This window comes from Notamacropus eugenii, chromosome 2, assembly GCF_028372415.1.
Source record: "Notamacropus eugenii isolate mMacEug1 chromosome 2, mMacEug1.pri_v2, whole genome shotgun sequence".
In the NCBI taxonomy this organism is placed as follows: Eukaryota; Metazoa; Chordata; class Mammalia; order Diprotodontia; family Macropodidae; genus Notamacropus; species Notamacropus eugenii.
Window position 1 is genome coordinate 262046870 of NC_092873.1, and position 129867 is coordinate 262176736.

At 36.7% G+C, this 129867-nt stretch overlaps 1 protein-coding gene and 1 pseudogene across 10 annotated transcripts; both read left to right on the forward strand.

Moving 5' to 3' along the window:
* The first annotated feature begins 452 nt into the window (after window positions 1-452).
* Window positions 453-64239, forward strand: CEP43 (centrosomal protein 43). 10 transcript variants are annotated; one of them, XM_072643864.1, is made up of 16 exons: window positions 453-539; window positions 1183-2164; window positions 3233-3286; window positions 4766-4820; window positions 5356-5444; window positions 12938-13075; window positions 25979-26062; window positions 28801-28860; window positions 41871-42091; window positions 42938-43021; window positions 43246-43358; window positions 45193-45261; window positions 51794-51833; window positions 53216-53315; window positions 60585-60674; window positions 64112-64239. In XM_072643864.1, exons 2-15 carry the CDS (start codon window positions 2045-2047, stop codon window positions 60657-60659), a joined length of 1302 nt encoding a protein of 433 aa, XP_072499965.1. In that variant the 5' UTR covers window positions 453-539; window positions 1183-2044; the 3' UTR covers window positions 60660-60674; window positions 64112-64239. The 10 variants fall into 10 exon arrangements, with proteins under 10 accessions (XP_072499965.1, XP_072499971.1, XP_072499969.1 ...); XM_072643870.1 differs by lacking the exons at window positions 453-539; window positions 53216-53315 and having other exon boundaries at window positions 1696-2164; XM_072643868.1 differs by lacking the exons at window positions 453-539; window positions 42938-43021 and having other exon boundaries at window positions 1696-2164.
* A 22603-nt stretch (window positions 64240-86842) lies between these two features.
* Window positions 86843-87816, forward strand: LOC140523875 (GTP-binding nuclear protein Ran-like; annotated as a pseudogene).
* Window positions 87817-129867: the final 42051 nt, after the last annotated feature.

Genomic DNA, 129867 nt, shown 5'->3' on the forward strand with positions numbered 1-129867 from the left:
GGAGGAGGAGGGGCACCAAAGAAAGCTTAGGGGCTCTCATGGGTAGAGGTTGAAAGGGAAGCCATTCCAGGACTGGGGGACGGCTGGGACAAAGAAGTGGAGACTGGAGATGGCACTCCATGTGTGACAAACGGCAAGCCCTGCCCTGTGGGCGGACCGGACAGGGATGTCATCGTGTGTTCAAAACAAAGTGAAACCTGGAAAGGATCCCCAGACCCTTTCAGGAGATCCATCATGTCAACATTATTTTAATAACGATCTAAGACATTTCTTATTTCTACTACGATACTCTTAGAGATCTTGTTGTTCAGTCGAGTCTGACTCTTGGTGGCCCCATTTGGTTTTTTTCTTGGCAGAGATAATAAAGTGGCTGGCCATCTCCTTCTTTAGCTCATTTTTACAGATAAGGGAACTGAGGCAAACTGAAGTGACTTGACCAGGGTCAGACAACTGTCTGGGGCTGGATTTGAACTCACAAAGGGGAGTCTTCCACTTCCACTTCCACACCTGACTGCCCCCACCAATGAGAGAGAATCCAGGTAAACAAAATCTCTTCATAATTTACATAATTATAATTTATATAATCACATATTACATATATAATCTTATTGTATATGTAGTATATAGTGTATATTTACACATTATAAGTTTACATATATACATACCCATAATTTTACACACAATTTATATATAATATAAATATATAAAAATATGATTGTGTATTAAAATGTATTATATATAACCATATAGAAATCTTGCATAATTTATATATAATTTTGTTATATATGATTCATGATCTGAAATAATTTTGTATCTATAAATCATGCATTTTATATAATTACATAATTTATCGTCTATTGTACACAGCTAACTTACACAAATTATATCTAATATAGTAAATATCTAATATGGTATATATTGTATCTAATATAGTATGTTATAATTTGTACACATACTTAGGTATATTTTATATATTATACGTATCTTTGTTGTACTTAATTTATACCTAATTAAAATTATGTATCATAATGATTACAATTTAATAGTTTTTAATAGTACCAAGGGGTCCTGAGACCAAAAAATCTGAAACTATCTCGAAGATTCTTTATAGCTCTAAATCCTAAGATTGCTAAAATGAGAAGGTTGGACTAGATGGTTTATAAGTCCCCTCTAACTCTACAGACCTACAGTCCTATTATTCTAACGTTTGGGAGTTAACCGGCACTCGAGACCTCTGCAACTTGTGTTTTCGTGGGAGATTCCTAGCAAGCTATGTTTTATTCTTCCAAACCTTGCCTGAAAAATGAAGCTCACGAGACTTTAAGAAAACATTTTAAAGAAAAAAAAACCAGTGAAATAACAAATATTCCCTTACAAATACATGAACTAGAAAACAAAATTTTGATATAACTTCTCCAGAATTCATTTATCAAATGACCTAAAGTAGGTGACGTGGCATTTAAGGCACCTTGTTAATTACTAAATTAAAGTAAAAAACAAAACCAGGCGAAAAATGAAAGTGAACTTAGAATCTTCTAGGGGAGACGGGAAGAGATGGCATGAAACCGAACACCAGCGAAGTCGAACTGACGCATGCGCACCACAAGGAGCGGGGGAGCATGGGCAGGGAGCAGGCCCGGGGAGACTTCGAGGCTGCCCGCAGGTGTTCTTTCCCTCGTGCTAGCAGGTCCCGGGACCATTCAGCGCCTCCTGCCTTGCGCCTGCGCGATGCGCTGCGAGCGCTTCGCCGCCTCCTCCGGCCCCTCCCGCCACCTTCTTTAAACCTCCCGCCTCCCCTTACGGGGGGTGACGGGGTCGGTCTAATTCCGGTCCGCACATTCCGCACCGACCCCCAGCCTGGAGGTCCGCCCCGCCCCGCCCGGGTCACCGGGCGACGTGAGCGACAGCGAGAGAGGCGCGTCGCGGCATCTCGGGGGCGGGGCCGAGGGCCGTCCAGCGTCTTCCCCTCCCGCCTCCCCGTGTCGAATCTGCGGCGGCCGTTGGGCCGTTAGCGCAGTTTGGGCGGTTGTCTTGGAGAAACAAAATGGCTGCTGCGACGGCGGCCGCAGCGGCGGTGGTGGCGGCGGCGGCGGAGGAGGATACGGAGCTGAGAGACCTGCTGGTGCAGACGCTGGAGAACAGCGGGGTCCTCAATAGGATTAAGGTGAGGCGGCCGGGCCGGGGCTGGGCGAGGGCTGCCTCGCCGGGGCCTTGGCGCCCCAGTTCGCGCGGCCCCCGAGCTGGAGCTCCGCTCCTGGGATCCCTCGGAGCCTGGGGCCCTGTGGAGGAGACAGCCGCGGGCCGGGACCGCCGGCGGGGAGCCGTGTGTGGGGAGCGGGGCCGGGGGTCACCGGGCGCTGGGGGTCACCGGGGGCGGGGTCCTGAGCTCATAATGGAGGAGCTTCCACCGCCCCCTTGGTCCTTAGCCCTCGCTCCCTGCTGCAGACCCTCCCCCCGCCGCCCCCTTCCTCTTTCCGGAGAAGCTGGGGCCGGGGTCACCCTTGGGTAGAAGGCCGCCGTCGGCCCGGCTCCCTGCTCGCCCCACGGGGTTCTGCAGGTGACTCCGCTCTCGGGGAGGAGCGGGGTTGTGGGGGGCAGATCCGGTGAGCTATTAAGGGACCACGCCTCCGCTTAAAGAACTTTGCCCACAACTGGGAGGTAGTGGGGGAAAGGGACCCTCACCCTCCGAGGGAGGTGGGCAGGAGTCGTTGTGAAGTGATGGTGGCGTCCTGGGACTTGGAGTTGGAAGGAACCTCTTGGATGTCCCTTTGGAGGTCCCGCACGAATGCCCCCTGCCGTAGCCAGGGTACAAGTTTGTGGGGGCTCTAGTGGGCACAGCGTGGGCTGCCGTTTGTGTCCCCTTACAGTTGTCCAACGCAACTGGTGACGGGGCCACCCGAATAGGAAAGCAGCTTTTACGTGGACCCTGGACGAGCTTGTGTAGCTGCTGTACTGGCGGAGCTGGGACGAGATCTTAGGTGGTTTTACTCATTTTTGCCGTGGTGTTGTAAAGACACGTTTCTAACTTGTTCTTTGCACTTTTCTCTGGAACATTCATACTTAACTATTTTGGGAGGACAGTGATCGGTAAAACGGGACCCTATAGCACGGGTCTTTAAACCTAGTCATCTACCTGGTATTTTTTTTAACAATTCTGATTGAGAAGTATGTCAATATCTTAAATTGTTAGAAAAAAAATTAAATACCCCCCTCCTTTTTAAAAATATTCTAGGCTGAACTACGGGCAGCTGTATTTTTAGCACTTGAAGAACAAGAAAAAATAGAGGTATGCAAATAGAATTATTTCATCTTTTTTTTTTAATATTCAACTCTATTTGGGAAAAACTCATGTATTTTTTTTCTCTTGTTTATACTGGGATGTAGCCGAAGTAGTTTTTGAAGAATTGATAAATACATATAATAGAGGAAAAGACTAACATTGCTTTTGAGGGATATTTCAGTACTTTGTGTTAAACAAGGTAAGATGCATTTGGGCTGCATAATACTGGTCCTAGAATAGGAAAGATCTGAATTCAAAAATGGGGATAACAGTACCTACCTCTAAGTATAAACACTTAGCTGCAGTGCCAGCATGCGATAGATGGAAAATTAAGAAGTAAAGATGTTCATTTAGTCTCATATTTCATTTGAATATAAGTTGATCGCAGTATAGAAGATCTGAAAGTGATAGCCTAACAAAAGAACATGATGTCTGAGCCCTGAGATCCGTCCTTGTGCCTTTGCACAAGCTATTTCCTCTTCCTGGTTACTTCTACCTAACATAGTCTTGCCACATAGTAGGCAATTTAATAAATGGCCTGTTGGTAGTATTAGGTGAAGCCACATGGTCACAGTAATATTTCTTGAACTGTTCTGTTAAATATAAATAATGATGTCATTGCCTAGGATCAGTTTTTTTTTTTAATGGTTACAAATATGTTCCTAAAGCCAAAGTTACTTCTACAGAAAATATATAATGTATGTTTTCCCCCCTTCTGCTACCTTTATGGCAATCATTAAGTATTGATTGTATTCTTTAGGACCACTGACTATTTAAAAAATATGCTTTAAATAATGGGGTTTTAACCTTTTTTTTTTTTTTTTGTCCTGAAGTCCTTTGGTAGTCTGGTGAAGCCTGTGAACCTCTTTGGATGCTTTCTTAGAATAATTTTTTGATGCCAAATAAAATAGATAGCATTACAAAGGAAACCAGTTTTATTGAGATATAACTATCAAATCTTTTTTTAAAGTTAAGAGTCCTGCTTTAAATGATATAGTTGTTAAAGCAAAAACAAATTTTTTCGGTTAAGTCTTCTAAGGTTGGATGACTAGCACAAAAGTTTCAAGTTTCTGGAAGAGTATTTGAAAAACAGGACTGTAAAAGCCTATGTTTATTTGTAACAAAGTAAATTTGCTAATTTAGTTTCAAACAAATCATGAAACATTGCAAAACTCTTAAGTACTTTCAAACATCTAATCTTTGTAAATGAATTTATAATTTATTTTTACTTTAGAAAATGGAACATAACTTTATGAAAGTCTGTAAATTAATGATTCAAAGAAGTTTTTGATGGATAGGATGCAGTTTTTAGGGCTAATAATAGACTTCTTCTTTTTGATAAAGTTTAAAGTATAATGTTTAAAATGTCATGTACTACTTTGTGACCATAGCATAGAAGCAAAGTTTTACAGGTTTTAAAATAGAAAAGTTTTTAGGACTAATATATTAATTTTAAACTTTTGTAATGATTTTCTTTTTTAATAGAACAAAACACCTTTAGTGAATGAAAGCCTGAAAAAGTTTTTAAATACTAAAGATGGTAAGCATCTTTTTACATATTTTTGGTTTTTGTTTCCTTAAACTAAATCTTCAGATTGAAACTTGGGAGAAATCATGAATTCCATTTGATATTGTAGCATAAAATTATTTTCTTTCTCTCTTTTCTTTAAAGATAATGTAAAAACTTCATTATAGAATGAAACCTCTGCTAATTTTATCAGGTAATGGAGTATTGTACACAGTATCATCTAGATTGGCTCTAACCATACTTCGAAGGACAAGGAAACTTGCCAGAGATATAGTTACTCTGACTTCAGGATGGAAGATCCTGTGTGGGCAATTTTAATGTAATTCAGAGTTAATTGTAGTTTCTTAGTGACTTGTTCTTGAAGAGAATCACATTTTGGTTTTAAGCATATTACAGGGAAATCTTTTCAGAATTTTTCCTACAAACTTTGTTTTAAAAAATTCAGAAACTTTATTCTGGTACCATTTCACAAAATATATGAAAAAGTTTTAAAAATACTAAATGTTCAAGTTAACAAGTATGTGTCTTTTTCCACTTACTTTTGCAGGTCGTTTAGTGGCGAGTCTTGTTGCTGAATTCCTTCAGTTTTTCAATCTCGATTTCACCTTGGCCGTCTTTCAGCCTGAAACTAGCACAGTAAGAATGTGAATTTGACTATCTCATCTTGTGTCTTTTTGTGACTTAGAATATGAAATTAAGTAAATATAATCTCTCATATCCTCATCTTGAATTATTTATGCAACTCGAGGTAATCTGAATGACCTTGTTTCCAAGATGGCTGTGTTCCTGCTTCTCAGAAGTCAGCAACTGGCCAGAAAGATTGTTTTCTGTAGGGTCAAATCATCTAGGAGCCAAGAAAGTGGACTGCCAAGAAAAAATGGCCCTATTCCTTCTTATTGTGCCTACAAGAAATAAACTGATGCCCTAAACCAGATGCCTTCAACTTTTTTTGTGGAGAGAAGCTATTTTGTTTTATTGTGATTGTTGTGTGAGGGTCTTCTTTTGTAGATGAGTGCTTCATTTGTACATATTTAAAGACTTGGGGACTTTGCATCTACTCTTTGATTTTTGGCTATATTTTAATCTAACCAGATTATAGACACAAACATTAATCTTTCTCTATATTGGCTTTGTATATTTATTGAGTACCCCATAATTAAAATACAGGTTTTTTTAAGGGAGTTTTTAGCACCTAGAAAATTCAACTTGTCTTAGAAGTTAGGGTAGTTAAACAATTTAATTGCCTTGCATAGGGAATAATAAATCTTAAACCTAATTCCCATAGTGCAGTCTCAAAGAAGAGGCACATAAAGTTGTATTCTGCCCTGCTCCTCAAATCCCCTCCCCACCATGTAAGTTTTATGAGAGCACAGATAATTTCTTCATTACTTTGCACTTATTGGGCAATTAATAAATGGCACGTAAGGCAAAGATAGCTTGGAGCTAAATTGCAGAGGTCATGAAGTCCTTCATGAAAGATTTTAGTTGACTAGTTGGCAAAGAATGAAGGAAAAATCACTCATTAAGCATTTACTATGTGTTGGCATTTTGCTATGAGACAGTCCTTACCCTTACATTCTAGTAGGGAGAGACAGTTCCTATGGGGGAGTAGCCAAGGAGGAGAGATTTTATTGGAGAGTTACAGAAATAGTCAGTGAAGTAGTTGTAGTATTGAGTTGAGATATTGAGATGAGGAAATTAATAATTGATAAAGCAAGAAGTGGAAAGTGGTGGTGGAAATGGTGGCACATGCCAGTATGATTTCTGAAGATCTTCAGGAAGAACCAAGGCAGTAATATAGCAAGGGACAAGATGCCTGCGTAGATAGTCACGGGATATGGAACATGATCTCAGCTAGGACCAGCTTGGTGTGGTGGGGAAGGTGAGTTTGCACTTATCAGTCACAAGAACTCATCCTAGGTAGTATGGACAGAAATCAGTGTGAGGTCTTGAGGAGCAAGTGAATGGAGAGGAAATAGAAGTACTGAACAGAAAGCATCTTTTTAGAAGCTACACAGTGAGCTAGGGGTGGGGAAGGATGATAGAATGAGGGGGGAAAGGGGCTTGGAAAGGAGTCTGAGAAGAATAGAAGGTAATGGCCAGATGTTTCAGAGCAGCTAGACCTTGTGTAGGGGTCAAAATGGAGGCATTGGAGGTAAAGACTTTATTTTCATGCAAGACAAACTGTTAACTTCTTTCCAGAGCATCTTTCAGTGTTAGTTGATAAAATAGTTGATCTCCAGAACAAATCATAATTTTTAAAAAATGGGCTTAAACTTTCACAAGTAAGAAAAGCAAAGGTAGGATAAAATTAAAAGGGAAAGGGACAAGCATTTATTAAGTGCTCACTGTGCCCCAGGTACTGTGCTAATATATTGTTTAATTTGAACCTCACAACAACTGTGAGTTGGGTGCTATTAGAATCCCCATTTTACAGTTGAGGAAACTGAGGCAGGCAGGGTAAGTGACTTGCCCAGGATCACACAGCTCGGGAAGTATCTGTGGCTGGATTTGAATTCCTATCTTTCAGACTCCAGGTCCAGTACTCTATTTGCTCTGTCATCTAGTTGCCTCTGTATAGTAATAAAGTATCTTTCCAGAGTTCTCATGGAATGCCCAGAAAGGGAAAAATAATTTGGGGTACCTTGAAATTCTTGGTCAGGTAAACAGAAGAGGGGGTAGCTTGTGTCAGGGAAGAGAGAGTCTTAAGAAACCCTGAGAAGGACTTGCATAGAGGAGAATGGAAACCCCTTGGGTCAGGCATCAAAGGAAGAGTTGGCAGAAGATCAGGGTGACCAAGCCAGCTGGATTTGGATCCTGTACCTTTTACAGAGTGCTTCAACAGCATGTAAGGTGATGCTGAAATTTATGTTATTTTTGGTTTGTGCATATGTTTATTTTATTTTGGTTAGAGGTTAGGAGGGTTTGTTGATTTCATGTGTCATACGTGAATTTCCTTTAATTCCATTTTTATTGGCTGTCACCCATCATGACATCATTAATAGAAAACTGTTTTATCGGCATGTCACGTTACCAAATATATGAAAATTTGTAGCTATTGGCTTTTATGTAATAACCAAGAACAAAAAGGAAGTTGAAATTTTCTTGCTTTGTTTTTGAATTTTCTCTCGATTTTGTTTTTGTTGGGGCTAGTTCCATTGACACAAATACACTGAGCCTAGAGCAGGGTAGGTATCCCTAGGTCTATTTCCAACTTGATTTCAGCAAATGCTGAGAGGTGAGACTTTTTGTTCAGTTACAAAAACAGCATATTAAACAACAGGTTTTAGTATGTTTAAATTAGGACCTGGTGAAACTAAAGTAGTTACAGAGGTCAGTTAATGGTAGCAGATGACCTAAAATGCTGAAAGAAGTTTACTCCATGGTGACTTTCTGATTTTAAACTACATTGGAGCAAGTGAGGGTTTTTTGGTTTGTTTTTAAGGGAGAATAATAAAAATAGGAAAAATATATTTCACTATTTTCCTGATTGTCACTTGCTTGATTTTTTTGTTTCTTGTGGTCCTCAGTATTCTTAACTGCAAAGATCTTTTATTTCATTGGTGTGGGTTGTTTGTCTGCTGAAGGGAGATTGCAACTTCTCTATGCTTAGTGGACTTAGGTCTTTATGATTCTGGTAGAAAAGAAGTTGTCTTCTGGCAATTAAGTTTTTGGTAATTAGTATCTTTAAACTTCTCTAGACTCATCTTATTAATATAGACTTGTTACTGGATCTTTATTTGAAACCTTTTCAACTTGATGGCATATATCAGAGCTTGTGTTCTGTTGCCAGTCTTCAAAATCCAGGTTCACCTACCTGCCATTGATGGGACATCAGTCAGAGGAGGATTTTAGGAGAGGTAATCATTCATATTATAGGATTTTTGGTTATTTGGTAATAGATTAAATTGTTAATGATAAAACAAGTGACCTGAAAGACTTTGAAGTAACCATCTTCAAACAGATTCACTATCAGCTCTTTAACTGGTTCCTTTAGTTTTTATTTAATTTTATTTTATGTTTTGATCTTAGGTTCTAACCTTTGTTTTCATTTCCTTGAACCCTTTCCAAATTAGCCCTCTCCATAAATTAAAAATCAATGCTAGTTAACATTTATTAGATTTGCTATGAGAGTGGTATTGAGCTCTGCCACTGCATGTGACTTTGAGTTAGTTATCTTACCTTATTAGGCTTTTAATTCTTCATTTGTAAAACGAAAGGATTCATCTTCATCTAGATCGAGAGTTTTTAACTTTTTGGGAATCATGGATCCCTTTGGCAGTGTGGAAAGTCTATGGATCCTTTCTTAGAACACTGTTTGCTATCTACATTCATAATTGAAGGAAATTCTAAGTTTCAGTTAGAGGTTAGTGAAAATAAAGTTATGCTTTTTTTTCCCCCATCTAGTTTCACAGATTCTTTGAAATTAGGGATCTGTAGGCTCCAAGTTAAAAATACCAGATGCTCTTAAAATTCACTTCCAACTCATAACTTTCTTTTTGCAGGATGGCTTCATGGTTCCCGTATTGTATACTCTGTACTAAATTATGTTGCAACACGTTATTATAAAATATTATTTAATAGAAGGTAGTTCATGAGCCAACTTGCTCATACCTAGGAATTTATTTACTAGGATAGCAAAAAAAAAAAATCCTTCTTGTGAGATACTATCATAAGATAGGCGTCATCAGTGAATAGCCTATAAGAAACTGTTTTTATTTGGCCTTTCTGCACATATATACATCTTTTCTTTCATTTCCTCAGAGGCACTGAGGCATGGTGGATCTTAAGGCTAGCCTGAGACTTGGGAAGAACTAGGTTCACATCTGGTCTCTGTCTTGTACCGACTGATTGAGAAGAGGGCTCACTTAACCTTTCAGTGCCTAAGTGAGATTAAGTTTATAGACATTGCTGATTTTTATTGATGAAAGATATTTCTGTACCAGGAATTGCCCATACCATTAGCAAAACAGATTTGGAATAAAAAACAACAGTGCATGTTATGAATAAACTGAAATAATTGAAAAGTTGTTATTATAAAAACAAAATCATCTGCAAACTTTAAAAATTCTCTTACATTTTTTAAAATTTTATTTGTTTTTGGTGTTCTACAATCACTTCCGTATAACTTAGATTTTTTTCCCCTTCCCTCCCCCCTCCCTCCTTGAGATGGCATACAATTTTATATAGGTTCTATACATACATTCCTATTAAATATGTTTTCATCTTAGTCATGTTGCATAGAAGAATTAAAACGAATGGGAGAAATCATAAAACAAAACAAAATGTAATACAAAAGAAAATTATCTGCTACAGTCTGCTATCGAATTCCATAGTTCTTTCCCTGGATGTGGAAGGCATTTTGCCTTAAGAGACCACTGGGAATTACTTAAGTCCTTGCATTGCAATGAAGTACCAAGTCTACCAGAAAAATTCCTCGCACACTGTGTTTGTTGCTTTGTACAGAGTTCTCCTGGTTCTGCTCCTTTCACTCAGCATCAGATCGCATAAGTCTTTCCAGGCCTCTCTGAAGTCTTCCTGTTCATCATTTCTTATAGTACAGTAGAATTCCATTACATGCATATAACACAATTTATTTAGCCATTCCCCAATTGATGAGCATCCCCTTGATTTCCAGTTTTTGGCCACCGCAAAGAGAGCTGCTATAAATATTTTTGTACATGTGGGTTAGTAATATGATTCATCCTCATTCTTCTGGTCTTATGGTTAACCATTATGTTCATCAAAGTTCTAAGTTATTTTTCTCTACAGTGTTATTATATAAATCATTCTCCTACTTCTGCTCGCTTTTCTCTGTATCAATTCATAGAGGTCTTCCCTGTTTTCTACGGAATTCCATTTTGTCATTTCTTGTGGTACAATAATAATCCATTATGTTCATTATCAATATTATTCTTTTCATTAATTATATTCACATATAATTTGTTTAGCCATTCCAAAAAAAAAAGAGCAGTGCCCTAGTTCTAATTTTTGATTATTATTGATTATTATTATTGCTATAAATATTTTTGTACATATAGGTCCTTTTTAAAAAAATCATTTTGGTTTGGAGGCTAGATGGTACAGCTGGGTCAAAGGGTAACGCTTTGGTAACTTTTGGGACAGAGTTCCAAATTGCTTTCTGGAATGGCTAGACCAATTCACAGCTCATGAACAGTGTTTCAAAAGAATATGGGTGAGTAGTTCTTGTAGTTTCACCATTCTTTTATACCTTTCCTATTTATTTTCTGTGTGTGTGTGTGTGTGTGTGTGTGTGTGTGTGTGTGTGTGTGTGTGTGTGTGTGTGTGTGTGTGTGTGTGTGTGTGTGTGTGTGTGTGTGTGTGTGTGTGTGTGTGTAGGCAACCTGGGTTAAGTGGCTTGACACCAGGGTCACACAGGTAGTATCTGAGGCCATATTTGAACTCTGATCCTCTTGACTCCAGGGCCAGTGCTCTATTCTCTGGATCCATTAGCCCCCTTTCCCCATTTCTTACTGAAATCATCTGTGATTACATCAAATTTTCTTTTGTTTTAGAGCTTACTAATTCAGCTTATGAGTTCAATTTTGGGAGAATTTAATTCCCTCTCATTTTTTGTCTTTCTGTCCATGGTACCTGACATGGTAGGTGCTCTGTATTTTATGGAATTCATATTTATTTATGGAATATATTTGTAGAATTGATCCGTCTTTTAGAGTAATAGAATCCTGCCTTTCTTTCTCATCTTTCCTAATATTTGTGGTAATTGTCATTATATGTGGCATTTCTTTGCTTTATCTTTCTAATTTTTAATATCATATGGGTCAATATTTTCTAGTTTCTCTTCATTTTATCTTCTCTAGAGAAATGTACATGGCCCTGGATGTCCTTCATACCTGGAGTTCTCTTAACCTCTGCTTCCTCACTGCTTTGTTAGGCTTTGGCTTCCTTCAAGTTATAAATCCCAGCTTCTATAGAAAGTTTTTATTGATTCCTCTTTAATTCTGGTACCTTCCCTCTGTGGATTATATCCAGTTTACCTTGTATATTGCTTCTTTGTAGGTGGTTGTCTCCCTGTCTCCTCCATTTAATTGTGAGTTCCTTGAGAGAGCAGGGTCTGTCTTTGTCATTGTATCTCCTGTGCTTAGCACAGGGCCTGACACATAGTGGGTGCTTAACAAATACTTATTTACCAATTGTAGTATAGAATTACAGAATGTTTAGCATGTAAAGGGACTTTTAAAGTTTGTCTATTTTTTTCTCTTTTTACAGATACAAAACAGAAGCCCCACATTTGAAGTGATTTGTCCACAGTTAATAGCAAGTGGCAGAATGACAATTTGAACCTATAATTTTTAAATTTTAGAGTTCTCTCTATATCACACTACCCACCTCATATCAATGTTTAGTCTTTATGCAATTTTGAGATATTTTTTAGCCTATTAAAACTTAAAACCGCACGATGACTTTTGGGACACCTTGTATTTAGCATGTACATGTGCAAACCATATATGTATATCTTTGTCACATGTGAGTCACAATAAAAACTCATACTGCAAGGTTTACAAAAAGGCTTTTGTGCCAAGTATTGTTCTTAACAGTTCTGAGAAGTAGGTAATGTATTATCTTTTATTTTTTTTTAAGATAAGAAAATTGAGGCTTGGAAATTTTAAGAAGTTTTGGAATTCTCACTTCTTCAGATATATGCCATACATTAATGGGGCAAATCCTTAGTGGTTAACTAGACCTTCTGTCTAGTTATCAGTGTTCTAATTTAGAGAAAAAGCCACTTTGAGAAAAGCAACTTTTGAAAACTGCCAAGAAAAATTGAGTTAAAAGTCCCAATCTGTATAAATTGTTGTGAATTATCTTTCTTTCCAGTTTAGGTTGTCTGGTGGATAATTATCAGTTGAATAGGTGACAGTCAAATGAGTTCTATCCACTGTTAAGTTTTTGTCTTTCTAGATGATTTAAACTTTGTATGGTTTTTTTAAACAAAATACACATAACATTTTAACTACAGATAACGTACCAGAAAGAAAATTTGATTTTATTATTAAGCCAAATTGTTCTTTTTTGTTCCTTTTTACTTTATGATGCAAGTATTGTTTTTACTACATTATAGTGCACTTTAATCTTTTTTTCCCCAGGTTCATGGGCTTGAAGCTCGAGAGAATTTAGCTCGAGACTTGGGAATTATTGAAGCAGAAGGCACTGTAGGTGGACCATTACTATTAGAAGTAATCAGACGATGTCAGCAGAAAGAAAAAGGTTCACTTACTGGGGAGGTAAGTATGATTTTTAATTTTGACATTTTTTATTGGTGGCAGAAATGTACTATTGAATTTCTCAGCTTCTACCTTAATTATAAGTTAGGTCAAGCATGTAAGTTAACATAGGCTTCTAGGTCCAGAGTTTGAGAGAATTAGATCATGTGTAATTAAGAGTTTTGATGACTTGGAAAATATGTTGGCAATGCCTATGGTTCTGAGAAGGTAAAGGAGTAAGATATTCCTAGGGATCTATCTCCTCATTCCCCCTTAACAAAATTAATAAAGATATAAAAAAGAAGCAAACACTGATAGAAATTCTCAAAAGAAATTTTAAAAGAAAAATCATGAAGAAACAAAAAATAGATTCAACACAGTGAAAAGATCTTCTGTCCTAAAAGAAGCTAAGGTGCAAAAATATCTCTCAAAATGGATGGAAAATGGTACCAATGGTAACATTAGAAAAAAGCTATAATTTTTTCAAGTCAGACTGCAGGAAACACAGTTCAGTGAATAAAAGGAAGTCATGATATTGACATTAGTTGAGGGAAATAGATTTGCTTTTATAAAAGAAGACTCATAGAGCTTATGATAGTTGTGTTCAAGTATTTGAAAGGCTGTAATATGGAAGAGGGATTGTTCTTTTTGGCCATAGAAGATAGGACCAAGAATGATACACAGAATTGCCAAGAGTCCAGTTTAGACTTTATGTCTAGGAAAAATTGTACAATAATTAGAATTGTTCAGAAGTGGAAAGTTTTGCCCCCACAGATGGAAGATTCCTTCTCCTTAGAGGTAGTTACACAGATATATTGGATATGTTGTAATGGGAATTCCTTCTTGTATGGGTTAGACTAGATGGTCACTGAGGTCACCTATCAAATCTGTGACAGAAATATTATATGATAAACTAAAGTGGGGAGTGGAGCCAAGATGGTGGAGTTAGAAGCAGGGACTTACTAGAGCTCTCCCCCCTCAAATCCCTCAAAAAACCTGTAAAAAATGACTAAACAAATTCTAGAGCAGCAAAAGCCACTAAATGATAAACTGAAGCAAATTTCCAGTCAAAGACTATCTGGAAGATCTACAGGAAGGGTCTATCGCACTGGGATGAGAGCAGAGCGCAGTTTGGTGTGGGCCACAACAGCCCAGAGAGAGCTGGAGCAGGCCTTAGGGGACTGAATCGCTGGTGACTGCTGTGGTTTCCAGACTTTTCAACCCACAAATGCTAAAGACAGCTTTGAAGGTCATTGGGAAGGCTCTCTCACCTAGCTGAGAGGGGGGAGTATGGTCCAGCTCCAGGGTGGTGGCAGCCACTACTGAAGCAGAGGCTGCTTCTGGAGTCTTCCACATAACAAAGAACTCAAAAGCCAAGTAATTGGCTGGGAAAATGAGCAAACAGGAAAAAGAAACAGATTATAGATTCTTACTTCTTCATTGAAGAGATATTTTCTTAAGTCACTAGTAACGAGGAAGATCAAAACATATAAGCAGAAGAAGACAACAAAACCAAAGCTCCTGTATCCAGAAGCCTCCAAAAAAAAAAGTGAATTCTTGTTCTCAGGCCATGGAAGAGCTCAAAAAGGATTTTGAAAATTAAGAGAAGTAGAGGAAACAATAGGAAGAGAAATGAGAGTGATGCAAGAATATCATGAAAAATAAGTCAACAGCTTGCTAAAGGAAACCCCCCAAAATGCTGAAGAATAAATACCTTTAAAATTAGAATAACCCAAATGGCAAAAGTGGTCCAAAAAATCAGTGAGGACAAGAATACTTTAGAAAGCAGAATTAGCCAAATGGAAAAGGAGGTTCAAAAGCTCGCTGAAGAAGCTAGTTCTTTAAAAATTAGAATGGAGCAGATGGAAGATAATGACTTTATGAGAAATCAAGAAATTATAAAACAAAACCAAAAGAATGAAAAAATAGAAGATAATGTGAAATAGCTCACTGGAAAAACAACTGACCTGGAAAATAAATTGAGACAATTAATAAAAATTATAGGACTACCTGAAAGCCATGATCAAAAAAAGAGCCTAGATGTATATTTCAAGAAATTATTAAGGAAAACTGCCCTGATATTTTAGAACTAGAGGGTAAAATAGAAATATTCTACCAATCTCCTCCTGAAAGAGATAAATTCCAGAGTTCCCAGGTCAAAGAGAGAATATTACAAGCAGCCAGGAAGAAACAATTCAAGTATTGTGGAAATGCAGTCAGGATAACACAGGACTTTGCTTCTGCACTAATGGATCAGAGGACTTGGAATACAATATTCCAGAAGTTAGGGGAGATAGGATTAGAATCAAGAATCACCTGCCCAGCAAAACTGAGTATAATATGTGAGAGGAAAAAATTGAACTTCAATGAAATAGAGGACTTCCAAGCATTCTTGTTGAAAAGACCAGAGTTGAATAGAAAATTTGACTTTCAAATACAAGAGTCAAGAGAATCATGAAAAGGTAAACAAGAAAGAGAAACCATAAGGGACTTATTAAAGTTGGACTGTTTACATTCCTACATGGAAAGATATTTTGTAACTCATGAGACCTTTCTCAGTATAGTTGGAGGGAACATATACACATATATGTGTGTGTGTGTGTGTGTGTGTGTGTGTATGAATGGGTAGATAGAGGTAGGGTAGAGGGCACAAGATGAGCTGAATATGAAGGGATGATATCTAAGAAAGAAAATTAAGTTTTGAGAGGAATGTAGTAGGAGAAAGAAAAGGAGAGGTAGAATGTAGTAAATCATCTTACATGAAAGAGGCAAGAGCGAGCTTTTACAAAGGAGGGGAAGTTGAGAGGGAATAAGTGAACCTTCCTTTCATCATATTTGGCTTCAGGAGGGAATAACATACACACTCAGTTGGGTATGGAAGTTTATCTTACTCTAAAGGAAATCAGGGGGGAAGGTGATAAGAGAGGAGAGATAATAGAAGGTACGGCAGATTGGGGGAAGAAGTAATTGGAAGCAAACACTTTTGTATAGGGACAGGTTAAAGGAGAAAATAGAATAAATGTGTGGGGGGTACAGGGTAGAAGGATATATAGTCTCACAACATGACTGTTATGGAAGTGTTGTACATGACTACACATGTATCATCTATTGAATTGCTTGCCTTTTCAATGAGAGTGGATGTGGAAAGGGGAAGGTAGAGAATGTGGAACTCAAAGCTTTAAAGATGAATGTTAAACATTGTTTTTATATATTACTAGAAAATAAGAGATATAGGTAATGGGGTATAGAAATCTATCTTACCCTGAAGAAAAATAGAAGCAAAGGGGATGAGGGGCATGGTTATAGAAGGGAGTGTGGATTGGAGGAAAAGATAATCAGAATACACACTGTCCTGTGGTCGGTGGAGGGGGGAGATGGGGAGAAAATTTGAAATTCAAAATTTTGTGAAAGTGAATGTTGAAAACTGAAAGTAAATTTAAAAAAAACTAAAGAAGGAACTGATTGTGACTTAAAGAATGGTAGGACAAGATGATAGTGAAATGTAACCTTTCAGAAGTCGCTGGAAAGTATAGACAGAATATATTTGATGGAGACAACTATTTAAACACAGAATATAGCAAACAACATAAAACTCCACTCATTCTACCTCCCACCCCGTAGCCAAAAAAACTAATTGCTCTGTACAAAAGTGATAATTTGGGCAGTTTAAGCAAGGAAAGCAAAAATTTTCAAAATTATTAGTCTCCTTTAAAACTCAAAACCATTACATTTCAGTAAAAAAATTTCCTGAGAAAACTTGAAAATAAGAAATATGGTATCTTCTCACAAAGTTGTTGTGATTCCTTCAGATCATGAAGGACTTTAAATTATGTAAAAATGTTTGTAAAGAGCTTTATAAACTTAAAAATACTATGTAAATATGAAAAATCTTGGACATCATCATGATTAATTGGTAGAATTTTGGGGAAATAATGGGTAGACTCTGACAATTCCTCAGATATCTTTTGCCAGGCTTTATAAGTACAGTGGCAAGGAGATGATTTTGCAAGTAGTCAAGAAAATAATTAGATTAAAAATATTCATTTGAATTGTACAAGATTTCTACAAAAAATGAGAAATGACAGTTTCCAGAATATGTTATAAAAATTAGGAAATAAAAGACAATCTCCAAATCATCACCTTTACATCATTTAAGCATTCTTTTATGAGAGATAAAAAATCATTTTTAAAAAACCTGCATGTAGTTGAGAAATTTATTCACGGAAAGCCAACAAGCTTTTGATATACAAAAAGCAACAAGAACACAGAGTCTTCAGATCAGAAAGAATGCTAAGATATTTACAACTATGTCTACAACTGGTAATTATTTCAGAGCAGTTGACATTGTGGCATTAACAGTAACAGGAATATTATTTTGGTAAAATGCTAAATGAGAGACTTGAAGGACTGTGAAAGAATAAATTTATTTGAGGCATCACTAATAAAGAAAATGAGGAAAAAAACCATGATGATATTTCCCCAAGGTTGTGTCCTGGAACCTCTTTACTTCAATACTTTTTTGTTTGGTGATCTCATCTGAGATGGAGTTCTAGCCTTGAGTCACCAACTTCTTCCTGGACATCCCAAATTGGAAAACCCACAAACATCTTAAACTTAATAAACTCATTATCTTTTTCCTAATATCCTCCCCTCTTTAAAACAGAATCCCTATCACTGTGGAAGACATCACCATCCTCCTAATGAGCAGGGCTCATAATGTCAGTGTCATTCTCAGTTTCTCACTCTGATACATTCCATGTAGCTAATTGTTGACCTGTCTTGTCATTTCTCCTTTATCTTTCATATCTTCCCATTTTTCTGCTCACATAGCCACCATCTTGGTGAAGGCTTTCATCACATTATGCTTGGAATATCATAATAGACTTTTAATTGGTCTCCTTGCATCAAGTCTCTCCTTAGTCCCATCTCTCTTCCTTTTAGCTGCCAAAGTGATTTTCTGTCTCTTGTCTCTGCTTTTTCAATGGCAGTCCCCTGTATCTGGGATACCCTTTATCTTTACCTCCACTTCCTGGCTTCCTTCAAGATACAACTCAGACCCCACCTCTTGCAAGAAGTCTTGGCCGGCTGCTAGTACCTTCTCTTCTTTGAATGATCTTCCATTTAGTGTGTGTGTGTACGCCCATGTATACATCCTCATGCAAATACATACATATGGTAGATCCACATATATACCTTTATAATAGTGCTTCACAGGGTGGTTGTGAGGAACAAATAAGATGATGTAAGTGTTATAGTGCCTGGTGCAAATTAGATGCTTAAAAAATGCTTCTTCCCTTTTCTATCTATATACATTATTTGTACACTTTTTTTCCATAGTCTCCCTTATTAGAAGGTAACTTCTTTGAAGGCAGGGAGTGCATTTATTTGCTATATAAATGCTTGTTTTATTGACGGAGAAATGATGATAGCCAAAGGGAACAACTGCTGAGTAAAATTCACCAAAAAATGAGGGAAGTTCAAGGTCTTTTGTTTTTGGTTTAAAAAAATTCAAAATTTACCATGTAAAGGATAAAAACTTTGTTTAGAGCAGGGGTTCTTAACTTGGAGGTGTGGTCTGTGTTTCAGTGACAGTGAGAGAATATTAGTATTAAACATCTTTAACTTGATGTCAGAGTGAAAATTCTGTCTTATAAATCATCTATTTGGGATACATTTTATTAAATTTCATGTGATTTTAAGGAGAGTTATTAGATTGGTGTGGTGTCTTTATACATTTCTAAAAACTGAATAACAGATTTGATCAAGTAGCATTTATACATTTCAAGTACTTTTAATAGGTATTTCTGATTTTATACCTACATGGAAAATGTTACATATTAGAGTAGAATCATGTATCTCAGTGAAGCCAAATCAAAGATGATCTTCATAGGTTATGAAGACAGGACATAGGATGTAAATTCAAGTACCCTGCACTCATATGGGAGTTTATGCACAGACTTTAATGGAATTTGGCTTCAATTTTAGGTCCTAATATCTTAGCTTCTGCAATGACATAACAATTAAATTTATAAAGTAAAGGTTAAGAGTTGCAAAAATAATTAGAAGAATCTATAATAATTAAATTTTAATACCCCAATAATAGAATGGTATAACTCAGGCAAAAATATAAATAAGTTGTGTACTTGAATAGCATAAAGCAGGGATTTTATTTCCCTGCCTCCCTTTCCCCCCAACATAGTGTTTTACAAATACTATTTAATTTTATCTTTACAATAGTCCTGGAAGATAGGTGCTATTATGATCCTGGTTTTATAGATGAGGAAATTGAAGCAGACAAGTTAAGTGACTTGCTTAAGGTCACAGAAGTAGTAAGTATCTGAGGTTGAGTTTTGAACTCAGATCTTCCTCACTCCATCAGCCGCTTAACTGTCCATATACATAATTATTGTTTTATTGATCATAATTGTATTCACACACGTAAATAAACATATGTACATGAATTAGATGTGTGGACCATTCACCAAAGTTCATTATATTTTGGAACAAAACAAAACAGATAAATTTAGAGATGGAAATTTCAATACATTTAGGCGTCAGTGCAATAAAAATATGATAAAAAGAGAAGTGAATGATTGTGTAAACGTATAAAATAACTGGCAAAGAGAATTTAGCAATGTTTTCTCCAAATTATTCCTTACAATCAGTAGGATTTATATAAGAAATGTTAAGTTAGTTCAACCTTGGGAAACAGCATAATATATGTTTTAGATAAGAAAAATTGGATAGGTCTCCATCACATGACATTCCACAATAAATTCCAAGTGGATGAATAGTGTATATATTTAAGATAATTTTTTAAGTGGAAGAAAATGGAATAATTATAACACTAATTGTGTGACTTTGGGCAAGTTGCTTAACCTCTATTTATCTTAGTTTCCTCCTCTGTAAAAAAGGGATAATAATAGTACTTGCTTTGCAGAGTTACCGTGAAGCTCAAATGAAATAATTATAAAGCACTTAGCACTTTATAATTACTATAAAACTGTTATTATTTTTGAAAGCTGTTTTAAAGTTTAAAAACAGCTTTGTATGTATATTTGTATGTATGTATGTATGTATGTTTGTGTGTATATTTAACTTGTTTTGGTATCATGTGTTTTATATTCTTGATGATGGTTACCAAATTTAAAACATAGAACTCTGAAAAATACCACAACATATAATCACAAATAATCTTATTCAGGTTACTGTTGTCCACTTCCATAACATGTAACAATATTTCATTTTTTTGTTACTGTAAAAGGAAAGGCAACATTGTGTGGAGGTGGGGTATCAAAAAGCCAGTTTTGTTAATAGTTTTGTCTCTAACACATCCTGGGTATGGGGCCGTGAGAAAGTCATTTAGTCCCTCTGTATCTCAGACATTCCCTAGACAATAAGTTATTGATGTGTTGCCATTTTCTGTTGCAAGGAGTTTTGTACAGTAGGAATTCTACAGTAACATGCTTATTCTAACTCTTAATGCCTCCTTTAAAAAAGGAATATAGGTGATACTATTAGCAAATTAGGGGAGCATGGAATAATTTGCCTGTCAGATCTATTGATAAGGGAAGAATTTATGACTAAATGAGATAAGATTGCAAGATATAAGATGGATAGTTTTGATTACCTTTACTTAAAAAAGTTTTGCATAAACAAAGCCAGTGCAGCTAAGATTAGAAGGAAAGCAGAAAACCGGAGGAAAAAAATCTCTGTAGGAAATTTTTCTTACAAAGGTCTCATTTCTCAAATACATGGAGAAAAGAGTCAAATTGTAAGAATAAGTCATTCACCAGTTGCTAAATGGTCAAAGTATATGAGCAGGTAGTTTTCAGAAGAAGAAATCAAAGCTGTCTATAGTCATGAAAAAATGCTCTGAATCACTATTGATTAGAGAAATGCAAATTAAAACAACTCTGAGCTACCACCTCACACCTATCAGAGTGGCTAATATGACAGAAAAGGAAAATTATAAATGTTGGAGAGGATATTGGAAAATTGGAACACTAATGCACTGTTGAAGTTGTGAACTGATCGAACCATTCTGAAGAGCGATTTGGAATTTAATTGTCCAAAGGATTATGCTTTTGTTGTGTTCGTCCTTCATTGCCAAAGAAGACCATACCATCAGAGAAATAATGACATGACTTGCCTTTGACTTTGTTATGAGTAAGGGAGGGCTGTGCAGGTCACCAGCCTCCCTTCACCTCCAGAGCCATCTGAATCCAGTGGCCAGATATTCATCAGGATGACTGGAGATGACCCAGGATGAGGCAGCTGGGGTTAAGTGACAAGCCCAAGGTCACACAGCTAGTGAGTATCAGGTGTCTGAGATGAGATTTGAACTCAGGTTCTCTTGACTCTTGCACTGGTGCATTATCCCCTGTACCACCTAGCCACCACCAATAGTACTACTAGCTCTGTATCCCAAAAAGAGATTTAAAAGAAAATGAAAAGGACCTAAATGTACAAAAATACTTATACAGCTCTTTTCATGGTTGCAAAGAATTAGAAACTGAGGGAGTGCTCATCAGTTGGGGGGTAACTGAGCAAGTTGTGGTATGTGATTGTAATGGAATACTATTGTGTATGAGAAATGATGAGCAGGATGATTTCAGAAAAGCCTGGAAAGACTTATAAATGAATAAAAAATGAAGTGCACAGAACCAGAGAACTTTGTACACAGTAACGGTAACATTGTATGGTGATTTACTGGGAATGACTTAAGCTTTTCTCAGCAATACCAATTTCATAAAACAATCCTAAAGGACTCAACGAAAAATGTTATTTACCTCTAGAGAAAGAACTGATGGAGTCTTAATGAAGATCGAAGCATACTCTTTTTCACCATCTGTGTGTGTCTGTGTGTGTGTTTTTTTTGGTCTGTTTTTTTACACAACATATAACTGGAAATATGTTTTGCATAATTGCACATGTATAACCTATATCAAATTTCCAGCCATCTCAGGAGGGAACAAGTAAAGAAAGGAGAGAATTTGGAATTCAAAATATGAGGGGAAAAAAAATCCAACATTTTTTTTAAAAAATGTAATATAAAAGAACCAATACATTTTAGAGGTCGGAAAGTATACTTGTGAACTTAAGTGGTGTTTTTAAATTTCTTCAGGATTTTAAATTGCCAGGGTTATTGGTTCTGCTGATCTCACTTGCCCTGTGTTTTCAGGGCAAATATTTACTAAAGCAGTGCACCGAAATAATTCTTTCTTGTATAATGTCTTAGTTCATTCTGCTGGAAATGTTACTATTGAGGCCAGAGTTGTGTATTGGATTACTACATAGTTTAATGTAGTTTTAATGTGAAGAAAATCTATCTCATTACCCTTAACCCTGACCAGATGACTTGCAAATGTGTGGTTAATCACAACTGTATTACAGAAGATTGTGTATCTCACAAAATCATTCATTAGCAGTTTTGGAAAATCTTAGTGTGCATTTCCTGCTGGTGGTATGTTGGTAACCTTGTTACTATCAGATTGTTAAATATTGGTTACTTATTACTACAGTACACAGCGTTGTGGGGGTATGAAGATAAATAACACAAGAAGACTCCTCCCAAAAAGCTTAGTAATTTTTTAAATTTTGGGGGGGGTTTCATTTATTTATTTTTTCATTAAATTATTTTATTTGTTTTCAGTGTTCTACAGTCACTTCCATATATCTTAGATTTTTTTTTTCCACTCCCTCTCTGAGACGGTGTACAATCCTATATAGGTTCTACACATATATTCCTATTAAATACATTTTCACCTAAATCATGTTGCATAGAAAAATTAAAATGAATGGGACAAACCATAAAACAAAACAAAATACAAAAGAAAATGGTCTGCTTCATTCTGTGATCCAATTTCATAGTTGTTTTTCTGGATGTGAATGATATTTTGCCTCAAGAGTCCATTGAGAATTTTTTAAGTCCTTGCATTTCAGTGAAGTACTAAGTCTACCAGAAAAATTCCTTGCACACTGTGGTTGTTTCTGTGTACAAAGTTCTCCTGGTTCTGCTCCTTTCACTCAACATCTGTTCACATAAGTCCTTCCAAGCTTCTCTAAAGTCTTCCTGTTCATCATTTCTTATAGCACAATAGTATTCCATTATGTTCATGTACCACAATTTGTTCAGCCATTCCCCATTTAAGGGGCATCCCCTTGATTTCCAGTTTTTGGCCACCACAAAGAGAGCTACTGTAAAAATTTTTGTACGTGTGGGACCCTTTCCCATTTCTATAATCTCTTTGGGATACAGTCCCAGAAGCAATATAGCTGGGTTAAAGGGTATGCACATTTTAGTAGCCCTTTGGGCATAGTTCCAAATTGCTTTCCAGAATGGTTGGATCAGCTCACAGCTCCACCAGCAATGAATTAGTGTTCCAACTCTCCCACATCTTCTCCAATATTTATCTTCTTGTTTTGTCATGTTACCCAATCTGATAGGTGTGATGTGGTACCTCAGAGTTGTTTTGATTTGCATCTTTCTAATCAGTAGTGATTTAGAAAATTTTTTTCATGTGACTATGGATAACTTTGATTTCTTCCTCTGAAAATTGCCTGTTCATGTACTTTGACCATTTATCAGTTGGGGAAAGAGCTTAGTAATTTAGCCAGAAGTAAGTGACAACAGTGGATAGAATATTGACTTTGGTGTCAGGATGTCCAAATTTAAATCCTGCTCTTTTACCATAGGCTGGTCACTTAACCTCTTAGCCTCAGTTTTCTCATCTGTAAAATGTAAATACTAATGACAGCCACCTCATAGCAGAGAATCAAATGAGATAATGTATGTTAAACACTTTGAAAACATTACATATAAATGCTAGTTGATATTTTTAATAAAAGTTCAAGAGAATGGAAAACTAACAATGAACTTGAATTGTTTTTGAATGTTGACTAGTATTTTGATGGTTCGAGATGACATGTAGGATGAACCATGAAAGCAAAATCTAGAAAATGAGGTCTATCCTGGGGACTTGCCCATATACCTATTTATTGGCTTTTCATATTTAACTGTTTCTCTTGGTTTCTGGAAAACTCAAGTTAAGCTAGTTGATTGGAATGAAGAGTTTAGGAACATGAGTACGTTGCGATTAAGTTGAAAAGATATGGTGGGATCAGATGATGGAGAATGCCTTGAATTATCACTCTAAAGAGTTTACCTGGAGTGGCCAGTGCCAGTCACATCTCAGGTTTGTGTTTCAGGATTTGGCTGTGAGAGTCTCTGACCAGTAATTTCACCCATGGCATATAGACGGTGTACAGTGGATTTGGAGCCAGGAATACCCACGTTCTAATGTTGCCTCAATCTTGGGCAAGGCATTTAAACTCTCTGTCTCAGTTTCCTTATTTGTAAGATGGAGATGATAATAAAACCATGAGTGAGGGAAGAGAGGAATAGAAACACAGCTAATGTCAGTCCTGTCCCCATAGGATACCATGGAAAACATTAGCTCTAGAGTCTTAGGTATTTCAATTCAGTTTCTGATGCTTCCTACCTCTTTGACCTTGGGTAAATCACATAACCTCCCAAGGTTTTGGTTTTCTCCTCTATAGAATTAAGGGGGTTAAACTTGGATGGCATCTGGTGTTCCATTCTTCAAATTAGTTGTCCTGTGATCCAGAAAAGTAGTATAGATACAATAGTGGTGATTAGAGAGCTGGCTTTAAAGTCGGGAAGACCTAGGTTTTGGTTGGCCTTTGATGTGTATATGGTGCCTGAATCATTTAATTTTAACCTTTTCAGTGCTTCAGGCAACTCTGTAAGTTGCCACTCTGCAAGTTGCCACTCTGCTTTGATAGAGAATGTTTCTCATCCAGTACAGTTATATATCTGGTCACCAAAAAAAAAAAAAGATGATCCTGTTTTGTCAGGAACCCTCCTGGCCCCCAAATTGTCCAGCTTAAAGAAGCTAAGAATTCATGGCATTGAGTGTGTGTGTGATGCTTCAAATGGTAGGAGTGAGGCGGGAAGATAGAGACAGGGTACTAGGAATACGAAAGAAAAGGCTGAAAAAACAACCCGAGAGAGAGAGAGTCTGTGACTATGAACCAACCTTTCTTTCCAATCTGATAAATCAAACTTTGAGGCTCAAAGACAGAAGAAAAAAAATGAATAAAACATTTTAAAAAGACAATGACACGTTGAACAAGTGTTTATTATGAAAGAAAAATGAACCAAAAATCCAGCAAGAAACTCCAGGATGTTTCTGAAGAGTAAAACTTTAAAAAATTCAGACAATGTGCTGAAAATGACATTACCACTAATAAAAATAGAGAAATTAATGGAAGTGTCATAGATGGATGACTTATTTTCATTTTGTTTTCCTGAATGAAAAGTCACTGAAGCATTTTCCTGACAAGTAATTGTTTAATTTATACTCTGGTAACAATTCAGCTTTCTAAATTCTGCCAATGTGATATTCCTAAAAGACAGAAGTGACTTTTTTGTTGCTATGCTCCTCAAAAACGTCCATTGTTTTCCTATTGTCTTTTAAAAAATTACTCTTTATGGCATTTATAGCCCTTTTTAATTATTTTCAGCCTACCATTCTGGGCTACTCATATATTACTCCCTTTTGAACACACTGTTCTAGCCGGATTGGCTTGCTTGTTTTAACAGTAATATGTTTCTTGAGAGCAAGGACTGTTTCATTTTTGTCTTTGTATATTTAGTGCCTTCCACAAAATAGAAATTTAATAAATGCTTGTTCATTCATTTATGAGATGATTTAACAATATCAAAGTTAAAACCTTTTTGTTACTATTAGGAAATGAATAAGAATATTTGCATCAAAATTAAATATCAAGATTGTCTCTTTAATTTTAAATATACTAGAACTATTCAAAGTATGACTTTTAAGTATGCTTTTATTTTCATAAAATATAAAATGTTTTAAATGGCTTGTTTACATTTAGGGAGTACTGGATCTATCCGATATACATTCTCCACCGAAATCCCCAGAAGGAAAGATGACAAACTCTCATACAGTACCAAGTAAGGTAAGTCATTTACATTGCCAAAATGAAAAACATTTCTGGGATTAAGAAATTGCACAAAAACTGCTTTTGATTTTTTTATTTTTATTGAAATGATACTGTCAGATACAGCTGTGCTCTGTAATTGGCTGAAAAAGTCTGTATTTCCTTTATCAGTTAAGAAGGTATTTGTGTCTGTTTCTGTAATTTGTCAAGAGTATTTTAAATCCTGTTTAATGGATGTGAATTTGTTGTGATAGTCACAGCTAGATTTGTTAAGTATTTGTATGTTTATACTTGGTGTAGTTTGTAGTACTGTTTTTTTTCCTTCAAGCTGAAAGGAAATTTACATGGTTTTTATCTTAAAGATTCTGCTTGGGAATAATAGTCTGACTTTAGAATGCAGTGTTGTTATACTAAATACTGTTAGCCTGTGTTTCTTTTAGCTTTCTTAAGAGAGATGGTCAGATTCAGAGCTAAGAACAAAATTTGCTTTGTTGTCTTGTTGAAGTTTGCTTTGCATTGCTTCTAAAATCATTGGTTGTCTGTGTTTTCTGGTTACATTCTCCTGTATTTTTTATGTTGTACTTAAAAAAATAAATTCAAGGAGGTTAAGTGATTTGCTCAAGGTCTTATGGTCAGTGTCAGAAGCTGAACTTTAACCCAGAACCTAGAGCAAGTGTTCTTTCCTCTGCACCCTGTGGAGAGAGGACAGGTTAAAATGTGTTTTGCTAATAGAAAGAAAAATTCAGATGAACACTGTAGTTTAAATTCAGGGCAGCATCTGTTACGGTTGTGGATGATTGCGTGCCTTGATTCTTTGTAGTACTTAGGTTTCAGCTACAGTAAAGGGAAGTAGTATCACAACCTATCCATGATTATTTGTATCTACTTTCTGCTTTGTATATATTTCACTATTCTCTTTTCAGTTGTTTTTTTGTAAAGAGTTACTAAATATATAGCTTATCAATCAGATGAAAGTAGTCTTTGTTTAACCATTCCATGAATAGAAATTTGGAGGAAAAAATACATCACTTTGGAGTGAATTATTAGTTTAATAGGTTTTGTAAAATTTTGAGGTGGGGAGAATGGAAATCTTGAACTAATTTTATTTCTAAATAGGCAAAAACACCACTTTACTTTATTTGTAGTTCTCTATAGCAGTGAGGCAGGCAATAGCAGGATGAGAGATTCTCTTTGTTAGATTTCTTACCTATTAGACCTTTCTTTAAACTTAATTTTTCATATTAATTAAAATATTTGTAGGACATTATAGTGGAAGTAAAGTGAAATATATAGATTTAGTTTAATAAATCTTGAAGTGAACCTATTTTAAAAATTATCTTAAAATCAAGTGTCTTCTATATAAAAGGTCACATAATAGTTTAGAGATGATAGAGTGTCCGCAGAGCTATTGAAGTATCTCTGCTCTTAAATATATATAGGTACTTGTAGTATAACTTTTTAATAGCTATTTAATAGCTATTTTATTTTAGAGAACCAGAATCCCAAGTATAAATCTCTTTTACTTCAAGAGTCTGTGATATCATCTGCAAGGACTGTCCTTCCTCAAATGCAGATCACAACCCTTCTGCTACTTGGTAGATGATCTTTAAGAGTTGCTGTGGCCACAGAAGACAGCATCTTGCAGCCAACCTAGGAAGCCTCTCCACACTTAGCTTGGCTGGTCCTTGAATGGTAGATGTATAGTCTATCACTGGGTTAACTTTTTTGCAAACCTGTTCACCTTCGTTAAGACTTGTCAAAACTCATGCTTCATAGACATAGCCTTTGAGACTCAGTCTTCCCCCTACTATAAACGAGGCATCTGAGGACTAAATAGAATATAGTCTTTCAGCCTTCCAAATTTATTATATAATTAAAGTGAAATATATTTTTCTTTGTTTTTGTTTCTTGAATCTTACAGAATTAAGAAACTTATAATTTGAATTTTATTTGTCATTTTGGAAATATGTCTGAAAAATATTTTCGTAGAAATAATGTTGTCTCGCCTCAATTGTAGATAAACCTATAAGCTGTACTCTGAGGAGCATTATGCTTTCCCTTCCCCTATTTTGTTTTCCAAAAGGAGGTTATACTTCTGATTTACCCTTTAGCTTTGGAATATAAGGGCTTCTAAATACACATTGCAAATCTAGTAGTCCAATGGTAAGCCAAGAAATCTCCTAATGTCTAAGGGATATACTCTAAGCTCAAGCCCACCCTCATTCCAGTTAGCCTAGTCTTTGAGGATGTTGTTTTATGACCTTCTCTTTTTTACACTTTTTGTCTGTTGCCCCAACCTTAAGGCTATTCAGATAACCAGGTAGCTCTGAAACTATTTGGGTAGAGTGGTCTCCCCGTAAACAGAAGTGAGTCCCAAATCAGACTCCTTGAACCAAATGATTTACCTTCTTAAATGCAACTCTTGAAATTAAAAGAATGATGACTGTCCAGCTTATCTTTTGGATTGCCCAGGAGAAGTATAGCTATTTCTGGGTCATCATAAATTAAAGTTATATATTATCCACATCTGGCTAAGCAGCTGTTGGAAAACAGTTGCTAAGAATATGATTTATTTTTACCACAATGTGAACAGAAAAGGAGACAAGAAATTACTTTTAAGTAGAGATTTTCCATTTATTTAGAAATTTCCATTAATTTCATAAGAATGGTTTATGAGCAATCCATTATTTTTTGATATTGTACATAGAAGGATAAATATTTTATGGTAAAAGATGTCGTTTTATTCTCATGCTCAGATACCAAGGTATAAAGGACAAGGTAAAAAGAAGAGAAGCGGGGAGAAGTCTGGTGAAAAGGTAAAATGCATGAGAACAAAAAGGCCGGCAAGTGCTTTTAGATAGGGAAAAGCAACCTATGCTAAAAAGTCCCTAGTACTAGGTTTGCATTGGCATCATGATATGCTTGTGATTATGAGTTTAAACACAAACTTATTGGGTTGTTTTTGTGTTTTTTGTTGTTTTTTTTTTTGAAACATCAGTGTCATTCATTTGTAATTAGAGAACCTAAGAACTTAAATGATGGTTTGTATAAAACAAATGAGTTTTAGTTGGCATAACTATTTTAAAATTCAGTCTGAAAAAATATCACAAGGCACAGGTTAAAGATAAACTATAAATGTCCCTGTTTTTTAGGTTTTTATTAGTAGTTAATATATTTAGAATTTTTCTCCTTCTTTAAATGAATATAAAACCATGTGAATGTAAACCATTTAGCTTCTGTCATACAGATATTTAGGATATTAACTTTTAAAAATTAAAATTTTCTTAATTTTTTATCATCTTATATCTAACTGTACTCTTTCTTTTTGCTCAAGAGCTATTCCATATGATGAAATATAATATGTGTGCATATATTTACATACACATAAATATACATATATGTATATGTAAACATTTAATTTTTTCTCTTTAGGAACTTACTACTTACTTGCAGTAATTTAAAACAATTTTATATAGTTTCTTTATCACATACCACTTTACACCTCATGTTTTTTAGTTATAAAACCCTTGATTAGTAAACTAGGGAGTAGCATGTGATTAGAATTGAGATGATAAATAACTTAATTGCTATATTCTAATCCTCTTAAATCAGACACTTTAGCTATGTGTTGTTTTTTTAATTTAAAAGTTGGAAGTATAAAAGAAGCATTATAGATTTTTAAAATTATTTAAGATGTATACATTTATTTAATTTTGCAAAACTCATCTCTGTACTATGCTCTTATTGACTCTGAATATTTTTGTACTGATTTACAAACTTTTTCAAGATAAGCCAATACTTTCTAGGATTAAATGTCTCTTAGTCGAATTGGTTTTATAAATATAGAGAAAAGGAAATAACTTCTTAAATCAGTTGACAAATATAATCTAGTACAGAGGTGAATTTCATGTCCCTACATTAAAATAACAACCCTCCCCCCTGAACTTTTTTTGGGGCGGTATATTTTATGAGCATGTCCTTAAGTATATTAGTTATCACTGTGCTTCTGGATAAGATGGATAAGTCACCTAAACAGACACTCAGAAGTTGATTTTTGTCAAATTAACCAGCATAGTGCTGAGCATAGTAACTAATATGTGGTACTTTGGGGCTCTGGTCTGTCATTTGATTTCTAGCATTTTTGAACATGACCACTAGCTTTTGAATTCCATTTTCGTACGTTACCTCTGTCATAACCAGTTAGTACTCAGCATTGTCTGTCTTTAGAATCGTAGGTGATGTCATTATTTAGACCTCTGTACCTATTGCCACTTACCTACTCCTCTTTCCTGAATGTTGTTTTTTATATATATATATATATATATATATATATATATATATATATATATATATATATATATATATATATATATATCCCTGAGCTTTCTGTAAGATATAAGAAATGCAGTAGGAAAAGTTGAGAGTTGGACCCATTTCAGAATTATATAGTCTACTTTGTTAAACGTTTAAAACTTTTCAAAACCTTGTTCCAACTTACCTTTCTAGGCTTTATATTGTCCGTTATGAATTCATCACCTAACTGAAACTACTTTCTCTGAAGTTACTAATCATTTCTTTATAAAAAAATAAATTTTTATTGACATCTTTTATGTTCCCTACATTATCCATCCCCCCATCTCCTCCTAGAAAGTCATGCCTTATAGAATTTTTTTAGAAGGATGGAAAAAAAAAGTTTTATCAGAGTTATCTAATGTATTGAAAAAGTAATCATTTTCAGTTTTCCACATCCACAACTCTCCAGAAATGTAGGGGGAGATATCCTCTCATCTCATCTCTTGGGTCCATACTTGCTCATTATAACTTTTAAAGCCTTTTGCTTTTCTGTCAACTTTCTTCACTTAAGTATTTTGTATTACAAATCTGTCAATTACTCTTTCCTTTCTTTGTTGAAATTTTCCACCATTGAGTTATTTTTTTCTAATCCTTTAATTTAATTTTTTATTACTGCATTGACAGCTATAACTTATGATATATTTTCATTCTTAATTTCTTTTATTAATTTATTTCTTTGAATGACTGAAATTTATTATTCAAATATACTCTTGAATTTTGCATAGAGTTGTATCTCGTTGCTTCATTTTCCTTTATCTTGTAATATTTAAGAGATCTTTGTAATCCTTTTGCATATTTTGTACTTTTTTCTAACCTTAAGATCTCTTAATTTAGTTGCTTATACTCTGGATTTTTATTGTTTTCTTCTTTTTGAGATCTTTGGTGTTTCAACCTTTCCTGTCATTCAATTTTTGTAATTCCTTCTCACTTTGTTGGTGAGTAACCTCACCAGTACTAGGCTGCAAAGTGATTTCAGCTTTGGGGATTGGTCATTTGCTGGCTAAGTTGTTGCCTTAAGTAATATCTGGGGGGAATAAGACTGGCTCCAGGTAGATTTCAGTCTCCTTTCCTTCAGGCTTGGTGCAATAATACATATTCTTCCCCTACCCTTGGTTTTCCTACTTGGTTTGAATCATCACCTAGCATATTTCATAGATTTGAGAGAAAGCAGGAAGTGTGTTTTGAATAGTTTCTTCAGTCTGTGGGTTGGGGCTATCCTCTAATGTAGGGGTTACTGCAGACAGTGAATATTAACTTCTCACACAGTCAATCTGCTTTTTGCAGGCTGAAGGGAGAGGAGGAGATTAGGTGTGCTAACCGAGTCTTTGTAGCAAGAGTGTTCAAATACTCAAGGGAGTGTACGTAAGGAGGATTTTGTTATTTTTTTTAGTTTAGTTTCTCAGGATCCATAGCCATGGCAATGTCTAGTTTTGATACGTTAAATAATAATTCCCAGAATAGTTCCATGGATCCTAGATAGTAGCTCCCAGAATTATAGTGACAGTCCTACTGAGGCTGTGCTGTGAGATAAGGAGTGACATAATGTAATATTTACTACGCTTGCACAGAATGATGAGAGTGCTTAAGTTAACCTGTAAGCTTAATTGTTGGCAATATGGCTTTTTTGTCAGTTGCCCTATAAAAGCAAGTAAGCATTGGTCATTGAGGGGGGTGATCCATGGGGAAACCACAGGGAATCCATAAGGAGCCCACTTGTTTCAGCTGGCCCTCATTGAGGCTTGAGGGGATTTAGGTGCAAGTGTACCTGTCTCGATTGACCCCATCAAGATGTAGGGGTGTTTGCCCCCTCTTCTCTCTGGCCCCTGTGAGAAAGGTGATTAGGGAATGCTGTAGGAGTTGGTTCTCCCAGCAACCATTTGAGAAGACTAGACTTGAATAAAACTGATTATTAACCCCTCTGAAGCTGTCTGCCTGTCTGACCATATCAAAAGTGAACCTGTTAGAGGCTGGAGACCAAAACTTCCAGCGCCTCCTGTGTGTTTTCTGTGAAACAAGGGGATTTTATTATGGGCTGTAAGCCTTAGGTCCTACTGAGTGGCAGGGATACTGAGTGATTTTTTTTTTTTTTAAAAAAAAGGATTAGTGTTCTCTGGTGTTAATTCCTAAAGATTTTACTTGTCAGTGTTCTCTCTTTTTTTTTCTATATATATGGATTCTGCAGTAACTACTCTTATTTCTGGTGCTTAATTCTTCATTTTGGAATGGGTTTGGTTTTTTTTTTTTTTTTGAGAGTTAGTGGGAATTGGGCTTTGACCCCACAGTCAGTGATTGCTTAATTGTCAAATCTAATGGACTTTTATTAATACTTATCTTTTTTGGCCTCAGCAGCTTTCCAGTATTTCTTTCCCTTTGGTTTTTATAATGCAGCTCTCTCCTTGTTTTCTTCCTACCTGTCTGACCTCATCTTCTCATTCTCCTTTTTTGAATCATCATCATGTATCCTGCTTTCTAACTGTGGGTTTACTTCAAGGCTCTGTCTTGGGGCCTTTTTGTTCTTTCCATTTGCTCTCTTGGTGACCTCCTCATTTGTTTCTTTCTACCTGCTTGCAATATTTTCTCCTTGACTTGGGAACTCTGAAATTTGCCCACAATATTCCTAGGAGTTTCTCTTTTCAGGTCTCTTTCAGGTGGTGATCAGTGGATTTTTTCAAAATTTATTTGCCCTCTGGCTCTAGAATATCAGGGCAGTTTTTCTTGATAATGTTATGAAAGATAATGTCTAGGCCCTTTTTTGATCATGGCTTTCAGGTAGTCCCATAATTTTTAAATTCTCTCTCCTGGATCTGTCTTCCAGGTCAGTTGTTTTTCCAATGAGATGTTTCACATTATCTTCTATTTTTTCATTCCTTTGATTTTGTTTTGCAACTTCTTGGTTTATCATATAGTCATTGGCTTCCCTGAACTCCACTCTCATTTTTAAAGAACTATTTTCTTCAGTGAACTTTTGAACCTCCTTTTCCATTAGGCTAATTCTGCTTTCTAAAGCCGCCTTCTCCTCATTGGCTTTTTGGACCTCTTTTTCCAGTTAAGTTAGCCTCTTTTTAAAGGTGTTATTCCCCTCATCATTTTTTGGGTCTCCTTTAGCAAGCTGCTGACTCGCTTTTCAAGCTCTTCCATGGGCTGGGCCCATTGTATATTCATTTTGGATGCAGAAGCCTTGACTTCTTCAGACAGTATACTTTGTTCTTTTTCATCCTAAAGGATGGAAGGAAATACCTGTTCACCAAGAAAGTAACCTTCTATGGTCTTATTTTTTTTTCCCCCTTTTTTGGGCATTTTCCCAGCCAGTTACTTGACTTCTGAATCCTTTGTCAAGAGGAGAGTCCTAATGCTCCTGCTCACCCCAGGACCATGCTCAGGGTTGAGATTCAGATGAGTTCCCCCACAGGCTCAGTGCTCCAATAATGGAACAATGGATGCTGGCTGCCTGCCACGGCCTCCAGAAGCCGCTGCCTTAGGCTGGTGCCAGGGGTGGACTCTGCTCCCTTCTTGCTCAGGCTGATAAAATCCTTTCGCTGATCCTGGGTGCCTGTGGGTTGAGGGAATCTGCTAACTGCTGCTGCTTCCGGGGATTTCGTCCTGAAGCCTGCCCTGGTCTTGCTCCTTCCAGAGTCGTGTGGTGGAGGCTGGACTGAGCTTCGCTCTGTGTCTGGTGTGACAGACCTTTCCCATTGGCCTTCCAGGTCACCCTGGGCTAAAAATCTCCTGTACTCTATCTTCTGCTGCTCTAGAATTTGTTGAGAGTCTTTCTTTACAGGTATTTTATGGGCTGTGGGGGAAGAGCTAAAGTATGTACGTCTTTCTACTCCACCATCTTGGCTCTACCCCCCTATTTTTTATTTTTTAAATCACCCTGGATAGGGAGTAAGTTCCTCAAGGGCAGAGACATTCATGTAGTGCCATGAACATAGTAGGCACTTAATACATATTTATTGATTGTAAGAATTGTAAGGAATGGGTTGTAAGGACAAATTGTAGAGAGTAATTAGTGTGAATGAAGGAAAGGGAAAAGCTGGAGAGCTGGCACAGATATTTGGGGAAATTGTTTTGTTCATTTTGGGAGCAGTTCATTTCAAATTAGAATTGTACATGTATTGATTGTGTATATTGATGAGTAATGATAACAGATGATACTTTGCAGAGCTCTTTACTGTAGATTCTTTGATGTAACAAACAAGGACACATCATCTTGTTTTTGCTAGAGAAAACTTTTGGAACTTGATTGTTCTAACCTAAAATAGACAATCTATTTTTGGAGAGTTGCAGTCATTAGAAAGAAAATCATTCAGTGAGAAAGTTGACAGTTTATTGACATTTTGAACTTATTGAATAACTTTAACATTTGATTAAGTTAAACACTTTGAAAGGCACATTACCTCTTAAAGACCATAGAGATTTCTTTTGGAGTAAATTGTTCTATGGCACTCTAACATTCTAAAAAAGTTAATGCACGGAGCTGAACTGTTGATTTGCATCAGATTTCCCCCCTTTCACTTTAAGAAAAAATTTAAGAGGGCTTCTTTAATTGGTGTTGTTGCTTATTTTTGTATTTAAAACAAGATGTTTCCTGAAAGTATTGTTGTTTTTTCCCTTTTGGTGGTGGATTTTCATGTTAAAAAAAGTTGTTTTTCATGTGTTCTGCTCTTCTTAGGAACTGACTTTCAGAGAATTAAATCTTAAACCATGAAATAATTTACCTTATGAAGATTAAGAATATCTTTGCATATGATGGACAAGAAGTTGATTTTTTTTTGCTTCGTTTGAGAAAATCTAAAAAGAAGTCATAAATACCACGTGATTTTCAATAATAATAGTATTGTTTCTTTAATTTGCAACTCTTGTTTTAGTGCACATTAAGAAATTAAGTTAGAAAACAAAACTTGGTTTACCTGATTTTAAGATAATTCTAATTCCAGCTACAGTAATTCCCTCCCAGAAAATGGTTAAGATAGTGTCAGTCAGAATTCGCTAATATAACTATTGGTTAAATCAGTGATTATATTATTTGTTTGTGTAAATAATACACAAATTGGAATACTGATGAAGAAGTACTATTTACTATGGGTTGATAATCAGAATAAGCTTATTTTGGGTCTCATTGATGAGGGCTGGAGTTATAGGTACAAGAAGTTCAGACTAGAATTTCCTGCCTAGGTCATCTGTAAAAGAATTCACTGACTCAAGCATTGTTGAGGTCAAGGTGGTAAAGATTTATTACACTTTAAAGTAGGCAAGAATTCTTAAGAAACTTGCCATTTGAATGGAGTACAAGTAAAGTTTATGTAAGATATTCTATAGTAAAACCTGTTACATATGCCAACTAGATCATTAAGGGCAGGATTAGGGAGTGGTTAAGGAGTGGTTAGTTCTTAAAGCAACATGCACTTTTAGTATTTACTGCGGAGATATTTTATCCAGAGTTCGTTGGGAAATAGCCCAAGTTGGGGCTACCTGGAGGTGTGCTTTTAGGCCTAAGTCAACTAGTGTCAGCTCTGACTAATGAATACCAGGCTACTCTCGTCAATGTCTTGTAGATAAGATAAATGCAAGAGAGTATACGTATGTCTCAGTCAAGAGATATATAATTGGTCAGTGAGTAGTAAATGTTGTTATGACCTGGTGCACAGTCAGTTAAGAGACAGTACACAGCTTTTTCAGACTAATAATTTCTATAGGTGCAGCTGGCTACTGTAGTAGGAAGGGAGATAATGGTCGTTGTTGGGGCAGACCATCCTTGAGCTGAGGCGAAACTGCCAGGGATAGTGTTTTGAGGCTAGGGAAAATTGTGATTTTTAGAGAGAAATGTGATTTTAGAATTAGGGTCCAAGTACATGCACCCAAGCACTCCATCATCATCTGAGGGAGTTTATTTACTGAAGTACCTAATGATTTTATTTTTCCTAGGGTTTAATGTTAGGGCATAAGTTCTGAACCATTATAGTAAAACCTGATATACATAATAGACAATTATTGGTTAAAATGCATCAGTGTAATGAAATAATGTACCCTGAAATGTCACTGTGAGTCTTATTCCCAAACAATTGGGAATTTCTTTCTTTCCTGTCCCCCAAAAGGGAAATTTTTCCTTTCTCACTGCTTTTATGAGAATAAGTAACAAATAAGCAAACCTCTATTATTTTAAAAAGCAGTTTTAGGGAATGTCATAAAGGCATTATTGATCTGGCCTAATTGCTTTATACTTTATGTCAACGTTATTATTTTCTTCCAGTATTGCAAGAATGTGTTTTTGTTTTTGTTCCAGTGTAGGTATTCTCTCTCCTGACTAGTCCTTCCACTACAAAATGGATAATGGTCATAAATCTGTATTTTGACAGGCTTGTAGTTGAAGCCTTTAATTTTGTTTCTGTCAGAGACTGTGCTCTGTTACCATGAACTTCAAGAACCCAGGGTCATTGCTTTTGTATTACAACATTACATTGCTTTTAGAATTGTAAGGGAGAGATTGGATAAAATGGATAAAATCAGAATGATAACTGTGATGCACTACAGAATCCTAAAATATGTCAAGTGTCAGCATCATTAAAGAAATATTAAAGTATATTTAGAATATTTTTGTTTTTGTGTATTGTATTTGGATTATTTAAAAAATTGGCAATCTTTGGTATATGAGGAATTGCGATGAAAGTAGATTCATAAATTGTTAAAGATGAAAGAGATTTTGGGGAATCATTCAAGTACTGGAATTGATTTTTAAAAATGATACTGTAAGTTACTGATTCAAAGTAGTCATCTTGGTAAGCATACTTTCATTCCAGGGGGATAACATTCTTCTAAATATTTTTACAGTTCTACTCATGGAATTGCCTTTTGAGCCCCATGGCATAATCTTTTGATTATGTTATCATTAGGAATAAATAAATATTAATTCTTTGGAGATTTTTAGCAGCTTAAACTTCATTGAAATAACAGTCTTTATTGACATGATACAGTATTGTATGCTGAGTCTTACAGTACTACAGTCTCTTAAGGATTAAAGTTCAGGAGCACCCAAAGGACAGTGATGGGAGTGCTGCAGCTTATTGGCCATGAAAACTTACAGGAGAGAAACTGTAAAGAATAAGCTGACCTCTTAGGAAGAGTAAGAGCTAACCCATAAACAACCTTTGTTCTCTTTTAGTGTCTATGTAAAGTCTAGAGGTTTCAGAGAAAGCTTCCCAGCACATTAAGTACAGCACAGTTTTTGGATAATTTAGCAGTACTTCTTAAATTGTGATTTGAGACCCTACATGGGGAAAAATTTAAGAAGTACTGATTTAGAGGAGAGTATGGACACTCCAGAATCACCCGGATTGAGCAGGCATGGTTGGGTTGCAGTTATCATCATTGGAAGAGAGTATCTACCTCCTATAACCTGCATCTTCACCTCAGCAAACACCATAGGGTTGTATCATTGTTTTCATCATCAACCACACATGTTCCATCTCTGCCACCCAAAATTTTGAAGTTAATCTTTGGCCATAATCTCCTTTCCTTGCATTGTTATTATTCTGGCTTAACATTCTTCCCTTTAAAAACATGCTATAGTTAATTAAGATGTAGGTCTTCTTGCCAGTGCCAATCCTCTTATGTCTTTGCTCTCATCTCCTCCCATCACCTTTGTTCATCACTGCTATCTTTCTGATCTTGATACGTACTTTTTATTCACTGACAATTTCCCTTTTACTTACAAACATGCCCAGTTCTCCAACTCTAAAAAAAATTATACTTGACTACTCTCCCCTCAAACTATGACTTTATACATCTTATCCATTTCACAAAAAAGTTTAACTGATAACCAACTTAGAAATAAATGGAACAGAAATGCATTTTAAGGAAACTTTAATGGAAATGCATTGTGTAGGAGTCCTCCATGTTAATTGTATGGCTAAATGAATTTATGAACTTGGTCGAATCTAGCAAATATATATCACCAAAAGCTAACAATCAATGGAGGTTACTTTTAATTCCTAGAAAAAGTTGTTGATATACCTTGATAACCCACTCACTTAACCGTTTACAGTGTGACTGCTGATCTTACCTAGTGAACCCAAACTGGTTTCTCTTGAAGTTACTGGAAATCTTTTAATCACTAAATCCTGTGTCCCCTTCTTAGTCCTCTCATCTATCCCTTTTTACCTCTCCTAGTGAGTGATGCTCTTCTCCTCCTGGATGCTCTCTCCTCCCTGGATTTTCTTAACATTACCTTCAATCAACAAACATTATGTTAAATAAGCACCGATTATGTGTTGGGTACTGTGCTGGGAACTGGTGATAGGAATATAAAGGATAACAACAATTCCTATTAGCAAGGAACTTGTATTCTAATGGGAAAGACAGTACATACATCTATAAATTCATATAGCATATATACAAAATGAATAAATTCAAGTATATACAAAATAGTTTAAATGAAGGGTAGTTTGGAGGGGGAGGGCAATATCATATTTGGGGGAATCTGGAAAGGTGTCTTCATGCAGAAGATAATGCTTCTTAAATGGGGGGATAGACTGAAGAGAGAAATTAAAGGACATTTCAGGAATGTGGGACTTTTTTTCACTTTTGGTGTTCTCAGTTCTTGATTTTATCAGTTTCCATTAGTTCATTTGTCAACTCTTTTCAGGTGAGTCCCCAAGTCCCCAGATATATATCTATATCTATATCTACATAGATAAAGATATATATATATATATATCTCCAGCCCTCTTTTTCCTCCTAAGCTCCAGTCCTCAGCAGTTGCATGCTGGACTTCTTTGTTTGGTGCTCTCATAATGACCTTAAACTGAATATGTTCATAAAGGAACTCATTATCTTCTCATCAGAACTCACCTCTCTTTTTAACTTTAACATATGTCAATGATGGTCACCACCATCTTTCCATTCATTCTGGTTTGCTACCCTGAAGTGATACTATACCACTTATTTTTAATCTTTTTTGTATCATAGACCCTTTTGGCAGTCTGATGAAATGTATGAACCATTTCTCAGAGATTTTTAAATGCACAAAATAAATCAGGAATAAGCATTTACATAGCATCTACTGTATGCTAGTCACTGTGTTTGAGCACTTTTACCACTATCCCATTTGATCCTTATGACAACCCTCCTATTAAGATCCTCATTTTACAGTTGAGGAAACTGAGGCAAACAAAAATTGAGTAACTTACCAAGGGTCACACAGCTAGTAAGTGTCTGAGGCTATATTTGAACTCGGGTCTTCCTGACTTCAGTCCTAGTGCTGTACCTACTGGACCACCAGCTACTTAGGGACCCCTTGAAATCTATATATAGACCCCAGGTTAAGAATTTCCTGCTCTGTATTATTTATTCTTCTTAGCCTCCATATCTAATCAATTTCCAAGTTCTAAAATTCTACCTCTATAATATGTTCATTACAATTACTAACCTAGTTCAGGATTTCCCCACCGTTGTTGGACTCTTTCTTCAAAACAAGATTTCCCTTACTTCTCTGTTCTTTAGTCTATCCTCTTTACATACAACTAACAAATTGATATTCATAGTAAAGCACAGTTCTGACAATGTCACTCCCTTATTTGCCATTAGGGTCTCATAAAAATTCTCTTTGTTCCTTAGAACCCTTCATAATCCATCTCTAGCCTACCTTTTAAGACATTTAACATCGTAACATTATTCCTATTCACATACTCTGTTTTAGCTAGTGTCCTATTTTCTCTTTCTCACAGGCAACATTTTATTGTCTATTTCTGCTTTTGCACAGGCTGTCCTCCATGATTAGAATGCATTTCATTTTCTCCTTCACCTTTTAGAATCCTTGTCTTCAAAGCTCATTTCCTAGACCACCTTATACATGAAGTCTTTTCCTGGTCTCCTAGCCATTAGTGTCTTTCCCACCCTCATAATTCTTTGTTTTTGCCTTTTACTTACTTTATGTAAATTTTATATACACTTCTCAGTGTATATGCTTCAGTGTTCTTTCCACTCTACTAATATACTTGTTGAATTGAATGAGTCATTTGCATGTGATATACCTCAGAGTATTGCAATATCAGTCAACATGGCTCCTTTGAAATGTACTATACACATTTTGGTGTATTAAGTTCTGTATGCATGTTGTTAACTACTCATTTTTGTAGTTGAATTTGGTGTATCTTTATCTGGAATATTCACATAACTACAATAAACAAGTATTTATTATATTAATGGTAAATAACAGCAGTTTTGGAGGAATTACTTTTTTTCCACCCAAGAGAATGCTATTTAGTAAAATATTATTCTAGTACAGTATATTATATGCTTATAATATGAGTTTATATATCAAAGAATGGGAAATAATTGTTTTGTTCTCATGTGGATGAGATTGATTTAATGATAGAATGCCACTAAAAACATTTCATGTGTATTTTAATTAAAAATAAGTTGCTTTTGCAGTATTATTAGATTTTATTTTTTTATCCCATTACTAAAATACTGCCAGTGCTAGCCCTTTACCACATCCTCTTCCCTCTGAAACAAAGCACTTCTAGCTATTTGCTTAAGTTTTAACTTGACATCATTTATTTTCTCTTTGGCATAGATTTTAACAAAAGAAATTTGAGGAGGGGGGCTTGCATTTTAGTTACCTAAATGATTTATTACTGCTTTTACTGTTTCTTTGCATCAAAAACTTTGCTCTTTTCCTTTTAATTTTTTTTATCCTATTGTTGTGGAATCTGGTATTTCCAATAGTCTATCACCTCATTAGCTGTATAGTAGCATTGTTTTGTAAAACTAATGTTCTTTGCAGTTTAAATTTTACAAAGATTCCAGGTTTCATTTTGAAAGATTCACTTGAAATTTCATTAAAAAGTCTTACATATCCAGCTTTTATAGAGGTTGTTGAGGAATCATGTACTCTTCTTTTATTAAGAATAGCAACTTGACATGAATTGTTCTTCAGAAGTATGTTAATGCTTCTTTTTTATTGCCATTTGTGTGTTGTAAAGAAAGATGTTCTGAAAGGAGCTTTAAGCTTTTTGTATTGTGGTATTTAGATATTGAATAAAAATCATTGTTTATGTTTTTGTCATCATTTAAAGTTGGAGGAGCCTGCTTTTTCTGTGTTTATTATTGATTACATTTAATCTTTTATAAGCAAAACAAAATCTGTTTAGAAAGTTTTAAGATAAAGTCACAAAAGGATGAACTTATTTTCTGGCAAATCTTGCAAGTATTTGAGAAAAGTCTGTTTGTCCTATATTATTATAAGCAGTCCTATCCAGAAGCAAGGAGAGATAGAGTAAATACTTTTAAATCCTATTCAGTGCTTTGCTTGCTGTTGGTTCAAATTAATATCTATTAAGCACATGTTATATATACTGGCTAAATAGAAAGTTAGATATTTGTATTCTTAACTGAATTTAAAATATCAAAAAATGGCTTGATTTCACTCAGGAGGAAGATGTATGTGAATGGCATTTTTTTCCCCTCTTTTTAGAAGACCACTGAAACAAATCAGAGTGATACAAGTATCTCCTCATCGGAAATAAAAAACAAAAGTCTTCATCTCTTAGCCAGTGAAACAAAACTTGATTCTTCCTTAAACAATAGAGCTTTGGATGGCAAAGACAAAGCTGATCTATGTTCCCATGAAGATGATATGGATGGAGATTCCTTCTTCGATGATCCCATTCCTAAGCCAGAAAAAAATTGTGGTTGGTGAGTAAATCTTACCTTGCATATAAAATACCACATTTCTTGATGATTTCTAAGTATGCCTTCTAAATACTTAGTTTTATAGTTTAAGGAAATTCCTTAACTATTTTCAAGTTTGCAGACTAATTTAAAACATAAATCTTAGACATTTAGAAAAGAACTTTAATGGGGGGAAAATGTCTACATATAGAAATTAAATTTTTACTTTAAAATCAGACCAAGAATATACTTTGCTCATTAGCATAATTTTTCATTTTTCATATGTTCCATAACTCTTCTTTACCCTTTCACTCTTACTAGTTATAGACCAACAGACTTCATTAGAAATTGGTAAAATTGAAGTTGAAAAAAAACTGAACTCATTCTTTTCATTTCTTTATAGATATTACAATGTCTAAAGAATAATAGATAAAACTATGTATGTTGAATTATTTTCCTTGTCTAGACTCTGGGGGATGATGACAACCTCTTGAACTTTTTATTAGGGTAAAGAAATGTTTTTCTTTTTTTACTTAATGTTTGGCTTTTAGGTAGGTATAAAGATTATAATGCAGCCAGAGGACAAGAAACTTGTTTTTCACTGACCTTTTTATTTAGTACAATACCACAGGAAAAAGATATATAGACACTGAGAAGCAAAACAGTTCTAAGAAAACAAAATTCTAATGAATTGGAGAAAAATATATTTTACCACTTTCCCCATGTTTAATTCATTCTTCGTTATCTCTTGTTTGTTAGTTTTTCAGACAGGCTACTCATTTTATTCTGTTAGCTGTTTGCCAGTAGGAATACTTATTCTTGTGTAAATTTTTTCTCCTGCCTGCCATTTCTTAATGTGGGGTGAAAAAGGGCTTCTGATAAAAACAGTGACACTGAAGATGACGTAGAAGATTTGTTTGATATAACAGATGTTAAACAAAACTCTAAAAAGAGGTGAGGAGGTAATTTTTTATTAAATATCTTGGTGCATGAATTTGTGATTGTTGTTGCCTTTCTATTTTTCTAGTAGGCATATCAAAAGCTTCTTAGTCTGTGATTTGTGTAGTAAAGTTTCTGTATTTTCTTTGTATAAACGTTACTTGAGTAGCTTAGGTTACTAATGGTGAAAGAAATAATGTATTATAAGCTATAAGTTATATATTTGTTTTCCTAATTAGGAAAAGTGAATCAAACAAGCAAGTAGGAAGCCTTGCATCACTTTCTGATGCACCACCATTAAAAAGTGGACTTAGCTCCCTGACTGGAACACGTTTGCTAAAAGAATCTGAAAGTAAGTGCCCTAAAAGTTACCAAACCCCACAAGTTCCTATAATGTGACTTTGGTTTGGTCTGACATTGGAAAAAGTGCTAGATTTAGAGTCAAAAGGTCTGGGTTTGCATCCTCCCTCTGACTTTGTCCATGAGCAGGTGAACTAAATTCTGAATGTCAGTTTCCTCATTTGTAATACAAGGATGAAAACATTCTCATTGCTAGCCTCACTGGCATGTTGTGAAGATCAAATAAAGTAATGTTTGTAAAGCTGTTTGAAGACTTTAAAAATGCTGTAAATTATTGTTCTTATTCTTTGGAGCTGCTCTTATTTTTCCTATTGTGATTGAGTCCTTGTTAGGTTTAAATTTCAGTGTGTGTGACGTCTGTATCATTTTAGCTATTAATCATTATAGGAAAATTATTAATAGCTAGCATTCATATAGTGCTTTAAGGTTTGCAAAGCATTTTACAAATATGAACTCATTTGACCTTTACAACCACCCTGAGAGGATGCTATTATTCTCCATTTTACAGATGAGGACACTGAGACAGACAAAAATTAATTGTATTGTCTGTGGTTACATAGTTACTTATGTGGGTCCTCCAGGAGCTTAGTCAGATTTGAGGACAGAAGATTCTACTGAGAGTGCATTAATATTCTTCATGTAAAGAAAAGACTTGCGTATATTGAGAATGCATGATATACTTTACAAATGTACTTAGTATCTAAGAAAGAATAGGGTTAGAGGACGAACCTGTCATTTCATTGATGTAGGAACTCAATGATGTAGAAACATCCCTCTGTCAGGGCCATGGTACCTTTTCTGCAATTTTGAGTCTTAATAGAGTTGTCTGGAAATGTCAAACTCAGGTCTGGCAGGCAAAACTTCTTAGTTCACAGATTCAGATTAAAATGTAATTGGAAAATATTTATCTGAATAAATAAATGTTCATTTGTGTTTTACTAAGTCAATACGTATCCCTCAGGGATTTATTTCTGTTTTGAGTTTGACACTGCTGGCCTAGAATACTGAAAAGTTGTGACTTACCCAAGTTACATAGCTATTTGGTGTCAGAGGTGGGACTGGTCTGCTTAGCTTACAGGGTTAACTTTCCTCAAGAGTGAGGGAGAATAATGTGTTATTCATTTTGAGGTATATATTACAAGTAATCTGGTACAGTGTTTCTTCACTTCCAGTTTACTTAATGAACCTAGTATGCACACTATTATGGTTCTTTGGCATGCTTAATACACAGATCAGGCCATCTGCAGATGTTCCAACATGCATTCATCCCCAGTCATACCCTACATACATATGCCAACCTCCTATCCCTTTCCCATCCTCATTTTCGTCATAGCTTACTGATTTGGAAGTAGTGATCTCTAGTACACTAAGGGTAGATTGGGGTGGGAGGCACTGGATCACTGAAGACAGATTCTTAAGAAATAAAGAATGTGCATTCTTGTGAGCAAGTATGGAATAAGAGAGCCCAATTATAGAAAAAAATGAGAACAGAGGGAAGAAAATAGAGAAAAGTGAACTTTTGGAATGTTAGCTTGTGAATTTTCTGTCCAGAAAAGAATTGTTGCAGTGTTTTGTAGAAGAAAGTAATGTGGTTAGAATAGTGAAGATAAACATTTCATTGATAGAATTTTAGTTGTTGATAAGGAATTTCATATAATCAGACTGTTGACCGGACCCTATTGATCTTCAGCTGGTCTTTTTTGTATCATTTTGTTTGTATCATGTAAGCAAGCCCCATGCAGTTTTTAAAAGAGAAATTTTAAAAATGACATCTTAGTAATTAATAGTGTTACAAACAAGTAATTGTTAATTTTTTTCCTTCTCAGATACGAGGGGAAGCTCAGTATTGAGAGATCTGAAAATGGTTAGTGATAAAATTGGATCACTTGGACTAGGTAACTAAATTCTCCATTTTGATACAGTGTTAAATTAGTAGGTTTGGCATGGTATCTTTTAAAATAGAATTGAAATTTATAATAATCAGTTTGCCACTAGTTAAATTACACTGGTAATTTGCCTTTAGGGATAAATTAATGTAGGGATAAGGATCGGTAACCTTTAAAAGTCTATATGCCAAATTTGAATTTATTTTCTCTGCTATCTGAGTGAAGAGAATAGTCAGGATCTATTAAGTTACTACTTTGTGCAGAGCACTTATACTATGTAGCAGGGAAATACTTTGATACTTCAAGGATGTGTTATTTTGTTTACCTTTTTCGTTGTTTTTATAAATCCTTTATTCATTTTAAAACTTAAATACAAAATAAGAAAACATTTTTTATGTACACAGCAGAACATAGGAGAGGATTCATTTTAAAACAATAAATTTCCATTGCAAGAAAACCTATATGATAATTGCTAAACATTGTTTTCAGAGCTGCCCAACTTTTTCTTTGATTCTTTCTAGGTTTTCTTTTCTCTGCTGTGCACTTTTTACTTTTTCCCCCCCACCCCTCTTCCTCTCCATGCCCTAAAGAAGGCTGCATATTTTTAAAATGTGGGCATGTATACATATACATAGATATCTACAAACATACCCATAAATATACTCATATACATAAATGTAAAAACATATTATGCATATTTCCACTTGTTATCCCTTTCTCTGAAGAGGGATAGCATCTTCTTCATTGGTCCGAATCTTTCCATGTTTTTCTAAATCAACTAGCTCCTACACCATATTTATTTCCTATATCATAGCAGTGTTCAAACACAGCCATATCCTGTCAGAGAGATTGTCTGTGAAAGTTTCTTTCCAGTTTTCTGCATTTTTTCTGTTCTTGACTACATTGGTTTTATTTATGCAAGAATTTTTTAATTTAATATAATTGATATCTGTTTTATACTTAAGTGCTGTCACCATATAATGTAGTTTAAGGTCTGATACTGCTGAATCTCCTTTGCATCTTTTTTCCCCTAGTTTCTTTGAAATTCCTGGCTTTTTCTTCTTCCAGATGAACTTGACTATTATTTTTCTAACTTGAGATAAAGGTTCCCCTTTTTCACTCTGTTCACCCAACCTAACCACAATTCCTCTGTGAATTAGCAAATGGTCTTTGAGAATTGCTCCCCACTCAACACCCCCTCCCCCCCGGCCCCCCAAAATCATCACCTTGCAGTCAAGTCAGGAGGTGAGCCTTTCTGAAATTAGCCAGGCATGGTCTTCACACAGGCATGTATGTGATCCATCACTGGGCCCATTCTTGATGCCTTTTCAGTTTAATAGGAACTGTTAGAGTTTGTGTGCTATACTGAGATAGCCTCCAGAAACCCAGGATAATCTCTGTATCATGAGGAGGCCTTTAGGTGAGGTTGAGGGAAATAAAGATGCCAAATAAGAAAAGTCACTGTTTTCATAGTGCTCCTAATTAAGAGGAGAATCAAACATATACACAAATAACTAACATAGTGTAAAGTATGATAAACAATTTATAGAACTGAAAATAAAATGCAATATAAAAGAGGAATCAAGGGAGTCTCCTGGGCAGTAGGCCAAGAACTATGAGTTCCTTGAAAGCAAAGCTTTTATTTTTGCACCTTGTACAGTCTGGCATATAGTAAACACTTAATAGATGCTTACTGACTAGTGACTGACTGAAGAAAGAGATATACTTTTTATTTCCCAAAACCTCAACTGATATGAAAATTCAAATAAAGGTACTGAATCAAAGATAGGGCATTGCTTGTTCTTTAATGGAAATCCTAGAAAACTGAGAGAGAAGCATGTCAGTGAATAAGTAGTTTTTCAGTCTAGCAATAGATGTTAATTTACTAGTTGAGAACCCAGATTCAAGGTAAATAGAGCTAATAACCCAGTAAACTCTGATAGATGTCTGCTGCCTCAATAAATAAATAAAAAGTCATTTTTTCTTATTTTACTTTATTATTACTATATTATTATTATTTGTCATTGCAAATACATATTATTTGTGGACTTGGAGCCTTAATATTATTTATAATATTGTTCCTGTGAGAAAATGGTTTTGGAGATCCAAAAGCTTGACATCGCTTCCTTGCTTTTCTTTAAACAAGATACCACATTTCCTGACTCTCCCTGTATTTTCCTGCCTATCTACTATGCCTGGAATGTTCTCACTCCTCACTTCTGCCTTTTGGCTTCCTTGAAGTCCTTGACCTTCTACAGGTCCTAATTCTGCCTTAATGCTAGTACCTTCATTCTTTCGCTTTCCAATTTATTCTGCATATAGCTTGTTTGTTCACAATTGTTTTCATGTTGTCTTTCTCATTAGATTGTGAGGTCCTTGAGGATAAGGACTCAGTGCTTAACACAGTGCTTCACCATAGTAGGTGCTTAGTAAATGTTTGTTGAGGGGGGTGGAGCCAAGATGGCGGAGTAGAAAGACGCACATACGCAACCTCCGAACCCACTGCCTATAAAATACCTGTAGAGAAAAGAACCACAGGCAAATTCTGGAGCAGCAGAAGCCACAGAATGGAGCGGATGAGATTTCTGCTCCAGAGAGCCTGAAAACCTCTTGCAAAAGGTCCCTTGCGCCCCGGACCCGGAGCAGAGCCCAGCCCTGCCTCGGCGGTGCAGCGCTGAAAGGAGCAGATCTGAGCAGGCTTCAGGGACGGAATCTCCAGCAGCCGCACGGGTCCCTCCACCCACAGGTGACAAGGGTCGGTGTGAGGGTCTCTTTGGCGGGTTGAGAGGGGAGTGGGGTGCCACCATAGCTCAGGCCCCCTCGGGAAGCGGCAGCGGAGGCGGGAGCAGACCGGGGCTCCCCAAGCAGGCAGGACCCTGGATCCATTGTTGAAGGTCTCTGCATAAACCTCCTGAGGGAACGGAGCCTGTGAGCTGGCCCTGCCCTGACTTGAGCACCTGAACTTAATCTCACACTGAACAGCAGCCCTGCCCCCACCCAAAGCCCTGAGGCTGGGAAGCAGCACTTGAATCTCAGACCCCAAGTGCTGGCTGGGAGGATCTGGAGGCGAGGTGGGGGTGGAGAGGACACTCAGAAGTCAAGTCACTGGCTGGGAAAATGCCCAGAAAAGGGAAAAAAAATAAGACTATAGAAGGTTACTTTCTGGGTGAACAGGCATTTCCTCCCTTCCTTTCTGATGAGGAAGAACAATGCTTACCATCAGGAAAAAATGCAGAAGTCAAGGTTTCTGTATCCCAGCCCACCCAATGGGCTCAGGCCATGGAAGAGCTCAAAAAGGATTTTGAAAATCAAGTTGGAGAGAAAGGAAGGAAAAACTGGGAAGAGAATTGAGTGACATGCAAGCAAAGCATGAAAAACAAGTAAACACCCTGCTAAAGGAGACCCAAAAAAAGGCTGAAGAAAATAACACCTTGAAAAATAGGCTAACTCAATTGGCAAAAGAGGTTCAAAAAGCCAATGAGGAGAAGAATGCTTTCAAAAGCAGAATTAGCCAAATGGAAAAGGAGATTCAAAAGCTCACTGAAGAAAATAGTTCTTTCAAAATTAGAATGAAACAGATGGAGGCTAATAACTTTATGAGAAACCAAGAAATCACAAAACAAAACCAAAAGAATGAAAATATGGAAGATAATGTGAAATATCTCATTGGAAAAACAACTGACCTGGAGAATAGATCCAGGAGAGACAATTTAAAAATTATGGGCCTACCTGAAAGCCATGATCAAAAAAAGAGCCTAGACATCATCTTTCATGAAATTATCAAGGAAAACTGCCCTGAGATTCTAGAACCAGAGGGCAAAATAAGTATTCAAAGAATCCACAAATCACCGCCTGAAAGAGATCCAAAAAGAGAAACTCCTAGGAACATTGTGGCCAAATTCCAGAGTTCCCAGGTCAAGGAGAAAATATTGCAAGCAGCTAGAAAGAAACAATTCAAGTATTGTGGAAATACAATCAGGATAACACAAGATCTAGCAGCTTCCACATTAAGGGATCGAAGGGTGTGGAATAGGATATTCCAGAAGTCAAAGGAACTAGGACTGAAGCCAAGAATCACCTACCCAGCAAAACTGAGTATAATACTTCAGGGGAAAAATTGGTCTTTCAATGAAATAGAGGACTTTCAAGCATTCTTGATGAAAAGACCAGAGCTGAAAAGAAAATTTGACTTTCAAACACAAGAATGAAGAGAAGCATGAAAAAGTAAATAGCAAAGAGAAGTCATAAGGGACTTTGCTAAAGTTGAACTGTTTACATTCCTACATGGAAAGACAATATTTGTAACTCTTGAAACTATTCAGTATCTGGGTACTGGGTAGGATTACACACACACACACATGCACACACACATAAAGACAGAGTACACAGAGTGAATTGAAGAGGATGGGATCATATCTTAAAAAAATGAAATCAAGCAGTGAGAGAGAAATATATTGGGAGGAGAAAGGCAGAAATGGAATGGGGCAAAATATCTCTCATAAAAGAGGCAAGCAAAAGACTTATTAATGGAGGGATAAAGAGGGGAGGTGAGAGAAAAACATGAAGTTTACTCTCATCACATTCGACTAAAGGAAGGAATAAAATGCACACTCATTTTGGTATGAAAACCTATCTTCCAATACAGGAAAGTGGGGGATAAGGGGATAAGCAGTGGGGGGGGGGCAGGAGGGGAGATGATGGAAGGGAGAGCATGGGGAGGAGGGAGCAATTTGAGGTCAACACTCATGGGGAGGGAAAGGATCAAAAGAGAGAACAGAAGTAATGGGGGACAGGATAGGATGGAGGGAAATATAATTAGTTCTTACACAACACTACTATTATGGAAGTCATTTGCAAAACTACACAGATTTGGCCTATATTGAATTGCTTGCCTTCCAAAGGGAAGGGGTGGGGAGGGAGGGAGGGCAGATTGGCAGACAGGGGCAATTAGAACGCTCGGTGTTTTGGGGTGGGGGGAGGGGACAAAAGGGGAGAAAATTTGGAATCCAGAATTTTGTGAAAATGAATGTTAAAAGCTAAATAAATAAATAAATTAAAAAAAAAGAAAAGAAAAAAAAGTAAATGTTTGTTGATTGACCTTTGGAATGCCTTTGTGATTTATGAATTGATTTGTCTGTATCAGAAAAAAATCTTTGTTAATAAACCCCAGTTCTAGTGGTTAGTTACAACCAGTTATTTCACTAATTTAAATGGCTGTGCTACCACATTGGCTCAAATATACACTCAACCATTCACCTCTGTTACCTACCCTTCCCCCCAACTTTAACCAGAAAAATAAATACATAAATATACACTGAAAAGTCACATTGATTAGTTCATGTTTAGGCAGACTTCAAGTCAGAATTTGGCAGTAGAGGAAGAGGGAGAAGGATAGCTCATATTGTAGCCAATGCAGTACATATAATGTAAATACTTTTTCCACTAATTTGATTACTTTGACTTCTTAATTCACAGTAAATCTACACCCTGCAAACAAGAAGTTCTTGTCAGTTACATTGTTTAATATATGTTTAATGATTCATACTGAATAAGGTTACAGTTTCTGATAGCAAAAGTATGTACCTCTGTGCTGCAAATAACCCCATGTCTTAGCCAAAAGTTTCCAAAACTTAGTGCTAAGAAGGATAGCAAAGTGGGATAGGGAGGGGGTGGTGGTGACTGTGAGGCCTTTCTAATCTAAGTGTACTTTCAATAGTTGTCAAGATGGTTATCATTTGTTAAAAGGGCATAATATGGCTAGCTACCTCTCACTGTTTCTTGTCATCTGCATCGCCATACAGTTAAAGACTGCTAATCCTCCCTCAATTATCATGTTATGGCTGTGGCAGCTATCACTTCCTTCCTATGTCTGCATAATACCCTACTAAATATCTGTCTGAAGTCCTGGTGGCAAGGTTAATAAGTCTTCTATTTGTGGAGAAGGCAAGGCTTGTATTTGACTGTAATGATAGTAATTACTGCAAAATGGAATGTGGCTCTGTCCTGTAGCAAGAGCTAGAGTTCTATTGAACAACCTTTGAATATAGTCCCTGAGAGTCTTGATTGTAGGCTCTTGAGGCAGCAAGAATAACATGAAGTCAAATACAGAACTTGCTTTCTCCATTCCACTACTTGAAGTTTTTAGTTGAAACTTTGTAAAGAATTCATATTCTTCCCAGTTAACTTCATTATAATTTTCTTTATTGACAGATTGTGTTTGTAGCATAATTGTTCTTCTCTGACATGAGAATGTGTTTAAGGTTGACAAGGAAATTACTTATTTCGGATGTGTTTCTGAGCTTAATAGATTAAAGTTTTTCCTGGTGTGAAGTATTAGCTAACAGCTTTTGCTTTTCATGGATAAACGTTTCTATTATTGGAATGGCTTATTTACTTTTATTAAATGCTTCTGCAAAATCCAATAATATTTTAAAGGGAATATTTACTTTAGAATAATGTAGCTCTAAATAAAAAATTATATGTATGTGAATATGTGTTTATATATATATGTGTATATTAAGAATATGTTTTTTTAAATCAGGAACTGGAGATGAAGAGGAGTACATGGATGATTTTAATAGGTAAGATATTTTCCAAGCAGACAAATATATTCAAGTAAAACATATGTGTAAATAATTTCTGAAGGCATTTTCAAAAATGAAAAATAAATCCTGTTTAGAATTTATAATTATAGTCAACTTCAATTTATTTTCCCACCAATGGAGATGCCAATAGAGCAATAGCTAATCCAAAACTTATTTATATTTGACTTCATAGAATGTTCTTAAATTTACCTCAATCTAGATTTATAGGAGTAGTATAGAAATTCACTAAAATAAAATAGCTAAAGCGGGACTGTGGTTACTGTGAAGATCTCACACATAAATTGACTCAGAGGTATTAAGCTACTCCTTGATTTCTATTTTATTTCTCCTTCCAATTCAGTAGTCGTCTATCTTAACACCAACCCAGTCATAGACATCTGCTCTACCATAACACCCTGTGGAACCATGCTATCTGCCCTGCAGCTGAACTCTTTTATCTGGGTTTTCTTTCCCAACTAGAATTTGAGTTCTTTGACAGCAAAGACTGCTTTTTACTTCTTGTACTCCCAGGATTTAGCACAGTGCTTTGACACATAGTAAGTGCTTTTGAAATGCTTTTTTCATATAATAGCAGATCTCTCTTAAACTTTCCTTAAAAGAAGGTATAGTCAGTTTTGGGGTTTTCAAAAGACTTGTTACATGCAAAGTAAATGAATAAGCATGTAAATAGGTGTTTGTGTTGAGTTGCCAAACTTGAAAAAAAATTGTTACAAATTTAAATATAATCTTTTAAAAAATCTTACATACTTATCAGATAAACTTATAATTCCAAAATTTAATTAAAACAAATCTAGATGAGCTATTATAGACACTTAATTAGATGAAAAATACATTTTTGTTATGAGAAAGTACATTTTTAAGAAAATAAACCAAGCACTTGGGCTATTGATTCATCCTCAGCATGTACACACACACACACACATACACACACACACACACACACACACACACACACACACACACACACGCACACGGATTGGGGTTTGATTTCTTCAGTGTAGGGAGCTGCATGGTAAGGAAACTCCAGCTACTAATGTAGACCAGCAACTCCTGCAATTTATAGTTTTAAAGGGGAGTTTGGTGCTTCCCTGAGAAGTTAAGTGACTTATCCAGTGTCTCATATCTTGTATATCACAGGTGAGACTTGAGCTCAGGTCATCCATAGTTTCACACCAACTGTCCATTATGTCATTCTACTTCTCAGAGGATATTTTGTATCTTTAATGAAACTGCTCAATTATTACTCTGATTTTTCCCTTAAATGGTTAATTTTTTTTAATGAAAATTTTTTTATGGGTAATTATTACATTTATTTATCATGCTCACAGTCCTTTTTTCTCTTCCCTTTCTGGAAATAGTACCATAAGTCATCGCTCAGAGAAAAGTGAAATAAGTATTGGTGAAGAGATAGAAGAAGACATTTCTGTGGAACTAGATGACATCAATATCAATGATAAAGTATGCTTTTATACATGCATGTTTTTATTGAATGATCTCATGCGTTTTCAAGAAATGTATTTAATGGATTTGTTGACTAGAGAAACTTTACATATAGTTGAAGTTGGTTAATTTGTGTTCTTGGGATGTGTTCTTCCTTCATTGCCGAAGGGATATTGCCTTATGAAGGAATAGAAAAAGAAGGAAAAATAACAGCGTAGTTTGACATGCACCCTAAATTTTGAGAAGGCATATTTCAGTGACAACTAGAGGTAGGGTCCCATGACTTAAAATGCTTCAGAGGTGCTCTAGAATAAAATTCCAATGACATGAAAACAGTTCCAATAAGCAGGAAGCAATGTGATTTGTGTGAGATTGATGTGATTACAGTTACGAACACCAGCCAACTTAAGAATTTTAAAAAGACTATACAGAAGATGAAAAGCAAGGCCAGAGAACAATTAATTTAAGAGTGTCACACAATCCTATAAAAATATAGTATTGGGATTGCTGAAGCTTTTAATGAGCTGAAGGCAGCAAGGGAAGCAAAGGACAAGGCTTTTTTACTTATAATGGGGGGAAAAAAGAAGGATCAAAGAAGGGATCAGACCCTTTCTTAGTGTAGATGAGAAGATAACTGACAGCAGAAGGAAGGTAGAACTCCTAAATTTTGATTTTATTTCTGTTTTCTCTGTAAAAGAGAATGACCTTTATACTGGAAATGACAGAACAAAAATGACTAACAGAGTTGATGCCCAAAATAAATAAAGAGATAGTAGAAAGTACTTAGCTGCTCGTTGATAAATTCAAGTCACCTTTCCTAGAAGAACTATATCTATAGGTCTGAAAGAATTACCATATATGGTTGCTGAACCATTGTCAATGATAATGGAAAGATCATCAAAAATAGGCATATCACAAGATTTCCAATCTACTTCTAAGGTCAAAAATTACAGTTTTCAAAGAAGGAAAGAGAATTGTGTCTTTAAAGTATAGGTTAGTAAGCTTGACTTCGAGTTTTAGAAAATCCTAGAAGGGCTTATTAAAAAGATGGTTGACATGTCTAGAAAGGGAAGTAGTGATTATAAAGAGCCAGCATGGCTCAGTTAACTTCATTTTCCTTTTTGACAGGATTATTAAACTAATAGATAAGGGGAATGCTATGGATATAGTTTTTGATAAAATGTTTCATGCTTTTTTGGTGGAGAGTTGGAAAGATAAGAGTCAGATAGTCACATGGATTCAGAAATAGTTGGATAGCTAGACTCACAGAGTACTTATTAATACTTCAGTGTTAATGTGGCAAGCGGTCTGTAGTGGGGTAACCCAGGTCTTTGTCTTGACCCTGTTCTCTTTAATAATGTTTTTATAATTTACTTGGATAAAAGTAGAGAATGATATGCTTATTCAATTTTCTGATGACAGTGGAAATGATAGTAAACACATTGGATGACTGAATCAGGATCCAAAAAGATCTTGAGAGACTAGAGCATTGGAGACTAGAGCATTGGGCTGAATCTAATAAGGTGTAATTCAGTAGGGATAAGGGCAGAGTCTTACACTTGAGTACCAAAAAAATAATTTGACAGCTCTACAGTAAAAGAGGAATGAAGTTTTTCTTTTACTGGATTCAAGCTCAGTTTTATTAGCAAAACCATGTCCTGGACTACATTAAGAGGGATCATAGCTTCAATGAATTGGGAAATTGATAGTCCTATTCCTCCTGCCTTTGTCAGAATTCACCTGAAGTATGGTATTTAGTTTTGGGCACAGTGATTTAGGAATGTTAGAGTGTCTGCGGTGACTGTAAAAGGGCAACTATGATGCATCTTGAGCCCGTCATATTAGCACCATTTGAAGGAATTGAGCATACTTTTAGCCTATAGAAAAGAAAAATTAAGGGGGACACAGTGGCTGTGTTCAAAGCATTTGAAGGGCTATCCTGTAGAGGAAGGGATTGTTGTTGTTTGGTTCCAGAGGATAGAACCAGGAACAGTGCATAGAAGTTGCCAGGTGGCCAATTTAAGCCTGATGTCAGGAAAAGCTTACTGAAAATTAAGAGGTGTTCAAAAATAGAGTGGGCTGCTTCATGAGGAAATGGCTTCCCCCTTCTTAAAGGTCTTTAGATAGAAGCAAGATGACTAGTTGGCAGCTATACTATTGTGGAAATTATTTTCAGGTATGGGTTGTACTAGGTGACCACTGAAAATCCCTTTTTACTCTCTGATTCTGTGTTTATATCTATTGTTGAATAATAGAGAAATAAAATTTTACTTCAAGTAATTTGCATTTTAACCACTCAGGTACCATTTTAAGAGTAACTGATTGAGTAAATAGGTAGGAAAATTCAGCATATCAAATTTTTTTCCTTTTGGCCCGGTGCCACCTGAGGATTTTCCCTTTTACCGGCCTTTTGGCAGTCCTCATTGCTCTTGTTCTCTTTTTAGCATTTTTGACAATATAGACCAGTAATGTCAAATTGAAATAGAAATGGAGGGCACCAATCTGTATGTAAGGATCAATCCTCGTGGAATCATTGACTAAACTGTAAAATGTATCTATTTTTTATTATTTTTATTAGATGTTTTCCAATTACATTTTGATGTGGTTTGGGCCACACTCCAGAGTATTATGGGCCATATTGCATGTTTAACACCTTTGATGCAGACCATCTTCTCCTCCTGGATTCTCTCTTCCTGAATTTTTATGGCACTGCTCTGTCATGGTTCTCTTTCTGCCACATAAACCAGTCCTTTTGGTTGTCTTTGTAGGTTCATCTTCCATATCACACCATCTCTGTGTGACCTTTGCCCCTAGTCCCATCTTTTGTTTGTGTATTCTCTTTTGGTGATTGCATCAATTTCTGTGGGTTTGTCATTTCTATACAGATGTATATCCAGCTGTGTATCTGTATATGCAGCTTTGTCTCTTAGGCTCCTGTCCTGCATCTCCAGTTATTTTCAGGATAATTCTACATGGATATTTCAAAAGTATCTCAACCTCAATATATCTCCTGAGCCTACCTCTCCTTCTAACGTCCCTGTTTCTACTGAGGGCACCACCTTTCTTCCAGGCATTTGCATTAACAATTTGAGAGTTATTCTTAATTTTTCCCCTTCGTTCTCCATATACGATCCATTGCCAAGTTTTGATTATAATAGCTAAGATAACACTTTAAAGTTTGCAAAGTGCTTTATATACGTTATCTCATTTGATCCTCAGAACAACTGTATAAGGTAGGTGCTATTATTATCCTTATTTTACAGGTGAGAAAACTGAGGTTGAGAAAGGTTAAGTGACTTGCTTAGTCATACATCTAGGAAGTGTTGGAGACTGGTTTTAAACTCTGATCTTTCTAAAGATTCCAGCTCCTGACACTTATACTGCACCATCTAGTTGCCTAGTTTTGTCAGTTACAGTTCCTTGGTATTTCCTATATTCATTCCATTTGTTCACACCACAACTGCCCCAGTCTATACTCTATCAATTACCTCCCTCACATACTTTGCGTTCCAGACAACTGGTTTATTATTTATGTAATTTGTCTATGACGTTTGTTCTCCCATCTCTGTACCTTTAATAGACTTTAACTTAAGCATTCTTGGCATGCTCCTTCTCATTTCTACTTTTTGAAACTATTCAGCTTAAATTCCACTTCCTTCAAGAATCCTTTTGTAATTCCCACAGTTATTAATGTGCCCCTCCTTTCATTGTGAATTTATTTATAATATGTGAAATCTAGTTTGAGGTCAATGTACAGAGATCCATACTGGGCAGGAAAGTACAGTATAAGTGTAACTATATACACAATGATCAGTATTCATAGATTTAGACCAGGCAGAAAATAGAGTCTAAACAGAGAAACCAGGAACCATGACTCAGAATCTGGTGTAGGTGGATGGTTCTGCCCAGTAGTGTAACCCTAGGGGATGACTGTTGTTTCTAAAATGTGTGTGTGGTTTTAGTTTTTTTTCTTTTTCTTTTTTTTTTTTTAAACATCTGAACTGGACCAATAAGAACTGACAGGTAGGTGTGCTCTTTCCAGAAAAAGGGCATATGTTTGTGACTGGTGATTGTGTGATTCTGTTGTGACTCTATCATTGGGTCTCTTTAGGCAGAGAATAAATGAACACTTTCTGGATATTGTAGAGGGGATTTCTTTTTGGAATACAGTTTGTACTAGATGAACCCTAAGGGTTTTTCTACCTTTTAAGAATTGCAGAAGAATCTCAGAATAGAAATTTAACAAGAGTATTCTCTAATAAAATTATGGAGAAAATGATCACTTAAGGGAAACAGATTATTTCCTTAGCAAATTCATTCTTCATAAATGGTACAAAGGTCATTTTTAACTTTCCTTTAATGCTGGTTACCACAGATGTAAAATATCAGAGAGTATATGTGTATACACACATGCATACATTACATAATACACTTTGTGGTTGTCAGAAACACATTTTATTTTAAAATATATCACAGTTGAATGTTCTTCTTTTTAAAACTTATCCATGGCGCTAAAAATTAATTTGGAAACTAATATTAGAAATCTGTAGTAATATATTTGTGTGGGATATACATATATATATATCTGCATACACACACAAACACACACCTTCTCAATGCACTATCTTTCTAATGGAAAAGTATTCTGTGCTCCAGGTGAGTCCATTTTATAGGATCCTGGACTTTACTTTGACCATGTTAGATTAAACCAGTCCTCCCATTCATTCAGTCATTAAATGAAAAGAGAGAGAGTAGAGTGTGTGTGTGTGTGTGTGTGTGTGTGTGTGTGTGTGTCTGTGTGTGTGTCTATGTGTATGTGTGTGTGCACGCTATGTTCAAGGCCCTGGACCTATACTAGTTACCAGTTGAGAGGTTGGGGGTGAGAGAGAATAAAATATGGTCTATAACCTGTAGAAACTTATATTCTATCATGCACACAGATTACTATGATAAATATGTCTTTTAAAAGCACAATTTGAGGAATACAAGGTGCTACACTAGTTCTGGAGAGAGAGATGACTTTGGACTAAGGAAATCCTGGAAGCCTTAATAGAAAAGATGGCATTGGAACTGGAACTTGACAGACTTCTAATCTTCTCACCATGTTTGTTTTTTGCCATATTTGAGAACCATGCTTACCTCCACTTCACATTATAGTCCTCTCAGGACTTCAGTGGAGGAGGAAATGCCACATAAATACTTTTGTCCACTATGTTTGTCCTGTACTAAGTATCAGTCTTTTACTTAGAAGGTACTTTCGAGGGTCATATAATCTGTTAACATTTTTCAAGGTGAGTTTTGTGAAGCATATATTAGTTACTGAGGACAATATAATCAGAATATGAATGCCTCTGTTATTGAGATTATTTAGTGTCGTTAAGAAGATAGGATTTACAGAAGTTAAATAATTGTGGAGTACTTTAAACATGATGCTGTTTAACTTTAGCAATACAAACTAACTATAAATGTTATCCATATCCACTCCAAACCTCTGATATATTCAGTATGCAAACGTACCCATTCTCTTTTTTCCTGAACCTAGCTTGACCCATTTTGTGTTGTAGTCATGCAGTCCACCTTAAAACTATGTGCTTCTGACTAATTTCAGTTTAAAAAATATATTTTGAATTCCAGTTCAAAAAGTGTTCCTTTTAGCAACCTCACCAAATGTCCATTTTTTATTAATTAACATTTGTTAAGCCTTTCATTTGTCTGAACTTATTTTTACCACCTGTTGTTCCTTGGTTGTTCCTTGATATCAGCTACTCATTTGTTATGGACTGTTGTCTCTACTCTCTTCCCCTAAATTCTTTTGATTGTTGCCTTATTCTTCCTTTGGATGACTGTTTTCTGCCTTTGTAAAAACAATTCTTTATTCTTTTAGATTACAGAAAATCATCCTTTAAACAAATTTCCCCTATTATCTTCATTTATTTGATTCTATGACTTATGTACTGTTCATCAGGTGGGGACTTAGGTAAATTAGTCTACCTTATTTGATAAAGTATAATCATGTTACTATTAGCCTATTCTGAAATGATGTTTGAGGAAAAAAGTCATGACAATGAAAGCTAAAAGGTATGTTGATGAATCTTAAATGAATCATTACTGTATGCCACTGTGGTAAGTGCTGGGGATACAGATATAAGCAAACAAGGTAATTTCTACCCTCTCGGAACTTAAAGTCTAATGGAGAAAGATAATATACAAAGGGGAACCATAAAGTGAGGATAAAGGAAGGTAGAAGGGACAGAGTTTGGATTTTGATAGGAGGGCTAAATAGGAAGGGTGGCCAAAGTCCAGGTTGATTTGGTTTGAAAATGACTAAGATGTGCCATAGTGTCATGGTTCCAGAAAAGATAAAGTGAAAAATTCACTTATCAGAGTCCTGGGTCCCAGAGGGAGAGTCCAAGTTCCCTTAGGAAGATGATGTTGAGAATGACCAGAGTATAGACAGTATGATTTGGAAATGGGAGGAAATAAAGGGTTCTGTTTCAAGACTATACATCTGTGTTTCTCCATTGCATGGCACTGGATTTAATTTTATTTTAACTGTATCTTATTAGCGCTCAAGAGTTTCAAGATGTGCCTTAGGTTCAATTTTTACTTCGATCTTTCCCCCATTGGAGGTTTATCTGACAGAGCCTAGATGCCCACTATCTGGGTATCATATAGAGGGATTCTTAACTGTTAAGGTATAGAGTGGATCATTTGACAAAGTAGACACCTAATTTTTATTGACTGATGAGATAACTTCTTAAGTTCCTTAATTCTGAGATTCTCCAATCTTAAAAAATCATTGGTGGAAGTTTTTAAGTGTCAATTTTTCTCCTGATTTTAATGAATTTCATCAAAATTTTAAGATATTAGGTAGCAGTCCAGAGAAATGTGCTTGTACTGAGTGAAGTCTATAATAGATACAAATAAGACCAATTAACAGTGATATTTTTGGACCATTTTCTTTTTTCGTTGGTCTTACCAAAAGTAACACTTAGCCAAATTTTCTTGAATTTTTCACTTGTAGCTTATTTGAGATTCTGATCATTGTTTTAATCTTAGCTCTGCCTCTTAGAAACCGTGAATCCTGAGTTGTCTCAAATTTTCTCCTCTATCAAAAGGCTAATACTACTAGTCTCTTACTTAGAATTGTTTTAAAAACCAAATGATGTAATGGATTTGATGTTCTTTGTTAAATAACCACTTTGTAAATGATAATTTTTATATTTATTATTGTAATTGTTATTTTAGAGAACTGATTATTTGTTTTCTCTTTCTTTTTACAAAAAGCTTGAAGACCTCACACAGGACATTACTGTTTCTCAACTTAGTGATGTTGCAGATTACCTAGAAGATGTTGCATAGACATGAAAGAAGGAGGTATTCTAATAAATGGACTAAGGACTCTGAACAGTTACATTTCTTTCAGACAATCACTATTTGGAATGTCTGCTTCCTGTTTGTGCCTTGTGTTTCAAAAAGACTGCAGATAAAAAAAAAAAACAACTTAGCATTTCACAGCATATACTTAATGAAATAGTTCCAATTTGAGCCTGTGTGGAGGATTTACTATTCTTCATTTGGTTAAAATATGCCTTTCACTGTGGAAGTTGGATTTTCTCAGCACTTGTCCATTGCAGGCAATGGATACATGGATTTACCAGTGTTATGGAGAGTATAATAGAAGAAATCAACAAAACTAAACCTTCACACAAAATTGTGTATGAATGAGTGTGTGTGGTATTATGATACTTTTCAAATAATGGTTTTGGGCCTCCAAAGCAAGGACATCTGGAGTTAAGGCTTATCCACTCAATTATACTTTGTTATTGGTGAAATCATTCTGAGATTAGTTAAGAGTTACGTGATAAATCTTTAGTACTGAGATACATCAGTATAAGTTAGGTTTGGTATATCAGCTTTAACTTTGTATTTCCTTCCTTTTGGAAGGTTTGTTAGACCATTAAGGTTATCTTAAATTACACTTCTGTCTGCTAATTAATTTTATTTTATGAACATCTAATAAGTGGTTGAAGCTTTGAGTTTTTAAAGATGGACAGTATCACAGTCAAGTTACTGTTGATGAGTCCTTGTCAGTGTGAAAATTTTTGATTTATAAACAGAAAAATATTCACTACAGTTGCATTTTTTAAAAAAATTTGCCTTCTGAGATACCCAAACAAGTCTGAAACCACTAAACAGCTCTTTCTTTTTTGCTTCAGACCTGTAAGTTGACATCTAAGTTTAAATCCAAATTGGAAAACAAAATTAGTGATGGCCTAAGACCACATGAATACTCAGTTTCAGACAGAAGCTTATACTGTGCATGTTTTCATTATAACTCTATAAAAACAGGGTCAATAATGGAAATGCTGACAGTTTTGTTTATACTGTCATGCATAAATGCTGCTATTTGTAGGTCGTTAACATTTGTAATACTAAATCTTTTAAATTGCACTTGAGCATTGTTAAAAATAATTGGAAATTATAAATTCAGGTGAATAAAAGCAACTATACATTTATGTTAAATTTTTATACTTTTTTATTTCAATTAAATTATGATTATCTTTTTGTCACCTTAATAGAAGCAGCATGCTAAACCAAATACATAATTGAAGAGAGGAACTAATTCATAGTTTACATGAAGCCAACTGGTACTCTCACATTGGCCCAAATATTTTAAAGTAATGATTTGTTGGGTTTTTAGTATAAAAGGTGATAAATACTTGTGGACTTTTCACTTGATGGTAATTACAATGTTAAAATCTGGAATTGATTCTTTTTTGTTTACTGAAAATAAACCAAACAAGACTATTAAGGAGAAACTAGAAGGGAAAAAAAAGCAGACCACTGATGATGTTCAGGTCTGCCCTAGATTTATAAAGCATTATCTCAAGATAGTTAAGGTCATTATATTTTTGTGTATTTGAATCCGATCAAGAGGACCTTCAAATGATAAACAACATTTTGTACGAAGAAATACTCTACTGCAAAAAACTGTCCAAAATTACTTATTACAAAATACCTTTCATGCTTTGTTAACATCCATGAAACATTGTGAAATTTAAATGGCTGTTGTAAAGTATAACATTTTTGTTCTGCCCATCTGTAAATTGTATCAAATGTGTTTTTAAAAATCCTGATTGAAGATAATGATATTTCAGTGAAATGCTTAAAACTTTGTTGCTTGATGTGACCTTTATAAAAATTACAAAGCCAGTTATAAATTGTTGACTAGTAGCATCAGAAATGTGACATTTTTCCCTACCTGTTAGAGAATCTGAATTTCTGATGGTATTTGGTAAAATGTGGGAGAAAAATACCAAGTGTGAGATTGTTTTATGATGTCTGCATTTTTGAGTAACTTTGAGTAACTTAAAATCAGCTATAAGATAAGGCTATGGTGCTAGATGGAGTCATTCACCCTGTTTGAAGTGGATTTACCTGTCTAAATAATGATTTAAGTTTTAAAGTTTAGAATGGTAGAAGGCCAGAAAATTTTGAGTGTGAAGGGGTTTTTTTAGACGCATGTATATGGAAATATCCCAGGTAACATACTTTTTTGGAATATATTTTTATGGGGTAAAATCAGTATTCTGCAGTGGAAATTTTCATATTTCAGGTCCTTCATTAATTGACAAAAAAATAAAAGTGCTTTTTTCTTCTTTCCTTCATGTTCTCTCATCTTTATATATTATTGTTATGTCACTAATTGGGTATTTATAAGCATATCAAAAAGCCCATCAGGCAAAGGTAGATAATGTATACAGTATGTCTGTCCTTTATATTAAACAATTCTGAAATAACTGTGTGGATTAAAGAATATATTTCACATATTTCTCCTATTTCCTGAACACTTGCCACCCCCAGATTTCCAGATCCATTTAGGCCTATCCCCATTCCCAGTTAAACTCATGTAAAGACTAGGCAGAATATGTGTCTCCATGCATTCGTAGTAGCTATTTATGTATGTGAGATTGTCCTACCATGCTGCCACACCTCATTTTAGTTTAAGAAGAACAAAAAAAAATATTCTGTCTTTTTTCATTCTTGCATCTTTTGTGTAAAGCATTCTGCTGGGCCCTGGGTTGGATTCCAGGAAATAGAATTATTGTGCTTGTTTTGTGTGATTGTATGCTTCTGTCATATGATCCTAGAGTCATCCAATCTTACTATTTTATATTTGAGGAACCTGGATCCAAATAGAAAAGTGATTTGAGTTTCTAACTCAGATCCTCTGTTACCAGCATGTTTTCGCACTGTACCTTGTTGTCTGTCATACCAGCATACCTTCATCTTCTCACCACATTCTGTTTTTCTTTCTTCTAGTACTGTAGTTTTCAGGTAGAAAAGTATTAAACATTGTCCTTCGTATCACTTCCTGATCATGGCTTCCATCTTCTTTTTGTTGGTAAAGCTATTAACTGACCTTCTTGCTCCTGAGGAAAGTCCCAGGTCAAATTGGTGTTAGCTATTCATCATCAGACTGCCACATATTGTCCTTGGATATCTGAGGATCTAACAGAGGCTGATGCCAGCAAGAATGGCAAAGAGAACATTGGTGTTGCCTGGAAAAAGGCATAGAGTCTCAGAGGCCTTGGTTGTCAATACGCTAAAACCAGATGTTACCAATACCCCTATTCCTTTCCAGGAAGTGGCATCATATCATATAATAATAGCAGTGACATATAATAATAGCAGTGACAGTGTCCTTAGATGCTCTGTTTCTTTTTTTTGGTCACCATCATCAGCAATAAGAATGCTACACTGGGACTATTGATAAGATCTCCCCCCACTCCATGTTTTGATTTTCTTAGGAGCAAAAAGGAATCCACGTGAGAGAATTTGGAGATGGGGCTGGAAGATGATGAAAAGAAGAATTGCTTTGAAGCCACAACCTCAGGGCTAGAGTATTTGGGAGAAAAGAATACAGACTGAAAGGTGTCCATGTGCACAAAGATAACCCATATAAAAGGTGTAACTCTGGTAGGTACCCCTGCCAGGTCCCAGCAAAAACTGCTGTTCCCAGTTGGTAAGCTTCATCCTTCCTGGGCTTTGGTGCATGTCTAGCCTTTCTTTCTGTCATCTGTGTGTTGTGCTTGACCTATAACATTTCCACTGGCAAATGCTAATATTTCAAGGTATTTTTCATTTGTAAATTACCAAATATTTGTATGAGATAATTTTCCCAGAAAAATGTATAATTTTTAAATGTCCTTTGCATTCTCTAGTAATTTACTTTTTAGCTACATTTCCATTTCATAGGATTTAAATCTGTAGGAGAACTTGAGGTCATCTGCTCTAATTGAAGAGGCAACTGGTGATACGGTGGATAGATAGAACACTATACTGGGAGTTAGGAAGACTTGAGTTCAAATCTGGCCTCTGATACTTTAGTGGGACCCTGGCCAAGTAACTTAACCTCTGTCTGCCTCAGTGTCCTCATCTGTAAAAAGAGAATAATAGCACCTGCCCCCCAGGATTGTGAGCATCAAATGAGATAATATTTCTAAAAATCATTTAGCACAGTTCCTGTAACAAGTAAATGCTTTATGCTTATTTCCTTCATTTTACAAGTGAGGAAACTGAGGCCTCCAGAGGTCACAGAATTTGAGAGGTAGAAGGGACTAAATTGGCTACATACGTATTCATCCTACATACTGAAGAAATCCCTACCATGTCTCTACTATGACATGTCATCCAGCCTCTTTTTAAAAAAAAAATTTTTTTTCTTACATGTAAAATTTTTTTTACATGTAAAAATAATTTTCAGTATTCATTTTTTAGAATTTTGAGTTCCAAATTAATTTCTCCCCTCACCTCCTCCATACCTGTGATGGGTAGACAATCTGATAAAGGGTTATTTATGTGCAATCATGTAAAACATATTTCCACATTTCATTTGGTGGAAGAAATCTCAAACCCCCCAGAATAGTGAAAAATAATATGCTTTGGTTTGCATTCAGACTCAGTCAGTTCTTTGGAGGTGGATAGCATTTTTACTCATGAGTCCTTTGGAATTGTCTTGAATCATTGTATCACTGAGAATACCTAAGTCATTAACAGTTGATCATTGTACAATATTGTTGTTACTGTTTACAGTGTGCTATACATTTGCACCAGTTCATAAGTCTTTTCAGGTTTTTCTGAAAGCATCTTGCTTGTTATTTCTTAAAGTACAATAGTACTTTATTACACTCATATTTTATTACAATCATATATGTCACAACTTGTTCAACTATTTCCCCAATTGATGGACATCCCCTCAATTTCTAATTCTCTGCCACCACAAAAAGTGCTGCTATAAATATTTTTGTATAAATGGGTCCTTTCCTTTTTTATTCCTTTGGGATACAGACCTAGTAGTGGTACTGCTGGGTCACAGGGTATGCACAGTTTTATAGCTCTTTGAGTATAGTTCCAAATTGTTTTCTGCTTAGCAGGCCTGTACAATCTATGGCCTATTGACTATAAGCAGCTTTTGGGCATGCCAAAGGATTTTGGATGGCCCACAAAAAACGTAGAAGAAAATATTTACATTAATTTACATCTACACCTAGAGTCCTTTGGGGGGCTGTAGATTGTACAGGCTTGCTCTATAGAATGATTGAATCACTTCACAACTCCACCAACTCCACACAACTCCATCAGCAGTGTCCTGATTTTCCTATATCCCTTTCAGTGTTAGTCATTTTCCTTTTCTGTCACCTTAGCCAATCTGGTAGGCTTGAGGTGATGCTTCAGTGTTGTTTTAATTTGCATTTCTCTAATCAATATTATGTAAAACATTTTTTCATATGACTATTGATAGCTTTAATTTTTTTCCCCTAAAAGCTGCTGTTCATATCCTTTGACCATTTACCAACTGAGTAATGACTTGCATTCTTATAAATTTGGCTCAGTTCCCTATGTATTTGAGAAATGAAGCCTTTGTCAGAGAAACTTTCTGTAAATTTTGTTTTTTCATTTTTTGCTTTCCTTTTAGTCTTGGTTGCATTGGTTTTGTTTATGCAAAACCTTTTAACTTTTGTGTAATCAGAATTATCATTTTTACTTCACATGATCTTCTCTAATTCTTGTTTAATGATAAACTCTTATTTATAGGTCTGACTGGTAAGTTTTTGCATGCTCCTCTAATTTATTTATGGTATTACTCTTTATGTCTAAATCATGTACCCATTTTGACCATATTTTAGTAGACAGTGTGAGATGTTTCTACCAAATTGCTTTCCAGTTTTCACAACAATTTTTATCACATCATGAGTTCTTGTCCTAAAAAACTTGAATCTTTGGGTTTCTCACACTACTGTGTTCATTTACTACTATGTATTGTGTACCTAATCTGTTGTACTGATCCACTTCTCTAGCCAGTACTACTAGATTGTTTCAGTGATTACCACTCCATAATATAGTTTGAAATTTGGTTCCGCAAAACCATCTTCCTTCACATATTTTTTTCCCCATTGGTTTCCTTGAACAGTGGTTCTTCCAGATGAATTTTCTTTTAAACTCTATAAAACAAGTCTTTAGTAGTTTGGTATGGCACTGAATAAGTAAATTTAGGCAGAGTTATTAATATTTCTCCATTTCTGTTTAGATCTATCTTTATTTGTGTAAAACATGTTTTGTAATTGTGTTCATATAGTTCCTGGGTTTGTCTGGATAGGTAGACTTTCAAAAATCGTCTGCAGTTATTTTAAGTGGAATTTTATCTCTTCCTGCTGGAATGCTAGTGATTTATGTAAGTTTATTTTACATCCTGAAAGTTTGCTAAAACTAGTTTTTAGTTAACTCTTTAAGGTACTGTATATCATCACATTATCTGAAAATAGTGATTTATTTTTTAATTTTATTTTTCTTGCCTATTTTTCTTTTTTTAAATTTATTTAAATTTTTATTTTATTCCTTCACTTTCTTTTTCATGCCTTATTGCTATAGGTAGCATTTATAATAGGTATATTATAAATATAGGTATATATAGACTTAGCATTTGGGGAATATATAGTTTTGACTGAATGCAGAACTGGTTCAGTATCAGGAAAAACTATAAATGTAATTGACCATATCAGTAACAAAAATAGTGATTTTTTTTATTTTATTTTTTATTGATTCAGGGATTCTTTCCAGTGATGCAGATCACAACCCAACTATGCCTGGCCAACATGTGTGACTCTCTTCTATGCTGTCCCAAAAGTTCACCACAAGGGGTCCACTCAACATGCTGGAAGCCTTCCTCACTTTTTCCCAGCATCAGGATGGTGGTGGAGAACTCTGGCTATCCATGAATCAACCCTCACTCCCACCATGTGACAAACCCATCTTCTCTTTTGGTTATAAAATATCTTGTTGACATCCTTTACTTCTTCTTGTTCTTCTTTGGAGAATTCTTCATTGCTTGTATTTTGCAGCCTGTTTACTCAAAATGCATGTTAACCTTACCCTCTCTATCATCAGTCAGCAAACATTTATTAAATACTTATTATGTACCACTAGGAACTGTGCTAAATACTGGGGATGCAAAGACAAAAACATCCATGACTGGAAGAGATTCTAATGGGGAACAGAATATGCAAAAGTGTAAATGGGAGATAATCTCAGAAGGAAGGCACTACTGGGTAGAGAAGTCTACAGACCAATAAAGGACTCTTATAGAAGGTATGACTTGAACTCAATTTTGATAGAAGCCAGGAGGTAAGGATGAGGATGGAAAATATTCCAAGCATGGGGCATAGCCAGTAAAAATTTAGGGAGTAAGGAGGTGGAATGTCTTGTTTGAGGAACAGCAAGAGGGCACTAGGGACAGAGATTGAGGCTGATGAACTGAATTGTCTGGCATGGGAGGAGGCTCATAAAGCTTTGAGGTCTATCCCCCAGGGAAACCACACTCAAAGGAAAAAGAGAAGTCGAGTGACACAGGATTAAGAGAAGAAAAAAAAAGACCAAAATTACTTAAGATCTCAGAAGGAAAAAAATATACTTAAAGACTTTGATCATAAGCATAAAAACCAGGTAAATCATCAGCATTTCTACATACTATCAACAAAACCCAGCACAAAGAGAAATTCCATTTAAGGTAACTGTAGATAAAATACTTGGGAGTCTACCCACCAAGATAAACCTAGGAATTATATGAACACAATTACAAAACACTTTTCCACAAAGAGTTGGAAACTGTTCCAACTGTAAACAGTTGGAAAAATATTACTTGTGAGTATGTGGAACCAATATAATAAAAATGGCAGTTCTACCTAAATTAAACTTCTCATTCAATGCCATATCAACCAAACTTGTAGAATGAAATGGCAAACCACTCCAGTATCTTTGCCAAGCAAACCCCCCAAATTCACCAAGAGTCATGACTGAACTGACTTAAAAACAAGAGCAACAATAACCAATCAAACTTGCATAGAATTATTTTGTAGAGCTAGATAAAATAGTGACAAAATTGTAAGAGCAAGAGATCAAGACTGTCAAGGGAATCAAGGAAAAGAAAGGTTGCCTAGTAGTTTCAGATTTCAAACTATATTACAAAGTGGTAATCATCAGAACAATCTGATACTGGCTAAGAAATGGAATGGTAGATCAGTGGAATATATTAGGTACACAGAGTAGTAAAAGACCATGGTAATTGAGTTTTTGATAAATCCAAAGATGTAAAGCTTTCAGGGTAAGAACTCAACACTTGAAAAATTGCTGGAAAAACTGTAAAACAATTCAGTAGATACTAGACATAGATCAATGTCTCACACCATATACCAATATAAGGTCAACGTAGATAAATGATTTAGATAAAGGATGTTATAAGTAAATCAGGGGAGCATGGAAAAATGTACTTGTCAAATCTATAGACAAAGGAAGAGTTTATGACTAAATGAGATGGGTATTATGGGAATTAGAATTATTTGGATTACATGAAATTGAAAGGCTTTTGCACAAACAAAACAAATGCAGCCAAAATTAAAAAGATAACAGGTAACAGATTTTTGTAGCAAGTTTCACAAAGGTCTCATTTCTCAAAATATGTAGGGAACTGAATCAAATTTATAAGGAATAGCCTTTCTGAAGTGGATAATTGGATAAAAGGATATAAACAGGCAGTTTTCAGAAGAAATCAAAGCTATAATCATGAAAAAATAACTCTAAATCACTACTGAGAGAAATGCAAATTTAAACAACTCTGACGTACCACCTCAGAAGTATGAGATTGGCTAACATGACAGAAAAGGAAAATGTTAGAATACTATTGTGCTATAAGAAGTGAAGAGCAGGGTGGTTTCAGAAAAAGCTGGAAAGACCTATAGTCTTTCATCAGTAAAGTGAAGTGAGCAGAACCAGGAGAATATTTATTGGTTCTGCCACTCCAGAATTTATTTTGAGGCATTATTTTAAAGTTGTTTGGAGGAGAATTGGGGAGAGTCAGGTGAGATCCTGCCTTTACTTTGCTCTTGGCTTCACCCCTCCTTTTACTTTATACATTGAAATGATTGTTAGCAATCATAATGAAAATGAAGAGAACAAGAGAGGATGAAGAGATCAAACATTGTAATAATCCACAGTAGAATATAATGGAAATAAAAAAGAAGCTTAATAATCTTAACTGTGACTGTGCACGGATTGAACTCACCTATGAGATAGAGGATAGCAAGATGGATCAGAAAGCAACACCTGACAATATGTTCTCTGTAGGAAACACCCTTGAAACATAAGGGATTCACAGGATTTATTTATTTTTGCTTTAAATAGCATTTTTTCCACAATTACATATCAAAAAATCTTTATGATTAATTTTTACAAGACTTTTGAGTTCTAAATTTTTCTCCCTCCCCTTTTCTGAAAATGGCAGGCAGTTTGATGTAGTTTTTACATATGTTATCATGTAACACATTTTCATATTCATCACAGTTGTGAAAGAAGAAACATTCATGGAATTTAAAATGATGATGGTCTGAAATAGTCTATAATGATTCATTTGTATCTAAAAAGAAAGGTGACATTCATGATCTCAGGCAAGGCAATAATGATAATATGCATGGTCAATGGATAAAAATGCTGCAAGATTATAGATAGCACCCTGAGATATAACATTTGAGTACTTAAGGGAGTTCATTTAATTACAGGGAACTATCTGGTAAAACAGTCACTCTTTTGGATGTCAACATACCTCTTTCAAACCTTGACAAAACCAAAAGAATTTGTAAGGACCTAAATATATTTTTTGAAAATTAAGTCTCCTTATCTTTCCTAGGTTCAAAGGGCAGGGGATACTCACTGGCCTGATCCCCACTACTGATCAACATGTGAACTTTCCTAGCTGGGCCAATTTGCCCTTTCTTAGGCAACCTGGTGGTTATTTTATTAGTCTTTTGGCAATGTCCATGTTAAAAATGGTTTGTAATAGTAAGTCTCCCTTAATGGAGATCCAGATGAATGATGGCAGTGTGAAGGAGGATCTAGATTGTGCCCAGGAGAAGCTTATAAGAGCAGATACCTACATCCACTGAGTTTGGATAAGATGAGAAGACTGATGTTATTTGGATAATCAAGGGATTAAGAGAGCTAATGTCACTGGATTGGAGATGTAGGGTTTAAAGAGACTGGAAAGGTAGGAGGTGGACATGCTATGAAGAGCTTTGAATGACAAATGGAGGATGTTGTATTTGATCCTGCAAATGATTGGGAATCACCAGAATTTGTTGAGTAGGAGGGTGGCATGGTCAAACCTATGCTTTAGGAAAATCACTTTGGTGGCTGAATAGGGGATGGATTAGAGTGAGTAGAGACTTGAGGCAGGTAGACTATCCACAGGCTATTGAAACAGTCCAGGCATGGGGGGAAGAGGCTTTGCACTAGAACTCTGAATGGGGCATGTTTGAGAGAAGTCACAAAGATAAAATTGACAACCTTGACAGCAGGTTTCGTATGGGATGAGAGATGAAAAAGTATGAAGAGTCAATGATGATATTTAGGTTGCAAGCCCAGGTGACCTGGAGAATTGTGGTATCTTTCACTGTAAGAAGGAAGTTAGGTGAAGGGAGTGGTTTTGGGAAAAATATAATGAGTTCAGTTTTGGATATTATGGTTTTAAGCTGTCAACAGGACATCCAGTTGGGGATGTCCAATAGACAGTTAGAAATGTGATTCTGTGGGGTTGGAGCCAAGATATCACAGTAGCAGCACAGACTTTCTAGAGTGCTGCCCCCAAGCCCAACCAAATATCTGTAAAAAATGGCTCTAAATAAATTCTGAAGCTGCAGAACCCACAGAATGATGGAGTGAAATAAAATTCCAGCCCAAGACAGCCAGGAAGGTCGCTGGGAATTGTCTATTATGCCACTCTGGGAGCAGAGCCACAGTCTTTTTTTTTTTTTTCTGGGCCACATGGGCACAGAAGGGACCTGAACAGGCTTTGAGGGAACTGAATCTGTCACACCTGTGATGGTTCCCAGATTTCATGCCCCAAAACACTGAGGATAAATTGGAAAGTCAGTGAGAAAATCCTGTGGGATCAGTGCAGGAGAGTGAAGTTGTCCAGCCCCAGCCCCAGGGTGGCTTGGGGGAGAGGGGGTGGAGGAACCTGTGGCAGCCACAACAGCAACAGGGGCAGTGGCAGCCACTGTTTCTGGAGCTCTAGCCTCACGGATTGTGGGGGGGATCGAGCAGTTGACAGAACACCCCCCTTCCCCCCACTGGAAGTAGAGAACTATGTTGACAAAGATCTCAGAGGTCAAGTAAATGGCTGGGGAAATGAGTAAAAACTGGAAAAAGAATCAAACTATAGAATCTTACTTTGGTGAGAAGGAAGACCAAAACACGCAAACAGAAGAAAACAAGGTCAAAGCTTCTCCATCCAAAGCCTCCAAGAAAAATATGGAAGAGCTCAAAAAGGATTTAGAGAATCAAGTAAAAGAAGTAGAGCAAAAATTAGGAAGAGAAATGAGAGGGATGCAAGAAAATCATGAAAAAACGAATCAACTTTTTGCTAAAGGAGACCCAAAAGAGTGCTGAAGAAAATAACACTTTAAAAAATAGACTAACCCAAGTGGCAAAAGAGATCCAAAAAGCCAATGAGGAGAAGAATGCCCTAAAAAGCAGAACTGGCCAGATGGAAAAGGAGATCCAAAAACTCACTGAAGAAAATAATTCCTTAAAGATTGGAATGTAGCAGATGGAAACTAATGACTTTATGAAAAATCAAGAAAGTATAAAACAAAACCAAAGGAATGAAAAAATAACAGAAAATGTGAAATATCTCATTGGAAAAAGCAACTGACCTGAAAAATAGATCCAGGAGAGACAATTTAAAAATTATGGGACCATCTGAGTGATGGTCGTGCACAGCAGGGGTTGGCCAACTGACTCTTGGTTCAAATCTGATCAGCTCCCTGTTTTTGTATAACCCATGTGTTACATGAGTAAAGTCTCTCTGCATCCTTTGACACTATCATTCACCTTTCTTCTCAATGATACTCTTCTCTCTAGGTTTTCATGACACCATTCCTTCCAAGTTCTGCTCTGAATTCTTTGTTGGGTCTTCAACCAGGTCATGCCTGTTAACCATGAGTATCTCATAGGGCTCTCTCCTGGGCCCTGGTCTCTGCTCCCTCCATGCCAGAGGGTAGCAAACTATGTCCCACAGGCCAAATCCAGCCTAATACCTGTTTTTGTATGGTACATGAGCTAAAAAAAATACAAAAAACTCATTTGTTATGAGTGTTTGTGTGTGCCTTCAATCTGGTTCAGATGAAAGTGAGGTTCATGTGACATCCACTTCCTTCACCCTTTTTTCAGTGTTTATATTTTTCTCATGCACCTTGATTATGGGAAATAGAAAGTTCCACCCTCTTCCCTTTTATTGACTTTTTTTCACCTCTCCCTTCCCTTTAGTCTTTTAATATCATCAGGCCCTCTTTTTGTTTTATTTAACTCCCTCTACGATCCTTGAAGACATTAAGGTTCTGAGGCAGCAACATTTGTTTCTCCTCCCTCTATTAAAACATAAATATATCATTATGGTATAACCTTCTAATTGCTTAAATATATTTACCTTTCTAGGTTCCTCTTTACTCCTGTGTTTTTTATTTCAAAGATCCTATTCAGCTATGTTTTTTTTAAATCAGGCTTGGCAGATCTCTCACTAAAAGTACATTTTTCCAGTTGTATGATTATAATGTTTTTTCCTAGATAAGTTACTTTTGATTGCAAGCACTGATCGTTTGTGTACTGTAATATCACATCCCAAATTCTACTTTCCTTTTTCATGGTAGTTATCATGTTTTCAGTGATCCTTAATTTAATTCCTTGATAACTGAAGTCTTTTGTTCTGAGTACTTGTAATATTTTTTTTTCTTTAGAAACTGGATTTTGGTTATGATGCTCTTTTTTGTTTTGGAGTTTATTTCAGAAGGTTCATACAGCTAGTAAATGTCTGAGGCTGGATTTGAACTCAGGTCTTCCTGACTCCAGGCCCAGTATTCTTATGTACTCAGTAACCTAGCTGCCTCCTAGTTTTATTTATTACTTCTTGAAATATGGTATCTGATTTTCATATGGTATCATGATTTTCAGGTAGTCCAAGAATTCTTATATTATACTCTGCTTCATACCTTACTGACTGCATTATAAACTAAGTGGAGACTTGACAACAACCCAGGTCATGAATCCTCACCAGCAATCAATAAGCATTTATAGAGTGCATATTCTATGTTAGTAACTGGGGACAGAAAGACATGACACCATCCATACTGCCAACCATAACTGCTGTTCTCTCACTAACTGTGATTAAGGCCCTTCTTTCCCCACCTCTCCTCACCCACTCCCCACTCTAGTTCTGCCCCAATCACTATTACTTTTACCACAGTTGGTGTGGGAATGATATCTTACCTGGTTCCCAGTAGGAATTCAGAATACATTTCCCCAAAGAAACAAAGTTATAAATGGCAGCTTGGTGTACGTCCAATAGTTTAGTAGTTTTATACTTCACTTATATCATGGAGTAAGTTGGTTTTTGTGACTTGGCCTGATAAGTGATTATCATTTACAACGTTTTGTTCTACAGGATTCCAGCTTTCATGCTAACCCCTAAGTTAATGTATCAAGTAACACACATAATAAAATATAAATAAATCCTTGCTTCCTTCCTTTCTCACTTCTCTGCCTCTCACCCCCACCCCATTTCAGTCAAGAATACGAAAATGGCTAGTTTCTGTGGCTATCTTGGGTTTTCTTGGAGGTGCTTGAAGGTCACCTATGTGCTGAATGTGTTCTGCTGCATTTGACATTGAACTTCTTTGTATGTCTTAATTCATATCTGTTTTATCAGTTAAGAGGGCCTGATCACTTGTTCTTTACTTTGTTACTGAGGAATGGTCTACATTAATCTTCCCTTGGAAAAAATTTGAGAATCATTCCCCACTATTCAGTTGAATATATTGGGACTTTCCATCCTAATTCACCTTATCCCTCCAGGCACTTGACCTAAGACTCTTTCTATAAATATAGGCCGTGTACTTCCATTAACATTCTAACTTCCTTATATTGCTATGTCAGCTTGGTCTTTACCCTGGGTGTGGCTTCATCCAAATCACATGTTCTGCATTTCTATATTTCAACTGAGATTTCTTTTTATTTCCTTTTTTGCATTTGTTTTTAGGTAGCTTCTATCATAGGTAGAGCCATAACTGAACTACCAGTCCCTTAGAATATACTCAGAAATATCAAGCACCTTTTGACCTAGTTCATGTACTTATTTTCATTTTTCTTCATTGTTATTCTCAATTTCCTTCACTGAAATCCCTCTCTAATGTTTAATGATAGTATGGAAGTGACCTTGAGTTTTGTAAGGCTGTGCCAGCAAAATATGAAGCCTGGAAAGGTCTTATCAAGCTGGAAAAGCTTCTTGTATGAGCTTTACAACAAGGTGGGTATTTTTTGCCAGACTGCCAGCTTATCTGATTTCATGAATTTTTGGTTGTAGCAACTCATAAAACTCTCTGTGAGGCTGTGGAAGAAGGGTGCTTTTCTTCAGTGAAATGACTACTCCAATGAAATCATTAGTCTTGTGAAATATTGAAGTTCTTTTCATATTAGCATATCTTTAGAGTGCAGTTAGGCTCCATTATTATTTCTTTTCTAAAATATTCTGAGGCTTAGCTGTTTTTACTCCCATCTCTAGGTCCTCCCCATCCCCTCTTCACCTTTCCCACGTATACACACCTATCCTAGCATTAATGATGGGTTATGCCATGATGAGGGAAAACTCAAAATGTCGTAAATGACTTATAGAGTCCACGTATTTATGTAACCAAGATCTCAGCAATGTGGTTACTTTATCCACAGATATCCACAGAGCATTTATAAGGGGCTTACTATTTTCCAGGTATTGTGCACTGGGATATTAATCCCAACTGAGGAAAATATCAGGGTAAACAAATAGTAGCAAACAAGACAGTCCCTGTCCTTAAGGAGTTTACCTTCTTATGGAGGAAAAACCTATGAAAGAGTGAAGGGGAGGTATGAACAGAAATGACATGGTAAAGAGACTGCTGAGAAGTAGCTTGGAGACTTGCTCCCTGTCAGAGTCAAAGGACTCAGAAGGGTACCAGGTTGTGGTGCATGGGGGTAAGATAATCTGATGGCCCAAGAATGGATGTATAACATGGAGACAACAAAACATATATGTCTTCTTGTTCTGTTCCATTTTTGACTTAAGTCCTTCATAATATACCCAAAGTTCTAGAGCCTACTTCTAGGTCTTTTAACATCTTGTGCACCCCAGGGCAGCACACAGTTGTTCATCAGTCCTCCCTTACCCTTGCTTTATCAATTAATCTACTGACAAGCATATATTAAGCCTTCCCTACAATTTAGGCATTGTACTGAATGCTGGGGATACTATGACAAAAGTGAGACATTCCTGGCTCCCCTCCTTTCTTGACCAGACTTGACTTAGATATCTTTGATATGTGGCAGCCTACTTACATCTACCAAGGGATCTTGAAAAGCTATTTCTCTATACACTATATAGGTGTCAAACTCCCAACCCACTGCGACAATCTATTGCAAAATTCCTGAGGTCAGAACCAGATTAAAATGTGATTGGGATATGTTTAACTAAATAAAAATACAGTACAACATAGATAATGTTAACTTGTGGTTTTCTAAGTCAATATGTGGTTTGCTGGGATCCTGTTTGTATTTGAATTTGACACCATTATACACCATGGCTGTTTCTCAATTCACTAAGAGCATTTTGTTGGTGGTCAGTTGTTTTCAGTTATGTATAACTATTCATGATCCCATCTGGGATTTTCTTGGCAAAGGTATTGAAGTGGTTTGCTATTTCCTTCTCCAGCTCATTTTACAGATGAGGAAACTGAGACAAACAGCATTAGGTGACTTACTTAGGGTCACACAGCTAGTAAGTGTCCAAGGGATGATTTGAACTTAGGAAGGTGAGTTTCCTGACTCCAGGTCTGCCACTGTATCCACTGTGCCACTTAGCTGTCTACACTAAAAGAACATAGGTGCTAAAACATTTTTTAAAATTCTGTTTGAGGAGTCACTTGGGATTATTGAAAGCACTGTGTAATTTTCCAAATGCTATCTAGCCCACTCACCAGTTCAACTCTGGACCTAGCTTACTGTCCATCAGAACTGCTTGCCCTACGTATGTATCCTGGTGAACTAATTCAATGGGCCATTCATCTGATTGCAAAGCATAATTTGGGTAATATGAATGTGATAGAATACTATAATATATAAATGTGATAGAACTACAGTGCTTAACTTGGAGCCCTTTTCTTTGTTGTCTAAAATATATATGTATTCACATATGTGTGTATCATATGTATTTTAATAACTTTCAATATAATTGATCTCATTTGTAATCCTGTTATTTTATTTTGTTATTTAAAAGCATTGTTCCAAGAAGGGGTTCATAGATTTCCCAAGATTGTCATAGATGCAAAATAGTTAAGAATTCCTGTTCTAGAAGTTTAAATGTGATAGTTTAAGGGAATACTAGGGCCAAGTGAGAGGGTTTTTATTTGTTTGTTTTGTTTTGTTTTGTTTTATTTTTAGAGGATAGAGTTGCCCTGTATGTTCGTAGGCAGCAGAAAATGAACCAGTAGATAGGGAGAAACTGAAGATGAGAGAGAAGGGGTATGATTTTGGAGACAGTCTTCTGGAGAAGACAAGAAAGCATAGGAGTAAATCAAGGGTACAGGTAGAGAGGGATTACCAGAGACTGTAGTAAAGGTGAAGAAACAGGAAGATAATGTAAAGGGGCCTTAAGATGAAGAGAAGGGAAAAAGGAGAGACAACAAATAGCCTGTTTTCTCAGTAAAGTATGAGGCAAGGTCCTCAGCTTTGAAGAGGGAAGGGGAATAGAGGAATGTAGAAGTTTGAGAAGAGAAGAATTCATCCTAATCTTCAAAAAGCCTAAATTTTAAGGGTAGTACTCAAATGATATGCTAAAGAAAAACATTGTTACTTGAAACAACCAGGATCAGAAATGAAGATCTTTCTCTGCATGTTCTGATCTAGGATGTAAAATAGCTAGGTGGGTGCAGCAAATAGAGTGCTAGGTCTGGAGTCAGGAAGACCTAAGTTCAAATCTGGCCTCAGACACTTACTAGTTTTGTGACCTTGGACAAATCACTTAACCTTGTTTGCCTCAGTTTCCTCATCTGTAAAATGATTTGCAGAAGGAATTGGTAAACTCCTCCTGTATCTTTTGACAAGAAAATCCCAAATGGGGTCACAGAGAATTGGACACCACTGAAAACACTGAACAACAAAGGTGGGAGAGGGTCAGATCATGAAGGGGTTTTAAATTCCAAGCAGAGGATTTGATCCTGAATGATATTAATTTACATTTACTCACCAATTAGGGCAGTTCGACCCCAGGGCGGGAGTTCCAAAGTTTAGTGGATGAAGTCCTTCCATGGTCTCTCAGCTAACAGTAATCTTGTAGTGACAAAAATATTAATCTTCCTAAAATTTTGCTTTCTTCATATCAGTACCCTGTTCTCAAATGATTAATGACTCAGCCTCCAAGTCTGGCACTCTGACCGTTGTGCCAGCTAGCCGCCTTGAGTGCCAATATAAAAAGTAGCACAAGAATGGTGGACCCTGAGTCAGGAGATTTGGTGTGTGAGCCTAACTCCAACACTCACTAGTTGTGTGATTTTAGAAAGTTATGTCTCTGAGCCTCCATTTTCTCATTTGCAAAATGAGAGATTTGGGCTAGAAAGATAATCTCTAAGGTATAGTCTTATTTGAGTTTAACTGACTTATTCAGGCTACTCCTTATTCAGAGTTATCCTGCCTGGAAAGAACCTACTTTAAATGGATAAATCAGTATATTTTGTTATTTGGAAATGCAAATGAAACTGTATAAGAAGCTGTATAGGGGAAACAAACCAGCCAAATTGACCGCTGAAATGCCCCCAAGAAAGCATCAGTTCCTGAACTTTTAAGGCAAAGGATCTAGGGCAATAGGAAGGCACACAGATAGTGGTAGCCCTGGTGGTTCAAGAAGCTACTGAAAATTCGGATCTATGATTCTTTTAAGCTTTACAAAGCAGTAAGATGCTTAAGACTGATTTCTAATCAAAACAATGATGGCTTCTTTGCTTTTTGAAAAAAAAATTCATTTAAAGATTTGAATAACAACATTTCCTAACAAAGAATATGCTAGAGAGATAGCAACAGATGAAATTAGGTCATTTACTCATTTCAGCTTTTCAAAAGATGTACCACACAAGTAATGGGGACAGTTTATCTGCTGCTGTTGCCACTTAAAAAAACACAAAACAGCATGCCATCATTGCCTTGGGTTTATATAACATTTGATATATCTTTGGAGACAAGGGTAGGGAAATTTTTTTTTCTAGCAAAAGCCATTGTGATATATACACACACAAATGTCAGTTGTGGGTTATGGTCAAGTAAAGACGAGTTTTTAAAGAGGAAAAAATGTTCAACTTACTTTTTTTTTTAAAAAAAGGAGTGGGACATAAAATTTTATTTAAGAAATATAGCAACAATAAAAATACATCAACTATGTTATCATTTGAGACAGAACAACAAAAGATGGGGGAAAGGAACAGAGATATGGAGGAAAGTGAAAAAGAAAAGGGAAAGGGAAAAGTGAGACAATAGAAAAGAGGAAGAGAAAAGGAAAGAAACAGGAAGGTGGGGTCTGAGATGAATGTGTGAATGAAGTTGAACTGTTTTTTATTCAATAAATAAAACGTTAAGCTTCTAAAAGGTACAGAAGAGCACATAAAGGACATGGTACCTGTCCTCATGAAGTCTAATGAGAATATAAAACACATATAGAGACAATAAAATTTTTGTATAAAATTCACTTGGTCCTCTCCTCATCAGAATAAGTTTTTCACTGGTTATAATTTCCTCTTCAAATTCAATTCAGTTCAACATGTCTTGATTTAGTCCCTACTACATTCAAAGAAGTGGGCTGGGGACTGGAATATAAAGATAAAAGTGAAAGTTTGTGCTCCCAAGAACCTTACATTTTACTGGGCAGACACAACCAGACACAGATAAATAAGTACAAAGCAATCTAAGGTGGGGTGGGCTGAGTAACAACAACTCAGGGGTTCATATAGACAGTGGCACCTGAGATGAACCTGGAAGAAGCCAAGGGTTTCAGGAAGTAGGAGTGAGGAAGGCTATTATTCCAGAGATGAGCACAGAACTTGTGAAGATAGGAAGGCAGGAGATGGTGTGCCATGCATAGAGAACAACGAACAGGAATCCATAATTTGGCATGTAGAGTATATGGGGGCAGGGTAATAATGTGAAATCGGTCTAGAAAAATAGGCTTAAGCCAGATTGTGGAAAGAATTAAATAGTAAAGGAATTGGTATTATTTTGGAGATTAGATTGAAGAGGAGAGAACTTGGGAGCTGTGGAAGATCAATTATGAGATTATTACAACAGTTGATGTGAGAGGTGATATGGTTCTGAATCAGGGAAGTAGCCCTGAGAATAGAGAGAAGGGGTTGTATACAAGAGGTTATCTAGGTAGAATTCACAAGACTTAGGAACTAAGTAATTATGGTGGGAGGGAGAGAGAATAAAGAGCTCAATATGTAGGAGAAAGGCATGGTAGATCCTTTAACTTTCAAATTTCTAATATTCTCTTTAGAAATTAAACTCACTATGCACAGCTCTTCAGTCACTCTTAACCTTATGAAAACCTCAACCAAGTTCAGTTATAACAGTTCCCAGAGAAGAAATTATTTTTGGAGATTCAGTGCTATAGACTTATAAGTATCCCTTTGGTGGTTGTAGGGTGGGGAAGATTGTAGGGAGATGGTTGAGGGTGGGAAAGGATGTAGTGGTTACAAACACTTTCCCTACTTGTACTCTAAGAAATAATATAATTGATCATTTTAAATAAACTTTTGATAGAATATTTTGCTGGTGATTTTCAACACTCGAGTAGTTCTCAGAAATGTTACACACGTCAGTGTTCTTAGTAAACATTCACAAATGGAAAAATATAATAAAACTAGATCTGTTAGATTCTTTGAATGCTCAGGACTATTTTCTTTGCACAACTAAAGTCCTATAGCATTGTCACATTATGGTGCAGTAGTAGTAAACTATGAGGTTTCACAGGACATACTGACAAGGACAAGCTGATGGTAGGTTCTATTAAGTTGTAGAGGCTTCAAGATTGGTCCTATCATCAGAGAACCAGTCTAGCCAAATTCTAGAAGGTGCATCACTTGTTAAATTCCTATCATTGTCAAGGAAAGATTGATGTGTGAAACTGAAGAAAAAATGAAATGTACAATTTTTATTCCACAAGATCAAAAAGCCCCGTTTGGTCAACAGAATATATGCAGTGTTTCTATTTGAGGTCCGAGGTCTTAAGCAGATAGTGACAGATCCAAGATTCAAATTTAGATCCATATTCCAGATATCTACATTTCTTATCAATATTGTCATACATATTTTTACTGCCCCATTTATTCCTCCCTTTTCTCCTTAACACATGATGCTAGCACACTATTGCCTGAAAAATAAGCTTCTCTTTCTTAACTTTAGATCTTAAAAAAAGGCATTACAAATATAGGCCACTTGAGCATGCATAGCAGAATAGGAAACCTTGCAGAATATTATCTTACCAATCCTCTCCCTAGTCGATGAATTTTCCACTGTGGTTTGTTAATTGTGGTTTTAGAAATAACGTGTGTCCTGATAGTGTGCAGTTATGTAATTTTGAGTACTACTCTCCATATATGTTTGTCTTATCTTGTCATTTTTCCCTCAGACCAAATTCTAGAGTAAAATTTCACTTAATCAGAATACTTGAGCAGCGGGATTTTTGAGTAATTTACTTTTCTTTTTAAATAATGGTCCTGGAAACCATTTTTTTTTTTTACTTCAATCCTTTGTTTCTTTAATGGTTCATGATTTTATGGTTCTTCAGCACCACAGAACCACAGAATTTTTCATTATTTTTAGAATTATTATATAGGATTATAGATGCAGAAGGCATAGGAAATTGGGCTGAAGATGCATGAACCCCAGACAAATATTGGAAAATGATTTGTAAAGACTCAATTCTTTTTTTTTGTATTTAAATTTATTTATTTAAGTTTTCAACATTCATTTCTACAAAATTTTGAGTTTCAAATTTTCTCCCCATTTCTCCCCTCCCCCACCCCCAAATGCCAAGCATTCTAATTACCCCTATCACCAATCTGCCCTCCCTTCTAACATCCCTCTCTTCCCTTATCCCCATCTTCTCTTTTGTCCTGTAGGGCAAGATAACTTTCTATACCGCATTACCTGTATTTCTTATTTCCTACTTGTATGCAAGAACAATACTCAACAGTTATTCCTAAAACTTTGAGTTCCAATTTCTCTTCCTCTCTCCCTCCCCACCCATCCCCATTGGGAAGGCAAGCAATTCAATATAGGCCATATCTGTGTAATTTTGCAAATGACTTCCATAATAGTCATGTTGTGTAAGACTAACTGTATTTTCCTCCATCCTATCCTGCCCCCGCCATTGCTTCTGTTCTCTCTTTTGATGCTGTCCCTCCCCAAGAGTGTTGACTTCAAATTCCTCCCTCCTCCCACTGCCCTCCCTTCCATCATCCCTCCCCACCCTTCTCCCCTACTTTCCTGTGTTGTAAGATAGGTTTTCATACCAAAATGAGTGTGCATTTTATTCCTTCCTTTAGTCGAATGTGATGAGAGTAAGCTTCATGTTTTTTCTCTTACCTCCCCCTTTTCCCCTCAACTGAAAAGTTTTTTATTTGCCTCTTTTATGAGAGATAACCTGCCCCATTCCATTTCTCCCTTTCTCCTCCCATTATATTTCTCTCTCACCCTTAATTTCATTTTTTTAAGATATGATCCCATCCTATTCAATTCACCCTGTGCTCTCTCTCTCTCTCTCTCTCTCTCTCTCTCTCTCTCTCTCTCTCTCTCTCTCTCTCTCTCTCTCTCTCACTCTCTCTGTGTGTGTGTGTGTGTGTGTTTAATCCCACCAACTACCCAGATACTGAAAAAAGTTTCAAGAGTTACAAATATTGTCTTTCCATATAGGAATGTAAACAGTTCAACTTTAGTAAGTCCCTTATGATTTCTCTTTGCTGTTTACCTTTTCATGCTTCTCTTGATTGTTGTGTTTGAAAGTCAAATTTTCTTTTCAGCTCTGGTCTTTTCATCAAGAATGCTTGAAAGTCCTCGATTTCGTTGAAAAACCATTTTTTCCCCTGAAGTATTGTACTCAGTTTTGCTGGGTAGGTGATTCTTGGTTTTAGTCCTAGTTCCTTTGACTTCTGGAATATCATATTCCATGCCCTTCTATCCCTTAATGTAGAAGCTGCTAGATCTTGTATTATCCTGACTGTATTTCCACAATACTTGAATTGTTTCTTTCTAGCTGCTTGTAATATTTTTTCATGTTTATCTTTTTTTAAATTTTATTTACTTTTTTAAAAATTTATTTAACTTTTAACATTCATTTTCACAAAATTTTGGGTTCCAAATTTTCTCCCCATTTGTCCCCTCCCCCCACCCCAAACCACTGAGCATTCTGATTGCCCCTATCACCAATCTGCCCTCCCTTCTATCATCCCTCCCTTCCCTTGTCCCCATCTTCTCTTTTGTCCTGTAGGGCCAGATAACTTTCTATACCCCATTACCTGTATTTCTTATTTCCTAGTAGCAAGAACAGAACTCGACAGTTATTCCTAAAACTTTGAGTTCCAACCTCTCTTCATCCCTCCCTCCCCACCCATTTCCCTTGTGGAAGGCAAGCAATTCAATATAGGCCATACGTGTGTGGTTTTGCAAATGACTTCCGTAATAGTTGTGTTGTGTAAGACTAACTATATTTCACTCCATCCTATCCTGCCCCCCATTACTTCTATTCTCTCTTTTGATCCTGTCCCTCCCCAAGAGTATTTGACTTCAAATTGCTCCCTCCTCCCCATGCTCTCCCTTCCATCATCCCCCCTCCTGCCCCCCCCCCCACTTATCCCCTTATCCCCCACTTTCCTGTATTGTAAGATAGGTTTTCATACCGAAATGAGTGTGCATTTTATTCCTTCCTTTAGTGGAATGTGATGAGAGTAAACTTCATGTTTTTCTCTCACCTCCCCTCTTTATCCCTCCACTAATAAGTCTTTTGCTTGCCTCTTTTATGAGAGATAATTTGCCCCATTCCATTTCTCCCTTTCTCCTCCCATTATATTTCTCTCTCACCCCTTAATTTCATTTTTTTAAGATATGATCCCTTCCTATTCAATTCACTCTGTGCTCTTTGTCTCTGCATGTGTGTGTGTGTGTGTGTGTGTGTGTGTGTGTGTGTGTGTGTGTGTGTGTAATCCCACCAACTACCCAGATACGTAAAAGTTTCAAGAGTTACAAATATTGTCTTTCCATGTAGGAATGTAAACAGTTCAACTTTAGTAAGTCCCTTATGATTTCTCTTTGCTGTTTACCTTTTCATGCTTCTCTTGATTGTTGTGTTTGAAGGTCAAATTTTCTTTTCAGCTCTGGTCTTTTCATCAAGAATGCTTGAAAGTCCTCAATTTCATTGAAAGACCATTTTTTCCCCTGAAGTATTGTACTCAGTTTTGCTGGGTGGGTGATTCTTGGTTTTAGTCCTAGTTCCTTTGACTTCTGGAATATCATATTCCATGCCCTTCGATCCCTTAATATAGAAGCTGCTAGATCTTGTGTTATCCTGATTGTATTTCCACAATACTTGAATTTTTTCTTTCTAGCTGCTTGCAATATTTTCTCCTTGACCAGGGAACTCTGGAATTTGGCCACAATGTTCCTAGGAGTTTCTCTTTTTGGATCTCTTTCAGAAGGTAATTGGTAGATTCTTTCAGTATCGATTTTGCCCCCTGGTTCTAGAATATCAGGGCAGTTTTGCTTGATAATTTCATGAATGTTTTTTGATCATGGCTTTCAGGTAGTCCCATAATTTTTAAATTGTCTCTCCTGGATCTATTTTCCAGGTCAATTGTTTTTCTAATGAGGTATTCCACATTATTTTCCATTTTTTCATTCTTTTGGTTTTGTTTTGTGATTTCTTGGTTTCTCATGAAGTCATTAGCCTCCATCTGTTCCATTCTAATTTTGAAAGAACTATTTTCTTCAGTGAGCTTTTGAACATCCTTTTCCATTTGGCTAATTCTGCTTTTTAAAGCATTCTTTTCCTCCTTGGCTTTTTGAACCTCTTTTGCCAATTGGGTTAGCCTATTTTTCAAGGTGTTATTTTCTTTAGCATTTTTTGGGGTCTCCTTTAGCAAGGTGTTGACCAGCTTTTCATGATTTTCTTGCATCTCATTTCTCTTCCCAATTTTTCCTCCACCTTTCTTACTTGATTTTCAAAATCCTTTTTGGGCCTCTTCCATGGCCTGAGACCATTGAATATTTATTTTGGATGTTTGGGATACAGAAGCCTTGACTGTTATATCTTTCCCCGATGGTAAGCATTATTCTTCCTCATCCATAAGGATGGGAGAAGATATATGTTCACCAAGAAAGTAACCTTTTATAGTCTTATTTTTTGCCCTTTTTTGACATTTTCCCAACCAGTTACTTGACTTTTGGGTCCTTTGTCAAGAGTAGGGTGTACTCTGGGGATCTATAAGATCTCAGTTCCTCCAAGGTGGCACAATCAAGTGTGTACACTGGTCTGGGAGCAGGAAGAGACTTTTGTGCCCAGAATCTTAGCAGAGTTTCCTCTGCACAGCCACCTGGCCTCCAGTTCTGCCAAGCCAGCACTGGGGGCTGAGATTCAGATAAGCTGCATGGGCATGGTCACCATTCAGTGTGAGATAAAGATCAGTTCCCTCAGGGCCTCTACACAGGGCTGAGGTAATAAACAGCTGCTCGGTGCCCCCAGGGGTTTTACAATCCAACAATGGATGCGGGCTGCTTTAGGGGCTGCTGTGGGAACTACTGCTGCCTATATGATGTGGCCCCTATGGATGCTGCCTAAGGCTGGAGCTATGGGAAGGCCCTTCTCCCTTCTGGCCAGCTGAAAAAACCCTGTCACTGACCTTTGGCCCCTGTGGGTTGAGGGATCTGCAAACCACTGCTACTGCAACTGGAGATTCTGCCCCCAAGGGCTGTTCTCAAGCCGTGCACTGTGACCAAGACTGGGCTGGGCTCTGCTCCATTTCTGGTGCAACAGACATTTCCCATGGGACTTTCAGGTCACCCTGGGCTCCACTCTGTTGTTCTCCACTTCTGCTGCTCCAAAATTTGTTGAGAGTCCCTCTCTACCGGTATTTTATGGGCTATGTGGGGGAGAGCCAGCATTTGTGTGTCTTTCTACTCCACCATCTTGGCTCCGTCCCCTAAAGACTCAATTCTTAATAGTTATTTTCTTGTAATTTGTTATTTCTCCTCAGGTGACATGGAGATAAAAAAAATCCACTGAGTTAATCTAAGTTATAGTTATCCAGTTTCAAGTAAATCATGGTTTTGCTGTAACAATTAAGGGATAAAAACTGCACATTGTAGGATGAACCTGTAGTCTTGAGGCCACATGTGGCCTTCTATGTCTTTGGGTGTGGTCTTTTGACTGAGTCCAATTTTCACAGAACAAATCCTTTTACTAAGGGGATTTGTTCTGTGAAGTTTGGATTCAATCAAAGAGCTGTACTTAAGGACTTAGAGGGCCACATGTGGCCTCAAGGTTGCAAGTTCCCCACCCTGGCATAGGAGAATAATAAAAATAAATGTCTTTATGGGATCAGGAAATGAAATGAAAAATAACCTCAGTAATCTCCTACCAATTGTAATATCATCCCAATATTATTCCTGTAGCGATTAAAAATAATGTCTCCTTACCAAAAGTAGCTCTGAGAACCTAAGGGATTCCATTTTGAAATAAAGAGAGCCCATCATAGCTCTGTGTGGAAGGTAGGTCTTATAATGATCAGCCAAATCAGATGAAGGCAATACAAGTTGCAACAAATCTTACATTAGTTCAGTCAGGTGGAGACGGAGATGCATCTGGAAGAACCATCATGATGGCCACCCAAGGAGAACCCCAAGTGCAGTTCAAACTTACATTAGTTGGAGATGGAGGTACTGGAAAAACCACATTTGTAAAACGTCACTTGACTGGTGAATTTGAGAAAAAGTATGTAGCCATCCTGGGTGTTGAGGTCCATCCTCTTGTGTTCCATACTAACAGAGGTCCTATTAAATTCAACGTATGAGATACAGCTGGCCAAGAGAAATTTGGTGGTGTGAGAGATGGTTATTACATCCAAGCTCAATGTGCCATTATAATGTTTGATGTAACATTAAGAGTTACTTACAAGAATGCACCTAACTGGCATAGAGATCTGGTACGAGTATGTGAAAATATCCCTATAGCATTGTGTGGCAACATAGTGGATATTAAGGACAGAAACGTCAAGGTGAAATCAATTGCCTTCCATAGGAAGAAGAATCTCCAGTACTATGATATCTCAGCCAAAAGTAACTACAACTTTGAGAAGCCCTTCTTTTGGCTTGCTAGAAAACTTACTGGAGACCCTAATTTGGAGTTTGTTGCCATGCCTGCTCTTGTACCTCCAGAGGTTGTCATGGATCCAACACTGGCCATACAGTATGAGCAGGAGTTACAGATTGCTCAGATAACTGCACTCCCTGATGAAGATGATGACCTGTAAAGGAATGAAGCTAGAGCCCAGTGTCAGAGGTCTAGTTTTATAGGCAACTGTCCTGTGATGTCAGTGGTGTAGCATATTTGCACTTTATTATATAGCTGAGCAGAACATGTGCTTAATCTTTGGGATGCTGAAGGAAATGAATGGGCTTCGGAGTGAATGTGGCAGTTTAAAAAATATATAATTCACATTTTGGACCTGCATATTTAGCTGTTTTGGACTGCAATTATGTCCCCTTGAGTTTCAAATATAAGACTGCTGCAGTCCCATCACAATATTCAGTGGTGAATCTTGTTTGTTACTGTCATTCCCATTCCTTTTTCATTTAGTTCATAATAAAGATTGTATTTCAAATATCTAAAAAAACAAACAAAAAAACCCCAACAAATCTTACATTAGGAACAATTTCCTTTACCTCATTCACAGTGTCTGACACTATTAGTTGACATCACTGTTTCTCCAATTTTTTGTTAGTTTTATCTCACCAAGGGCTCAGGGAGTGAGGAGTCTTGTGTGTCACCTGTATATGTTGTAAAAATCTCCAAACAGGTAGTGAACTGATCCAATCACTCTGAAGAACAGTTTGCAACTGTGCACAAAGGGTTATCAAACTATGCATACCCTTTGATCCAGCAATACCATTATTAGGTCCATATCTCAAAGAGTTCATAAAAATGGGAAAAGGACTCACATGTACAAAAATATTTATAACAGCTCTTTTTGTGGTGGTAACGAATTTGAAATGGAGGTTATGCTCATCAAGTGGGGAATGGCTGAACAAGAGTTGGTTATATGAACGAAATGAAATACTAATGTTCTATAAGAAATGATGAGCAAGCAACCCAGTTTCTGGATAAGAACTCACTGTTTGACAAAAACTGCTAGGAAAATTGGATAATGGTGTGGAGGAAACTGGGCACAGACTAATGCCTGACACTGTACACCAGAATAAAGTCCAAATAGATACATGATCTAGATATAAAAACTTATACCATAAACAAATTAAGGGAGTAAGGATAGTGTATTTGTCAGATTTATGAAGAATGGAGAAATTTATGAGCTAACAAGAGATAGAGAACATTATGAAGTTCAAAATGGATAATTTTGTTTACAATAAATTGAAAAGTTTTTTGCACAAGCAAAGCCAGTGCAACCAAGATAAGGAGGGAAGCAGAAAACTGGGAAATAATTTTTACAGCTAGTGTTTGTGATAAAGGTCTCATTTCTAAAATATATAAAGAACTAAGTCAAATTTACAAGAATACATGTCATTCCTCAATTGATAAATGTTGAAAGGATATGAACAGGCAGTCTTCAGAGGAAGAAATTAAAGCTACCTATAGTCATATGAAAAAATGCTCTAAATCACTATTGATTAGAGAGATGCAAATCAAAACAACTCTGAGGTACCATATCATACCTATCAAATTGACTAACATGACAAAACAGGAAGATGATAAATGTTGGAGAAGATGTGGGAGAATTGGAACACTGATTCATTGTTGGTGGAGCTGTGAGCTGATTCAACCATTCTGGAGAGCAATTTGGATCTATGCCCAAAGGGTTACAAAAATGTGCATACCCTTTGGCCTAGCAATACTGCTTCTAGGGCTATATCCCAAAGAGATCACAAAAATGGGAAAAGGTTCCACATGTACAAAAATATTTATAGCATCTCTTTTTGTGGTGGCCAAAAACTGGAAATCAGGGGAATGACCATCAATTGGGGAATGGGTGAACAAGTTGTAGTATATGAATATAATGGAATACTATTGTGGTATAAGAAATGATGGACAGGAGGACTTCAGAAAAGCCTAGAAAGACTTATATGAACTGATGCTGAGTGAAATGAGCAGAACCAGGAGAACATCATACACAGTAACAGCCATAGTGTGTAAGGACTGTTTCTGATAGACTTAGCCCTTCACAGCAATGTAAGAACCTAAAACATTCCCAAAGGACTCTTGAGGCAAAATGCCATTCACATCCAGAGAAAGAACTATGGAATCAGAATGCAGAATGAAGCAGACTATTTTCTCTTGTTTTATGTTTTGTTTTGTTCTGTTTTTTCTCTTGGTCTTTTCCATTCATTTTAATTCTGCTATGCAACATGACTAATGTGAAAATGTGTTTAATAAGAATGTAAGTGTGGAACTCATATAAGATTGCATGCTGTCTTGGGGAAGGAGGGAGGGAAAATTTAAAACTTATGGAAGTGATTGTTGAAAACTGAAAATAAATAAGTTAATTAAATTTTAAAAAAGAAATGATGAGCAGGGAGATTTCAGAAAAACCTGGAAAGATTTACATGAACTGATGCTGAATGAAGTGAGCAGAACCAGGAGAATGTTGTACATAGTAACAGTCACATTGTTCGATGACCAACTTTGTTAGACTTAGCTCTTTTCAGCAATGCAATGATCTAAGACAATTCCAAGGGATTCACAATGGAAAATGCTATCCATATCCTAAGAGAGAACTATGGAGTCTGAATGCAGATCAAACCAAACTATTTTCTCTCTTTTTTCTTTCTCATTGTTTTTCCTTTTTGTTCTGATTCTTCTTTCACAACATGACTAAGGTGGAAATATGTTTAATATGATTGTACTTGTATAGTCTATATCAGACTGTATGCTATCTTGGGGAGGGGTGAGGGAAAGGAGGAAGAAAAAAATTGGAACTCAAAATCTTATAGAAGTGAATGTTGAAAACTATCTTTACATATGATTGGAAAAAAAAATAAATTACTATTAAGTTGGAAAAAAAAAATAAAAAAGCTCCAAACAGAAAAGAAGAGGAAATCAGATTAAATTGTGATGAGACATGAAGCAAGCATTCATTAATCATATGGATAATTGAACACTAAAAACAGATGATCAAGGTGATCTCCCTATGGAGATCAGGGATCTTAGATTTAGCACATGAAGAAACAACATAAATAATTTAATCCAACTCTTTCATCTCAGATGAGGAACCTGAACCCCCAAAAGTTTCAGGGATTTACATAGATAGTAACAGATTCAAGATTCTAATCCAACTCCTGATTCAAGATCTGACTTTCTCTCTATAACACTATACTCTTTCATCACACATTGGTGAAATAACTCCCTTGTACGGTTTAGTCCTACATGGGAGTCAGAGGACTGGATATATTGAGCATTTGAGGCCTCTCTATTTTCTTTGCAATCTTTTAGAACAACTATGAATTGTAATCCTTAGTGGGGAAGTTCTTGTAGAATTCTTTAGGAATTATGCTGCAGAACTCTAAACCAATATTTGGTGGCAGTAATGATAAATTGACTATAAACCAGCTATGAATTTGTAGATAGCTGTGAAGGTATGAAATCAATTCTTAGCCTTCCTTTTGTTAGACAAACACAATTCCTAGAGCTATCAAAAAATAGAATAGATTGCATCAGGAGACAGCAATTTCCCCTCTCACTTAAAGGTCTTCAAGCTGTGACTGGATAACCACTTGTTAAGAATATCTTAAAGTTGTTTCTTACTTAGATATTGGCTAGATTAATTAACTTTTGAGGTCACTTCCACCTCTGATATTGTGTGATCCCATGATTTCTTCTTTGACCGTTTCTATAGGACCTACTATAACTTCCTCCACTTTAATTCCTTCATATCCTTTAAAATATGAATAATAAAATTGCCATAAAATATTGTTTTAATAAATAACAAAATGGGATAAATTCAACAAAATTCTAAAACTTAATATTTAAAGGGATTTAAAATTGGTGGACTCAGAATTTGGATTTATCGTGTCTTTCTTGATGATTTCTAAGATATAATTGTTGCTAAAAGGAATTAAGTTTTAAGCACTTATTTTGAGATTATGATTATCATAATAATAATGATAAATCTTGCAAGCAAAGAACAGGAAATTTATATTGTTCATTTTTACATCTGAAGTGTTTAATGAACTTTTTTCTTTTGTTAGTTTGTACATTGAGACGTTTGCATTTATGATCCAATCTTTTGTTGCATTAGATTGTTGGCCTTCCATGCAGTACTTCCCTGATTCCTTATATATTTCATATATATATATAGCTATCTTGTATAATGGTCTAGGGGTAACTTCTAACATGTTTCAGCAAAGGTTGGAAAAAGTAACAAGGGGAGACTACTGTTCTAAACCTGATTCTGACCAATGAGAAGGAACTAGATGCTAAAGTAGGAACTTTGGGGAAAGTTATAGCTTATTTTAAAATTTTGTGACAAAGGAGACTATATTAGCAAGCACCCTAGCACACCCAGGATGGCCTGCTACATAGCTTCAAAGAGGTTAACAATCTTACTTTAATTACATTCACTAATTCAAGGGCCTGAATGTGGAGAAAATACAAGCAGAGAAAATACAAACAGAGAAATTAGCACAAAGATCAACAGACAGGGCTCCTACTGTCTGAATAAAATAATACAACCACCTACATACACCACCAAATGGGAGAGCACCAACAACATCTGAGTAGGTGGGGGCTCTTACAAATGAGTACTCAGAGTCCCATCCAGGGAATCAAAAGGTCCTTCTCTAAGTGAAACCCCCAAAGCAAAATGCCAACCTCCCAGTATATAAAACAAAGATTCTGCTTCTGATTGGCTTGGAGCAGTAAACATGAAACCTATGTGACTCAGCACAGCTGTGAATTATCAGGGGTTAAAGGAGCTCAATCCCTCAGATGTTTTCAGTGAGCCTGGGAAACTGAACTCCAGAAAGAAAACAACAAAAAATCTCACTTTACTTGGGCTTACAGAGACAAAAATGAGGCTCAATTTAACATTCCTTTAAGATTTTAAGAGTGTTTTAATGGCTGCAGATAAAGGATAGGTAGGATTCCACGGCTTAAAACTCTCGATGGGAAGTTAGTTCAAGAGGTATGCAAAGCTCTCAAAAATGAAATTCTGAAAACAAAAATAAAAGTAACTTATCAAAGAGAGGAGTTGAACCCAGATCCTCTGACTCCAGAATGATAATGCCCTCCATATATGCCACACTGCCTCTTACACTACTCCCTTGATGAGATCAAAGCAATGGAATACATTAATCACCTATTTGACCAACAAGCATTTATTAAGTGCCTACTGTGTGCCAGGCATTAAGTTTTAGAGATGAAAATACAAAATTGAAAAAATCTCCATCCTTAAAAAGCATAGAGCATTTTAGAAAGAGACAACAAATTCTATTCATAAATAAGGAAATATAGATACAAAATAAATACACAAGTGGTATGTGTATATGTATGTATGTGTGTGTGTGTGTGTATGTGTGTGTTGAGAGGAGGGAAATACACAGTATGACTGTTACTGTGTACAATATTCTCCTGGTTTTGCTCATGTCACTCAGCATCAGTTCATGTACATCTTTGCAGGTTTTTCTGAAATCTGCCCGCTTATCATTTCTTAGAGAACATTAGCATGCCACTACATTCATATACCACAACTTGTTTAGCCATTCCCCACTCAATGGGCATCCCCTCAATTTTTAATTCTTTACCATCACAAAAAGAGCTTTTATAAATATTTTTGTACATATGGGTACTTTTCCCTTTTTTATGATATCTTTGAGATGCAGACCTAGTAGTGGTTTTGTTGGATCAAAAGGTACACACAGTTTGATAGCCCTTTGGGCATAGTTCCAAATTGCTCTCCAGAGTGGTTGGAAAAGTTCACAATTCACTAGCAATACATTCAACTATTTAATCCTTATCTTCTTTTTCAAGGAGAACAATCCTTTTAATATCAACAAATAATTTTATTTCCTCTGTCAAGAAGAACAATCACTTTAATTTCAATAAGTAATTTTATTTTCTCTGTCAAGGAGAACAATCCCTTTAATTTTAATAATGCCCAGTGCAATACTGGGAAGGACTGAAGAAAAGTGGTCAATAGGAAGTTGAAGAAGAGACATAAGATCATAGAAGTGGAGTTGGAAGGGACCACAGAGGTCACCTAATCCAATCTCCTTATTTCATAGAGGAGGAAATTGAAGCCTAAGAAAAAGTAAAATATCGTTAGCAAAAACCTTGACACAAACCCAGGCTCTCTCATCCATATCTAGGATTCTTCCACTCTATTACACTTCTCCTTTTCTCCCTCTCTCCCCTGCACCTTGCTTCCTATGATAAATTTAAGTCCCTAAGCCATATCCAACACTTCAAAAAAATTTACAGATGCAGTTGCTGAGACTATCTATGATCTTTCAAAGGTCATTGACCCATTGAAGGGTCATTAAGAAAGGGAAGGATGTGAGTGAAAGATAAAAGTAACAGTGTTCTAAAAAAGGAAGAGAGTGGAGTCTGCCAACTATAAACTGGGGAGTTTAATTTAGATTCCTTACAAATTTCGAGAATGTGGAGTGTAAGTGTCATATTCCTTCTGCTCAGGCTTTGGGCAGATTAGATGACATGATATTAATGACTTAAAACATATATGTAGCCCTTGATCATGGAGACCCTGAATGGGATAGGTTAAATGCACCATCTCACTTTTTTTGGAATCATACACAAAGATATAGAGCTATATTTTATATAAGTCAGTATCAAGAAGAGTTGCAGGTCTTCATATATGGCAAACTTTATTTCCTTTAAAGCTGTTGTTATTATTGACCTGGGTCAATTGATCCATGGGCAAGGGGCATGGAGAACTGCACCTGTATATACTTAGCAAATAGTTGCTTACATCTTTGCTGTGTGCCTGTTTATGTCTTTTTTTTTTTTTTAGCAAATATATTTATTTTTGTATTTATATTTTACAAAAGGGTTTTAAAATATTATTATTAGTTTCTTCATTGATTCAGTCTTTCCAGATTGTAAACTTGGATTTGGGGTCTGCATGTTCCTGGCCTAAGACATTAGGCTACAATGCACATTACCCTCCACTCACTTGTGGACAAGGATTGGCATAATACATATTTAAAAGAAATAATTGATTAGAAAAGGAAGTGAGCCTACCATATAGAGATATTGAAGAATGATAGGACAGTTTGAATGATGCAGTGGTACCAATGCCATATGAAGACCTAGAACAGGAATTTTAAGTCTGGGGCCCATGAATTTGTTTTTCAAAAAAATATTTTGATTGACATGTTTCAATAAAAATTATTTCCTTTGTAATTCTCTATACTTTATTTTATGCATTTAAAAGCCTCACTATAAAAAGGGATCCATAGGTTTCACCAGACTTCCAAAAGGTCCACGACACAAAACAGATTAAGAACCCTTGATCCAGAGGAAAAATTCTAACATTAGTTAATTCTTTTATTGAAGATTAATGGAGGTGGGGGAAGCATAGATAAAAATAGCACCAGTTAGTCAATAATAATTTTTTTAAGCACCTACTATGTGCTAGGTATTGTGCTAAGTGCTGAAGATTCAAAGAAAGGCACAAAGTAATTTCTGCTTTTGGGGAATTCACATCACCAAATGAGAAACATATAGATGGGTTGCAATCATGGAGTTACGCACATTACCAGTATCACAGACCCAATAAGTATGCTATGCTGTTCATTCCTACTGAGTTCACTAAGACCTCAAGGTCTTTTTCACATGAACTATTGGGTAGGACTTTGTCCTCATGCCTGTTAAATTTTATCCTATTAGATTTGGACAGCCTTCTACCCTGGTGATATGATTTAAGCTCCTGATTATATTGATTGTCCATCTAGTTATACCTCCCAGTTTTGAGTCAACCCCAGATTCATTAAGCATACTGGTTATGTTCCTGTTCAAGATCTTGATCTGAGTGTTGAACAGAACGAGGTCTTCACTAGGTGTTGCTTTCCAGTTTGACGTTAATCAACTAGACTTTGGGTCTGACCATTCAGTTACTTCTAAATCTACCTAATGATATCCTTCTTCAGTCCACATCTCTATCTTATCTGCCATGATATTGTGGGACACTTTATCAAATGCTTTGCTAGAATTCAAAGTCCATCTGTTTAATGTATTAACACATAAGGGATTTCCATCCACTAGTACAAATCACATTTGTTGATACATTTGTAGAGAGGTGATTGAAGCTGAGAGTGACTTAGAGTCACTCAGCTAGTAAGTGCCAGAGGCAGGATCTTTTAACCCAGACTTTCCTGATTCCCAAGTCCATCACTAGCCATTACACTCATTGCATCTCATCATCAATCTAATTACTCTGTTCGAAGAGAAAATGAACACTCTTTCCATTTCCTATCTCTATTATCCTCTCTTTGTTTATTTGTTTCTGTCGTGTCCAACTCTTCACGACCCCATTTGGGGTTTTCTTGGCAAAGATACTAGATTGGTTTGCCATTTCCTTCTCCAGTACATTTTACAGATGAGGAAACTGAGACAAACAGGGGTAAGTGACTTGACCAGAGTCATACAGCTAGTAAGTATCTGAGGTCAGATTTGAACTCAGGATGATGAGTCTTCCTGACTGCAGGCCTGCTGGTCTACCAATGATACTTGAACTCTTGAACCTCTTTGTGGTGCTGTTGCCTTCTATGTATTGTCATGGAGGGTTTGTAGAAACCTTTGAAAAGAATAGTGAGTGGTGGGAAGAATGTGGACAAATTCTGTTATCTAATGGATAATGTTAAGGGGACGTAAACAAACAATAGAGCTATAGAATAAGAAAAATAAAAGTACAATAGTTAAGTTATTTAGTATAAACACAACTAATTACCAAAGTTGGAAATGGGAATGAAAACCAGGGGTAAATACACACACAAATCCATTAAAGCAGACATCCAGCAGAGTTATTTCCATTTTGATTTTGTATAAAGTTGTTACATTTTTATATGTCTGGAAACATGGGGAAATCCCAGTCTTCTTTTATGCAGTGAGATCTAAAGGTCAGAGTTTCATGTCCTCTTTGGGTCATAGCATCTTTTTAGTCAGCTCATAAAGTTTCCAGCTGTGGGCTTTCATTTCTGTAGGTGTTGCCTTGCACAAAGGATGTTTCCTGGAGAGACATCTACCCTGAAACATGCCAAGACACCAACACACTTCCAGTCACTGAGGCTCATAACCTGGATATCATCCTCAACTCCTCCCTCCCGCTCTCTCCCCATAACTAATCTGTTGCTAAGCTCCATCATTTCTACTTTGGCCACATCTCTCATACACTCCCCCTTCTGTCCATTGATCCTTCACTCAATCGTGTCCTTAATACTTGACACCTGGACAATTACCATAGCCTTTTGGTTGGCCTTTCTATTTCTTTTCACACCAGTCCACCCTCTACTAGGTCATCATACTAATCTTCCTGAAGCACAGATCTGAACATGTCTCTTCCTTCCCGTCTTCCCTCAAATCAATAAACTCCAGGGGCTCTCTATTACCTCCAGGATTAAATATAAAATTCTCTATTTGGAATTTTAAATCCTTTATAATCTAACCCCATACTACATTTCCATTCTTGTTACACCTTACTCCCCTTCTCCACATATTCTGTGATCCAGTGATCTTGCGATTCCTCACACAAGATGCTCCAGCTCAAGACTCCATGCATTTTTACTGTCTGTCCCCTCATGTCAAATTCTCACCCTCCTCATCACCTCCTGGATTCCCTGGTTTCTCTCAAGTCCCAGCTTACTTTGTATAGGAAGCCTTTCCATACTCCCCTTAATTCTAGTTCTTCCCTCTGAGATCACCTCTGATTTACCTTGTATGTATCTTGTTCATGCAAAGTTTTTGTATGTTGTCTCCTCCATTAGACTGTGAGCACTTTGACAGGAGGAACTGGGGTTTTTGGCCTTTCTTTGTATTCCTATCATTGACGTGAGTCCTCTAGACTTTGGGTCTGACCATTCAGTTAATTCCAAATTCAGCTAACGAGGTTATTCTTCAGTCCACATCTCTCTCTTATCTGCAATGATATTATGAGGCACTTTGTCAAATACTTTGGACAATATCATAAGGCCTGGCAAATTCTTGTTGACTTGTAGACTTGAGGAAATTGTTTGGTTGTTTCTTTACATGAATAATAAGAATTGCTGGCAATTGTATTGTAAAGCACTTTATGACTATTAACTCACTTGATGCTCACAACAATCCTGGGAGGTAGGTACTACTTTTATCCCCGTTTTACAGATAAGGACACTTAGGCTTGAGAGACATTAAGATCATATAGCTAGTAAGTTTCTATGGCAAGGTTAGAACTCAGGTCTTTCTCACTCCATGAAGAACTTTGGATGCAACTCTTCCATTTTTGTTCAAAAGGTATTATCTTCCTGTTTCCCTCTCAAGACACAAGAATGCTGCTTGACTTTGGAAATTATCAAAGAACAAGGAATTAAACATGTGCCATTGAAGAGTGATTCACAGGAATGAAACTAAAAATGTTTATTTGAGGGAAGTTATTTGCCTTTTTCTATCAAGCTTTGTGGTCAGTATATTCATCTGCCCATGGAACAACTGCCAAACACAGAAAAAAGGAAGTAAAAACCCTACTATAGGTAGTAGTCTCTTTTCTTTTAATATATTTAATCAGTTTAATATTTAAAAAGAAAGATCATAAAAATATCAACAAAAAACTAAAAAGACTAAAAGCAGCCCTGTGACTTTAAAAAAATCCCTTTTTATTATAAATTTAGTCATCAACTCACAGTGGAAGATAGAGGCAGGATCCAAATAGATCTTGACAGGCTAGCATAGGGCTGAGTCTAATGTTATGAAATTCAATAGGGATAAATGAAAAGTTATACTTGGGAACCAGCCTCACAAGAATAGAATGGAGAAAGCATTGTTAGACATCAGTTGAAGAATCTGGGGGTTTAGTGAACTGAAGGTTTAATGAATCAGCAGAAGGATGTGGCAATAAATAAAGGTAACATTGTCTTGGTTTGTACTGAGAGGTGTATTTTCCAGGAATGGGGAGGTACTAAGCCCACTGTACACTGCCCTAGTTAGTCCTGTTCTGGAGTAAGGTCTTCAGTTCTGGAGACCACAGCTGAAGAACACTGATAACCTGGAGAATGTTGAGAGGAACACAAGCATAAGGGGGAATGACCTTGAGTCCAGTCTGAAGAAGATGGAAGAAAGAAGACTGGAGGTGGGGGTGGGAAGGATAGTTCATCCATGGATTTGAAAGGCTGCTGTCAGATAGGAGGTGAGAGTAGACTTGTTCTGTTTAACACCAGAGGGCAAAGCCTAGAAATGGATGAAAGTTGCAAAGAACCAAATTTGATCTCAATGTTGGGAAAAACTTCCTAACAATTGGAGCTATCCAAAAAGGGGATGAGGGAAAGGAAATAATCATTTATATAGCACTGACTATGTGCCAGGCATTGAGCTTAAAAGCACTTTCCAACAACCTTGTGAAGTAGGTACTATTATTTTTACCATTTTACAGTTGGGGAAACTAAGGTAAACAGAGGTCACATAGCTAGTAAATACCTGAGGCCAGATTTGAACTCAGGTCTTCTTACTCCAGGTCTAGTGCTCTATCTATTGAATCACTAGTGACCAAGAGTCAAATGGACTGCCTTTTAGGGTCATGGGTTTCCTGCTCCTTAGAGGTTACAAAGCAAAGGTTTGTCAGGTATGTAATAGTTGGACTAGATGCTTGCTGAAGTCTCTTCTCTTTTTCAAATTCTGTGATTCATTAAACATGAACATTTCAATATGTAGTAGAAAAGAGGATGATACATTTATCCATGATGTTTTGCAATCTAGTGTTTTGTCTTGAATCTTAGGATCATACAAACATAATTTTCACATCGGAACTGACATACATTTCAGATTCAGATGTAGTCATTTTTCACTAATTTGGACATATGTTTCCATCCTTTTGCATAGCTATCTCATTTGTCATTCTTAAGGGCAACATGATAACTGCCATAATAATTTGTGGGACCTACTCACAAACATACTCTGTTGCTCTGACTCTGGGTCTCCTATCTCTTTTTCCTTAGGGCCACCTTCCACCTTCCCATATGGAGACTACTCAGAAGAACTCTGTCATTCAGAATATCTCACTTCTATCAAGATTTTCTCACCTTTGTCCCCAGATGTTCAAAGGGGAAGTACTAGGATCTGCCATGAACGCAACTTTGTGGGCTAGATACAGAAAGTGTAGTTACTTCCCCAAGCTGCTTTAATCTCCCATTCTCTCCATGCCCTCATTGATGAAGACTCATTTTACAAGTGAACCCAATCTTCCAGGGATCTGCAATTATATTGCAAAGCACTTTATAAATGTTAACTCATTTGATGCCTACAACAACCCTGGAAATATCCCCATTTTACAGATGAGGAAGTTCAGGCTTGAGAGACATTAAATGACTTGCCCAACATCACAGAGTTAGTAAGTTTCAGAATTGGGATTTGAACTCAGGTCTTTCTCACTCCACGAAGAACATTGGATGCAGACCTTTGGAGGGTCACTCATAAAACTACTGAAGATTTGCATCCAATACCCCGTAAACTACCTTGCAACCTGTACTTGAAAAACGTGTATATTGACACCCTCTGGAAATTTCTAGTTCCATTATTATCTAACCACACTCTTTCCCTTTACAACTTTGACTGTACACAATCTGTTCTTTGCACACCACACATCCCAATTTAGGTTCACTTGCGTCACCAATCACCAACGTGACAGTGGTGCAGTTTACATGTGCCTGTGGTTTACACGTGCTCCAGATGACACTTGAGGACTTTCAGGGACAATAATAACAGGACAATAACAATTAAGTGTCCTGCTTCCTTTCAACTCACAAGAAGACAAAAGGACCCTTTATAATGACTACACTAGAGAGGAAGTGTAATATATCATTACCCCACCAGATGGCGATGTATTCAAGTCACTGGCCCCAAAGCACCATCTTTTGTCACATTTTGTCACATTAGCAAAAGAACTTGTGTTCGTGTCCATCTATGTGTATGTACAAAACACCTACTGCACCTGCTTGTGTCGTTACAAAAGGACTGGACTTGAAAGAGTTCTCCATGGACTGAGTTCTGTATCCTTGCCCATGGGTTAAAATTAAATATTATTCACAATTACATCAAAAGGCATGCCTGTGGCTTCAGAGCCTTCATCCTTCACCTCTAGGAAGTCTCTTGATTCAGTCTTGACCTTCTCTATTTATATTACACAGGCAATTTACTTTTTGTAGCCATATAGCTTATTTTGTTGTTATTCAGACATGTCTGACTCTTCTTGACCCCATGTGGGGTTTTCTTGGTAAAGATACTAAAGTGGTTTGTCATTCCCTCCTCCAGCTCATTTTAGAGATGAAGAAACGGAGGCAAACAGGGTTAAGTGACTTGCCCAGGGTCACACAGCTAGTAAGTGCCTGAGGCCAGATTTGAGCTTAGGAAGATGAGACTTCCTGCTCCTGACCTGGCTCTCTATTCACCGTATTACCTAACTGCTCACATAGCCTATTAAAGTTAGCTAAATTGCAAAGAAAGCCTTTAAGCAATCCCTTTGCTAAGTGTTTCCTCTTCAACAACTCAAACCTCTTCTCAAGGCTTGGCCTCTACTTTCTCTCCCAGGATGCTTCAGGGACAATTCTTAATTCATTCCCCTTTTTACTCCCTGTCCTGTCTCATGCCTCAGGACGTGGGAAAGACATAGGTATGAGATTGTGTTCTGGGAACTGTATGACTCTCAGATTTGGACTTGGCCCTACAAGGAAGAATATAGAAAAATAGTAACCAGGGGTGAGGTGGGTGAGGTAGTTTGGGCTGTTGGCCTTCTCAGAAGCTGCCGATGTTTTCAAAAGCTGCCCTGGCTTTCCACTCAGTCTGGACTTACCTTTCTGCACGTGAGTCCCTAAATGTCTCCTGTGGCTCTCTAACTGGATCCGTCTTCAGATCCATCTCCCTTTGCCTCACCTCAATTAGAAAGTCAAGAAGTATCTCCCAAGGACAGAGAAGGGTGGGGGGAAGGAGCTCTAGGAACCTGTATGATGCCCCTAGTTTATCCAATCACTTGGCATCTCACTAATTTGTATCCTCCTCTTGGGGACTTCCAGTGGGAGAATGAGAAGACAATCTTCAGAATATCCATTGCCACTCATCACCTTTGCAAATCATCGTTATCACCCCAGAACTCGAGTATTATAACAACAACAATATTAGTAAAAACAATGATAATAACTCAATAAAGAGCAATCTATGTGCTCTGGTTATGTCAGAAAAGGAAGCATGTCCTAATATTCCATCACAGCTGAGGGGGTAATCACTCACTGCAACCAGCTGCCAGCTCTCTTCAAATTAAACATGCAGCCATTCATCATCTCTTCAGAGTCTAACAACTATTACTGATCGAAGGGAGGGGATTCAGTTGATAAAGGTGGGTTTGAGAAGGGAACAACTGGTAAAGAAGGTGGAATGCAATTTGAATTTTTGACCCATGGCTAGGAATTGCACCTAATGAGGGCAAGTAAAAATATATTTTCCTGGAGTTTTGCAAATCTAATCAAAGTGTCTTCAAGTGGAAAAGTGAGGGGCAGGCAGAAAACTACCTAAATATATCTGTGAAATAAAATCTATTATTCTGAATTTGATTTTTACTAATAAGGAGAGACTGGTTGTGAAATAGAGGTGGTGGAAGACTGTGATTGCTACCTTTTATGCATCCTGCTTTAGGAAGAATGTATTTCAAAGGGTTCAGTAGGAAAAGTAAGATTCCAAGGCTTAAAATTGAATGGGGGCGAGGTGGGGAGAAGGATCAGGCCAAGAAGAACAGAAAGTTCTCTAAACTGAAATTCTGAAAAAGTAAACAAAGGAAAAAAAAGGGAGAATTTTTTAAAAGAATAGTGTGGATTCATGGGGAACTGCTAATTTGGATTTTTAAAAAATTAACTTTTAACTTAGGTTTTTGAAATGTGTATATGGAAGGCATGGAGAAACAGGTAACCAGCTGAATGGAAAAGAGTGTCAAAGTTCTATAAGAATAGTGTAGGAATGTGAACGCTCAGACTGAACTGAGTACAGTAAAAAAAAACAATGAAAGGAGGAACAAAAAACATTTTGGGGACGTGGAGGCAATAATAATGATACATAAGAAGGAGAAGGTAGAAACTACTCAATTTCCATTTTATTTCTCTTTCTATTGCAAGGAGAATTATCTTTGGGCTGGGAACAATCTGGGTAAAACACAAATGAAGTGTTAAAATTCTTGGTAAGTGTGTGGACAGCACCAAATTACTTCAATAAATTCAAATAACCAGGACATCCTAGAGTACTGCAAAAACTAACAGGTATGATTGTTCAGCTGCTGTTAGTGATCTCTGAAAGGTCTTGGAAAAAGAGAAGGAAATATAATTGCCTTTCCCTTCACACACACACATGCACACACACACACACACACACACACATGCACACACACTTTTGTTTTTTTAAATAAAAGATTGGAGATTGGAAACTATGGCCTGGTGAGCTAAATTTTGATTTCTGACACATTTCTAGAACAAATTATTGAAAGGGTGGTTTCCTTTCCTCTCCTCAACCCTTTGCAATTTGGCCCGCAGCCTCATTACTCAAGTGAAACCTCTCTCCAAGGTTATCATTGTTCTCTTAGCTGCTATCCCTAGTGATCTCTTCTTTTAGGCTTCATCCTTCTTGATGCCCCTTAGAAGCATTTATTGAGTTCTAAGTTAGTCCAACCTATTCCTGAATGGAGATCTCCTCTATAGTACCCCTGAAAAGGGGTCATCCAGCTTTTGCTTGAAGTCTTAGAACTCGCTAACTCCAGTGACAGTCTATTCTACTATGACATCTAATTTCCTTTTTTTACAAGGATCCTGGGAAGGGTGACCTGTAGCCTCCTACCCACATCACATGTATTCTCGAATACCACTTTGGCTATAAAGAGGACATTTTCTGAATATTATTAAGCCTCAGTTACCAGAACAAATTGAAAGGTATGCTACTGACTACAGGATGATCACATGGCATACTAGAAAGAGCATTAGGTCTTGAGTCAGAGAACAGGGTGTCAAATCCTGCCTTTGGAGGTCATGAGCTCATCTTGGGTAAGACACTTAATTTCTCTTCATTTCAGTTTCCTTATCTATAAAATGATTGGATTTAATGACCTCCAAGATCTCTTCCAATTCTAAAATTTCATGATTCTAACTATTATACAGTGAGATCATTGAATGGTTTGTTTCATTCTCCAGTGGATCCATGATCTTACAGATCTGACTGTTCCCTCTGATGATGTAGATCACAACCTAGTGAGTCCTATTCATCCTGTGCTACTCTTATTCATGAATTCACCACTTACATCCTTCCACACTTTATCTTGACATCTTGCAGATACCAGTGGAACACTTGGACTGCTTACCTGTTAGTTCTTATTTTTGCCACATGACTGGCTCATAATTTTTTCCCTTCATTCTCAGAACAAGAATTTGCTCAACTACCTACTCTTCTTTGCCATTCATTGGGTTAGAATGTGGGAACACAAAGACAAAAATGACACAACTCCCTATCCTCACAGAGTTGATACTCTTGGCCACAATGTTCCTAGGAGTTTCTCTTTTTGGATCTCTTTCATGCAGTGTTCTGCGGATTCCTTGAATATTTATTTTGCCCTCTGGTTCTAGAATCTCAGGGCAGTTTTCCTTGATAATTTCATGGAAGATGATGTCTAGGCTCTTCTTTTGATCATGGTTTTCGGGTAGTCCCAAAATTTTTACATTGTCTCTCCTGAATCTATTTTCCAGGTCAGTTGTTTTTCCAATGAGATATTTCACATTATCTTCCATTTTTCCAGTCTTCTCGCTATGTTCTGTGATATCTTGCTTTCTCACAAAGTCCTTAGCGTCCATCTGTGCCATTCTAGTTTTGAAAGAACTATTTTCTTTAGTGAGCTTTTGAATCTCCTTTTCCATTTGGCTAATTCTGCTTTTGAAAGCATTCTTCTCCTCACTGGCTTTTTGAACCTCTTTTGCCAATTGAGTTAGGCTAGTTTTCAAGGTGTTAATTTCTTCAACATTTTTTTGGTTCTCCTTTAGCAGGGAGCTGATCTGCTTTTCATGCTTCTCTTTCATCCCTCTCATTTCTCTTCCCAGTTTTTCCTCCACCTCTCTAACTTGATTTTCAAAATTCTTTTTGAGCTCTTCCATGGCCTGAGCCCACTGGGTGGGCTGGGACACAGAATCCTTGATTTCTGTGTCTTTGCCTGATGGTAAGCATTGTTCTTCCTCATCAGAAAGGAAGGGAGGAAATGTCTGTTCTCCAAGAAAGTAGCCTTCAATAGTCTTATTTCTTTTCCCTTTTCTGGGCATTTTCCCCAGCCAGTGACTTGACCTCTGAATATTCTCCTCACACCCACCTCGACTCCTGGTCCTCCCAGCCAGCGTTTGGGGACTGAGATTCAAATGCTGCTTCCCACCTTAGGGCTTTTGGCGGGGGCAGGGCTGCTATTCAGTGTGAGAATTAAGTTCAGGTGGTCAGGTCCGGGCAGGGCCACCTCTCAGGCTCGGTTCCCTCAGGGGGTTTATGCACAGACCTTCCACAATGGATCCAGGCTCCCGTCCGCTTGGGGAGGCCCTGTCTACAGCCGCCTCTCAGCTTCTACCTCCCTGGGGGGGCCCGAATCATGGGGGCACCCCACTCCCCTCTCGACCCGCCAAAGAGACTCTCTCACCGACTCCCGTCACCTGTGGGCGGAGGGACTTGTGCAGCCGCTGGAGATCCCTTCCCTGAAGTCTGTTTCTCTTGGTGCTGTGGCCGCAGCAGGTCTGGGCTGGGCTGGGCTCCGCGTCTGCAGAGCGACGGATCTTTTGTGAGAGGTTTGCAGGTCCCTCAGTGGGTGGAGGGACCCGAGTGGCTGCTGGAGATCCCGTCCCCAAAGCCCGCTCGGAGCTTGTCCTCTCGGTGCCATGGCTGCTGCAGGGCTGCCCTCTGCTCCCAGTCCCGGCGCCCAGTCTGCAGCGCGAAGGACCCCCTGCGAGAGGTTTGCAGGTCTCTCCGGAACAGAAATCTCCCTCGCTCCAATATTCCGTGGCCTCTGGGTGCAGAATTCACCGTGAATTGCTCCCCTGTAGCCAATCTGTGGGTTGTGGGTTCGGAGCTATGTGTATGTGCGTCTTTCTACTCTGCCATCTTGGCTCCCCCCCCCAGAGTTGATACTCTTATAAGAAGGAGGAAGACAACATGGATATACAAATTGAACACAAACTGTGTTTCTGGTGGGGAGCTTCTCTTCAGTTAGAGGCAGTATTTGAACTGAACTTTGAAGAAATGAGGTGCTAGGAGACAGAGGTGAATAAGGAAGGCATTTCAGACATGGAAGACAGACTGTACACAGGCATGGAGTTGGAAGATGGAACTAGAAGCACACTGGTTTGATCAGAAGGCAGAACAACAATAATAGCTAATATTTATATAGAGCTTGAAGTCTTGCAAAGCTCTTTTCTGAAAAGAAATTGATTTTTAGTTTACAACATTCATTTTTATAAGATACTGAGTTCTAAAGTTTTCCCCTTTCTTCCCTTCCCCAAGATGGCATGCACTCTGATATAGGATATACGCATACAATCATCTAAAACATATTTCCACATTAGTCATCTTGTAAAGAAGACTCTTACAGAAGGGAAAAACCATGAGAAAGAAAAAAAAAAGAGAAAATAGCATGTTTTGATCTGTATTCAGACTTCATAGTTCTTTCTTAGGATATGGATAGCATTTTCCATTGTGAGTCCCTTTGAATTGTCTTAGATCATTGCATTACTTTGAAGTGATAAGTCTATCAAAGTTGATTATCACACAATGTTTGCAAAGTTCTTTGCATGTTAACTCCGCCCCCCCCCCCCCCATGACATGTTTATTGTTTTACAGCTAGAGAATCCTATTGAGTCTCACTGATTTTAGAGAGATGGGTTTGGATGCAGTGCCAGTGAAGTTTCAGAGAAAAAAATAATTGAGAGCTGACATTTAGAAACTGTCTGCCTATATTATTATTAACCCTTTCCTGGATCACGAAAAGGAAAAAAGGTTTGTGAATTGGGAAACAATGAAAAGGTAATTGAATTTGCTGAAACATCTAATTGGGTACTAGGGAGCCTTACAAACTAAAGTCAAGTACTGATCAATTTTAAAATAAAATTTTAAATTGGTGTGTGTGTCTTGAAATTGGAAATTACAGCTATAAGTTATATGAGATTCTTACCCATTTTGTAACAGATTATGTCCAATTTGAATTTTAAGAACTGTCTTGATTTCTCCCCACAACAAAAGAAATTTACTTAAGGGACCAGGAGAAACAAGCCCCAAGCCCTCCTGAGAACTCCCAGATAGACAAACTGCAGTAGCTTGGGAAAAATCCTGCCAGTTAGGTCCATAACTGAGTTATGAGACTTGGTAAGGACTGGGAAAAAATATGGGAAAAAGGGAAAAATAGGTAATTACTGAATGGGAAAAGGTACAAAGAAAAGACTACCTAGAATCTCCTTTATCTGTAAACTTGGATTTCTTGAAATCATCTACTTGGGTAAGGTCATTGACCCTGGGAAAAGAGCTTGTTTGGGATTAAGAAGTTCCTAAACAATGTTAGAGGTTTACTGATAATTTACAAGTCTGCGTATAATATAGAAGTGATTTCTAGTGATTGATCTTTACACCAGGATGAATCTAATCTCAAGGAGAAGAAGAAAAGAAAAACAAGAGATGGAATGTTAAGAGAAATGTCTTAAGTATGTATGAGTCCTGGTAAACTTTCATTATTTATTGCAACTCCATAAGAGTAAAAATAACTGTATCTAGTCCTAAGCTGTGATTAGTGAAACTTGCCATTTGAGGTAAAAACTGTTGGGATTGTAGTTTATATTGTTTTGAGTTTTGAATTCAGGTATAGTTGTCTGATGGAAAATTAATTTGGTAATCAACCATTCAAGAGAACTGCTACAAGCTACTCAGAGGAAACGTGATCCTGAAATCTTACAGGCAGAGGTCTGTACCTGGGAAAAAGCCAAGAAGACAACCTTGACCTAGTATATTAGCAACCACACTAGCACACGGTACGCTACTAGCACAGGTTCTTTGATCTGCTTTTCTAAAGGAAAGACAGCTTCAAAGGGGTCAATAATCTTACTTTAATTAGAAATAATTAGAAAGAAGTGAGTATCTAAGAAAGAATCCAATAGGCCAGGCTCCAACTGTCTAAACAGAATAATACAGCCACCTATGTACACCACCAGATAGGTAGAACACCAATATATGAGTAGTAGGGAGGGGAGAGTTAACAACTGGCTACCCAGAGTATGGTCAAGGGAATCAAAAAGTCCTTCTTATGAGCCAGCCCCCAAAACAAAATACCAACCTCGCAATATATATCATTTTCAACTAATAGCCAGAAGGCATCACAACCCAGGTGACTCAGTACAACTGTGAATTACTGAGGTCATCCTTCAGATGTTTACAATTTAGCATGAGCCTAGGAAACTAGAAACTAGAAAACAACAAAAAAATCCCACCTCACTTACACTTACACCTAGCCAAAGGTATTATCCTTTTGGCTCAGTTCTCCTATTGTGCTATTTTCTTTTGAAAAGGAATGTTTCCCACCTGGTTATTCCTAAGTCTGGCTATGAGGTGGAATTGTTCATGCTTGATTAGCTGTCAACTGTGACTCTTACTGGGTCAAACAGAGCTAAGGATACTTGATCCTGGTGTACATAATCATGTCCCTGCTTTTACCTTTTATAGCAAATTTCTATCATCAGTAGAGAATGTATGCATATTGCAAGTATGTAAGAACTTACTGTTTCAGTCTGAATGTATAGTCATTCCATATCCCAAACAACTAAGTAAATTAGTATTTGGGCTTGTCATCTGCCTGCTAATGCATACTCTGTGTGTGTTCATCCTTCACTGCCAAAGAAGACCAGGCCATCAGAGAAATGATGACATGACTTGCACTTGACTTTGTTTTGAGTGAGGGAGGGCTGTGCAGCCACCAGCCTCACTTCTCCTCCAGGGCCATCTGAATCCAGTGACCAGATATTCCTCAGGATAACTGGAGATGACCCAGGATGAGGCAATTGGGGTTAAGTGACTTGACCAAGGTCATACAGCTAGTGAGTGTCAAGTGTCTGAGGTGAAATTTGAACTTGGGTCCTCCTGACTCCTGCACTGGTGTTCTATCCACTGCACCACCTAGCTGCCCTAATATATACTCTAATATAATATTAAATGTCTGAAATAGCTCATTCTTTCAGAATGCTATGAGAATAATTGGAGGAAGGTAAAAAAGCTTGTGAAACTAAGACATGAGTCTATTAATTTACGAGGTTAAAATCTGAAACCTCTTCTGTTTTCCTTTAAGGAAAATAATTTCAGTACCATCAGTCATCTCAGTGGGGAAAAATGTTGGTCTCATCTTGAGTACATTTGAATATGGTTAACAGCTGAACATGTTCTATAAGAAACTCAGTTGATACATATTGTTTTCTGTATATAACTGGGAATTAATTACTTAAAAGTATCTACACATCCCATCTCCAGTCTTTTGTTACAATTGGAATAAAGTCAGATTCTTGTAAGTAAATTCATTTATTTAACCATTGAAAGCAAGGGTGGAAAAACCTCTACCTACCAAGAGTGGTTTTATATATAGGAATAGATCCTCAACAGCATCTGATCTTGCTAAAGGAATTGGAATTAATTAGAATGAAAAATTTTGAAGAAGCAACAAGATGAGACAATGTAAGTAATTCTTTTGGGGCGTGTAAAGACTTAAATTCTCTGAAGTTTCGAGTGAATGCTGAATTCTTATTCTGCTATTCCCCTTACAGCTCTATTATTAATAAAGTCAGAAGTATAAGGTTTTCATCACATGAACTAGTTATTGAAGAAATAAACTTTCAGAAGCTGTGCCTATTTGGATTGAGATCTGTTTTGTTAAATATTTTTGTAGGAACATTTGAGGGTTCACTATAAGTAATCTAGAACAAAAGAAGCAAATATACTGAAAAAGGGTCCCTGAGGACATTTTCCAGAATATCCAAGAAAGATGTTCCAAAGATCAGACAACCACATAGGATGTCCAAGATACAAGATGATATTTATTGACTAAAGGACATTCCAAGTGTGTTGATGGTCATTACTGTACTACTTTGGCTTTTTGTTTCACTCTATCTGTATCCTGAGTTAATTCGATTATCTTGGTGTCATGCAAACATCCCCTCTAAAATAAGTCCAGGGGACTTACTACTCCTTATACTGTGATCAGTCCATGTTGTTGTCCTTGTTTAATTTGTCAGGAAAAACTGTAACAAGTCTTCCACTGACAAAAAGGAGGAAACTGAAAAAATCAAATGATTCTGATACCATCCTGCATAACACCCAATATGTTGTAAAATTGCCCATCCATGTTTCTTCATCTCTAAACTTAGTTGAGAAATTCAGCTGGCCTGTGCTGAGTTAAGTTCAGAAATTCAGTTTTCCTACTAATCACCAAGTGCCATTGATTCTTTCTGGAGGTGGGATGAAAAGATTGTTAACAATTGTGGTCATTTTCTTAGTCATATTTCCCTACTTGCGTTTGTATTGTGTTGTGGATTGTGCCTCTGATGTATCCCGTTGGTAGAATCCTCTGCTTCCTCCATGTTGATGAAACCAGTTATGCACCACTTAGGGTACTTTGCAGAAAATATTTTTGGAAATATTGTATAAGCAGGTCATGAGGGGTAGAGTGCAAGGGGTAGGGAAGAGGTTAAGAATGTGTCCTCGAATCCCCATGGAGAATGTCAACTACCGCAGTATATATAAACAGCAAAAGAAGCTCCAATTATCCCATGGGAAAACTTGCACATGATCCTTGGTCACCCTGGCAATATAACTTCTTTGTTCTGTTTTTATATCGTACCTAACCTGGTCTGGGGTTGGTGAGGAAATGCACTATGTTACTTTGTTCAGTCACCCAGGACGACTGGCTTCTTGTGAATAAATTCCCTTAAATAATTCAATTAACTCTAATAAAAAACTATTAATAACCAAGCTGGTATGAGCCCCTCATTCTCTGGTATCTCAATACTCTCTTAGAGGGTATGACATCTTACAATAGTCTGTCCTTATATTTGGAGTAGTGGGTAGGAGAGCGTGCCCTCTTATAATATGCCCTATAACTGACTTTGCTATGTTGAGTCTCTCCCCAAGCTTTCTCTAAATGAATCTCTATGTTCTACTGCTTTTCTCTACAAGGAGAATCTGCTCCTAATCTTCTATTCATTTTCTCAGTAAAGATTCACAGATGAGTTTATATTCTAATCTCTGTTACTTTTGGTTGCCATTTCCCTTTGCTTGGCAGTTTCCTAAGGTTTCCTGATTGATTTTTCTTTTGGGGAGACTTGTTATATAAATTGATTTGTATCAGTCAGATTTCCATATAAATTATCATAGTTTCTGCTTTCTTTTATCCATTTTTCATAGATAAAAACAAGTTTCGAAAACTTGTTTCAATAGGTCAGGATTGACTTGCTTCAGTTACATGATGTATTCTTCTCTAGTTTTTATTCTTCCTTCCTCCTCAGAGAGACCTGAAGAAGCCTGTATAGATACTGTTGCAATTACTGTCATCCTGTACATTTTGGAGGACAATATGTTGTGCCCTGATAGGTGGTTTGAATATATATTAAATAATAGAAATCTTGAAACCTCCTCAGTTAGCCAATATATCCTCCTCTAGGTTACATGAAGATAAAATGAGTCTTTTTCTGTGGTTAATGTTTTGATTTTTTTTATCTTTAATTTCTCGTCACCCAGAGCCCATGTTGTATGTTTGGAGATTTCTATATGTCACTCAAGATAAACGTGAACAGGTATTTATACACATATCTATATGCATTTATATGTGATGGACAAATACGGACATTTTGTGGTTGTTTAGTCTTTTCAGTTGTGTTGTACTCTTTGTGACCCCATTTAGGGTTTTCTTGGAAAAGATACTGGAGGGATTTGTTACTTCCTTCTCCAGCTTATTCTATAGATGAGAAAACTGAGGCAAACAGTTAAATGACTTGCCCAGGGTCACATAGACAATAAGTATCTGAAATGGATTTGAACTCAAGTCTTCCTGATTCCAGACCCAGTGCTCTATCCACTGCACCATCCAATTGCTTGTATATGGACATACATATATCCATACGAATCTACACAATTGAGACACAAGTTACACTTTTGTATATGCCTAGATAGCCAGATGAATTACATTCCAAATAGTTGCCTTCTGTCCCTTTCATAAGAACTGATTCTTGATCAATTATCTCCTTGAGAACATTCAGAATAATTAGTCCTGGAACTTTCATTGAAATGGAGATACTGACTAGGGCACTCATATTAGGAAAATGTCTGGAAGTAGCCTATAAAAGAGGATTCCATTAGTCTGACACCTTTTACACTTTCAAAACTGGTTCTGTAGCTAAGGCAATTTACTAGTATTCAGGTAAATCACTGAATCTATTTGCAAGAGGAACTTAGTGGCTTTAGTATTTTAAAGGAACTTTGAGAGTTCACAAGTTTCAATACATACTATAGAGGGTTCCTTTGTGAGAGTAAGAGAAAAGTAGTTTGTTAGGGTGGAAGGAGGAGCATCATATTGGAGTCAGGAAACCTGGATTCAAGTACTGGTCACTAGTTGTGTGACCTTGGGCATGTCACATCACTCTAGGAACCAGAAAAAGAAATTGTGCCTCAATCTCTCCATCTATGAAATGCAAAATTGGACCAGATGTTTTCTAAGTTTCCTTACAACTCTAAAGTGCTTCTCTGACTCTGCCTTCCCCTCCTACTTTAGTTAGCCTTGGTTTTGTTTTTTCTATATCTTTGCCTGACATCTATCCTTGCACTGTCTTTCTCTTCATACATCCTTAAGAGCCTTGTTGTTTGATAACACTGTTGGTCAGAATTTTACTTTTGAAACATGTGAATTTGATCTTCTCTAAAGATGAGCTTTCGCTAATCAGGGGGCCCCTGACCTTCAAATTTTACTTACCAATCAAATTAAGACGATATTTTTCTTAAACAAAAAATTTGGATAGTCACCAAAGCTTGTAGCTAGATTTCAAACATACTCAAATGTGGTCTAGAATAAGGAGAAGTTTGAAAGGAAGTCACCCATCTGTTAATAAAACTTCACATAAGTGTTCCACATAAAGAACCATCTTGTTTTTTATTTTTTTCTTTTAAGTTGAAAACCTCTTCCCTTTTTCAAGCTTTCAGATCATAAGTCACATAGTTGGTTTGCCCTAGATAGCTAGTTTGCTGGTACCTGGTTACATGTATTCATCAACTAAAACCTGATATCTGAGATCAGTTCTGTGGTTATATAACAAAAATCAAACAGCATTTTCACTATCTTCTCACCCCATCAGATTTCATTTTCCTTGTTAATTTCTTTCACTAATAACTGAGACTGCTCAAAATTTGTAGACTTTAACTCTTGGCCTTCTTAACTATGGGTCTTGAAAGGGGAAACTGCAATGAATCCTCAAAGAAAGTTTAGAGAGAAAGAGTTTAAGAGGCTTGCATCGTATGCTAATCAACATCTTTTCTTGGGTTTTCTTCCTAAGAACTTTTAGGAAATCCAAGACCCTGTTGTCTAAATTTCCCAGCTCTGTGACACAATGATCTTGATTAGATACATTCTCAGAGTCAGTGTGATTCCTCTCCCTGCATTCTGCAATAAGGATAATTCTTCATAGAATTTCTGGAGTTTGACCAGGCTTCTTTGTTTTTATGAGAAAAACTAATAATTTGTCTTGGGAATAAGGCCCTTTGGAATTGGTGTGCCGTGGGCACCATTTGAAAATTGTACCTTCTGGCTACATTCATGGAGAGTGGAATCTTTGCAAGTAATTGTTTGCATTTTTGTTTCGCCCATTAAACTGTGAGTTCCTTGAGAGCAGGGGCTGTCTTTTGCCTTTCTTTGTATCCTGGACACTTAAAACATATATAATAGGCACTGGATAAATATTGACTAACACTTGTTGTTCAGTCATTTTTAAGTCATATACTGATGCTTTGTGACCCCATCTGGGGTTTTCTTGGCAAAGATACTGGAATGGTTTGCCATTTCCTTCTCCAGCTCATTTTACAGATGAAGAAATGAGTCAGACAGGGTTAAGTGACTTGCCCAGGGTCACACAGCTAGTAAGGAAGAGCAGTCTTCCTGACTTCAGGCCCAGCACTCTGTCTACTGTGCTATCTAACACAGAGATCCATTAATAAGTACTGATTTTGAACAGTTGTTTAACTAGTTGTTGTGTGGGATACAGCGACCTTTACTCAAATTAAACTCAGAGGCTTCTCAAGGTAGAAGGCAAAAAGGAATTTATTACAATATCTTGAGAAGGGGCACTTCCCCTGAGACCGTGGGTGGTGCCAGCAAGGGAGTTCACCTGAGTGGAGCTGTGTACAACATTATATAATCCCTAATGCAAAAACCCACTAGTCTCTCTTCCCATTGGCTGGGAATCCAGGAGTACAGTCTAAGTGTGGGAATCAACCCCAGAGACAAAGAACATGGAAAGGATCATTGCTCACCAATGAGGGTTTTTGTTACCAAATATGGAACTTAAGGGAAGAATGCTGATGTGGCATTAAGGGAGAGGTGAAGGGGAAGTGAGGGGGAGGGGTACATAGGTCACATGACTGAAACTTTGGTGGTTCTCCTCCATTCTGGAACATTTTATTTGCCTAAAGGGGATACTTAGTTATTTTGGCTTTGGCAGGAAGGGTGGGGGTTTTGGGGAATTCACACCTGAGGGATTTGAGGACTTCACTTAACCTGATTTCACTCAATACCTCCTCTTATTTTTGTCCCTCTGAAGACCCTTTACACAACTCTCAGAAGGCTTCCTCTGCTAAATCATCCTCCCTATCTTTTTCTCCACTATCTTTGATTGGTGTCTAGCCTTGGCTCTTTAGGACCATGAGTCTAACTGACCCTTCAGCTTTAGTTTCTGGACTAATCATCTTTGAAAGGGAATCTTATACTAGTCTGGTTATTAGTTGTATTATACAAGGGAGACAAATTGGGAGGAGTATAACTCCACTGATGGCGATGAACCCAAACCGTAATAGCTGTTTCCACCAGCTATCTCTGAACCAGGACCACCAAGAAGTGTTAAATGGTGATGTCCAAGTATGAAACAGAACTTGAGGCAATTTTCTAATGTTCCTAGTGATTTTACTGCCTTTCCATTGTCATCTACTTTCATACAACAGGTGGAGGGATTTAACTTCCCACAAACTCCCCTTTTTTTCTTTGTTAAAATTCCTGTTTCCACACCTAAATCCAATAAATACTTCCTCACATTCTTTCCCCTATGAATTTTTCCCTTCATCTATCTCCCCTTTATATGAATATAGGAAGGGAGCAAAGTTGACCAATGCATTGACAAATCACAAGGGGGCAGTCCCTTTTCATAAGTACAAATACAGAGATTCAAAATACAAAGGTAGATCAATGAATTATCCATTCAGAAGTTCCATCTCATACAGCAGTCTGGGGAGGAACATCATCTCTGGTCTAGATGCTCATTCAAGCTGTCTTCAGCACAGCATTTCAGCATCTTCTTCCCTTTATCTTCTTGTAGAAATCTAGATGTGTACTCTCCTACAAAACTGACCTTAATACCATTTTATATGACCATTCCTAAGCTGTATACACTTATCACTTTTACAAAATCAAAATTGGAACTTTGGTCAATTGTCATGTTTAAGAAATTCACGTTAGAACCCAGTTTTTATATTTTACATTAATTTACTATTCATTTTCCCTATCAGGAAGATGAGATTTCACTAAGGAGTCAATAACAGGCTCCAGTACTTACATAAATATGATAAATAATCATTTTTAACACAGTACATATCACTTCATAAAACAATTCCAGCTTCTGGTCATGCGATGCTTCTTTTAAAGCATTTACAATATAGACCACAAACCATTTTTCTTTTAACACTAACTGAGACAAAAATAATAATAACTATATATGCTAACCTCACAAGCCCTTGACCTGATTTGTTTCCACACTATTACTAAGAATTAAAGGACCTTTACTTATTGTTGTTGGTCTAAAGTCCTAAGCCTAATAGCTAAATTTTTGGACTTGAACTCAGATGTTTCCCTACCAACAGTCAATAGTTTAATAGCTCTGGTATTAAGCTTACAAAACTTTTGATTGTAGGAAATTGCCACTAAGAGCAGGGACATTTCAGGGGAACAACATCTCCCTAACTTCATGTCAATTCAAGGCAGGAGTAGATTGTCAAATGGTCTTCAGCCAGGCTTAAAGTCTACCAGGTGTCAATGGGGAAATTAAGTTAGGAGAATCCTACCCAGTCCAGGCTGAACAGCTGCTCTCCCAACCTTCTCATGAGATCACTTTTTTTGCAGTTCATACCAGCATCTCACAGGCTTTCTGGCATCATGGATCAGTAGCTCAGACCACCTTTCTTGCTATCTATACCTGGAGTTAGACTCAGAAGAATAGCCAATTAATAGTCCCATAAACTCTTAAAATAGCAAGTTCCAATAATCAGTTTCAGATATGACTATAACTCACATTAGCTAAGGAACATCTTTTGAAGAAAGTCTTAAGTAGCTTACATGCCTTTCTATACATGTCTTAGTTCCTGATTAAATAATAATCATAAAATCAAATCTACCATTAAAACTTTAAGTTATTGTTCTAATAGATTTAAATCTGTTTCCCAAGCTTCTCTATACCTTTCTAACTCTGCTCAATCTAAAAGAATGAGCTACACATATGATAAGTCCAAACATTAACTTCAGATTATGTTCATGAAATTAATTTATATCAAAACAGAAACATTTAATCTTTCTATCAATGCAAAATATTACCAAAGGTTGCCTGCCTCTAAGAAACTTAGACTGAAATTCTTTTCCCCAAATTGTCTTCATACAACAAATATCTTCCTCTTTTAAGAACTGTTTACAATTTATTACAAAACCCTCATGAATCTCATTACAAGATCTAATACCAAGGCCTTTGCATATTTGTCCATAAGCTTCCTTTTACAAACACCTTTTGTAAATGCTTGATTCATAGCAAAAACCAATTTTAGTTAAAATTTCCTTCTTAACAGCAGAAATAAACTTTTATCATACTTAATACATCTTAGATGGAACAGACTGGAAAATCACACCCATTTGTAAAAATGTATATGTATTTTTTCCAAGGATTCTCATTTTCTCAATAGGAATTCTACAACACAGAAACTCTTACACAGAATTCATAACAGCTTTTTTAACCAATTCATCATTAATTTAACAATACAATTCCTAATATAAACTATTTAAGTTTACTTAAAATGTAAAATAAGCCATTAGCCCATTCAGCTGAATGCGTTTCCATGTCACTTTGCACAGTAATTTATCTCTTTATCACTACGTGGGTGAACTCTTATCACACTGATCAGATAGAGTCATCTCAAGTTTAATTGAGCTATTCATTATCAAATCAAGTTACATGATTTTTCTGTCTTCTTAAAATACTTCCTTGCACCCTCACTACTTACCGAAACCATCTGAAACTGACCCATTTTCAATCAAAACCTTTATCTCTCCAAGTGTCTCAATCCCATTACTCAGATTATCCAGTTCCTCCAAATCTTAACCATAACTATCTGCACTGGAATCCTCTTCTAGCTTAAATCTACCATTAACATTACCAAAATCTACCTAGCTTAAATCTACCAAAACATTAGCATTTTCACTGCTTATTCATAACCAAATACAAGTTTCAAATCATCAAATTTCTATTACATCCTTTAAAAACTCCAATCTATATATGTAACAAGCTACAAATTTAAAAATTTTGTTATGTTGCATCTAACATATACCCATCCTTATGTTATGCACTTTACAATCATAAATGCCATATAACAATATCTTTTCTGCTTAATCCTGATAGGAAGAGTATTCTCAGATGCTGCCTGTTATTCCTTCAGGACAGATTTCAACTTGAAATCATATCAAACCTGGATTTGTAATCACTAATGGTAGACATTTTAGCCCTCTTCTTTTTTTTTTCAAATACTCTTGCTACTGAAAAAAAAAATTATTTATAACTTCCCATAATGTCTTTTTACTCTACTTCCTTAAAGAACTGAAAAATCATCTTCCAGCTCCCCTCCCCCCTCCAAGGTCCACCAGACCAGGAGCTTTCCCAATTAATTCAGACTGGGAAGGGGAAGGTGTAACCTCCCTTGAACATATGGTCTACACACATGGATACTGCAGTCTCATCCATATCCTTCTGCTTTGAGAATTTCAGTCTCTAGAAAGAGTTGAAATTCCACCTGTTCTCCGTAGGTTAGTGCAAAATCCAGGCAGATACCTGAGGAATCTTCATATTTACCCTGCTTGTCTTCATCCTTCAGAATCTGGAGAGAGTCAATGTCTCCAAAAGAAATCACTGAAATTCCAAAGTGAACTTGCAATTTTAAACACACTGCCTAGTATCAGATGTATTGACCCAATTTAAACCTAAAGCACAGATCTTAGCTTTGAGATCTCATCAAATCAAAACTCAATTTTTCCCTGCAGACTCCCTGAGGTTCCTTTTCCCTTATCTTTCTTTTCACATTAAAAAACATGGCCAGATGTTAAGAATGCAGAAGGATTTTTTTTTTAACGACTTTCAAAAAGTTTTCAAACTCTATTAACACCATTCATGGAACAGATCAAGCCAAACAGTTTACCACAAATTGGCCTGCCTCCTGGGTCCATAGGGCTGCATAGGAGCTTTCTTCCTCATTAAGAGGCTTTTTGGCATTCACCATCAGGCTTAACTGCTGGCACACCCAGTCCTTGGAGGACCCTTACCTCGGCCAATTTACATTTCCTCCCAGCAGGATCCCTGCCCAAACAACAATACTTAATCATTTTCTTCTTATCTTGCCCTTTATATTTTGGTGTTTAATCGCAGTTGCTAAGTCTATTCCCCAAGGGGCTATCCTCTGGAATGTCTAGAAATGAATATTTGGAACCAGCCACCTTTAATTGTCCCTTTCCCATGGCTCACGAGATCTTGCCTCCAACAAAAGCTCACTTGATCTTGCTATGAGAAGTCCGGAGGGGATGGTGGAATTTACAACCAACCCCTTCTCTGCCAGTCACCCAGGGGTGCTCATTTGATCTTGCCTGAGAAATCGGCTCAAGCTCACAAGATCTTGCTTGCCTGGGTTGTGCGTACAACTCACATGACTGATATTCTGGCTGGTCTTCCTGGATGAATTAATCAGCCTTGTCTTCATTCAGGGGTCTCTTTATTTTCCTCTTTATTTTCGTTTTTGCCTCCTCTGAGTTCCTCTCCTCAGGTGGTTACCTGATCAGAGTAGGACCTCGCAAACCAATTCCAAGGACCTTGCAAACCAATTCCAAGGACCTCTGGGAAAATCTCGGTTGACACCTGGTCCCTGTTAATGGTCTGGAAGATCCTTCATGAAGGGGAATAATCCAGGAATGAGACCCCAAAACTGTGTGGGATGCAGCAACCCTTACTCAAATTAAACTCAGAGGCTTCTCAAGGTAGAAGGCAAAAAGGAATTTATGATAGTATCATGAGAAAGGGCACTTTCCCTGAGACCATGGGTGGTGTCAGCAAGGGAGTTCACCTGAGTGGAGCTGAGTACAACATTATATAATCCCTAATGTGAAAGCCCACTAGCCTCTCTTCTCATTGACTGAGAATCTAGGCATACAGTCTCAGTGTGGGAATCTATCCCAGAGAGAAAGAACATGGAAAGGATCTTTACTAACCAATGAGGGACTTTGTTACCAAATATGGAACTTAAGGGAAGAATGCAGATGTGGCACTAAGGGGATGGTGAAGGGGAAGTGAAGAGGGCAGAGTTACACAGGTCACAGTGACTGGAACTTTGGTAGTTCTTCATCCTGGAGCATTTTATTTGCCTAAGGGGGATACTTAGTTATTTTAGCTTTGGCAGGAAGTGTGGGGGTTTTGGGAAATTCATGCCTGAGGGGTCTTCACTTAACCCAATTTCAGTCATTGTGAATCCACCTAAGAATATTATTACCAGTCAACTTTTTCTATTTTATTTATTTAATAGAGACCTCTCTTTCCCATCTGCCTGTACTTCCCATGATGTCTGATTATAGTTCCCAGAACTGAAATCTTTTAAGATATGTGTCTGAATTTAAGGAAATGGTACCACATGGAATGAAACCCCAATGGACCTCAGCAGTCTATGAAGAAAGGAGTGGTGTTTCTAAATTGTATAGGATTAGAAACCAAATCTGAGCAACTTAACTGAAGCATAGTCTGCTCCTACAGTTTTCTAGATTGGGGTTCCAGAGACTGAGGAAAGAAAGAACCCAGACTCTCAACTTCATGTGTAGACAACAAAAAGAACCTCATACCAAAATAAGTTCCTTATCATTCACCTTTCCTTCTAGTTACCAGATTCAAACTGTCCAATTCTTGTACCCATTCCTTCTTTCCTACCTTATCTCTGTCATCACATATTCTAGGTCACAAGATCTGGGGATTACCCAGAAGGGATTTTATGCAGAAATATCAAGATTAAGTAATTGAATTTAATGCTGTCATAACCTTGGTAGCACTTTAATGATTAGAAGAAAACATTCTTGTAACTACATTTGTAAGCTATAGGTTTATAGAGAATAAGCAACATTTGACCAAATCTGTTTGCTATTTGACCTAATGCCAATCAAAGATAACAGCAAAGCAATATACTTTAGACTGTGATTTGTCCTTTAGCTGAGGGGGAAATATAGAATGTTATGAAAATTCACTGCTGCCTCTGTGGAAAGCATTTTTAGCAAAGTGTGAGTAAGTATATGAAGTATATAGTGTGAGTAGGTAATTTCAAAATTTCAAAAAAAGTATGAAAAAAACTGCATGTAAAATGATTTTTGCTCAACTTTAGTGCTTCTAGCTTGTAATGCTAACCTCTCTCTCTAAATTTCCCCTGGTAAGCCCATGGACAGCTTCCTCTGGTCTAGCCTATGCCTTTCCTGGTTAGGAGACCACACTCTTATGACTAATTCCCTTACAGATCAACAATGAGAAAGTCAACTTGTACCACCAGGCATTGTGGGAAGGCAATGTTAATGAAAGGGAGCAGTACCAACCTTAGATTTGGGCAAATAGAACCCTTTCCCTGGACTGTAATCCTTGGGGAATCTTAGACTTTGGAAGACAACACTCATAATAGCACAAAAATTATTAATGTAAAGATAACATATGCAGAATGAAAAAATTATGAATGACCTGGACAACCAAGCAAACCAAACAAATGATACCTTATTTATATGGTGTATATTGTATAGAATATAGGAATGGCAGTATACAGTCAATTGTCCTGGGTTAGAAGGGAGAGTTTCCTATTACATTAGTCTTGGATCCTGGTCTGACAAAGAGTCCCAGAAAATGTGCTAAGAAAGAAATGCATTCTAAGTAGATGAGGGGGCTGGTGCAAAGTCATAGAGACAGAAGAGGGACTGTCATGTGTGAAGAACAGAGAGAAGTCCAGTTTGGTGGGAGGGGAAGTATTGTCCAAGAGTTTGGAAAGATAGATGGAGCCAGGCTGTATAATGCTTTAGAAAACCAAACAAAGAATTGTATATTTTATCCTTGAGGAAAAATTAATCCAGTAGAGTTGTGTGATCAGGGATCATGATCTGTGCTTTAAAGAAAATTACTTTGCAACAGTGCATAGGATAAGTTAGGTTAATAAATAATGAGGACAGATGTCATTTCTCAAGATATCTACTGGAACTTTTGCTGCAAAAAGAAAATTAGAAAGAAGCTGACAAATTCTTTATTAGCTTTAATAATCATTTTTAATACATAAAGGAAGCCTCTAGGAGACTATTGTTCTAGACCTAAATCTGACACATAATAAGGAACTGATTGATAAAGAATAAATAATGGGAATCCTGGAGACAAATGTCAACTCCATCTTTGAATTTATGATCATTGTTGATGGAGCTGTGAGTTGGTCCCACTACTCTGTTAAGAAACTTGGAAGTAGGCACCAAAGTTACGAGACAATATATGCCCTTTGACGCAACAATTTTATTAGTAGGTCTGTACTCTAAAGAGATAAAAGAAAGAGGAAAAGGACCCATCTTTACAAAAATATCCAGCTCTTTTTGTAGTAGCAAAACCTCCCTGAAAACTAAAGGAAGTACCCATTTATTGGGGAAAAAATAAACAGATTATGGAAACAGTGGTGTATAAATTGTACCATCAGAAGTGGATAGTTTCAGAGAAAACCAGGAAGACCTGTAGGAACTGATGCAGAATTAAATGAGCAGAACCTGGAGAGCAACTTACATAATAATAACATTATAAAGAAAAACAATTTTGAAAGACTTGAGAATTCTGGCTGTACTCATGGATTTCATAGTAATCTCATTATGCTGAAAGATCATATTAGCTCCAGAATTCATACCTTCTTAGAACTCCTGTGACTCTTCTCTTCTTCTCATTGGAGAGGGTGGATTGTGGACAGTGGTAAACTCTTTCCAGATCTTTCAATTGAGGATGTCCACAGAATTTCCCTATGTTCTGTGCTCCTCTGGACTTTATCATTATGTCCTCTTGAGTCTGCCTTTCACTCTTCTTATGTGTTCTCTTCTCCTATTAGATTGTGAGTTCCTTGAGGGTGGGGACTATCTTTTGCCTTTCTTTGTTTCTCTAGAACTTAGTATAATACCTAGTTCATAGTAAGTGCTTATTGACTGATTGATCAGTGCAATAACAAACCACAAGTCTAGAGAAATGGGGATGAAGCTTGCTACCTTCCTCCTGAGAGAGGTGAAGGATTCCAGATGCAGAATGAGACATACGTTTGTGTACAAGGCTGATGAAGGAGTTTTCTTTGCTTGACTATGCATGTATGTTATGAGAGTTTTCTTCAATTAAGGGTTTATTGGAAGTGGGAGAGAAAGGAAATAGCTGCTTGCTAGTTGAAAAAAATGACTTAAAAATAATTTATGGTAATGAAGTATAGAAAAGCTAGGCATAGTTTGACATGCCTATAAGATCTTGTCAGGGACACTGTATGGAAGATTTTTGCTTCCGATAGAGGTCAGTTGTAAATGATCTCAAAAGTTGTTTTTGATTTTGATTTTCTATAACTCTTTACCATTATGTGCATAGGAATTTAACCTACCTTCTATGGTCATATTTTCATGGTCCATTAATCCAAATATATTCATGATGCCAAGAATTTAAGTAAATAGAAAAGTTTCTATTTTGGACATGTTGAGTTGAAGATGTATATGGGACATCCAGTTCAAGATGTCGGTTGGAGAAATGAGACTGGAGGTCAGTAGAGACCTTAGGGTTAGATAGGCAGATTTGAGAATCATCATAGAGCTGATAATTACATCCAAGGGAGTTGATGATATCAGCAAGTGGAATAGTATAGAGGAGGAAGGGAAAAAACCCTAGGACAGAGACTTGTGGGACACCCATGGTTAGCAGAAGTGTCCTGCATGAGGATCCAGCAAAGGAGATTGAGAAGGAGTGGACAGATGGGTGGGAGGAAAACCAAGTGAGAGTAATGTCAGGAAAAGCTAGAGAAGAGAGGAAGGGGATCAAGAGTGTGAAGTATTTTAAAGATGACAAGAAGAATGAGAATTCACTTGTTCTCATTTAAAAAAACAAATACCTTCCTTTTTTTAAATAAAAGGATGTATATATGTGTGTATGCACACACATACAGACTGTATTATCAGAATCCCCAAATTAAGCATGTAATCTAACAAGGTATCATGAGATCATAGGATTTAGAACTGGGAAAGATCTTTAAAATCATCTAGTCTAATCACTTCATTTTACAGATGAAAAACTTGAAACTGTGAGAATGGATGTTCCTTTTACAAATATTCATATTATTAATGCTTATTATCAACTGTTAATTGAATTGATACTGTCCCAGAAAATGCTAGACATATGGTTCCACATGTATACAAAAACAAAAAAAAAGTTTCACATATTTATCCCTGCAAAATTTCACAGAAATCTTTACACTATTTACAACCAATCTTCATTTTAGTGGATTCCCTCCCTGCCATGGAGAGTTTCAGGTAGATGTTAGATGGTCACTCGTCAGGTTATAGTGGGAATTTTTTTCAGAAATGGGATGATTACTAGGGTCACCTGACACTTTGACATGCTTGTATATATATGGGTAAAAAGTGAAAGAATGAGTTGGATGAACTTTCAAAAAAATTCTTATTTCTTCATCTATCACATCAATCATTCATTCTCTCCCAATTAGTACACTCGCCATAGCCATGCCTTGTTGACAATAAATTTGTAGTTTCCCACCACATGAGAGACACATATGAATGGTTTTAGAAAGGCAACCCACTTAGCACTTTAGTTGACTTTCATTCTTAGTTCTCTTGTTTGACTATTACTATTTTTTCAACAATGACAAACCAGCATTCACAGAAGCCTTTAAAATGGGCAGTCTGTTCACAAAGTTTATAGTAAACTGAGTGAGGTGTCTTCTGAGAAAGAACATCTTTATATCTACTTTTCACTCATGTGTGTGTGTGTGTGTGTATGTATGTATTTGTGTGTAGTCAACACATGAGATCTCTGGAAATTTTTTTCTGTTAAATACAGAATAGCCAGTAAATTCTTGACTTTTTTAAATAATAAATTCATTCTTCAAAAGGTGAAGGGAGTTACAAGGGGGAATTTCTATTCTATTTTTGATTCTGACAGATAAAGAGGAACCGGTTCCTGGAGGAAGGAAGTGACCTCTTTATCTTAGAATTTATGATAAAGGAGAGGAAATCTGAGTATAGTTTGAGAAGCACTCTAGATTTAGGGAAAGGGCAGATTTCAAAGTTTTCACAGAAAGAACAGATAGAATCCCATGGTCTAACATTTTGCAGTAAATGTAAAGGATGATTCTTTCTCAAGAATGAATTCCTTTGAAATTTTTATCCGATGTTTATAGAGGTATTTTAATTTGATATCATTTTAAGAATGAACTTATGATGACAAATGATTCTGAGGAACAATAATAATGTTTTCATACAAACACACATATGTATATCAATTTGTGAAGTTTACGTACTTTATCTTATTTGAGTTTCATAACCACACACAGTGGGTACTATTCACTCATTTTATGGATGATGAAACTGAGGTTTGGAGAAGTTCAGTGACTTGAGAGAGACATATACAAAATATGTACAAAATGTACAGAGCATTGGACCTTTGTATCAGGAAGACCTGATATCAAATTTAGTTTCACACTCATTGTGTGTCCTGGACAAGTTCCTTTACCTCTGGTTCTTCATCTCTAAAATGGGGATAGTAATAGCTCTTACTATCTCAGGGTTTTTGTGAGAATCAAATGATATCATTTTTGTAAAGTGCTTTGCAAACCTTCACGTGCTATATAAATTCTAGCTGTCATCATCATCGTCATCACCACCACCATCATCACCATTGTCATCATCATCGTCATCATCATTGCTGTTATTCTATATCAGGTGGAATTTTCAAGATGTTAACCAACATGCACAGGAAAATTATTCACTAACAGAACTGTAAAAGTCATTTTAAGAAGATGACATAAGCAAATGCAAAAGAGCATAATCCTGAGCAAACAGGTGTAGGAACGACAAAGCTCGGAACCTGGCAATGAATGCTAAGAATCACAAAAAGTGTTTTTTTTTTTTTAAATACACCTCTTTTGGGGTTAAGAGAAAGATCCAACTATAGACAGCACAGATTTCAGGGCAGATGAAAGAATGATAAGCGGCAGAGAGAAGGCACGATTTAACCCTTGCTTTTCTTTTCTTACTCTACCAAGGAGAAGCACATTGAAAAGACTACTGTGAAAATGGCGAGGAAGGGAAAATCTAGGAAAACTGAGGAAAGTCATCCACATTGAGTTCAAGTTGTCAAGCTTGAGTGATCTTAGGGTAATAATGACAACAACAACATAAACTCCAGTATATAGAATGCTTTCCATTTTACAAAGTATTTGCCTCCCACTTACCCCATGAGGTGGGTAGTACTGGGATGACTATGTCCATTTTACAGCTGAGAAAAGTGAGACTTAATGAGTGGAATGACCTATCCATGGCTGCATAGATGGGAAGTGTGTTGAAGCTAGGATGTGAAGCTAAGGTGTTTTGATCCCACGTCCAGGCCTCTCACAAATAAAATATTAGATATGATTGCTAAGAAGGAAAAGAACTATTCTTAGAAAAGCTTGTCTATTTTTTTTTAATCATGGAGAATCAGATATACGAATGAGAGAAAGAAATGTTATATGAATTTTCCAAAAATAAAAAAAATACCAAAGAACAAAAACAGAAGAGATGGGGGAAAGTAAAGTAAGAGTAGATTCTTTAGTCCAATGGTATCAATGTATATATATGGGAATCCCTGCAGGCCACATATTGACTTAGTTTTAAAATGTAATATTATCTATGTTTTATTGGATTTTATTTATTTTGTTAAACATTTCCCAATTACATTTCAATCTGGTTCTAGTCGCCTTATGAGTATTTTGGGCAGGGTGTTTGAGACTTCTGCTTTAGGCTATTGGGCAATGAACTTGTCTTTGATTCCTGACAAAATTATAAAACCCATCGTTCACATGATGGTTTATGAATATTTAGAAAAGGAAGTGGTAATCACTAAGACCCAGCTAACAGGCTTCATGAAGAACAGGTTGTGCCAGACTAACTTCATTTCCTTTTTTTTTTTTTTTGGTAGGGTTACTAGACCGGTAGATCACAGCAATATGGTAGTATCAAATTTTTGGGTTTTAACAAGGCACTTAACAATGTGTCTCCTGCTATCCTCATAGACAGGATGGAAAGATAGGACCTAGTTAATCTTGCTAATGGGAAGATTTCATAGGACCACAGATTTAGAAAGAGAAGGGACCTTGAAAGAACATCTTGTCAAATCTTCTTCTGTAAAATCTGTCATTTTGCAGATGAGGAAATGAGACCAAGAAAGGTTTGTTCTAACTGAATGACTGGACTCAACAAATGGTGATTGATAGATTGATGTTAACCTGGAAGGGAAATCTCTAGCAAAGTGCCTTTATGTCCTGAGATCAATATTCTTTTATCAGTGACTTATATGAAGGTATGGGTGGCATGTATCAAATTTGTAGGTAACATGAAGTTAGGAGAGAAAGCTAATATGTTTAATAGTAAACCTGGAATTCACAGAGAGCTTGAAAGGCTAGAAATATGAGCTGAACCTCATAAGATTAAACTTAATAGGGAAAATGTAATGTCCTAAACTTAAGTTTGAATTATCAACTATATAGGATGCTCCAAAAGTCTTATTGCGGCTTTAACATCTCAAAGCTTATTAATAGCTATTTGAGTTTTAAAGGGCAGGTAGGTGGTACAGTGGATAGAGTGCAGAGCCTGAAGTTAGGAAGACTAATTTTCCTGAGTTCAAATCTTGTCCCAGACACTTCTAGCTGTGCAACCCTGGGCAATTCATTTAACTCTGTCTGCCTCAGTTTTCTCATCTGTAAAATGAGCTGGAGAAAGAAATGGCAAACTACTCCAGCATCTCTGCCAAGAAAATCCCAAATGGGGTCATGAAGAGTCAGACACAGATGAAAAACGACTGAACAACAAAATGGTGGCTCTATTGATGGCATAGATTTGACTTGGTCACCTTTCAAATCCCTTCTGAGATTCTGTCACTCTCCTCATTTTGATTCTAGTGTCCTGACTCCCCAAATAGCATTATTCTCATTGTGTACTTAATAAGGCCCAAATACATATCAGTCACCACCACTAACACACCACCATTATCATCCTCCTCCTCCTCATTCCCCCAATTCCCATCATAGCCATCTGAAAGTATTCTCATGCCTATGTTGTTCTTCCTTCTCATCTTTGCCTCTTAGAAGCCCTTATTTCTCTCAAGAATCAGTTTAAGTAAGCAGAGCCAAGAGAGTAGAGAAAAGGCAGGGACTTGCCTGAGTCCTACCAAATTCCCCTTCAGACAACTTTAAAAACTGCTTCAAAATGAATTCTGGAGCTGCAAAACTTACAAAAGTACCAGGTGAAACAATTTTCCAACCCAAGACAACTTAGAAAGTTGGTAAGAAAGGTCTTTCCCACTGGGGTGAGAATGGAATTTAGTTCAGCACAGGCTGGGACCCAGAAAACCAGCAGCAGCAGAATGTAGGGGTAACTGAATCAACTGTGGCAGAACTCTCAATCCACTGATGGTAAGAGGAACTGGTCAGAAGGAGATTACAGGAGTCTCTTTGCTGGCACTGGGCACAGTGCATTGCCCCTATGCATATCTGGGTCACAGTTCCATGGCTAGGAGAAGCACCAGCATGCCATAGCTTGTAGCCACAGGACAGCAGGACCCTTGTCACATCTTCAGGGCTGAAAACAGTACTTGTGGTCACTCACAGACCAGAGCACTGGCAAGGAGAGCAATAAACACATCTCTCCTTATCTCATACCACTCTGGAAGAACTAAAAACTCCCAGAACTATCTCTGAAAAATAGTTACATAAAAAAACCTAAAGCTAGGGACCATGCCCCCTTCTACCCCAGGAGCAGAGCTTTTTTTTTTTTTTTTTTAACATCAAGTTAACATTAACAGAGGTTTTTAATTAGCATCAAGTTAAAAATCAAGAAATAGTTTGGAAAAATGAGCAAACAACAAGAAAAAGAACCTGATTATAAAAAGTTACTATAGTGATAGGGGACATGAAAACACAAACTCAGAAGACAACCACATCAAAATCCTTAAAGAAAATGCAAATTCAGCTCAGTCCCAAAAAGAATTTTTGGAATAGATTAAAAAGTGTTTTAAAAACCAACAATAGAAGCAGAGGAAAAATTGGTAAAAGAAATGAGAATGATGCTAGAAAATCATGAAAAAAAGAGCCAACAACTTGGTAAGGGAGGCACAGAAAATAATGGAGAAAATAATACTTTAAAAAACAGAATTGGTCAAATGGCAAAAGAGGCATAAAATCCACTGAACAGAAGAATTCCTTAAAAAAGTAGAATTGGTCAAATGAAAAAGGAGGTACAAAAGCTCACTGAAGAGAATAATTCCTTAAAAATTAGAATTGTGCAAGAGGAAGTTCATGATTCCATGAAACTCCAAGAAACAATAAAGCAAAATCAAAAGAATGATAAAATAGAAGAAAATATGAAATATCTCATTGAGGAACTGACCTAGAAAGTAGATTCAGGAGAGATAATTTAAGATATTTTAAGATAATTCAAGAATTATTGGACTACTTTAAAACCATGATAAAAAAAGCCAAGATGTCATGTTTCAAGAAATTATCAAGGAAAATTACACTGATATCTAGAACCAAAGGATAAAATAGCTATTAAAAGAATGCACTGATCATCTCCTGAAAAGAGATCCCCCAATGAAAACTCCCAGGAATATTCTAGCCAAATTTCAGAGCTTCCTCGTCAAGGAGAAAATATTGCAAATAGCCAGAAAGAAATAATTCAAATATTTGTGGAGCCACAGTCAGGTTAATACAAGGTTAGCAGCTTCTAACATTAAAGGATCAGAGGAATTGCGATGTGGTACTCTGGAGGGCAAAGGAGCTAAGATTACAACCAAGAATCACCTACACAACAAAATTGGGTATAATTTTTCAGGAGAAAAAAGATAGATATCCAATGAAATAGAAGTCTTCCAAGTATTCCTGATGAAAAGACCAGAGCTGAATAGAAAATTTGACTTTTAAAGACAAAACTCAAGAAGCTTGTAAAAACTAACCAGTAAAGAGAAATCGTAAGGGATTCAGTAAAGTTAAACTGTTTACATTCCTACATGGAAAGATGATACTTATAAATCCTAAGAACTTTCTCATTATTAGGGCAATTAGAACGTAGGCATAGATAGAGGGCATGGGTGTAAATTCAATATGATGATGTCTATGTAAATCAAATTAAGGAATGAGAAAGAGGAATGCAATGGGAGAAGGGTAAAAGGAAAGGTAGAATGAGATAAATTATCTCACATAAAAGAGGCACAAAGGAGCTTTTATAGTAGAGGGGAAGATGGAGGATGTGAGAACGAGCACTTGAACCTTACCCTTATTGGAATTGGCTCAAAGTGGGAACAACATACACACTCAGTTGGGTATAGAAATTTATCTTACACTTTAGGAAAGTAGGAGAGAAGATGAATAAAAGAAGGGAGGGTGGATTGGGGGAGGTGGCAGTCAGAAGAGAAGCACTTTTAAGGATGGACTGTGTAAAAGCGGGGAGAGAGAGAAAGAGAGAGAGAGAGAGAGAGAGACAGAGACAGAGAGAGAGACAGAGAGACAGAGAGACAGAGAGACAGAGAGATGGAGGGGAAGGATGGAGGGAAGTACATGATAATCACAAAATATTGT

What these genes read in the sequence shown, in the direction of transcription:
- CEP43 (XM_072643864.1), top strand. Translation starts at nt 2,045, where the DNA reads ATGGCTGCTGCGACGGCGGCCGCAGCGGCGGTGGTGGCGGCGGCGGCG. An exon ending in TTCAGCCTGAAACTAGCACA is followed by an intron (nt 5,445 to 12,937) that starts GTAAGAATGTGA and finishes TTTTTTCCCCAG; the next exon opens with GTTCATGGGCTTGAAGCTCG. An exon ending in TTTGCTAAAAGAATCTGAAA is followed by an intron (nt 43,359 to 45,192) that starts GTAAGTGCCCTA and finishes TTTCCTTCTCAG; the next exon opens with ATACGAGGGGAAGCTCAGTA.